The following is a 121896-nucleotide window of genomic DNA, read 5'->3' as shown; positions in this document are numbered from 1 at the left end:
AGCACAAGCCTCTAGTACTTGAAATACATTTTTTTGAAATTATGGGCCGTTGTATCCAAAATCTATAAATTACAAAATCTTTGAAAATATCTATTAATATATATACATGAATCTGAAGTCTCCAGGTCTAATATTATTCATATAAAGCTGAAAACCGATATCAATTTATCGATTGTTCTCGATAAAAAAGGTGTCAGGTCAGTTATCGAAAAAATATGATAAACTTGTACTGCGTATGGTATACATAAGTATACCTGCGAAATTTCAGCTCTCTAGATCTTATATCTTCTGAGATCGACCCAGTGACCTTGAGGGGGGGACCTTCAGGGTTCAGTGACCTTAGGGAATCATTGACTTTGCAGCTCAGTGACCTTGAGGCTCAGTGACCTTGAGCGTTCGGTGACCTTTACAGACATTGAGGGGCAGTGACGTTAAATGGGAATGAGGATTAGAGAGGGATATGATGAGAGTGGGGTAGGATATACATATAGGGAGGGGAAGGCAAAGGGGCAGAGGGGAACGTTGTTTTAGGGTAAAGGTGAGGGAGTGGCGAGGAAAAGCAGTGGATAGGGAGGGGAGAGAGCGGTCAAGAGTGAGAAGGAGATAGACTAGTTGAATAATATCTTTATTACTCAAAAATGGACAGTCCTTTATATCTGTGATATCTTTTTGAATTTGTTCCCATTTCAAATTTCAATTTTCTAGTACGTCAACTAGATTGATTTGGAAAGACACCAGGAAATTTATTTATCGATTTGCCACGCCCCTAGTGGGAGTGTTGTGTACTCCCGAAACTAGTTTCGTCTCACGCAAGTCGGATAACTCAAAATATACCCAAAATCATGTAATCATAATATTAGATAATACTTTGTGACCGCTAGGTGTCGCTGTAAGCCATCGCAGATCTATTAGAGCTGTACGATTGGTCTCTATCAGTGACTCTACCATTTGCTCCCAATTGAAGGGCCCCTTTGAGTGAAACGATTTGGTTTGGTTTGAAATATTTTCATTTTAGTGTTTATTTGATGTTTATTATTTGTTATGTTCTTCGTGCCCGTAGATCTCATTTCTTGACATTTCATGACGCTGTTGTTGGTTTGCTATAGTTAATGCTATGGTAATTGTGTAATGCTTGCATAAAGTCGAAATAGTTTGCAATTAATTTTAATTCGGAATCTTTTGCAGTCCGCACACGCTTACAGATCTAGAATTTTCATTTATTTCTCATTACATTAATTAATTTAGATTTGATTAGATTCTAGAAAAAAAAATCAACATTGCTTTAAAATATTTTCAGTTTCTTTTTTTTTTCTTTTCTATATAATATATGTTTTGTTCTATTTCTTTACTTGCTTTACTTTGTTTTAGTTTAATTGTTGTGCCTTTTATTGTTGTCTTACTGTACGTAGGTCTTCTTCTTCTTATTTTTTCATTAAAGATTTGGTTTTTCATGTTCGCTTAGCCTCTTTGCAGTTGCCTTTTAGGTTGCATTGCACAATCATCATCATCATGATCATGATCACCATCGTCATGATAGTGCTAAGGGCGCTTATAGACTATACTCTTAAATATTTCTATATTTTCTTTTCTTTTCTTTTCTCTTTTTTTTTTTTTTTTAAATTTAAAAACAAGTGTAACAATTGATTAATTGGATTAATATGAAACAAAGTCAAACAGAAACTGTGAACTCAACAACACTCGTATATATTAGTAATATCTGTGATCGTTGGCCCGAGGCGACATCTATTGCAATGTCCAACCACGTCCAGCTCCATCAATTGAATCATACTGAAACTTCTTGATCAACCCATTCTTCTATAACTAATAAGCGTTTTCTTTGGAAGAACTTAACTATTTCTATAATAATTCCTTCTTTTATCTCAACTGTATATATATATATATTCTTTTTTTTTCTGTTAATTTGTCGGTTCCTTAGAGCTATTGACTAACACTCATAACGCACCTTTAAGAATCTCGAATATTATGTATATTAGAATTACATTTAGCCACAATTATTAAAATAAAAAAAAAAATACACACTTTTATATGTTTTCGAATATTTTGGTTTGTTCTCATTTCATTTTCACTTTTTAGGAAAGTATAAAAATTTGTTGAGCTTCTCCTAGAGGGTTCCATAATAATGAGCTGGAAACGTTTAGCCTATAGAGAACGTGTACGTCTCTCTCTAGATAATTCTTAGTATATATTTATATATAGTATTTTCTTTTTCTTTTTTTTTTTAGGTTTATCATTCTTTGAATATGCTTTGAGTTTTGTTTTGCTTTTTTTTTTTTGTTTTGTTTTTGTTTTTTTTTTTTTTTTTTTATTAAATTTTACATTATTTGTCACATAGAAACAATGAAGAGGACGGTTTTTGAAAACAGGGACCAAAATCTAGTATGCTTGTGTGTGTGTGTGTGTGTTTGTGAGTGTGTATGTATTGTGATGCCGTTTTAAATTCGTTTCCATTTGTTTATTTCTTTGGTTGTGAGCAAGGGGCGTGCTCCAAGCAGCTCGAAATTCCGGCTCTTCGCTTGCCAAATCACTTCCCATTTCCATTTAGTATTTTGTTGTGGACTTTTTTTTTTTTTTTTTTTTAAATTTGTATGTGTGTGTGTGTGTGTGTAATCAGCTCTCCGCTTGCGGCTCTCCTCCAACAGCATCAGCATTAAGCAAATTCAAGACGGCATCCGTTGATGAATTGGGCGAGTGTTTCGGTCCAGGTTTCAAATGAAGTTTTCACATTACATTTACTTAGCAATTAGTATATATATATATATATATATGTGTGTGTGTGTGTGTATATATATCTTTTCTTTTTTTATAGAATTGTTATGCGTCTGCTTTCGCTTAGCTCTAATAATTTGTACGCCTACGCTTTAGATACCCTGATGCAACTTATTCGTATATTCATATTCATTTTGTTTTTGTTTTGGTTTTTCCTTTTGAGTACCCATTTCCAAGTACGTATTTAGCTAGAGGTTATTATAAGTACTGGGATAGGGGGGTTAACTTGATTTAGCTGCTGCTTAGCCTAGTTTTAAATGCGCTTACATTCTGCTAATGACGTCTTGAATAACTGTTATTTATTTGCCTATGTTATTTATAGTTTGTTTACAACCAAGGAATGTGTGGCTCAAGCAGTCCGATCAAACTCAGCGACAATTTTGTTGATATACACACATATATATATATATGTACATATATATAGAGATATAAATACGTACATATATACTATACATATATATTTGTGTGGGGCTCATTTGTTTCAGTGTGCGTCTGTCTGTCTGTGTGTGTGCGTGCGTGCGTGTGTGTGTGTGTGTGTGTGCGTGCATTAGTCATCGTTCAAAACTATCGACAAAATATCGTAGCCATCTATCGATTGCAGAGCTCATTGATTAGATCTAACATGGAGGAAAGAGAGTTACTCTCGATTTATTCTCGACTTATTCTTATATTCTGCATTTACTGTTGCTACATCAAGTGGTCTGATTAGTTCTTGTTTACAGTTAGAAATTGTAATCAATGAGCCTATCGATAGCTGCTTGCATCTATCTCTCACTCTCTCTGTCTGTCTCTGTCACTCGATGATTTCGTGTTGGGCGCTGAGTTTGAGCCCCTGCTTTGGACTAACATTAATATTACACGTATATCTAATAGGTAGACCTATCCTCTAGCCTCATCTTGATTAGTTTTAAGTTTCTCTTAACTATGATTAGCGCATTGATTAGCATTGAAGTCGAGTATCAAAAACGAGCGGGGGGTGGGATCGGGTAGAGGGATCTTTCGCGCTTAGGATATGCTCAGCGATCGTTGGATTTGCTTGAGGGGGAACAAAGTACAGTTGTACAGTTGAGTACAAATTCACAGAAACTGAATGCGTGATATGTAAAGTAAATATACTATATGTATATACGGAAATCCATCCACATATAGTAAATACGTAAACTCAGTTTTTGTTTTCTTTCGTGACAGCGACACAACTCTTACGATCTAAAAGAATCTCACATCAAGTAACGGTACAATTGCCATATTTTACGGTATCGATAACTAAGTATATATATGTATTTATCGATAAATAGGTCTATTTACTGGAATATTAACTAAAACTTTATGTTAGACATTAGCTAAATGTTAAAAATTTGGTGCCTAGCCTACAGCTCAGAGTCCTTAGCCTATGCAATCGAATATAATACATACAACAGATTTGATCAAACTTTAGATGCTATATACAGGGTCATATACTATGCTATTTAGATATATATTGGTATATATGTATATATTTATATATATAATGTTGAGACTATGAACAATCTTAGGAGTCTAATTGAGTTTCGAGCTTTGAGTTCAATTTCATTTGGGTTTGCATTTGGCACAGTTCGAGTTTTGAGTTATCGATCGACGTTGATCGATATTCTAGTGATTACATATTGATCAGGAAAGCTTTAGCTAAACATTGTTGATGTTTACCGGTTGTCCGTGTCGGTGTTATTGCTGCTGATTGTAATCACCCCATATGCATGATCTTCTTGAATGCCTTGCGGAATTCCGGATTGAAGATCGTATAAATAACGGGATTGACAAAGCTATTGATGTAGCCCAGCCAAGTGGTTAGCATAAAGGCCGTCAAACCGGGCCTGCAGTCTTCGTTGAATTTGGCGCACATCGCATCCATGATGTTGCACGTGAAGAATGGCAGCCAGCAGAAGAGGAAGACGCCTAACGAGGGAGACAGAGAGCAGAAGAGAACAAAGAGAAACGAAATAAGAAATATAGAAATCGAGACAGTGCGGCGAATGTGTTCAGCAATCAGTGTAAATTATAATCAGAATGAGTTAAGCAACTATAATTTAACCATGTTTGCCTCTTGGCTTTGATCGGACTTACCCAAAACGATGGCCAGGGTTTTGGTGGCCTTGCGCTCCTTCTTGGCCGACGATTTTTCACGTTTCTTTTTGGAGGCCTTGTGCACCTTGTATATCGTGAATCTACGGCACGCAAGGGTCACGATAATAATGCCAGAGTAAATTGCATTTCAGGTTGCATGCGGAACATGGAGATACGACCAGAAAGAGACAGAAAGAGAGGGAGAGAGAGAGAGGTGGGTGGTTAGCAAGTGTCGAGCTATTAGCCCAAGTGCAGCTAATAGCTGCAATTTGGCAATTGCGGCGGCGGCAACTCACCTTGACGCCTGCGAGTTTTTCTTATCCTTGCGCGAGGACGTTTTCGATGTGGTCGATAGCGTGGAGTCGTTGCGTGCCAAAGTCATGGCCTCCTGCACACCGTAGCGCACAAAGGACAATGGCTTCATGGCGACGCTGCTGCTGTAAGGCACAAGAACAGCAAACAACAACAAAACATTTGGTCAGCACTTGGCACTTGACTTATATAATATATATACAATATAAATATAAACAACTATTAAATAAGTTTACAGCTAGAGCAGACTAATAGGAACTAGAGAGGATACCATTATATTGTATATGTATATATACCATCATATAATAGCTATCGATAGCTAACTACGAAGACATCAATATGTTGACTAATAAGTGGTATAGCATTATAGCTATCGGTAACTAACTATAAAGAAATCGATAAATTTGTCAATAAGTGGTATAGCATATAACTATCGATAAGTACTAACTAATAGGGGTGAAAGCATAATGTTTGACTATCGAAAATTATATATTAAGCGATCTATATATCGCCAAATAGAGGGGAGAGCATTATAATTGACTATTGAGAACTATATCTATGAATCTCATCGACATATCGGCCAATAGGAATTAGAGGGAATAGCATTATAATTAACTATCCCAAATTTACCACAAGGCTATCGATATATGGACCAATAGAAATCAAGGGAAATATTATTGTAATTAGTGAACTATCGACAGCTAACTATAAGGCTATCGATATTTAGTTTAATCGATACGCAACTAAAATGACATAAAGGGATGAAGAATAGGTTCATGGGAATAATTGGGATAATTCTAAACTAATTCCCTACCCATATGTCTAGATGTGGCTAGGATTGAATTGGATTGCTGTTTAAAGGCTGTGTATACTTTGAGAGCATTTCATTTTCCTGTAGCAAAAATGGGGAGTTTTTTCCCTTAAACAAAAAATTAACTATTAAGGGAATTCACTTAAACAAGCGATGTAGAGATTGAGTTAATCGGGCATTTAATGTGCTCTGAAAAATACTGTTATAGCTTTTTAGTTCTCTGACTGGGATGCTTATGTCGAGAGCAAACTAAATAAATAAATTCGACAATTCCAATCAAATATTTAGATAGTTGCTTTAAAGTAAATGACTTGATATAATACAAGCATATTTAAATATTTCATACACTTTAATCTTAACGCCACATTAAAACACTAATCTGTTAAGGATCTATCGCAAAAATGACAAAAATGACAGACAATGATGCCATCGATAGTCTTAAGAGCTCTAATGCTCAGCTTAAAATTGGATTCTCTTTTATGGAAAATCTACTACAGATTGAGGAGAATACTAGTGAAAAAGAGAAAGTACTTAGCTCTACAATGATGCATATACACATATCTATTTGTTAATTCTCTCTGTCTTTAAGTCTAATTACGATTTAAGGACAACGCAGGGAAAGAGAATTTGAAATGCTTCGCTGCGAATGCTCAGCTGAAGTTGTGCTAATTTATGAACATACCTGAGCGGCGGCTCGCCGCGCTTGGGCGAGTCCTCGGCGGTGTTGCGCCGGCTGCTGACACTGGAGCGGTGGAGGGTGGCGCCGCTGGGCACCGGACTGTCCGGCGGCGTAGTGCTGCTGATGGCGGCGCCCACGCTCACTCCTGCAAGGACATCGTCAACGTTTGATGCTGCATAACCAGAATCATGATTACCATTCGGATCGGCAACGACCAGCTGCGGCTGTGTGGTGATCTGTGCCACAACGCTGCTGTCACGCGGATGCAGTGAGCAGTGAGCAGAGAGCAGAGAGCAGCGGGTGGTGATGATGCCAATCAGGCGAACGTCCGGCAATGACAATCAATCAAAGTGAGGCAGCGCAGCCAGTCGACGACAGCAGCAGCAGCAGCAGCAGGAGCAGGAGCAGCAGCAGGAGCAGCATCATCCGGAGACAGAGGAAGCCAAGGTGTGGCGAGTGCGGGGGGGGGGGGGGGGGGGGGGGGGCGAGAGCAAGAGAAAACGAGGAGCAATGTCAATTAAAAACAAGGCAAAAATTGAGTTTTAATTAAGTGACGCATTAATTGAATTATTGAGATTTATTTTTCTCTGCGCGCGCGCGGGTCGAAACGGGTCGTAAACGGCGACGCCAATGGTGACATCGACGGTGTCGACTAATTGAACGACTGGAGCGGTCAGAGCGCGCGACACGAACAGACGGACGGACGGACGGACGGACGGACGGATGGCGATGTCTTTTTCCCCAATTATGCTCGGTCGCGGCAGCCCTTTGGTGAAAACGTTTCAATATGCTCGACTCGGCCCCTGCCGATTGACCGCTTCACCAACCAGGCCCTGCTCGCTCCCATCGCAGCCAACTGTCCATCGATATTGGTTTCATTTCATGTCCTTATTGGATTAAAGAGGCCATCAGCTCGCTAATTGACTGTGCTTAACGTTCGCGCTCTGCTGTGGCCACCATCGGCATCGGCATCGGCATCGGCATCGGCTGCTGATTCGATTCCTTGCGATGCAGCCGATAGGCAACCACAGACGAAAGCAGCCGCATCAAAAGGACGACACTCGCACAGATTTTGCATATCAATAATGAATGCCGCCGGATGTTTTATCGGCTATCTTAAATAATTTAGGAATTGATTTGCTTGGCCTGCTTGGCCAGAGCAAACCCTTTCATTTATTTATGATTATTCTAATATTTTGTTGCTGCTCTTCTGCTGACCCTTTTGCCACGGCATTTTCATAAATATTTCAAGCCAATTTGCACTGCCAAGTCGATCGAGCCATGAAGTATTAAGTTAATATTATTTCGCAACTTTTCACTTTGCCCCTTGCGGCCAGGTGCTGCAGCATTTTCAATTATTATTCGGCAGCCAGTCCAGCTATGCCCCAGGCATATGCATTTCCCGTCAATTGACTTGTTGCTATTGGCCATAAGGGCAGAGCCTCGTTTCAGTTATGTGACATGAGTTATTCATGGGCAAAAAGTGGCTAGTTAAGAGAGCTGGACTAACTAGGGGGAGGCTAGGAGTATTAGTGAGCAGACGCCACTGCTGAGGCTATATCAAAGCAGGGGAAATGCGGGAAAGTGTTGTTCTTAGTGTGGAGTGAAGGGAAAATCGCCACTGGAAACAGTTTAAACTCATAGCTCAATGAGAACCTAGCCTCTCTGTTTCTTTCACTCTCGCCCTCTGTCTCTCTCTCTCTCTCTCTCTCTGTTACTCTCCCTCTCTCTGTCTTCCCTAAGCCGGCTCTAACTTTTTAAATTAAGTGGAAATCGATTGAAATCAAACCAAACTCATATGCAAATATAAGGTTTATCTCATTGAAATTTATTTTACATGCAGTTCGAGTCTATTCGAAGCTGAAGAAACCCTTAATTGCTAGGACTAGGCCCTTTGAGCCAGTGAGGACAGCACCTGTCAAAAATGGAACTATGATTAAGCTGCTGCCGAAGAAGCTGAGCCCTTAGAAGAATGCGGCTGCATCTAGCACAGGTAACAAATATACGTGAATGCCTGATGAATGAAATAAACCACTCCTAATACGTATCAGTAAACTGAGCTACAGCTGTAGCAGAGGGCTGGCAAGGGGCTTGCTGGGCCTAGCAGGGGCTTGCAGGCGCTAGCAGGGGCTAGCAGGGGCTAGCAGGAGCTGGCAGGGGCTGGCAGGGGCTGGCAGGGGCTAGCAGGGTCTGGCAAGGGGCTGGCAGGGGCTTGCAGGGGCTGGCAGGGGCTGGCAGGGGCTAGCAGGAGCTAGCAGGAGCTGGCAGGGATCGCAGGCAAACCCAAGGAACTTGAAGTTTTTTTTACATGTAATAAAATAGTCTACATTTTATATGTCAATAGTCTCTCGCTCTGTCTGTCTCATTCTTTCTGTCATTATTTCATACTTTTACTCTTTGTTCCTGTCTCCCTCTCTCTCACACACTTTCTGTTTCTTTGCCTACACCGAAGTTCGATTGTTAATTGAAAATCATAGTAGCCTTGACTTAAAATTCGCGTTGTTTTCCTATTTAAGCTCGGAGCATTTGCTGGAGAGCTCATTTTAAAATAATCTTCTAAGCATTACATATTCCTTAAGAAATATATTTTTTAAATTTAACAAACTTTTGGAGCACGATTTCAGTAACGAGTATTCGCCGTTCGCGACTTATTCGAAAAATAATTTGTTTAAAATTGGATTCGCCAGCCATCGTGAAATGATATCTTTGAATACGGTCTAAATCGGTTCAGCAACGAAAAATCAAAATATTATATTTTTTACTTATATCATTATTATTGCAATCGGAATTGGAATTGGTGGTGCACGAAAAATTCAACAATGGCCTCAAGGGGACCTCCACAGAATGGTCCGAGCCCGTTCGCCTATCATTCCCATTCTCATAAATCTTTTGCTATAGACTCAAAGCCGAAATCGCACTCTCTACTAGGGCGCACCGCCCGTGACTTGGACGAGGAGCTCGTGAGGCTCCGTAACGAGAACTTTAATCTGAAATTGCGTCTCTACTTCAAGGACAATGGCGGCGACCACGCCAAGAACAAGGAGCTCGAGGATGCCAAGACCGTGATCCATGCATTGCGCATGGAGGTCCTCGAAAAGACACAGCTGCTCCAGGAAGCTGCTGACGCTATGACCGAGCACGAAGATCGCGAAAAGGAGTTCGTTCGCGGCAGTCAAGCCAAAATCGCCCAGCTCGAGAGCTGCATTGCCCAACTGAAGGTAAGTGCCGCCAGTCTCTATGCCCAAGCTCAATTAGTTAACAGTGAATTGTTCCCCAGAAGGAGGCACCATTGGAGACCCTTTTCACTCGCGAAAGCCACAATATCAAAGAGACACCGTCTCCTTCGGAGCTGGTGAAGCGCAAAATGGATGACTTGCACGATTCCCAACTGGAAATCGAGCAATTGACGCAGCAACTGACTGAGCGTGACCGAGAGGTGAGTACCCCTTTGCCGCTATCTCTCTCTCTCTCTCTGTCTCATTAACTCCTCTGCCACAGATGTATCGCCAAATGGACGAATTGCAGCAGTCCAAGAAGGAAATTGAGCAAATAAAGCAGGAGTTGGCCGAGCGCGACCGTGAGGTGAGTACCCCTATCTCTCTCTCTTTCTCACAGAGACTGCAACCCATTCGCAACAGGTGCAACGCCAAATGGACGAGTTACACAAGACCAAACTTGAGATCGATCTATTGAAACAGCACTTGGCAGATCGCGAAAAGGAGGTGAGCACTCTCTCTCTCTCTCTCTCTGTCTCTCTCTCTCTCTCTCTCTCGCAAACAGTGACACTAACGCCTTTTCAACAGTTGCATCGCCAGATGGACGAGGCCCTCAAGGCCAAGCATGAGCTCGAACTCAAGAATAAGGAGGTCGCTACATTGAAGAAGCAGTTGTCCGAGCGCGACATAAAGCAGCTCATAAGTGCTGAGAAGATGCAGGATTTGATTACTGAAAACTCCGAGCTGAAGACCAGTCTCCGTGAGCAGCGCAAGATCGCCAACAAGGCGAAGGTGAGTGTGCAGAGATCTGTCTGTCTATCTGGTCCTTCACTGATGGCGACATTGCAGCAACTGGTCACAACACGCGAGCAGGAGCTGGTGAACTGCTTGACCGAGAAACAGGGTCTCCTGGTGAAACTTAACGAACTTCAGCCGGAGCTGATTGCCCAAAACGAAGTGGTGAAGGAAGCAACTGTGACAATTAAGAATCTCCTGGTAGGGCAGTCGTCCTTATCGATGCCAAATTTCCTAACTATCCTTCCACAGATGAACACGGACTTGAACGAGCAGGCCTCACGTAAATTGGTGATGGGCTATAGGGCAGCTCTGAACCAGTCTAGAGCCGAGATTCGCAACATTACTGCAAGCATGGAGAAGTTTAACTCGAATTATATTCCCAGGGGATGCCCTGCCGATAGCAGCAGCAGCAGCTCCAGCAGCTCGAGCAGCTCCAGCAGCTGCCAGATGACCCCATTGGATCTATCGATGCACGATCTATCGAGTGACGCTACCCAGACTCCTCAGACTCCACAGACCGAAGACGCTCAGCCAGTGCAGCCCATTGAGGTGAGCATCGAACACCGTATATACTAGTAGTAGATAACCAATTAGCTATCTCGTTCCCTGCCGCGCCCTGCCGTAGAAATGCGAGCCTGAGCCGACCTCTAGCCAGGGCGGGTCAGGTGAGCATGCTCGTAGTTCAGCCAAGTCCCGGCGACCCGGACTTCGTCAATTTGTTAAGTGCTGGGGACGCCCATGCCCGAAGTGATTTCCCGAGTTAACCAAAAAGTTCATTTTAGTTCATTTTCCCGTTCTTGATTATTGTGAAATAAAAAATTGATCGCTGCGTCAGACATTTGTCTTGACTCAATAGCTTCTTGGCCAAATATAAATTGTGATTGAGACTTTGCCTTCGCTTGCTTGCCTGAGGGGGGGATGGGGTGGGGCAGGAGTATTGCTTCGCTTGCCACTGCTTCTTTCTACAACTAATTAGGATTGCCACAGCGCTGCTCCTATGGCATGTGGCATGCGGCATGTAACTCGCCCCGCAATGTGGCAAGCAAATTTTTACCGAGTGCAGCCAATTGGGAGCTCTGATGAAATTGCAGCGAATGGCAATGGCTGCAGACAGCCGTGCCAAAGCAAAGCCAATAAAAGGCCGCATCCTCTGAGCGCGACAATGGCAAATCCTCCACAGTATACCCCCCCCCCCCCCCCCCCCCCACACCCATCGCCACACCCCCTTCCAACAACTTGCTACAAGTGCAGTTACAAAGAGCCGCACGGCTAGCAGCAAGTCGATTGGATTGTCTGAGTGCTCATTCAGGGCTTTCATTTTATTGCAGCGCGTGTGAATTTAAATGAACAAGCGCGCGCTGGCTGAATTGAGTTCTCCCAGTCAACAGGCGTAGCGAGAGAGAGAGAGGGAGAGAGCGAGAGAGAGAGGGCGGAAGAAGTTGCAATTACGATTACTTTGACAATTTTGTTCGGGCGCCACTAAGTGGTAGCTGGATGCATTTGGGAGTGCGCCACGCGGAGCAGCTTCAATTTGTTGTGTCAGCAGCTGTCCGATGGCTGAGCCACTCACCTCCTACTTATTTACTACGTGCCACAAACCAAAAAAAAAAAAAAATTCACATTGACCAGGTGGCAAGTTGGCAACCACGCAGCTTCCATTAAATTAGCGCAACTAAAGCGAAATTCTCGAATGTGCCGAAGTGCCAGCAAAGTCGGTGAATTAGCTCGAAGGGGAGCGAGAGTGGGGGCGTGGGAGCGTGAGAGCGCCCTAATGGAAACTTGGTCCGCCGCAAGCGAAGTGCTCAACTGATTTACCACATAGGCCGATAGGATTTGTTGAGTGAGCAGCAGTTAGGAATTACCCGAAACAGCTGAAATTGAATCTGAGTTCAGGCTGGGGATATCCAGAATTATTCGAAGGAGATAAAAGTTTAAGTACTGTGGGACAATATTTTCAGAACACTTTGGGTGTGAATACCCACCTCAATGCCACTCATTAGGCTCTTATCAACAAATCTGATATCATCTCATCTCACTCATCTCTCCTCCGCTATCTCTCTCTCTCTCTCTCTCTCTCTCCCTCTCTTCGTATGTCTTGTTCATTCTCTCATTTTTTTACTTCATTCTCTTTTCTGTATTTTTCGCTCTCTCTCTCTCTCTCTCAATCTCTCTCTTTCTCTCTCTTCATATGTCTTGTTCAAGTTCCTTCTCTTTTCCTTAATCTGTCTCATTATTTCATGATTTCTTTAACTCATTCTCTCCATCACTTTCTGTATCTCTGCCTAGCTATCATTCTATCTCTCATTGAAAATCTTTCTCTCACACACACGTTCTCTCCTTTGCTCACTATTTCTCTGTATTGATCTAGTTTCGCTCTTCCTCTCTCTCTCTCATTCTTTCTCCTTTCTTTATCTTACTCCCTATCTCGCTTTACCTCTCTTTCTTTCGCCCTTTTCTACATTTCTCTCTGTCTCTCTCTCTCCCTTTTCTACATTTCTCTCTGTCTCTCTCTCTCTCTCTCCATCTCTCCTTCTGAACCTTGTTTTTTACCTTTATTCTCTTTCTCTTTCCCGCTGTATTTGGTTGTCTCTTTCTATATTTCACCATTTCTCTACTGCTCTCTCTCTCTCTCTCTATTTCGCGGTCTCTCTCTCTCTCTCTCTCTCTCTCTATGTATATACATACATATAGACTTAACTTTGTAATAGTTATACAGATTTCCCACTTTTCAAGCCCAAGCTTACGCTCTTTATCGAACTTTGATTAAATCCGCATAGGACAGGTAAAACGGTGTAGGGTGCATCGTGTAGCGACGTTCCGTCCCCTGCATCGGCCCGTTAGCTCTGGAATGGCCATCAACATGAAAGCCGAACGCCCTTTTCACGGTTTCACAAACTCCATTTCCCGCTGTCGTTGGCACTTCTGTCGATGGGGCTGTGGCGTTGGCTCTGGCTGCAGTTGTTTCTCCCCAGACACGCCCACCCGCCCACACACATTTCTGCCCAGTTACCTTTCGCACTTTCAATTTTATGGCCGGGGCAGTGACATGAAAAGTGCTCGAAGCACATTTTCAATGGGCCGCGCCAAATGTGGGAGTGGCACCGCCCCCCACCCGAGTGGGGCCGTCACTTGGTTACTTACTTGCCGGTCTCCTCGACGACTGTGGCCAGCATAAATTCAGTGGACTTATCGTTGACGATGACGTGGCAGTCATCGATATCGGGCGAAATGGCATTCTCGTCCTCCTCCTCGTTGGAGCCGCTGGCCGTGTTCGTGGCCGGCTCATCGGGCAAAATGCGGCTGGCATGCCGGCTGCTGTCCAACGCCGTCTCGGCCAGTCGCCGGGTCTGGGCAATATTCTCGATGACGCTGCCGCCCGTCAGCTCCGAGAGATGCGGCTTGCGGGCAGCCCTTTGCTTTCGAGCACGGCTGCGCAGCGCCTGGGGAATGGGAAATGGGCAGGGGAATGGCACGAGAAATATATGGTAATTGATTAGTAAAACGTTTCACGTGCTGCGCTTGCATAATACACGACGAGCCACAGCTACAGCTCGAACCCTTTCAGCCGGCTCGATGAGGCCGCAGCTAATGAGTGTGTGTAAACAACAAATCCGACTTAGTTATTCAATGGGAAATTGTGCATTAATCAGCAGACTGCATTAATAGCCAATCTCTATTCAAATCCAAATCCAAATCCAAATCCGTTTTTGATTAGCTCGCAGCAACTCACCTTGAATATGTTCCAGTAGAGGAAGACCATGATGATGCACGGTATGTAGAAGCTGCTCAACGACGAGTAGAGTATGAAGTCAGCGTTGTAGAAGGCGCACACATCCGGCTCCCGGTTGGGCGTGTTGTTCAGGCCCAGCACTATCGGCGACCCGATGGCAGCCGATATCGCCCACACCAATAGTATCGTAAGGCAAACGCGGCGACTATTTTTGTGCTTTGCATATTTTATTGGCTGCGTCACAGCGATGTATCTGCGGAATGTTAGAGCGGAATGCCAGCGTCAAGGACTCTGTATGTGTGTGTGTGTGTGTGTGTACTGCAGCTAGTGTTTGTGCGGCAGTGGCATGCATCTTACCTGTCTATTGAGATGGCGACTAAATTAAATATCGATGAAGTTGAGCATATCACATCCATGGCTATATAGAAATCACAAACAACATTAGGCAAAGCCCATGCACCATTCACCTGTAAAGAGATGGGAGACAGAGAGAGAGAGAGAGAGAGAGAGAGACAGAGAGGAGAGGGAGGGAAATTAGTCATATGTATGTAATTAGTCAAATCTGTTGCATCCTTATTAATTATTTTGATTTATAACGACCAAACTGACGAGCAATCTTCTGTGACATTTGTATGTCTTCTACCCTCTTTCCACTTTTGTCTTTTGCCCCAATTAATTTGCAGAGCAGTAAAGATTTGTCTACTGTGTATAGAGTGAGAGAGCTAGAGTGCATAGCTGAGCAAGACGCGTGCCAATCATAGCTTGCAAATTAGTGTTGACCGTTTCGCGATGCCTGCATACACATACATACACACGCATACATATGTAAGTGCCTTTCACTCAAACTCCGAGAAAAGACTCAGAGAGCAGCGAGTCGAGTTCGTCCGCGATCGGCTTGCAATCGGTTTTGTTGCTGTTTCGTTTTACTCGTGTTGTTCGCTGACCGTTTCGTTGAGTTAAATGAAGCATTGGCATGTGTGTGAGCGGTGTGCCCGCTTAACATGAGTATGTGCATGAGTGTGAAGAGTTTTTACATAGAAAGAGCTCGTCATACGCATAATTCTACTCAACTTTACATTACTCAAGGCGCTTAATAAAAAAATAAAACGAAGAGCGATTGAGTGTGATTCTTTCGGTTAATGTCGCGAACAGAGCTTAAGCAATCAAACGGTTAGCTGTTATTTTTCAAACTATGATAACATTACATTACTCAATAGTGTTATGTTACGACACATTCACACATATAGATATGTTTATGTATTTTTTGAGAATCAAATTGCATTCATTGAGAGGAATTTTAAATCAATTTGGCTGCTATCTCGCTTGCCTCCAGAGATAGGTCATTTTTTACTATTATTTTTACATCATTTGAGTGAGTAACAATTTCGCTTTGAAAGACATAAATTTCTATTGGCTGTCGTCTTCCTTTGTTGTGCCGCCTTTTTGGACAGAGAGCGGCAAAGATGAATGGATTCCATTTTGCCGATAGAAATTGCTATCGCAGCCAGCACAAATACATTTAACGATGTCAATTTGATCCTAAGTGTCATATGGAAAAGCAATTTAATTTCCAATTGCCGGGCGAGTGTCTGGGAGTTGCCTGCAATAATCTCATTGCTTCGCACAGCGCAGAGCCACGCTATCGAGTGAGTGTGAGTGTGAGGGAGAAAGAGAGAGAGAGAGAGAGAGAGAGAGAGAGAGAGGGTATGAGGTGGGCAAACATAAATCGTGGACGGCTGTCGACCATTGTCATCTATCAATAACAATATTCTTTCGTGCCTCAGCTACAAATTAGTTTTTCGAGTCTATCGCACGGCGCGCATCTATGAGTTGAGCTTTAGTTTACTTGTGCAGCAGCGGCGACCCACGCCCAGCCACGCCCACTCGAGTCCATAAAAACCTCAACAATAACGCAAGGAATTTCGAAAGCCAAACAATTTGTAGCACACAAAGCACATAAAAAAAAGGCAAGAGGCAACTTTGCCAAAGGATGATCAGGCCTGCCTTTGTGCGTGTGTGAGCGTGTGTGTGTGGAACTGACAGCCGCACACACGCACAACTATGTCCTGGCATCCATATTTGCAGCAATCCAGACAATGCTGGTATAAATAAATAGAAAGCCGATCGGTTTATATTTAAAGTAGGCAAACAAACTCCACAAAAAGTGCAAAATATTTCAGATTACACACACACGCACACACGCATCGGCACACACACATACACACACACACGGCGCCAAAAGTTTAGCTGTGAAAGTGAAAGCCAGAGGAAAGCATCGAGGAAAAATGTTAGGAAAAATTCTGCTGCGACGGGGATAGACTTGGGTCTAAGCGAGCATAACAAAAGTTGAGCAGCGCTAAGAAAGTGGCAAAAACTTTTTGATATAAAGACATACGCACGACTGCGCCCTCACTCACACACACGGACAGACACACACATACAGACACACGCATAGACCAGCTCACGTACACACTTATAGATATACATAATGTAACACGTAAGCTGCTCAAGAATTTTTACAGCGTTTATTTGCTTCCTGTTCTCTATTGTCGCCGCCATTATGGAACCCGCCCCCCTCTCGCAGCGCGCCCACCCCGCCCCAGCGGCCATTGTATGCCAGATTGCGTATACGCGGCAACTGAAATCCAACTATAATTTATAATGTATTGGCATTTTGGCGAGAGAGCATTGAGAAACTACTTTGCCATGCGAGCGACAGACGCCTTTATTTGTGTGTTTGTGGCGCCAACTGAACTGGCCCCAATCGATTATTTGATCATCTAAGTGAATCAAATGCCGCGCTCTGACACGCCCACTCCCACCACGCCCTCTGGCTCCTGCTCGTCGTCGCAGCTGTCATGCAAAGGATAGACGAGCGCGACCATAAATACATTGCTGTTGATCCCATTTAAAGTTTTGTCGACTTATGACAGAAGAGAGAGAGGGAGAGCGAGAGGGGTAGAGAAAAGTTTTCAATGGCTTTCAATTTATGCAGATTGTATGCATAGGTAAAGGCATTTAAAGGTATGCTGACCTTTCAACTGACCTAACGTCGCACACATACTCCCACTCACTCGCTCTCGCTTTCTCCCTCTGGCAGCTTTAAGAGCAGCAGTTTATAAAATATATAAATTTATCCATTTGCGGCCACAGATACACAGCAAAAGGGACAAAGCCCTCGGAACAGGCGCTGCCAACGGCGACAATAAGAATGGAATGGCATATGAGGCGGATGGCTGTAGAATAGACAACAAACATGTATACACACATACACACACACACACACACGCACACAGAGAGAGAGTGAGAGCGAGAGAGATGAAGAAACAACAAAGCACACGTCGCATTTTGATAATTGAGCTTCTGGTTTTTATGGCTTGCACGCAGTTAGAGTTTCGGTATGTGTGTGTGTTGTCTATGTGTGTATGTTGTCTATGTGTGTGTATTCCCTTGCGTTAAGCAGCTGATACCCTCAAGAGTTTCTTGCCAACACTTGATATGAGCAACTTCCTTTGCAAATCACTAAAACCCACAAAAACTTCTGCAAATATGGCCACCCTAAAGCAGAAAGAAACTTTAAGCACGCTCACATCTGTAAGAGAGAAGTTCCAGCCCTAAGCAGAGAAATTAAGTATAGTTTTTAATATAAACTTATATAAAAATTCAATCATCGAAGATGATGCTAAAACAGAGCGAGTCCAATTGGAGCACATTCATGATTCTAATTAGAACTAATTCCTATAGCTGCTTTAAAGCTTAATTAAGATAAATTATGATATGTACACAAACTCTACTATATTCAAATCCTTTACATCGCACCCAATTGGAATTGGCGACAGTTCCAACTGGAATTCAAATAAAGCTGCTTAAAGTAATAATTCAAATCATTGAAACTTGGCAGGCTCAACAAACATCTACAATTACAGGGGTTTCCAATTGGAATATATGTTATAGTATATATTATTATTTATTATCAATTTTAGATATTATTATTATTATCAATTTTAGATATTATTATTATTATATATTAGTATTTCTTGAGATATTAACAATTTGCTTTTGCTTTTGCCACTAGAGTCTGCCAGTTGGAATACATAGCTCCAACTGGAATCTATATATGATGTAAATATTGCCTTAGATCAACTCTAACACTTCATCTGCTTCAGGCAGACCTTTCCAATTAGCCAGAAATATCTGATATGATATCTGATAAGAGTTTTTATCAACACGTAATAGTCCACTTGTTCTTTTTCCGTTGCATATCGTATCATCCAATTTGATTCCAACTAGATGTAAATGCTGCAGCTAATGCCACCTGTGCTCCACCTGGTTCCACTCATTTCAGCTGCTGCTCTGACTCCACATAATGACTCTGAACTTTTCATCGTGTGTTATGTTTGTCTTTCATTATTTTTCCACTGGCAGCAGCAGCAGGAAAAGTTGCTTTTAATTAAATTCATCTGATGAAAATGTTTTTCCTGCTATTGGCGACTCGAGCGGGGAGTCAAGGCCAACGCACTTCAAGTTCTGCTTCAACTTTTGCACATTCAACTTTAGTTTCGTTCCATATAAGTCTCAATTGTGATTGTTACTACTTTCAGCACACCCCCTCCCCCTCTCTCTCACACTTTCTTTCTCTCTCTCTCTCTCTCTCTCTCTCTCTCTCTCTCTCACTTTCTCTCTTTCACTGCACTGGCATATTTATGGCTCATCTGCATTGTGAGGACGCGGCTACAGTTTGTCACTGGCTAAAATCCGATTTGGCATTAATTAGCCCCAATTACACGATTACATATAAACTGCCTCTCTCTCACTCTGTCTCACTCGCTCTCCCTCCCTCCCTCTCTCTAGTTTTAGTGTGTGCGTATTTGTTTATTCGTTTATTTGTTTGTTTGTTTGTGTTTGGAATTTGTTTATCAACATTTAACACCGCCAACTGAAGCTGCGCCATGTTGTGGCTCTGTCAGCGGCTGTTTACTTTAACTGTGTGCGTGTTTGTCTACATGTGTGTGTGTGTGTGTGGGTGTGTGTGTGTGTCTGTGAGCCCACGCCAATTGCGCAGTGGTTATATAATTTGTGTCATTTTAATGTTATTACCATTGAAAATGTTTTCGAATTCGACAAAATCATTAAGTGGCACATTGATTTGATTTATTTAATGTCGAATGTAAATTAGATTCTGTTTCATTCAATTTTCAATTATAGTTTCAAAATTTGGTGCTCAGATAGCCCATTACTTATGTAACAGGTGATTCATTTACCTTCCTTTTATTTTCCCAATTTCCATCTCTCTCTCTCTCTTTCCACCCACAATCGGTAGGCTGTTCACACAGAGAGATTTATTACTACAGGCATAGGCATATCGATATACAGCTAATATCGATATGCAATTAATATCGATATAAAACTCTTTCTTTCTCTTACTCCCTCTTGTTCTGTCTTTCAGTTTCGGTATTCTGTCTTGGTCTCATTATCTCTCTGTCGCACGATCTCACTTTTTATGTCCCGCTCTCTTCACATCCATCTCTCTGCATTTCTCTCCTTCCCTTCTCTCTCTCTCTATCTCTATCTCTCTCAGTCTCAGTTTCCGTCTCAGTCTCAGTCTGCCCCGCTCACTCCCTCTCTCTCTCTCTCCCTCTCTCTCTGTCTCACGATCTCACTTTTTATGTCCCTCTCTCTCTTCACATCCATATCTTTGCATTTATCTTCCTCTCTCGCTCTCGCTCTCTATCTCCCTCTCTCTCTCTCTCTGCCTCGCTCTCTATCTCCCTCTCTCTCTCTCTCTCTCTCTCTCTTTTCATACACTTTGCCATCTGCTGCTGTTTGTCTTGCATTCAGGCCTTGCTTGTTTCAACATGAATGTGTTTTGAAGGCTTTCGGTGTGATTCTCCCACGCCCTCGGGCCATGGCACACGCTGCACGTGTCATTCCTTTTATTACTTCTTCTTCATGTTTTCGTTCTCGTTGTTGTTGTTGTTATTGTTGTTGTTGCAGCTGCTGGCTGTTGTATGTCTTGTGGTTTTAGGGTCTTAAAACTTTGATAGCCTCGAGTGTCGACTCTAATTGCTAGTGCCTCACTTGCTGCGACCCTACGAAGAAGGTGAGACTCTGTCATGAGCTGGGCAAAAGTTTTTCAAATGTCAATTTGCATTACATCCACATGCCACAGTGGGGAGGCATATGCACTTTGCCATGCTGTTTGTCCAAGGTTCCTCTACACATTCAGGAGATATGTCAGAGAGGTGAAGACGGATGCGTGTCTAATTGAGATATGTCATGGAATTTGCCTAGCTAATGCATTTTAAGATCAACTTTAATCCGACAACTCTTGTCTATTACAGATGGTATGTGGATATTCAGCTGTTGGCGTAGTGTCTCTATATATATCTATCTGTTTTGAATTCCCTTTGTTGAATTCGCATCCCTGACTGCATCCAGCCCTTTCCTTCTCTTCCCTTGTTTAATAACTCTCTTCCTCTTATCTAATTTCTCTATATCTCTCCATCTATCTGATCGTACTTCTCTAGTACATTCATCTCTAAATTTGAATTCTTCTTTGGCAACTTTTCTACTGTAATGTCTCCATCTCTATCTGACTCTATTTCCAGGTCTTCTCACTCTCTTTATATCTGATTCGAACTTCAACTCCTCTCGAGTATCTCCATCTTTCTCTGATTCCAGCTCCAGCTCTTTTCTAGTGCAGCTATCCTTATATGATTCTAAGTTGAAGTCTTGAGCTTCTTCTTTTCTCTACTTCTTTCTGGTTATAGTTCTAAAAACTGTCTTCTCTTCTCTTTTTCTCTCTCTTTCTGTCTCTCTCCCTCGCTCTCTGTCCTCACATTCGCTTCTCTGTCATTCGCATCTCAGTTCGAGCCCAGCACCAGCTCCTTTCTGTCTATCTCCCTATAAAACCAGCCTCTCCCTCCCCCACTCTCTCTCTCGCCCTCTCACTTCGTCCGTTGCTTAACTCAACCCCTTCCCCACTCATCGGCTACGCCACTGTCCTCTGCCCAGCTGGACGCACGAATAGTTTCGTTCGACTTTACTGCTCGCAACGCCCTGAGCCGCTCTCCAGTTGCTGCTGGGCTGAATTCATTGAGTGGCGGATTAATTGAATGCCGTAAAGCTTATTTATAGCTGAGCTGTGGAATTTGTTTTTGTTTAATTGAATTTGCATTTAATGTAATCTTTGCCAAAGCATTTTGCGGTGCCTGCGGAGCGTGTTGAAGCTACGCAAAATGTCTAAAGATGGAATTTTGAAGGCCACTGTCGAAACTTTCTGCCGTTACGGGGTTAGTTCATTAGACGGATTTCGGGATTGGGCTGACGGCTGAAACCGAACTGGAAGCCGAAGCAGAAACGTTTAAAAATAGCTCAGCCATAAGTCTAATTAACTGCCAAAAATATGTATGTCCGGGCGTGTGGACTACGTGCCACAGTTAGAGCCGGAGCTGGAGCAGGAGCCGGTGCCGTTGCCGTTGCCGTTGCCGGAGCGAGAACTCAACGGGGCACGCCCACATGGCGTGTAACCACGTCGTTTGGCCAAAGCAGCCAGAGCAGCTGGCAGCTGGCAGCTTGGCTGACGGAGGGAGCGCAACAGCCTCTGGCGGTTAGGAGCGTGGCGCTCCATGGCCACGTGCCACAAGCAGCCTGACCACACAAAGAAACACAGAAGAGACCCAGAGCGAGCGAGAGAGAGAGAGACGGAATGAATGGCTGACATGTGAGTGGAAATTGAAGAATTGCGGCGAGTGTAAATAAAATCAAATTATACAAAGGCAGCCGCAGTCGAAACTCAAATTTTTGGCAAAAACTTTGAGCATTAAAACCCAAATAAAACTACAAAACAAAACAAAGCAAAGCAAAGCGAGGCAAGGCAAAGCAAAGATGCCCCAGCACATCTTGATGAAGATGTTTCAAATGTTGCTGTTGTTGTTGCTGTTGTTGCTGCTGCTGTTGCTGCATTTTGTACCCAAATCAAAAAACTTTGCCAGATTGGATGCGGCTTTGGCTGGGTCTGCCGCTGTGTTCTGGGCCAAGAGCAGCTCAACTATTTCTTTGTGCCGCATAATGAGCATAATTTGCTACGCATGTCCAAGGCCCTTACACTAAACCCTTTCGCTTTCTCTCTCTCTCTCTCTCAGCCTGTCTCTCTCTCTCGCAGCGCTTGCGGTGGCCCACTGGAGTATCAAAAATCTGTTTGAAGTTGAAAGCGTTTTTGCTCAAATTTGGACAAGAGTCCAGCTAGAACTCTTGGGCAAAAACTGTGGCTACGGCTCGAGCTCTGGCGCTCACTGTGGCTCTCCGAGCTCCGAGCTCCGGGCTCCGGGCTCTGTCTCTGGTGTTGATGTTGTGGCCCCATCTGAGCGGGGCCTGTGTGCTGATGTGCCCGAAAGGGTTTGTCAGTTCGTTATGTGCGCTTGCTGGTTGCGTTTTTCTTGGAAAATGTTTACCTACTTTTGGTTTTATAATTAATTTTAAAAAGCTTTTAATGGCTGGCACGCGTTGCCCAAGATGAGCTGGCCCAGCCCCAACCGTCAAGCCCTTGACAACGGCAGCTCTCTCGCCCTCTATCACATCTCCCCCCCCCTCCCCCCTCCCCCCTTCCCTCTCACACTCTCTGTGGTGCTGCTGCTTAGGCCAAGTCTGTCAGCCTCGCTGCCCACCCCAGCCATCCGCAGCAGCTGCTCTTGATCCTTGAAGCAGCTAATTGGCCCGCCACTCTGCACACTTCACTCGAATCGGCCTCGCCTCTGGCATAGTCGATATGAAGATATTACTGCGCTGGCTTAGCGCCACCTGGACATTTATTAATGTTCCCAAGCCAATGCCAGTGCCTACGAATAGTGCGGCTATTCAAAATTCCTTTGGTTTTTGTTAGTAATTGAAATGAAAGAGCTGGGCCAAGTCAGCTTAGCGAGGCTTCACTGCTTCTTTGGCGTTTCCCTTTAAATTTTGATGTTTTCTTTTCTACTTAATATTTATGTTCAGCTCTGTGCTCCTCTCTCACTCCCTCTGTCTCTGTCTCTCTCTCTCTCTCTCTCTTTCATTCTGCTCTTACTCTTATATGCTGCTTCCTCTACACGAATGGAGTAAACCCCACGAGACACGATTCACGATTCGATGGACCTTTATTTATGCGATAGATCGATCAATTTTATTCGATCTACGTAAATTTTCTCTGCTATTTACATAGAGCGAATCTCATCATATATATATATATATATATATATATATATATAATATATAGATATATATATATATAGATATATATATATATATATATATATATATATATATATATATATATATATATATATATATATAAATTTATTTATGAACTAACAGCTTTATTATAATCTACTTCCTATTATACAAATTTATTTATAATATATAAAATTTATTTATAATTTATTTATTGTACTAACTTCATATATTGTTTTGCGCTGTATATTATGATTATTATTATTAATTTTATTATTATTTTTATTATTATTATTATTATTATTATTATTATTATTATTATTATTAATTTTATTATTATTATTAATTTTATTATTATTATTATTATTATTTATTTATTTATTTTTTATTACTTTTATATTTTTCTCTTTTCATTTCTTACAGAACAATGGACATTGAATTTTTCCGCTCGTTGATACAAATCACAAAGATTGTGTCTAGTTACTTAAAAAAAAAAAATTAAAAAAACTAAAAAAAAAATTATTTAATATATTTGTAAAAAATTCATATTTTATTGTTTTATTCTCTCTTTGCTTTCTTAAATAGTCGACAAGTTTAACGATAGTATCGATTGGGATGAACTACCGATGGGTTTGGCTTTTCAGCTGTTTCCACAGTTGATATACACATACATACATATGTATGCATATATAGGTGATTAATATTACGGTTAAGTGCATTCAATAGGGCTTACTCTCACGCCTGCCCAAGGTCGGTGGAGTGGAGCCACTATCGATAGATTTGCAGCTCCCACTTGGACAAGGATTAGCAGCAGACGTATCTATATAAACCTAAATATATAAAATGTATAGATAGCTGATTGGATATATGGATAAGTGCAGTTGGTGTAGGGTTCACTTCAATGCTATTATCCAGCACCCGTCCAAGGTGGGGCCATAAACTGCTGCCAAAGTGAAACACTTGTGCGACTATCGTTTGGTGGTGGTGCGACTGTGGTTGCGGCTGCTACTCCTGCTGCCACTTGCTCAGCAGCTGCTGTCGCAGTGCGAGCTGTCAGGCGTTCGTGTTGATGTTTGTCGCAGCGAAACGACATGATAAACGAGTCAGCGTAAACGAGTTTAGTTGGCAAGTGATAAACCAAGACAGAGACAGAGACAGAGACAGAGAGAAAGAGCTCAAATTGGCAACAGTCAGGATGCTGAGGACGACTCTGATGCTGCTGCTGCTGCTGCTGTTGCTGTTGCTTCGGCAAGGAGCTCAAAGTATGCCATAACATTTGGCTTTTTATGAATTTTCATAATTTGGCGCATTCGCTGTAATCGTGACGTCGAACAGAAACAGAGAGACAAAGACAGAGAGAGAGCGAGAGAGAGAGAGAGAGCAGGAGTGAGCTGTTTAGTATGAAAATGTCACAACAGCTGCATAAGAATTCGGGCAGGGATTTTGTTTGGCATTGGGGAGCTGTAGCTGCCTTTCGTTTTCGGTTTTTATGCGTCAGGCATATTACATATTTATATATATACAGTGGCTCACAGCTTATTTGACCCAACGTAAAATAAAAATTTCATCTGCTCATTACATTTTACCCAATACAAATTTTTGAAAAATTCAAACGTGGAATTGTTATTTCAATATTAAATTAATGGAAAGCACGACTTTTTTTATTGATAATTAAAAAAACACAGTAAGAAAATAACAAAAACTAAAAAAAGTCATAAAATCAATGTCACAGCTTATTTGACCCAGACTGTTTGAAGGACAGTTACAATCGCGTAAAATGAAAATTAACGGTACTTTTTCAGGTTTTGTTTTGATTATTGAGTTCGCAATGTGGATTTGAAGTATTTTTACCATTCAAAGTGAGATTTTGTTATGAAAACACGTGTTTGCAAAAATGGGAAAGCGCACACCAATACAGCAGCGGGAATTGGTGCTACACCACTTTAAAAATGGAATTTCGCGGCGTAAAATTGCAGAGATTGTTAATTTACCCGAATCTACCGTAAAAAACATAATAACCCGATTTGTTTTTGAAAACAGAGTGGTTAATAAGGGTAGAACGGCTCCAAACAAAATTTTCAATGGCACAGATGAGTGATACATTGTTCGCCAAATGAAGGGAAACCCTAAGTTATCCGCTCCAAAACTGGCTAGTCAGATGAAGCAACAGCTGGGGAAGTCCGCTAGTGCAGAAACGATCCGTCGTATACTCCGAAACCATGATTTACATGGTAGAGTTGCTCGCAAGAAGCCTTACATTAGTAAGAAAAATAAAGAAAGTCGGCTCCGATTCGCAAAAGAGTACATAAACAAGGACACCAGTTACTGGGACAAAGTCATTTTCGCTGACGAGTCCAAGTTTAACATATTTGGTTCGGATGGGAGGCCCTACGTCTGGCGACAAGCGAATACCGAGCTACAAGAGAAGCACCTGAAACCCACAGTAAAGCATGGTGGAGGGTCTGTGATGGTTTGGGCCTGTATGTCTGCCTCTGGAGTGGGAAAACTAGCTTTTATTGAAAGCACCATGGATAAGAATATGTATTTAAACGTTTTGAAGCAAAATCTTATCCAAAGTGCTGAATATCTGGCCGTGAAAGAGGATTTCACATTTTATCAAGACAACGACCCTAAGCACACATCAGGTGTCGTTCAGTCTTGGCTGGTATGGAACTGCCCTCATAACCTCAAACCGCCAGCACAGTCCCCGGATCTTAATGTAATTGAAAATTTGTGGGCCATTTTAGACACCAATATCAGGTCCCGGAATATTTCCAACAAAAATGAGTTAAAAACGGCATTAGTCGAGGAATGGGGGAAAATCCGACCCGAAACAACAAAAAAATTGGTGGCTTCAATGCCTGCAAGACTTAAAGCTGTATTAGACCAACAAGGGGGTCATACAAAATATTAAATTTAAAAAAAACTAGGCATAATTTTGAAATTACTATTTAAAATAAGTAATGGGTCAAATAAGCTGTGACATTGAATTTATGACTTTTTTTAGTTTTTGTTATTTTCTTACTGTGTTTTTTTAATTATCAATAAAAAAAGTCGTGCTTTCCATTAATTTAATATTGAAATAACAATTCCACGTTTGAATTTTTCAAAAATTTGTATTGGGTAAAATGTAATGAGCAGATGAAATTTTTATTTTACGTTGGGTCAAATAAGCTGTGAGCCACTGTATATATATGTATGTGTGAATATGGGCAAGCGGGACGGATATGGGATATGGGCTGGGCGCGACTTTTGCCTATTTTATGAGCGTCATAAAAGCTTACTTAGTGTGGCCAACCGTGCAATGGCCGTGGCCAAAAAGTTGGCCACGTCGACAAGAATCCACCACAAACTAAAAGCCAAGCCGTCGCATAAGAGCCATCAAATAATTTGTTTATGTTTCCAACTGCTGCAAGCCGTTCCAGGACGCTTGCCGGCCCAATCAACCAGGCTGTTCCGCAACGAAACGAGCTGCATAATTAGCTCGGCTCGGCAGCTGTCGCAGCAGAGCGGCGAGCGGAACTTAATACGATGTCAACAGCTACACACATTCCAGTCAAGGCCAAACAGAAGAGAGGAAATGAAAGAAAGCATTGCCTACTTTTATGGGCAGCGCGTTGATATCGTGTTAAAAATGTGTTGCCTACTTTTGTGCGCTGGCCAAAACTACATTCAAATTGCATTGGCCATTGACACTGGCCGTTAGCAGCACTCGGGTAATCAAGTTAGCGCAATAGAGGGACAAATTGCCATCCCCCACTGCCCCACTGCCCCACAGCCCCACAGCCTGTCTGCCCCGGCCACCTCTCGCTCCAGTCAAAGCCCAGCGTCTATTATACAAGTTTCGCATACATTTTGCTCTGCCAAAGGAAAAGTTAATTGAACCTGCTGCCCTAATAGAGTAACATACACTAGCCGGCTGTCGTCAGAGTGGAGAGCGTCTGCAAAAAGGGCTTGAAGGCGAACAAGCCAAAGACAAAGCACACTCAGACTGAAGGGAGCCAAAGCTGTTGCTGCTCCTGCTGCTCCTGCTGCTCCTGCTACTCCTGCTGCTGCTGCTGCTCCTGCTGCTGTTGTTGCTGTGATATCATATCAGGCGCGCAGGGCAATTAATTGACTTATTTATTAAGTTTTTTGTATGTGTCTGTGTGGCTGTGCTTGGCTCAAGTGTGCGTGTGTGTGTGTGTGTGTGTTGGCAAAAGTACCATCCATGGCTGTAACAACTTTAGTGTGCTGTGCGCCATTTTTAATAGCCTCGGACGGCCCCAAAGGCGATGTCGAGGGCAATGCCAGCTGTGTGGGTGTCCCACACACCCCCGCTCTCCCTCTCTCTCTCTCTTTGTGTGTATGACTCCTGCAGCTGCTTGTTACCGTGCGTATTGAGATTTTAGCACAAATTAGTTGTCATTAGCGTCAAGGGAAATTTTATTTTATGATGACATTTCCTACGCTCAGGCGCCATATTTTACCTCCAAAGAGCTTTTACTTGACTCACGGCTGTCTGAGTGTGCGTGTGTGTGGGTGTGTACTTATATATTCGTTTCTTTCGAATATAATGAGAGCTTTGCATAAGCCGGATTGTCTTCACATGCTGTCAAGTTCTGTCATCGAATTAGCAACTATGGATGAGGCTAAATGCCTGGTGAATCAATCAATGGGGCGGGCGCTTGGACCTCTGCGGAGCAATACACTAAATGATCGGCCATAAAAATGGCCAGCAATTAACTGGAATAGTTCTCGGCTCAAATGGCTGCCAGCCGCAGAACCAAAACAAAGCCAGCGCAAACCCTAAGGCTTTATTTTATTTATAATTTGTTTTTGTTTTGTTGTTGTTTTTCTTTTTTTTTTTTTTTCATTTAGCTTTTAAGCTGTTGTGTGGGCAAGCTGGGCGCAAATTTAAAGCATTGTTAATTATTTAAGTTGTAGCTGGGCGCCGGGCCGTTCTAGTGGCATTAAATTAGCTAAATAACCCTGGATGGGTTGCCAACCCGTGAACAGGAAGATACGCGCTGCTACACACGCACGCAAGTGCCGGCTGGGATGCTGATAATGCGCTGGCAGGAAGTGCGTGTGTGTGTGCGTATATGTGTGTGTGTGTGTGTGTGTGTGTGTGTGTGGTGCAGGAGGAGGCAAGCGAAGCTGGGTTCACGGTCGCCAACTGGCGATAATTTTGATAGCAGCCATTTAGCTGAGACCTTTTGCACCCACAGCCAGCCTGTGCACTCACTGGATTTTCATTTTTTTTGCCTGATCTTCTTCTTCATCTTTTGTTTGTGTGGCTGCTGCTGTTGCTGTGTGAAGGAAACCACAAACTGTTGCAGGAAGGGGCAAGCGGCACAGGAAGAGCCTGAGCGCCCGCTAAGCGTGTGAGTGTTGAAAACTTTTGTCGGTGGCCAATTTCATGCTGTTGGATTATTTATTTGAATTGATGTGCGGCCTGCCTACAGTTCTCGCCACTGCCCCCGCCACAGCCCCCGCCACAGCTCCAGCTTGTGCTGGCTGCCTGCCATGGATTTATATAGATTTTCTGGTCGCTCAACTCAAGTGGCTGCCATGTGAACTTTCTGGCAGCGGCGCCTCCTGCCACATGGCCCGTTCAAATGCTTTTGGCCAAAATGCAGCAGCTGGCTGGAAGTCAATGGCATGCACACTCGCTGCATAAATAAACACGACTTGACCTCTTGACCCGGCGCAATGCATCCTAATCTTGGCTGCAACTGCCGTCACGTCAGCCCATGAGCTGAATCGAAATGATTAATTTCCCAAATCTTTTAAGCTCAACACTCAAATTTAACTCTCTGTAAAGTATTAGAGCCGAGCTCTAAGCAGCTTTGCTCGGCCGAGAGGCTTGGCTCAGCTCACTCGATGCTCGAGCTGTGCACATATCGGCTTAATCCTTAAGCCTGCTGCTTGTTTTCAGATTACATTCGGAACTCATGCGAAATAGCTTTACTTCTGCTCCTCTATATGATTATTTCAATCAAAGAACTCTGCCTGCCCAAGTTTAAGGAGTATGAACTGGAGCTAGAGTTTGAAGAGACTGAAGAAATCCAGCTAGATCTATTAGAATCAACGATAGTAGTTCTCAATGCTTGCTGGATAGATCAGCAAATACCAAATTGTATTTCAATTTTAGCATTGTGCAATCAATCGATAAAAGCATCGATAAATTCGATAGTTAAAACCAAAGAATGGAGCTATTATCGAGTGGAGTCTTTGTAGAGTGGAGTCATTATAGAGTGGAGTCATTATCGAGTGGATTCTTTATAGAGTGGAGTCATTATTATCGCACTAGTCGTTATTATCGAATGGATTCATTATCAAGTGGAGTAATTATCGAATGGAGTCGTTATCGAATGGAGTCATCATCGAATGGAGTCATTATCGATTGGAGTCATCATCGAATGGAGTCATTATCGAGTGGATTCTTTATAGAGTGGAGTCATTATTATCGCACTATTCGTTATTATCGAATGGATTCATTATCAAGTGGAGTCATTATCTAATGGAGTCATCATCGAATGGAGTCATTATCGAATGGAGTCATTATCTAATGGAGTCATTATCGAATGGAGTCATTATCTAATGGAGTCATCATCGAATGGATTAATTATCGAATGGAGTTATTATCGAGTGCACTCATTATCGAGTGCAGTCATTATCAAGTGGAGTCATTATCGATGATTTTGCGACTCTAACTGCCGTCTCATAACTATCAATAGCTCTACCAGAAATCTATAAAGTGCTAGCTGTACACGAAGAGTTTTCTGAATCAGTAAAAGCTCTAGAAGTTCTCTTTGCATAGCTGATCGATGATTGTTTAGACTTGATGGCTTCAGCTCTCATTTCAGCTATAGAAGCACCTGCTCTCTCTACTTTGACTAATCGTACTCGACTGACATCTCTGCTAATTGTTGGCCTAGCAACCACAGAGCAGTCCTAATTATGAAATGAGAACAAACTGTTGTCAGCTTCAGAGCAAACTCCGAGCATTTTCGTGAAGAGTCCTTGACGAGCAATTGACTTGAGCTGGCATTAAATAATGCCACGGCAGAGCATGGGCTGGCCGAGCTGCTCAGCTCCGACTTCCGGTTCGCATAACTGACACCTTGGGCACACGTTTTAATGGCTCTTATTTTTAGCCTAAACAAAAAACCAAAAAAGCAAAGCAAAAAAAAAGTTAGCTCTGTGTCCTGTGACGTCTTTGTCGACCCTTCACTGGCTGCCGCTGGCTGCTGGCTGTTGGCCACTTAGCTCCTGACCCCGTGGAACCAGCTTAGCTCTGCTGCCTGCTTATATTAAACAAATCCAATCCAATAATTTCGGCTCATGCATAATAAAAAAGGCGACGGACGAGCGATGGCTTGAAGAGGGTCACCAGGACAAGAGAGATATAATAACAGCGACAGCCAAAGAGGGCGGTAGGGAGTTAGATAGCAAGCTTATTTATTTGTATGCGTGTGTGTGTGTGTCGCTGAAATTGGAATTGAAATGGGCATGGGGAGTGCGACACTTGGCTGTCAGTGCCAGGCGACTACGCGACTATTTTTGCCAAAATATTTTCCCATTTTTGGTATATACATACATACATACATACATATATATTTTTTCTGCGTCTGCCTTTGCTCTTCTTCTTCTATTTTTCTGCACCAAATGCTGACTAAGTGCCGCTGCTGCCTCAGTGCACCCTTTTTACTTTCATTGGAGCGCAAATAAATAAATTTAATGCGCCAACTGGCTGCAAAAAAAAAAAAAAAAAAAAAAAAACGCACACACACAAAACAAATACAAAAAAAAAAAATGCTTTTGGCCCGTTTTGGACACTTGTGGCGGTTGCAGAGCGCAGCCAAACTGGCCGAGCAACGAAGCGAGGATTAGAGACATCCTAACTGAGACTATGTATATGTGCGCCTGTGTGTGTGTGTGTGTGTCGACCTGTTTTTGTGTACATTAATCAGTTTATTTATTTTTGGCGTCCAAAACTTTATTCTTGGCGCTTTACAGTGGGCTGCGCGGGGCCAAAGCCAAAGCCAACTATATGCCTCAATATATAAGCGTATTTACATATACATGTACAAATATACTACATATATGACACACATGTATATTTATAAGTCATTTGCCATAATTGCAAACAGCAAATCGAGCAATATTGCTGCTGAATTATGCATCAAGATAAGCGTTTTTGGGGCTTTGTGTGCTTAACTGGTTTTTGTTTTTGTTTTTGTTTTCTTTGCCCCCCCTCAGATTCTTTTTAGGCTCTGTGGGCCCTGCAACCGCAGCGACCAAAGCTGCCACAGCAGCAGCAACAACAACAACAACGACATCGCATACAAAAGCAATTAGAAGAGTCTAACATGTGTAAAGCCCCAACACACACACACACACAGAGAGAGAGAGAGTGAAGGAGAGAGAGAGAGAGAGAGCGGTGCACACACACACACTCGTGACATGATTATGGCTATGAACATGAAGCAAACTTGAGGCAGACTTTGACTTTGCCAGCTACACAGCGCCACGCCCCCTGTCAGATGGCACGCCCACACATTGCACGCTTTTACACTGTCAATGGGCACTTGAATGTTGACAAAAGCTTTCAACTGGCATATACAACCACTTAAAAGACGAAAGCATTGCCCCAACACATAGAGAGAGAGAGAGAAAGAGAGAGAGAGAGAGTGAGAGAGAGAGAGAGTGAGGGCATTTGTGTGTGTGCTTTTCATCTTCTTCTTCTTGCTGCCGCGAGTTGAAATGAGCTAAGCCGCCGCTACACACACACACACACATACACACACACACACACTCGCACACAGGCAAGCCAAGCTGAAAGCAAGTCCCCGGGCCAGTCGGCCGAGTTAACTGTCTGCTCGTCCGTTTGGCTATCTGTTCGTCTGTGTCATAAGCAATGCGCTCGACAATAATTCTCTTTGTTGGCCTGAGTTGCCAGCGGTTGTCTCTTGTTGCATTCCGGAGCCCTGCTCAGCCAGGCGATGGCCCTGGCCGTCGTCTGATGCTGCCACCAAATCTTCAGTGCCCCCCTCAAACACATACAGAGAGAGAGAGAGAGAGAGAGAGAGAGAGAGAGAGAGAGAGAGAGGTAGAGACACAGGCGCAGAGTCACTCATTTTTATGAGTTAAGTGCTATCCACACAGCACCCTAACCTTCTCCCCCCCCCCCCCCCCCCCACACTCAAAGCTGGCCCCCTTACACAGTCGCCCAGTGCCCGTGTTACTTGCCCACTTATTGTGCTGTTGTTGACGCAAATCCTCTTAACTAAATCAATTTTCATTTGTGTTTACGTGTGTGTGTGTGTGTGAGTGTCCCTCTCTCTCTCTCTCTCTCGATCTCTTTCGCTCCTTGTGCGTGTGGACATACGAATACAAATGCCCATGGACTTGGGCTAGCTAAATAATTGTGCTTGTATTTCGGATTTCTTCATATCGTTAGTGTGAGCCCTGAAAAGTATGCTATATATTTTGTTCCTCTCCTTGGCTCTGCCCTGCTCGCCTCACGCTCGCTGCGCTGCGAGTGTTTGACAGAGAATTCTGATTTAGTTATGACTCGAGTAAAACGTTTCACGCGCACATGCATTACACAGAGTGGGCAAGGGAGGGAGGGAGCTAGGGACACAGAGAGAGAGAAAGAGGGAGAGAGAGAGAGAGGGAGAGACCCTTAAAAGCAGATATACTTGGAGTGAAAGCAAATGATAAATAAAATAAATGGAATGGAGGTAGCAGCACACTGCGGTTCAGTTGCGAATGTTGTTTCAGTGTGATCGTTAATCGATATACTGCTCAAAGACCAACAATCGATCTATCGTTTAAATGAATAATTGATACCAAGGATATTTTTTGATAGCTCTAATATATGCAAACAAGTGGGCAAGCGTAGACATGAAAAATGCTCCATATTATTGTTTACAACTTTTTGGAAGTCTGTAAATATCTGTGGTATAATAGTTGAAATTGAGATATAAAGGCTTGGATAGCTTAATTGTTGATTCAAGAAAAGTTACCTTTTCTAAATGAATGCATGTACATTTCGACCTATTTTTCATAAGTCATAAATTACGAAAAGAAAGTTAAGTTTTTGTTTTAAAAACTAAGTAATAAATAAAAGCCATAACCTTTCTGTAGGAGACTTTTTTCGATTTTTACTTATTTTAGCAGCTAATATTTCCATTCTTCTTCTTCTTCTTCTCTTCTATCCTTCACTCTCATCGCACCCACATCATCTATCGACAGCCTCATAGCCATCGATATGGCCAAGTATCGATATATTTATATCTATTCATAATTAGACATAGTGCTATTCCCTGTAAGCTCGTCTTGGTCTACTGCAACGTATGGTAATAAGCGGTCTGGCATCTCTGTCAAAATATATAAGGCTGCCAAATGGGTCAATCGAAAATGGACAACCCTGTAAATTCCAATCCTGTAAATTTTTCGGAGCCATTTATGTACAAATTGTATATCGATACGATCTAATCTAATCTCCTTTCACAATTCTCGTATCTCTTAAGTCGTTTTCTCGCGGTTCAATGGTGGCGCCATTCGATATTTTCGATGTTTTGAGAGAAAAATCTCGAGACTATCGATAGTATCGTTTTTAAAATGTCACTACATTTTTTTTTAGACTAAGCTCGCTTTTTCTAGAGTGAGTCAGTGAGATAAATAAAGCTCCAATGCCTCGATAGTGCAATCGATAGTTTTGCAGCTCTATTGCTTGCGCCTGATAAGGGCATAAAAGTATCGATGGTGGATAAGGGCATAAAAGTATCGATGGTGGCGTAGAAAGTTGCTAACTCAATGGTCAACAGTGCCCCAGTTCCATTGATCCAGGCTGTCGATAGTGACAGAAAACTATCGGCAGTGACGCGTAGAGGTAAAAGTTCGATAGGCCATAGTGCCATCGATAGGGCCATAAAAAGAAGACAGTTAGACAGGAAGACAGTTACAAAATCCATGCCTCGATGGTGCCATCGATAGTTGTCTCGCTCTATGATACACTACAATTTTATGCGATAGCTGCAAGCCAAAGTTTTCTAAATACTCTTGCCCACATTTGTCGCATGTCTGTCTGCCTGTCTTATTTATTCTATTCTATTATAATTATAGGCATATATGATTATTTGAGTGAAATTCAATTTTCTTTGTTTCGCAATTCAGCAAATAGTTTACTGTTATTAAGGCATCTCGCATAATATTTGAATAATTGAATTTCATTATGAAAATCGATAAGCCGCTGCATTTGCATTGTGCATGCATGAATGCGCGAAGGAGTTGAGTGCATATTTGCTCGATTGTGTCACGCCCGCGGCTATTTGACACACTTGTCAATGTGTGTGTGCGTTAGTGTGTGTGTGTGTGTGTGTGTGTGTGTGTGGTAGTGTAATGTGTGTTTGGCAGCAGCAGCAACTGCAGCTGGCTGTAACACTTTGGCAGCAATGCCTGGCAGCAATGTCCATCGAATGTTGAGCGAATGTTCGCTGAATGTTCTCTGAATGTTCGCTGAATGTTCTCTGAATGTTCTCTGGATGCTCTGTGCCACTTGTTGTAGTTGTTGCACGTTGTTAAACGCTATAATTGATACAGTGTGCTGCACCTGACACGCCAACATGACTCGCTATGCAGGTGTGCAGGTTTGTGTGTGTGTGTGAGTCTGTGTGTGTGTGTGTGTGGGAGTCTGTGTGTGTGTGTGTGTGTACAGCTTAATTAGCACCTGACACTTGCATACGGACGAGTGCAGCGCTGTCGACTGCGCAGTCACAGAGAACCGAACCGAAGCGAAGCCAAAGCGCATTTAATGACAAGTTAATTTTCCTCTATGCGTGCGTGCAGGTGTACCCATGATTCTCTCTCTCTCTCTCTCTCTCTCTCTCTCACTCACTCTCTCTGTGTGTGTGTGGCCCTCTTGGTATTAGAAAATCAACACACAGCAGGCAGCCGATTGACAGCCAGCTGTGGGTGAGTGTCAATTTAATGATCAAATTGAAATTAAATGAGCTGTCATTGTCGTTGACTGAAAGACTATGCGAGCTCAGGTGTGCGTGTGACTGTGTGTGTGTGGCTGGGTGGGTGTGTGTAACTGCGAGCTGAGTCCGCTTGGCTTGGCCTTAAATATTAGTGGCTTGTCAATGGCAGGCGGCATATGGGGCAGAGCTCGAACGTTTATGGTTAAATGAATGTGATTAACAGCTCCTGTCGCTCTCCCTTCCTCCCTCTCTCTCTCTCTCTCTCTCTCTCTGTCACTCTCTCTCTCTCAGTCTCTCTTTCTATACATGGCATATATGTCCGTCAATGTCTTGTTCTGTGTTTGGTTAATTGTTATTATTGCTGTCATTACTGTCATTTTGTTGATGTATCCACTGATATCTGCCTCGCTAAGCGCTTATGCGATTTGTAATATATCCTATCCATGTATGCGTATATCTCTTCCTTTATCGACTGTAATTACGTGCCACAAATATCTCTATTTCGCTTCCGATAGACTTGCTATTTATTGCCATCTATCTTTCTCTTACAAATCCCTCGCAGATTATAATTCCAGTTATCAATTATCGCTCTATTTGTTTCGGTCTCTGTTTAACGGTTTCATCTCGCTCTCTATCTCTCTCTTTCTCTCTCCCTTTCTTTCTCTCTCTTTGTAACTGTTTACTACCTCTCTCTCTTTCATTCTTTTTTCTCTCTCTGTTTTACTATTTATTAACTCTCTCTCTCTCTGTTTCTTTTTGTCTCTGTTTAACTACTTACTCCTCTCTCTTTCCCTTTCTCTCTCTTCAGTATGTTTACTATATTTCTCTTCTATCTTGTCTATTTTGCATTTTTCCGCTTCTTTCCCCTCTCTCTCTCTCTCTCTCTCTCTCGCGCTCTACCTTCCTATCTATCCATCTCTATCTCTATAGCTATCTTTCTCTCTCTCATTCTTTCTCGTTATCTTTCCCCTTCTTTCCTTTCACCCTTCCCCACCTATCCTAGCTCTTCTCCCTCCCTTGCACATTACCTCCCCTTCTCACTCTAGTCAACTTTCTATGCATCTCTTTCCCTCTTCTACTCGTTTTCATCAACTTCAAAGTTATATTATCAGATCCTTGAGCTTGATAAACAAAATATTAACTAATATATTTTTAAAGCTGAAAAGTTAATATTTCGCTTCAGCTGAATTATGCAAGAGTTTTCCGGACTTTCTGCACTATTTTCTTTTGGGCTTCGACGCTTTTTTGGCGTGCCATGCTTAAAGTTTGCACATTAATTATAGCCAACGTGCTGGCAGTTACTAGCTGCCACGCCCCGCCTGTACGGCCACGCCCACTGGACGAGTACATCTGTCAACTGGGCGCTGGGCGCTTGGGAGCTTGGGAGCTGAAAGCTAAGATTTTTGTTAATTTTATTCGAGTTTGCCGTATTTTAATTACGCCGGACGACAGTTACGTTTAATTTGTTTTTTTTTTTTTTTTTTTGTCGCTTTAAATGTTTCGCTGTTGCGAATTGCGAATTGCAAATTGCAATATTTATTTGATTTTATTTGCCATATAATTTATCGTTTTATTTACGGCCAGCCACACGGCAGGCAGGCATTAAATAAACACACACTTAATTGTGGCCAACAGGACAAACGCTGAGCTGGCCCTGTCACAAAAACGGCCAGCAATTAAATATGCAGATTTCAATATGCATAACTAAGTGCACATGTGTACATGTGTCACGTTCGCATGCGTCTGCGTCTGCCTCGGCGTCTGCATGCGTGCACGTACCTATCGCATGGCATATCGCCTCACTGACTGCCAACCCACCTGCCAGCCCACCTGTCTGCCCCCCATCCCTGCTCGCCCAAGTCTGCCCACTGACAGCTGCCAGAAAACTTGGCAATTGCTGCAGACAAGCAGCAGAGCGAGTGTCCATAGTTATTAAAATTAATTGCATAAAGTGGGAAAGCTCTAAAAATACGATTTGATAAATGCCTCTTAAATGCACCTGCTCCGCCCAGTCTCTGTCTGAAAGAAGACTAAAGGGGCGGGTCAATATGGCAATATGGCAATTTATTTAATTATACACACACAACATGCATACACACATGCTGCATTGCAATCGATAGTCGATAATTTCGCCTATCGCTGATCAACTTAACAGCCTCTCCACTTTATGCAAATAACTCATGAATAAATAATGAATAGGTGAACTAAAATAAAACCGAAATTTCATATCGAAAATATGTGTATAAAAATGATTTATAAAATAAAATACTTTAAAAAAAATACCTGAAAAAAATATATGTGCAAACAATTTTTTTAAAAGACATTTTACTGTATAAATTTTCATTTCGACAAGAACATTCAGGAGGAAGGGTGTGGATATGCGGGGTGGGTGAATTATAGCAAAAATTGAAGTTCTATAAAATACACATGAAAAAAATAAAATTCTTTTTTAAATATTTCAATTTTAGAGACTCTTTTGTTAAAAACGTAGAAGAAATAATATTATTACTGATTTTTCACTTTTAATCGATAACAGCTATCGATTTTTGGAATTTTATATATAATATAATATAATATATATATTTTATTTAATTTTTTATTTTTTGCAGCTGTTCAATTAGATTTAAATATTAACATCTAACTGAATAAAATTAAATAATTTAATTAATTTAAAATCAATATGAATCATTGCTTGGTCTTTAACCGTATTTATCAAATATTTTGTTAATATATTAAATTTATTAATAATATATTAATCGTTATTTACGCTTCAAACTATATTAATCATATTTGTTTTTCCCTACTTCTTGCGGCTACCACTTCACTACTTTCATAAACACAGGTGTTTTTTTTTTATTCATTCTTTATTCTAAGCTGATGTAAAAATTTATAAAAAAAAAAATATGTATGTATACATATTTCATGATGTAAATTTCTTGAAGCTAATCGAACGCTTAATAATGGGGAAAAGAGTTTTGGAATAGGAAAATTGTTTTTCGTGAAGTGGAGTATCTATTAATCTGTCAGGCGAAGGCAGTTGATGGAGAAGAAGAAGAAGAAGAAGAAGACTGTGTGCTGTCTGGCAGCAGGTAGCTAAAGCATGGCAGGACGAAGCAGACGAAGCAGGCGAATGGATGAAGACGAAGACAGGCGAACAGCGATAGGCTGGGAAGGCAGTCAGTCAGTCAATCGAACAATCAATCATTCGGAATGACAGCTACATCGACTTAAGTCAAAGGAAATGCGTGCAGGCAGGCAGGCCAAGGATAGCTCCTTCCACCTGTCACCCTCTCTCACTCTCTCTCTCTCTCTCACTCTTCTCCTTTTGTTGTGCTTTGCCTGCTGTGCGCACACATGCATACATTGATTTATAAGCCTGGGCCGCCAAAAATTGAATGTTATTGCTTGAATGGCCGCAATTTACTAAAAAGCCTCACCACGCCCCTCGCCCCACCCCAGCCACCGCACTACGCTAGGCACCCTCGCCGTGCTGACCGTTATTTATGTGCACGTTTATTTATTAGATGGCCCCCCAGACACTTGATAAAATTAAACGCAAATGGACGGCAATTTTGCATTCGGCATTTTGATTTTGACAGGACTCGGGAGTCGGGAGTCCGGCCGGGACACTTACCAGAAAGTAGACGGCGAACGGCATTACGACTACGGCGACCAGCAGATCGGCAATGGCCAATGACACTATAAAATAATTCGTAACCGTCTGCAGCGATCGCTCCCGACAGACGGAGAGGATGACGAGAATGTTGCCGAAGAGCGTGAGGATCGGAAACAGGATCAGGATGAGCGCCCAATAATTGTGGTCCACTGCAAGAGAATAGAGAAACAATTATTAGAATACGCTAGCAAGCAGCCACAGACTGGGCGTGCCAATGACATGCAAATGTATGCGGGCCACGGCTCCATTTGCATGCCGCAAATGTATTCGGCACAGTCGAGTGAGATGTGAGTGCATGATGCCTGATGTGTCCTGTATAATGGGTAAAGAGTAGAGCGTAAAGAGTGCAGGGTGAGAGGGGAGAGGGTGCTAGAAGGCAACAGGAATTTACAAATATTTATTTTGTTATTGTGCCAACAGCAAATCGAAATTTATCGATTTTTATTTGCGATGCTAAAGTCTGAAGGCATAGCAGAACGGGCATCATCTAAGTTCTCGTTGAAGCAGAGCTATACGAGCCTTAGGCAGTTTAAAATGTTGAAAATGCTCTGAGAACAGAAACTGAAAAGTTAAGTTAGCATAGAGAAGAGAGCATTAATATCGATAATAATCGATAGTGATTGATATTTAGCTTATGATTTAACAGCTATGCTCTTAGGAGCTGGTATCAGCTCCTTCAACAGGCAGCTTATCCACGTATACTAAATACTTTACTATGCAACTCCATTGAATTGAAAGGAATTGAGGGTATTCCTTTAAAAGATGTTAGATTATCGTATTAAGATCCAAATTATCAAATATCTGCATATAAAATAAAGACTTGGTAGATGAATGATTCAATGAATGCCTATATAATATACATAATATATATACTATAGATATATAGGTCAAGTGCCTACAGAGTAGAGCTACAAATGGAGCAGGCTCAATGATTGCTAAGCAGGTAGCTTCGGGTATCGATTGCTAAATGAGATGATAAATCTAATCGCACCATGTTGATCTTTGTCTCAAGTGTTGCACAAGTACTCACCGATTCGCAGTTCATGGCACGATTCGGATGTCAGATTCAGCGTTGCATTCGTGCAATTGGTGCGATAGTTCTCAAAGTACAGGCTGGTCAGGTTCTGGTCGAGGAGACCCGTACTGGCCGTACTGGTCGTGCCGACGACCGTTGTGCCCGAAACCGTGCTGCCATTGTAGTTGGGAAAGTAATCGTTAAAGTTCTCCAGCAGCAGCATGAAGGAGCTGCCACCGGTGCTGGCGCCAGCACCACCGTCGCTACCGACACCGACACCGACACCGTCACCAACACCGCCATTGCGATCTCCGGCAACGCCACCCGCAGCACCGGCTGCCTGGGCGCCAGCGCCACTCAGCCAGACGGCGTTCGCATCGTAGCCGGAGGCGACTGTCGTCCGATTTGTTAGCGTAGTCGCTGTGCGCTGCAGGAGCTCGCTGGTGGCATCCACTTCCGCGTCCAGGCTGCCGCCACTGAAGCCGCTCAGCACGCCGTAGTCCGCCTCGCCGTCGGCGACATTCTCGAGCGCGCTCTCCTCGGCGCTGTCAATGAGCGCGATATCCTGCGCATCCTGCGCCGACTCCCCATTCAGCTGCTGCTCCACAAAATTACGCAGCGCATAGAGTCCGCCCCCCTCATCCTCGGCATTGCCATCGAGATGGCTGCCTCTACTGCTGCCGCTACCGGCGCTGCTGCTGCTGCTGCTGTTGGCATTGCTGAGGCTGGACAGCGTGCTGTTCTGTACATCGCCCATGTCCAGGGTCAGCCAGCTGAGGGACTCGTTGAAGCTGCTGACACTGCTGCTGGTGGGGCTCGACGATGTCAGCTCGTTGCTCAGGCTGAGATTGTTGCCGCCGGCGGCGGCGCCCAGCAGCCACTCGCTGATGTCATCAATCAGCGCATAGCCGGCCTCCTCGGCCGCCTGCGTCTCGTCCAGGGCGCTGGCCACCTCGTCGTACAGGGACAGATAGCTGCTGGGCGTCGAGGAGCTGCCGATGCCGCTGCCGATGCCCACGTCCGGACTCTCGCTGTCGCTCCCACTCCCGCTCAATATCCCCAGCCCATCCTCCTCGTCGCGAGGCTCCGCCTCTGCCACGCCTTCCACATTCAGTTCAGTCGTGCGATTGTGCAGATGGCCCAGCAACTTGCCCGCCAGCGATGTTGTTGTTGTTGTTGTCTTTGTTGTTGCCGTAGCTGTAGCTGTTGCTATTGCTGTCGCTGTCGCTCTGGCAATTGTTGCTCGCACGGTTGTTGCTGCTGCAGCGGCTGTCGCAGTGGCTGCTGCAACTGCTGCCGCTGTCGCTGCCGGCACGACCACCGCGACGCCGGCTGCTGAGGCAAAGGCAGCCATCATGTCGCTGCTGGCCACGCCCCGACCGCTCGCTCTGTCGCCCTAGCGGGGCTCACCTAGAAGCGTAGAGCTCGCCGCACGCTGCACGCCAACGCAAAGCTTCCGCTGCATGTTTGCCACATTCTGCAATTGGGAAATGGGAAATGTGAGCGAAGCAATTAGCATAAGACAATAAAGTATTGTAGACTAATATAATATTGGTATGAGATATATTAGCATTAATACTATATATCATATATTAAAATACTAAACTATTTATTTGAGCAAGTTTGGAAAGTCTTCAATTATGCGACTGCATTACTTTTGCTCAGCACAGCTCTCAAATAACTGTTGACCGTTTCGCTATGTTTGCAAATAAGTACATACATACATACATATGTAAGTGCCTTTTACTCACACTCTGAGAAATGACTCAGAGAGCAACCGATTGCATCGGTACTTTTACGAGCTCATTTTGCGATCGGCTCGTAACCGTTTTATTGTTGTTCCGTTTCACTCCTGTTGCTCGCCAACCGCTTGATTGAGTGAAATGAAGCCTAGTCCCTTGTCAATGCATTGGTATGTGTGCGGTTGTTGTCTTCGCTAAATATGCGTTAGCATTGACTTTTTGAGTTATATGCGAGCAAATGCGAACGTTAAGCCTACATATCTCTCCCCAAGCGATGCTAGTTGATGTTCAACTCAAGGCGCTCAACAGAAAACACAGACGAAAAGAACTGAACTCTTTGGCTCCACGATTGAGTGATGAGAGCGTGTGACTTTTAACAGTGCCCTGCTCAGAGTGAAAGCGAGTGAGTATGATTTTTTCACTCGATTTCACGAACAGCATGTCAACGATTGTCTACTGTTATATGCGAGCTATGATGCTGTAAATAGATATGCATGTATGTATGTCATGCATGTCCAACTACCTCCGGTTGAGCTCGCACCTTGCTCATGTCATCTGCTCTTTCTGTTATGTAAACTTGAGTTTAATTATAGCAATTACATATACATACAACCATAACACACTTAACACATGCATGCATACATACTTGTATGTATTCATATATCCACTTGCTTAAATACCTCGCATGGCCATACACGGGCTTCGTTTATTTAATAAACAACTAAAATTAATTGTAAAATGTGTAATTGATTTACAAAAAACAAATACAAAAAGAAGAGAAGACGAATAAGAAGACAATGCGAAAGAGAGAGAGAGAGAGAGGAGAAAGGTTGTTGTTATTGCGCTTGATTGATCGATTGCTGTGGGCGATTTATTTTAAATATTAATAATATTGGCAGGAAACAACGTGGACACAGCTGGAGGCGCCTCATGCTGCGCGGCACGCATGTTTAATTGCAATTGCATTTAAATCGCAGCACACTGCGAGCGAGTGAACGAGAGAGAGAGACAGGATAGGTGGAGTGAGTGGGAGAGAGAGTTCGCTTTATTTAATGCTGCCTTTTGCGCCAATGCAATTATCTATCCATCTCTGTAGTTGGCCGGCCCCCGCACGTTTAATTACCCTTTAATCAATTTATTGCAAATTATTCTACAAAAAGCGCCAACGAAAATTGTATAATTTAATTAAGTTAGCAAAAGGTTTTTATGTGTCGCGGCCCAACCATTCGAGCCAACTGAACTAACTGTCTTGGCTGCTTTCAACTCGGCTGAGACTTGAATGGAAGCAGGCGAAGGAGAAGAGGAGGAAGACGAAGGGTGCCTTCGCTACGTCCATTTGGCCTACCACTCCCACTCACCCAGCTCTCTCCCTTCTTACCCTCCCCCCACTTTCCGCCTCTCCCGTCTCTGTTTGCACCTCCACACACTTTACAATTTGCGCTTTTGTATTTGCCAATTGGCGCTGATTAAAGCCTGCTTAGGCGTTGGCCCATAATTAAGAGCTGGCTCATTGTGCTCTAATCAGGCCGAGAGCATCGAGTGAGCACCTAATGGCAACGTGTTTCCCATTTCGTCCAGCCAGCTGCTGCTCCGCTTTCGGCTCCAGCCCGGGCAGCAGCCACGCCCACAGCCCTCCCGCAACCCAAGTGCATCGAATCCCAGCACTCGAAAGCAAATGAGGCGCAGTCGATTGTCCGCTGATTTAGCTGATAGTTCGGAGTGATATAAATTAGCACTGGCTACTGAGGGCCTTTCGGCACTGGAAGAATGGAAGTAGCAGCTGGCATTGGAAATATAACGGAAATTTGTCGCGAATCGCCCAAGATTTCAATTGATGCTGTGCATTGGAGTTCGCTTGCTCAGCATGAAAGACATATGCATATGTGTGCGTGAATACTAGAGTATAGTAAATATTTTATGCACATAATAAAATAAGAGAATAATCTAATTTTAATAGATTTTATTGATAGAGTGATGGAGAAACAGAAATAAAAATGTTTATAAATATAAAGAGATTTATTTACATTTTTCTGTGCAAAAACAAAAATAAACAACAAAAGTGTTCGGAAAATTTTATCAACTAAGAATTTAATTTAACTTTCATTTAAAACTTGAAACTGAACTCAAATAAGAAAATAAATTAAAAAATTAAATAAATAAATAAAAGCCGGCATTTCCTATTTGAAAGGAGTTCAGGGTATAAAATATATAATATTCAAGAAATGGTTTATTTGGGGTATCTGCTTTCTCTTTATCATCCTCTGTCCTCTGTTTTTCTTCGTCTTTACTTCCCCTTCATGCTCTAGCATCTCTCTCTCTCTCTCTCTCTCTATCTCTCTATCTCTCTCTATATCTCTCTCTATCTCTCTATATCTCTCTCTATCTCTCTCTCTCTATCTCTCTCTCTCTCTCTCTCTCTCTCTCTCTCTCTCTCTCTACTCCATTTATCTTTCCTCAACTAAGTTACTTTCCTGTCCCTCATTTTCTTTCTCTCTCCCTCTCTCTCTAATGATGTATCCTTCTTTCCTCACATCTCTCATTATCCGTTCCCTCATTCTCTATCTATCTCTATCTCTTTCCCTTTCCGTTTTGCTCTGTCGCTCTCCGCTTTATCTCTCTCTCTATACATAGACCTCCTCATTTTGTCTCTATTTTTATTTCTAACTCTCGTTTTCTTCTCCCATCTCCTCTCTTTCTCTCTCCTCTCTCTACATTTCTTCCTGTTCCGCTCAACTTATATGCCCTTCTGTTCGCTCTTCACAGAGCATATTTATATAGTTAAAAACATACTAAGAACATAGAAAAAAAAAAAATCTATTTGCTTTGTTGACATTCATTTCCATCAAAAAAAAATTTTCATTTTGTTTTTTTTTTGTTTTTTTTTTTTTTTTGAAGTAGAATATTTTCATTTCCAATTATTGAACGACGCACAGAATGTTTGCACAGCTTGGAACGGAATCTTATACCGAGTTAGACATGCACATGTGAATATATATGTATATGTGTGTGTATGTATGTACATTTATCTATGCATGTACATCTAGTTAATTCCAGAGCACCCGCGTGTCAAAATGTCTAGTCAAATGGGCACATAATACGATCGTAAACGCGTCAGGATGTGCGTGCCGCCTCCTGCTCGGGTGTGGAGTGCTTTTATTTGTGTCTTGTTGCGACTCACATGCAGATGCCGCAAGATAGTGCAGATGCCGTGTTGTGGCTGCCACAGAGACGTGCCACTCAAAATCCGTGCCAGCTGCCAGCTGCCAGCTGCCAGCTGCCATGGCCACGGCCACGGCCAGGAGCAGAGCTGGAGCAGGGGCCGGCGTCAGGGCCTGGTTCAAATAAAGAAATGAGCAAATTGTTGGCTCTAATGAAATTTTGGCGCAATACGCAAAAGCGAGCGAGCGAAGAAGAAGAGCGAGAGCAAATCACAAGTGGCCCAAGGAAAGGCCAAAGCGAGAGCCAACAGACCCAATACAGAGCTGCACTTGACGCTGTGTGCGTGCGTGTGTGTGTGTGTGTGTGAGTGTTTTGGTTGCCTTTTTCATTAATTACTACAGCAAATGGCAATAAGAAGCAGAAGAAGACGAATAAGTAGTAGCAGTCAAAGGAGCGAACGAAGAAGCAGGAGCAGCAGACGAAGATGAAGAGAAGGCAACAATGGCGAGAGCTCCGAACCGAGCTGAAGTCGTGTAATTAATTTCACTTTCGCTTGAGCGATGATTTTGAATATGCGACGAGCGCACGCAATCCATGCGAAAATCGAAAAATACTGTGGATAACCCGTGGCGCGGCTAACCCGTGAAACTGGGCGTGGCCCGGAAGGACCCCACCACCACAAACCACCGACAAAAAGCGACCTTAGCCATGGCCAAACAACAAAGAGCAAGAGTGTCATTTCCTGTCGCTGGCACCCCATTCAAATAAACCATCCCCATCCCCATCCGCATTCGCATTCGCATCCGCATCCGCATCCGCAGCTCGACATGCGACCACATAATTTCGACTGGTTTGTTGCTGTCCCGCCATGGTTCTTGTCTCTCCGCCATACTAATCAGCATTGTAGGCATACTAATGACATTATTATTATGGCTGCTGCTGCTGCTCGGCACTCGCCCAGCCAATTGCCAAATCATATGGGCATAGACCACTCGCCTAATACTGCAGCACTAGCCCGGGCCGGCCTGGGCTGGGCTGCCAATTGAGTTCTAGCTGCTGCCTAAACAACTGCCAGGAGGTTGGTATAAACGATTATAGATATTAAGATGTATAAACCAAGATATAGCCACTTAGTTCTAGTTAATTAGATATATTTGCAGCTGAAGCTGTAGGGTTTTCTATTATCCTTAACTTATGGCATTTTTGATACTTTTAATCCTAGAGGAAACTTTCTTAGTTCAGTAGCTCATGTAGCTAAGTTTCATGAGATTTTAATATTAGATAGTTTAGATATTTACAAAGGAATCTCTCATTCCTTTCCCATCCACAGACTAAAGAATTTCCTATGCTTTTTAGTTTAAGCAACTCAATCGAATTATTTGATATCATTCGAATGCGACTTTTCATGAAATTATGTATATTAGTAAATTAAATTAAATTATGCCAATAGACACTATAAATATTGTAGCAAATGTATTAAAAATTATTACCAAAATTTTTTAATTTTTTTTTTATTTATTTATTTTTTTTTTAGCGAAATTATAAAATATATTTATTTACAAACAGAGCTTTAACTAATTTACTAAAAGCAACATTAATTCTTATATAGGATACTTATATATGTATGTATATATTATTAAATAACTATCATTTAGATTTTCACTATTAAAATAATTTCCTGTAATATTTTAGACTATACCATAATATCCATAATATATTTTAGTTCATCTAAGCTTGGCTCTAGTTCAGTAAATATATGATTTTCAAGTGAATTCCTAATCCATGTGAATTCCTTTTCCTCCTTAACTAGACGCTTCCCATTCAGTTCCAGCAGGGACTAAGCGGAATTCCTTACTGATTGATTCCTTAGTGCAAGGCGAAATAGTCATTCAAGGAACTCAATCAAAGGATTCCATAGAAGTTCCATGAGACTCAACATCAAATCTGAGTGTTTTCCTTTGCCCTTCAGTTCAAGCTGAGATTAAAGAGAATTTCTCAATCGTTGTTATACCAAGTCAATGGTAAGGAAATCATTCAAGCAAATCTGTCATGGAACTCCATCAGGGGTCTTCATATCACTCATATGTGACTTTACATCAGCTCTTTCCCTCTATCAACCCTTCACTATGGCTCTCTCTCTCTCTCCCTCTCTCTCTGTCTCGCAGCAAGAGCTGTCAGGCTAAACTAATTGCTTGGGACTTTGCTTCCAACAAGTTTTCGACACTCGTGAGTCGCTAGAGTATGACATTGCAGCAATCGCAATGTCGCGGCTCATTTACAACATGCTCGAGGTAGAGGCCGGGCCGGTAGATGAGATGCCAGGGAACTGGAGTAGCTATAGCCTGACGCTGGATAGCTCACACACACACACTCACACTCTTGCTCTTATGCCAGCCACAATAACCACGACACTCAATAAATCAGCAAGTGTAATTATTTTCGACGCCATTGGCGGCACTCGGAGCACGCGACTTAGCACACACACACACACACACCAGCACACATGTATAAAGTAAGCCGTAACAATTGAGGCAAAGTTTGTCAGCAAAGAGCAGCAAATGTTTGCAGCTGCCTCACGTATGGCCCACGGCTCAAGGTTGCCACAGGGAGAGGCTGACCCGCTGGCCCCCCGCCCCTTGTCAGAAATTCCTCTGCCACTGCCACTGCCATTGCCCGGGGGCCCCATGGCATTTGTTAGCAATTAATTTGTTATATTTTTTTTGCCAGCTTTTTGCTGCACTGCGTTGCTTCACATTTCGATGTATTTATTTATGATGACGTCGACATGCGGAATTTCGTGGCACGATTACAGTATTTGCCTCAAATTGAGTTGACGCCAACGCTCACACACACACACACACACACACATTGGCCCGCTCCTGCTGATAGGGTTGCTGCGATAAGCAAATTGGTTTCCGATTTAGTTAGCGCGTGCAGGCGACTGGGACACATTTAGCCCTGAAGGCGCAACCGAGCTGTCCCGAGTTTGGCTTGGCCACTCTGCATGTGTGTGCGTGTGTGTGTGTGTGTGAGCAGCAGCTGTCGCTAAATAAATTTTATGATGCGGATGCTGCTGCTGTGGCCCGGATCCCGGCCCACAACATATGCTCGTTAGCCGTGCGACGGCCGCCAAAACGCAATCAGCACTGGGCCAAGGCATTTGACAGTGGCAAAACTTTGAAGCGCCCGTCTCAAAAACACCTGACAACTGTCAATAAACAGAAGCCGCACGGGACGGAGCGGCGGCCAGGTGGGCAGCCACGTATCGCTATCGAGTCAAGTCGAGTCGAGTCGAGTTGAGACGCACGTCCAACTGTCCACCATTGACAAGGGGCCAACATATTATTGTTACTAGTGTTGCTATTGTTGTTGTTCGTGTTGTTGTTGCTGTTGTTGCTGTGAGTCAGCATGACATTTGATTATTTTTGTTTCTATTAGCCGCAAGTCCCAGGCGTCTTGCGTGCGAGCAATTGAAATTGATGTATTAAGTTTCGGCCAACATGGCGTATGAGCAATGCGACCAATGACAGCGCGCACTGCGATCAGCTCGCTCTCTCTCTCTCTCTCTCTCACTCTCTGTGTTTCATTGTTATCTGCGCTTCGCTCACTTCACTTAAATTCAATTTACGACGAGCCGGAGCAACGGCTCGTTGGTCTAGGGGTATGATTCTCGCTTCGGGTGCGAGAGGTCCCGGGTTCAACTCCCGGACGAGCCCAAAGAGAGAGAGAGAGAGAGAAAAAGAGGTAGGGGCGGCGCGCGCCTTCCTCTATTTTACTCTTTTATTTTTTATTTATTTTTTTCTTTTTGTTGTTGTTGTTGCTGTTGCTCGCTTTTGCCATTTGGTCCTGGCGGGTGGCGAGCAAACGGATGCGCGACTAGCGCAAAATATATTTTTGTATATGGCGCAAAAACCGCTTATCGCTTCAAGTCTACTCAAGCGTCAACGGAGCGATTCATTCGAGAATTTCTTATGCTTCAATGAACCAGAAGTGTCGTCGTCGTTGTCGTCCACATTGATGTTATATATATATATACATACACATATATATACACTATATGTATATATTAATATATGCCCCATATACATTGTGGCTTATATTAATATATACATGCAGACGGTAAGCCTTGTCTGTCTATATATATGTACATGTACATATATACATATATATTTATGCATTTGCGTGTGCTTCACGCCATTTGGCCCCATCCGCCGTTGCCTTTATGCCTGACCCCTTTAGCATTTTGCAATCTTTATCTGTTTGAGCTATTGTCGCGCTTTCTGTTGTTCGTCTTTTCGCTGAACAAAGCCAAATCGCACGCTCAATTTTCCACGCCGTCTGCAGCAGTTTAAAGCGCTAAAAGCAAGTCAAGCTTAAACACATTGCAGCCAGGCGAGTCTCGCTGATCGCTAAAGTGTCGCCATTTCACTCGAACCCATGCGGCTGGCCTGCTCTGATCTATGCCAACAACCGCAGCAGCGATCAGCGAGCAAGATAAGCAAATGGCAAATGTGTTGAATTTTGTTGCAATAAATTAGAGAGATAAGCAGCGTATATATGGATAAAGACTATATAAATATATGTTGATATAAGTCGAGTATATATGGTAGATGTATGTATGTTGTTCTCTATATATAGTGTATATATAATAATAAATAGTATATATGAAGATAGACAGAGATATATTTATATAGAGAAATACTATATAATAGGTATATAATGTATTGATGTATTTTTATAGAGAAATAGTATATAAATATATATGTATAAATATGCATACAAAAAAAAAAAAAAAAAAAAAAAAAAAAAAAAAAAAAATTGTTTAAATATCTAAATATAAAAATAAAGTATAAAATATAATAAAAGTTTTTCTATGTCTCTCAGCTTTTGCAGTGATTTTCGTTCTAGTTAGTTGCGAATTAAAGTTGGCTTAAGTCTTTGATTTGTCCTCAAAATCAGAATCTTAGTTAAATGAGTGTTAATGATAATCAATAGTTGCAGGAACCAAGATTGAAAAGATAATCAGCAGGTGAATGCTGGCTATAAGCTGAGGGAACTGGAAGTGTTGGCTAGTTTTACTCCAAGCCAAGTGAAGTGAAGCGAGCAACAACAACAACAAACAAAGAAACAAACAAATAAAGCAAATAAGTAAACAAATAAATAAATAAATAAGCAAATGGAAATATATATCATTTCTTATTGGCTGGACAGCACTTTAAAAGCAAAGAGCTATTGCGGCAGGAGCACAATGGGTTGCATGGCGCTGGCCCTTTAAGCTCATAATTTATTCAAGCAAAACATTTTGCATCACAAAAGGGTGCAGCCAGCCACCGCTGACCACGCAAATGAGCAACAAGAGCGAGAGAGAGAGAGAGGGAGTGAGAGTGGCCAGAGAAGGGCGCAGAGCAGCGAGTGGAAAGACGCTGCGGAATTATGCAGCAGCAGCGCTGCCTCGGCACAAAGAAAGTGGCAGAAAATGAGCAGCGAACGGCGAAATTGGCAAACAAAGGCCAACACGATTGACGTGGCAGCTCGGAGCGGACCCAAGAGCGGCGCGGCGAGGAGCGGAGCGTAGCGAAGCGGAGAGGGGTCCATGGTTTTAACGGGCTGGCGAAAAGGTCACAATTGCCGGACAATGGACATGCGGCGGGTTAGCCTTTGCAGGGATTGGCTTCAACAGCAACAGCAGTAGCAGGAGTAGCAGCAGCAGCAGAAGCAGGAGCGGGAGCAGGAGCAGGAGCAGGACTAGCAGCCGCAGCAAAGAACTAAACCGAGCGTAGCCCTGCGAAAGGCTAAGCCCTGCTCCAAGAGAATATTTTGTTTTGTTTTCAGTTTCAGTTTTGTTTTCTGCTCCTTTTTTTGTAGTCGGTGAAACAAGCTGCTCGGATCGAGCCATCTAATCAATGCTGCCGCCATTTTGCAGTGTGCCAAGGTGGCACGCCCAGTGCGCCTCCACCTCCGCCTGTGCCTGTGCCTGTGCCTGTGCCTTGGTAGACAATGGAAAATATCTTTCATTAACTAATTAGCTTACTTTTTCATCTAGCTGCCGCAGTCCGCCCCGCTCAGCGCTCGCCCCGTGCTCAGCCCTCTGTCGCCTGGACGGCTGTTGCGCTTTTGTTTAGCAGCGTCCCACGCCACAGCCTCCAGCCACAACACCAGCACACACACACACACACACACACACAGAGAGAGAGAGAGGGTGAGGGAGAGGACAGCAGCTGAAAGGATAACGTGTAAAATACATCTACTAATACAGTTTTTGCTTTGCCGCTGCCTTTACTTTTGCTCTTCCTTGTCTTTGTTATTTTACGCTTTACAATTCTTTTGGGCATGGCAGCCAAATTTGTTCAGCAAACGTTGGCTCAGCCGAGTCCTGCGCCGTCTGCTGTCGCCCCGTTCCCCTGTCCCCTCACCGTTCGCTGTCCTCTGTCGCTGCCCTTGGTTCGTTCGCTTTGATTAAAGTGAAAATAAATGAGGGTCCTAGACAGCTGGTGTTGCATGGCGTGTACCCTTAAGCCCAACCCCACCCAACCCCGCCTAGCCCAGCCCAGCCCAGCCCACTTTCAGCCTTTTCGCCTTTTGCAGCCGCTGCCTGCCTTGCTCCTGCTGCTGCCTCCTGCTTCTCCAGCGAGTGGGCAACTTCATTAGATGCCACTAAAAATACATGCGCCCAGGGCAAGCTCACAGAAACCTACTCCCCCCTCCCCATCGCTCACCCATCGCGCCAATGTCCTGTGTGCACCTATGCCTGCCTACCTTAGTGTTCAGCCTACAAACTGTACCGCTATGACGCCGACGCTGCGTCGCTCCTCCACAGTTCCGTGTGCGGCATCGGCATCGCTGCCCGAGTAATCAGACGCAAATTAGTCGAAAGGTGCGGGATCGCCCCCATCCCACAGCCTCCATCCACCAGCCCCTCCCCCTATCCAGCCCACCTGAGATAACGTTGGCAGCGCGCGAAACCCCCAGAACGGGATGCCAGGTAAGAGTCTTATCGTACAATAGATAGCATGGAGCAATTTTCTGGGCTCACTCGGCCCATTCAATTAAGCCATTCACAAATCCATCTCCAATATAATTTCAATGGCAAACCGAGACACTTTATTAAAGCTAATTCTGACTTGGAGTAATATTGAGTTCAAATATTAAATGAAATGGAAAATAACTCTTGGCCACCTGACCTACTACATCTATCTCTATCTCTATCTATCTCTATCTCTATCTCTCATGTGATAGCCAATTGACATATTTCTCGGAAGCAATCAAAGCTCTCTTTTTTACTCTGTCTCTCTCTCCCTCTTTCTGGCTTTTCTCTCTGGTCTTCTCTCTCTGGCCCTCTCTTTGTGGCGCTCTCACTCTATATATATAGCTGCGTCCTCTCTCTCTCTCTCTCTCTGTCTCTTTCAACCTCTCTCTCTCTCTCTCTCTTTCAATCCCTCTCTTTCCCACACACTCTCTTCTCACCCTCTCTCTTTCTCACACTCTCTCTCTCGCTTTTTCCCTCTCTCTATCACCTTCTATCCGTCTCTCTTAGTCACCCTTTCCTTCTTTCGCACCGTCCTCTTGCCGTCTCTCTGTTATTCGCTCTCTCTCGCTCTCTCTCTCTCTCTCTTTCTCTCGCTCTCTCTCTCTCTCTCTCTCTCTCTCTCTCTCTCTCTCTCTCTCTGAATCAGAATATCTCGCCAGTCGATCTGAATTGCTTAAATATTTCAATTGAGAGAATTTTCAATAAAATACCAAATATTTGTATGTTATTATTGTTGTTGTTGTAGTGTATTTGTTGGCTCATTTATCGGTAAAAGTTGTTGGCGCTATTAAAAGGGCTGCTGGCGCTCGAGCGTTTTGGGCCGAAATGAAACCACTTATCCAACTAATCAAACTTATGCAATTATTGCAGCTTATTCAATTTAACGCGCATTTGTCTGGGGCTCCGCGCACACACAAAGCGATGCCAGAACAACAAAAACTCCAATTAAATGCGCATAATACGCAAAACCCATTACGCAATTTAGCCAAAGGGCGTATTTACCACTGTGGGGCGCGGCAAGGCGGTGGGGCGCGGGGGGTTGGTGGTTCAACGGCTCGATGGTGGAGGCCAAACAAAGTTGGGTAACCCAACAATCACAGCAAGTGGTTTAAACATACTACAGCTACCATTACGTATTTGTATATATAGTTTGGCCAAGGCACGCACACGCACACATGTAACATAATGAAAATCACATAAATCTGTTTAATTGCATTAGTTCATTTGGCTGATCAAGATTGTTCCATGACATGAATATTTATTGTATTTTCTCACCCTTTGTCATAATTTTATATTTTTATAACTACGGCATATCACTGAATTACCGTGTCTTCCTTTTTACGAGGAATTCTCCAGAATTACAATATCCAGTCGATTCTCTTTGCTTACTGCCAATCAGAAGCCAGTGAGAACGAAGAGAGGCGACTGCAGCCTGTTGCAATAGCCATCTCACTCTCACTTGGCAGCTGAGGGGTATGCGTTCAGCAACAGCTATCTTTGTGTCTCTCTCTTGCTCTCTGCAGGAGTGACAACTAGAGCAGACAAAACAGCAATGAAAAGCATTTAGCTAAGACGCAAACTCACTCGGATAACATTTCACCAATACAACTATACAGTATGAGCAAGCGATGAGCGCTCAGCCTGGCACTAATACTGCTACAGCTGTGGGGGGCAATTGTGAATTGGGTGATATTGGGCAGAGACACTGCTGTTAATTTAACATTAGCAATACATACATACTACTACATACATACATATACTATGAAAGAGAGAGAAATATATAAATAAGTATATTAAATAAATAAAGGTAAATAAAAACACAAAATTAAAAAAAAAAATATAAAATAAAACAATATTTATTAAATAAAATAACAAAATTTTAAAAATAAATTAATTATGTATATAAAAAATAAATAAATAAATAACTAAAAATAAATAATTATATATATATATATGCACAGATATAAGAACCACATATAGATAAAATTTTAAGGAAAAAAAATGTTTTTCCATTTTATAGAAATTATAGAAAACAATTAAAAAAGAAAAATAATACGCACATGTAGTACAAAGTATTCATATATGTATATATAAGTATTCTTCATGAAGTAGGTGTAGAAAAAAGGTCAAGATAAAAATACAACATTTCTAGTACATAAATTAATTGTGAATTTATTATATATTTATATGTATGTATATACTCCTTGTGAGGAATAGATATCAATAAATACTAAATAATAATAATCAAAATAAATAAAGAAATCGTAATCAGACAAATAATCATTTTAGTTATATAAATATTCGTCAGATAAGTTTATTAACTACGTTTATCAGAATTTTTATACTAAAGCGATTTCTCTTCAGTCGAAAGCTGACTGCAACTTAGCTCAATATCCACCCATATTCAATGTATTTTCCTGGAAATGTAATTCACAACAGTTGCAAACGATGTCAAACTGTAATTACAAGCAAAATTCAATTGTTTTTTTTTTTTTTCTTCTTTTTCCTTTTAATAATAAATATGACACGAAATTGCCCCCACAAATAGCATTTATTATTATAATCGAAAGGGAATTTGAAAATAAATTTCAAACTCAAACTGAATCAGCAAAAATGTTCGGGATATTAAAAACGCAATAAGCAAATGGCCAAAAATGAGAAATCCCAACAATAATATTGGGGCAGCAGAGCAAATATTAAAACAATTCGGTGAATGAAAGTTCACAAATATTGTATATATATATATATTGTGTGTATGTGTATATGTGTGTAGCTGTATATGTGTATGTATGTAAATTGAAATTCAATAAAAAATCCACATGCAGCTGGCCAACGCAGGTTAAGCATATCCAAAAAGGGCAATCGTTGGGCGGGAATCGTGTGGAGTGCGGGGTGGGGAGGGTTTTAACAATGCCCCGAAATGAAATGAACTGTAATCAATCGCGCGGTCGAGAAGTCGGGCAATGGTCAACAGGCAGCAGGAGTGATGCCGCCTAGCGGTACAATTGTAATTTCCGAAACAATTTATGGAGCGCCCTTCGTCCAGGCACACACACACACACCCACACACACACTCGCACACTCGCACAGAGGCAGTTTTCTTCCATCCATAACAACAACATCCATAACGGAGAAATGCCAATTATTAACATTTTGGGCTCGGGCTGAAAAACAAAAACAAAAATGAAAAAAAAAACAACAACAAAAAAACAACAAGTCCGCATAGCCGGGCATAGCCGACTGCAGAATATTCATCCACGGCCCAAACACTCCCAGCTCCATTTTCCCAGATGCCACGCCCCCAATTAGCATTGGTAGTGGATCGATCTTCATAGCATCGAAATAGTAGCTCAGATACCAAATTTGGGCTTACTAGCTCTAAAACTGTAGAAGTTACGTATTAAATCTATTCGCCACGCCCACAATGGGCGTATATCTGGCTTATACGATATATCTGCTTAAGCTTTATAACCCGTATAACACCGTAGCTGTAGCACTACCTCTCCGAGATACCTGCGGATGTATTTTCCGATTTGGCACGCCCCTAGTGGGCGTATTGATAATATCTGGACACCTTAACTGACGAGGGTATACAAGACTAAATATGCCAAGCTTCTAGCAACTGACATGAGACAAAACCAATATACCCATTTCAGTTTCCCGAATGAGTATACAGAAAAAAGAAACACCCCAACCGCAAGGTAAAAACAAAACAAATTATTAACACCGGCCGTGGCGGTCGGCGGTGGGGAACTGCTGAAAAATATTTTCAATATTTTGACCATGACCAGAGCGCTCCTCTCCCTCTCTCGCGCTCACTCTCTCCCTCTCTCTCTCTCTCTCTCTCTCTCTTACGCTCTTTGGGTTTTGTTTTAAATTTTAATGCTTTTTACGAAACTTTGGCGTACAAAAACATTTGCTGTTTCTCTCTCTCTCTCTCTCACGCTCTTACTCTCTGTCTCTCTCTCTCTCTCTTTGTGGTTTCTCTCTCTCTTTTTTTTGCCTTTTTATGCCATTTTTGCTTTTTAACGATTCAACTTTCTGCCGGCTTTACAGTAGCTGATATTTCATTCACATTTGGCCGGGCCAGTAGAATCTCTGAAATTTCGCACAGTTGCCGATAAGGGCGTGGCGGGGCGGTGTCCGCGTGGGCGTGGCAAAAAGTATCTGCTTTGGTTCCAGTTCTATGCGCCCGGAACTGCTAATTAATTTTATTTCGTTGTTGTTGTTGTTGTTGTTGTTGTTGTTTTCCCTTTGAAGCACGCTCCAGGTGCAAGCTCTCAGTTACCTGGCCTGGCTATCGCCATTAAATTGACAGCCTACCCCGAGGAGGGCCGCTGGCTGTGGCTGTGGGGGGGTGGGGGTGGGTGCTGGGAGGGGGCGGTGCCTGACCTGCGGCTAGTTATACACACAAAACTCCGACAGTTAGGGCCCAGCATTGGCAAAGACATGGAGCGCACTTTATCAATTTGATGTTGACAATAATTGCATTAAGTAAAGTTGGCAGCTGGAGAGCGCAGCCACCCCGTGCAGCACAATTTTAATGGGTATGCACATACACACATACGAACACACGCACATACATGGATGGATGGGTATGAATATCATATTAAAAACTTGCCTGGCTATGTAGTTATTGATGCAGGCTAGCCAATGGCTAGCCACAGTGCACGACTAGCAGATACCCTGTAGGTGTAGTGCCAGCATATGCGATGCCTGGGCAACCCAAACCTCCCATCTAAATGGATGCGTCTAATTAACATTCTCGTTGACTTCATCGAGTGGGCGCACGCTCGCTGAGTGCTCGACTGTGATGCGATGCGATGTGCGTACAGGGTATAATTATAAATTGAGGCATGCACGAATGAGCCTGAAATTCTCATTAAACGGAGAGAACTGAACGCCGGCGCCAAGTGTTGCCTGGTTACGGGGCTTAAGACACGGACGGAACGAAATGATTGACTTGCCTCAGCGATAGTGGGCGAGTGGCTCAAGTGGGCGTCTGGGTGTGGGCATGTGGGCGTGTGGGTGTGTCGAGCAGTGGCGGAGACAAGCACATGACACCACATGAAAATGCGACAACAGACGAGGAAATAAGAAATTGAATGCCTCGACATCCTCGAACGCGTCAAGTCTGAAACATGAAAATGAAACGCCAGACAGCGGGCGGCTCGTGGGGCCGGTGGGGCTGATGGCAGGTAGCGGGTGGGGCAGCTACAATACCCAAGTGGAAAACATTGCCATGTCACACACACACACAGATAGCTGCAGCTGTGACATGAGGTCCTGGCTGTGTGTCCTGCGAGCAGAACGATTGCACGTTCCAGCACTGCTGCTGCTGCTCCTGCTCGTGCTCCTGCTCGTGCTCCTGCCCATGCTCCTGCTGCTGCTGCTGCTCTCGCTGTACCTTTTGCGGGCGTAATGGGCGTGGTAAACGAGTTGCTGCTGCGTTATTGAATTAAACGGAAAGACACTACACACACACACACACACAGCCGCACACGCACACACGTGAGACGTGTGTCGTGCATATGTATGCATATTTAATGAGTGGGCGGGGCGCTGCGGCAATTTATTGTTGCTCATATTGGACAACGTTAAATACATATATATATACAATATATACGTGTATATGTGTGTGTGTGTGTGTCAGAAGGAATCATCGCAGACCCCATAAAGTATATATATTCTTGATCAGCACGACGAGCTGAGTCGATATAGCCCTGTCCGTCTGTCCGTCCGTCCGTCCGTCCGTCCGTCCGTCCGTCCGTCCGTCCGTCCGTCCGTATGAGCAAAAGAATCTCAGAAGATATAAGAGCTAGAGAGCTGAAATTTGGCATGCATACTCGTGTATACCATAGGCAGTACAAGTTTGCTTTATTTTTTCGATAACTCGTCCGATAACTTTTTTATCGAGAATAATCGAAAAATCGACTTGGTTTTTTCAGCATAATTTTAACACTTTTAGACCTGGAGACTTCATATTTGGGTTGTATATAAAGTTAGTGGATACAAAGATTTTGTAATTTGCAGATTTTGGATACCACGCCCCCTTCTCCCCCAATTTGTAAAAGTACTAGTACTAGTACTTTTCAAGTACTAGAGACTTGTGCTTTGGAATGTACACATATTTTAACCATATGATTACGCTCTGAAAGTTTCATTAAGATCGTATGTCTACAAAAGAAATTATTCAACAAATAAATTCTCATATTATTGCCCACATTGCAGCGCAGCCCAAGCGCAGTCGCTGCTAACTGCGCAGTCAGCAGAGCACGTGCTTATAAGTGCATGTGTATGTATGTGTGCATAAAAGAAGTCCAGACTGATTAGAATATCAGCTTGGAGGGTTCAGGGTATCTCCTAGTCGAGCAGTCTCGACTGGAGCCTTCTTACTTGTTTTCTATTAAACTGTTTTTTATTATTCTGAAAATGTCATTAAAGGTATATTGTACATATTTACATATGTAATAATTACATATGTATATAATATAGATATCTATATGAACGGCTCTTATACTCAACCTCCTAAATACATTCGAGTCTCGATAATTCGTACCCCGCTAAATCGAAAATTGCGATAAATCGACAAAGATGCGATCCCTTTGAAAGAAAATCGATCTCAAAAATTCTCCAAAATTTGAATTTCTGTGTAAATAAAAAAAAAAAAAAAAATAAAAAAAAACAAGTAAGAAAGCTCTAGTCGAGACTGCTCGACTAGGAGATACCCTGAACCCTCTAAGCTGATATTCTAATCATTCTGCACTTCTTTTATGCACACATACATACACATGCATCCACACGCACGCATAAGCCTGCGCTCTGCTAACTGCGCAGTAAGCAGCGACTGCGCTTGGGCTGCGCTGCAGTGTGGGCAATATTATGGGAATTTATTAGTTAAATAATATCTGTTGTAGTGAGACTATCTCAATGAAACTTTCAGAACATGATCATATAGCTAAAATGTATGTACATTCCAAAGCACAAGTCTCTAGTACTTGAAATACGTTTTTTACAAATTTGGGGCGAAGGGGGCGTGGTATCCAAAATCTGTAAATTACAAAATCTGCATGTCCATTAACTTTATATACAACGCAAATTTGAAGTCTCAAGGTCTAAAAGTATTCAAATTAGGCCGAAAAAACAATGTCGATTTTTCGATTATTCTCGATAAAAAAGTTATCGGATGAGTTATCGAAAAAATATGATAAACTTGTACTGCCTATGATATACACGAGTATGCATGCCAAATTTCAGCTCTCTAGCTCTTATATCTTCTGAGATCCTTTTGCTCATACGGACGGACGGACGGACGGACGGACGGACGGACGGACGGACGGACGGACGGACGGACAGACGGACAGGGCTATATCGACTCAGCTCGTCGTCCTGATCAAGAATATATATACTTTATGGGGTCTGCGATGATTCCTTCTGCCTGTTACATACTTTTCACAAAACCATTATACCCTGATTTCCCATTTTCAATGGGTTCAGGGTATAAAAACTGATCCCCTGCCATTTCGAATTATCCTTCCCAACCTAAGCATTTACATCGTATCTATGTACATACATATGTCTACAGTCTGTACTTGGATCAACTGTTACGAGTTATTCTAAATAATATTATACTATATACAAATACAATTATAAATATATATATCTATCTATCTATGTATATAGGTATGTACAGTAACTGTTCTATATTCAATTTTCTAAATATATGTTTTCCCCATATTCTGCCTTTTTCTCTTCCATCTTCCTTCATTGTTACATCTTCTTGGTTTGTTTGTTGTTTTTGTTGCTTTTAATGCTCCGCCGTAGAGCTTCCGTCTTAGCACTTGGAAATTATGCGGCTCAGCGGTCCATTTAACACTGAGGGGAGCCCAGCGGACGGCCGGCGGAGCCCAGTGGAGCCCTGATTAGTAGTGGATTGTTGTAATTAATAGAGGGCGGCGGTTGCCAGGGGCGGCTGCCCCGCAATCTGCGGTAAATGTCATAAATGTCGTATTCGAGTACGCCAAAAAATGCAAATCAAAGTGAACCTTTTTTTTTTTTTTTGGTTCTTTTCTTTTTGCCTCTCGAACATTTGTCCCTTCCCAGAACTCCCCATTGCTCCACTCCTTTTTTTTTTTTTTTTGTTTTTTTTTTGGTTTCATTTTGTTTTTGGCGCTGTTGTTGAGTCCACAAATATGCGCATAATTAATTTGGCGCTTCTGGTTGGGTCTTAGCGAGTTCGAAGCGAAGTAGATTAAATGGAATTTTGTCAAAGTGTATTACTTATTTTAATTAACCCCGAGAGACGGACGCCCGGCCGGTCCCCAGCTGTGACAGCTATCCCCAGTGTCGCATACTCACCAATTCCAGGGTATTTCGGCTCTGTTCGATGCGATCAATTGGCAGTGCGAGCAAATTCCAAAGTATTTCGTCTGCAAGTAGTACAAGAGAAATAATCGCATAAGTCAACACCGGATCAACACCGTTCGGCAGCGACAGCTAACCGTTTATGCCAATTGCTCATGGCCAGGCCCAGTTTAACGACTGAGCCACGGCTCAGCCGCACAGAGCCTCGAACAGGCTTTTACTGCCCAACAACGCGCGACTGCAGCCGTTAAGCCCGAATTATATGCAAAACAGAGCGAGCGAGCGTCATAAAAGAAAAGATGTAAACACGACTGAATGCCAAAGCGAATTCTATTGAACTCTGAATACTCTTTGGAAAAAACTGAAGGTAAAGAGGAGCTCTGTAAAGGAGCTGAGTGGAGTGTCTTCTCATTTCGATTTGTTTGATTCTATCTGATGTCATTAGTGCAGTCTATGCCTATATAGACAGACATTTTGATTTCTATCTATCATTATAAATTAACAAACGATTCGCATTGACTTGTGCATACTCTGTAAGGCAACAGACTTTAACTGGACTCCCATGCAATTCACTTTTCCAGACGCCTAGGCTCTGCAGCGCAAAGCACAGTCAACCGCCGAACTGGTATATGGAGGAGACTGAAACGGCATCACACTCAAGACCTGCTTATACATCTGTCATTTTATAGTATATACATAATATATAAGTATCTTAGATTGTGGCTTTTAGTATGTAAATTAGTTAACATTTCTGTTTAGATTAAGTTGCCAAAAACAGGTATGCTAACCTGTAAATAAATTTAAATTAAAAACAAGTAAGAAAGCTCCAGTCGAGACTGCTCGACTAGGAGATACCCTGAACCCTCCAAGCTGATATTCTAATCATTCTGCACTTCTTTTATGCACACATACATACACATGCATCCACACGCACGCATAAGCCTGCGCTCTGCTAACTCCGCAATAAGCAGCGACTGCGCTTGGGCTGCGCTGCAGTGTGGGCAATATTATGAGAATTTATTTGTTAAATAATTTCTTTTGTAGACATACGATCTTAATGAAACTTTTAGAGCGTAATCATATGGGGAATATGTGTGTATATTCCAAAGCCCAAGTCTCTAGTATTTGAAATACGCTTTTTACAAAAGTGAGGGTGAGGGGGTGAATTTAAGGGTGGGGGGTAAATTTTAACAAAAACCGAAATTGGATAAATTGCATATAAGCATACATTAAAAATTTGGAGACTCTAGCAATAAGGGTGTAGAAGATAAAATTTTATAACTGGTTTTCGATAAGGTTTTTTATCGATAAAAAAAGATCGGGATGAGTTAGCGATTTTTAATGATAAACTTGATATGCGCGCTGTAATTACGGACATTTTAAAAAAAATTTGAAGTCTCTAGCTCTTGTATCTTCTGAAATCGACGCGTTCATACATACGGACGGACGGACGGACGGACGGACGGACGGACGGACGGACGGACGGACAGACAGACGGACAGGGCCAAATCGACTCAGCTCGTCGCCCTGATCAAGAATATATACACTTTGTGGGGTCTGCCACGCCTCCTTCTGCCTGTTACATACTTTTAACAAAACCATTATACCCTGATTTCCCATTGAAAATGGGTTCAGGGTATAAAAAATAAGAACAGACTTTAAAATTATCTCATTTACTTGATTCTATCAGCTAACACAGTCTATGCAGATTCACACAGCTCTCCTGATATATGTAGATACTATTTACATATCTTAATAAACTAGCAAATGGGTTCTCTTGGTTGATGCCATACTTTGCCTTGTATATATAAAGTGTATATATCTCATATGACTGCATATACTTTGATATCGATACTTTTTGTCATATTCATGATGTCATTTTGTCAGTCATGATTTTTATATAAAAATTGATCTGTAATAATTATTTTTGATTTTTATCATATAAATTATTTATAATAATTAAAAATAATTTTTTTTCAAATTACTCCAAAAATAATGCTTATTTTTTAATTTTTTGCTATAAAAGTTATAATTGTTACGGTCCCTGCATATCATCACAAATAAATAAACGGGTTGTATGAACTCGTGCATACCTAGTAAAGAGACATCATATAATACTATCAACTACCCTCAAAACTGTCTATATCCCATATGACTATATATAGTTTGATATGGATATTATTGAGATATAGCGAACGGCTTGTATAAACTTGTGCATATTCTGTAAGTTATCAACCTTAAATATGCTCCAATTTACTTGATTCTTTCTACTCCTTTCACATATATGTCCCATCTATGTATCACCCATGTATCACTTTGCTGGCAAAGTCAATGGACCCCATTTATACCCTATGCTGCGCACATTTCGTGGGCTTACTGCCGTAACACACAGAGAGATAGGCAACAGCAATATCAATGTATGCGTGAGCCATTGCAACACGTACAACATATAAATATAGATACATGTCCGTGGAGGACTCCCGCCCACCCATCCCTTCCGCCCACTCCCACCGATATTCGCACCACTCAAAATTTAAGTCTATCTTCTGGCATTGAGCATTTTATGTGGCTTTTCGTAATTTGGTAAAATAATATCAAACACAGATTTTCACTTTTACCTAATTATTGATTCACGTTATGGCTGCATATGGTCTATACAATTATAAAATTCCATTCGCATAATGAGTATCAAACTGGGCATATTGGCTTTCAGGAATTTTATACTTGTGCTTGCTATATAAGTGAATGCCAAAGTGTTAATAGATACCAAGATGAAGTCGGAGTACTACAGAGTTACTTTCAGTTAAAAAGTAGAGGGTATTGCTGATGCGCATATGCACGATTGCAGTAATCAAAGCTAAGGATTCTAGCTTGATGATCAATTAAATATTTACAATCTTCAGCTCGCAATTATTATCAGATATCAACAGACTCGGTAAGGGGTATCTCTGTCTCCATCATGTGTTGCCCATTCGGCTTTCTCTTTCAACTCGCTGGGCACTTTGTACGCTGTAATCGCAAATCGTAATTGGTAGCAGCTGAATTCAGCAGCTGCTCGGGGACTTGCAGCCGCGCTACGGACGCGCCAGCTCCAATCCAATCAGCGCTTTAGAGTCCCTTTGTTTCGGGAAACGAAACGAATTGAAATATTATACCCAATGCTGGGAGCGCAGTCAAATTTCAACTTCACATAGTTGAACGCCTTTTTCGAGTTGGTAATCCGCAGCGACAAGCATAAAACAAAATGCACTCAACTGGCTAAGTGGCTCGGCACGTCGCTGACCAGCTGCCGAATACCCTGTAATCGCAAATATTGTTGCTCTTATCTTTATCAAGGTCATCTTCACCGGCAAGCCTTACGATCCATATAACGTTCATATACTCTATATAGAATCCATATAAATGACACATAGATTCACATATATTCAACAAACTCCGTATAGACTCCGAGTTGAGTTCACATAGAGTAAACATGAAGCTTATATAGACTCCACATAAATTCCACCACATAGAGTCCACAGAGATTCATCTATTAAAAATGCAGTGTACACGGAGCTCATATTGAATCCAACTAGGCTCTATATATATACCATATATACTCTACATTTAGTTTACATGAACATAACATTGAGTCGATAAAGATTATACATAGTTTCCACATAGATTCTACATAGAATCCACATCGATTATATATAGAGTCCACATAGAATCCACATGGATTATACATCGAGTCCACATAGAATTCACGCAGATTATACATCGAGTCCACATAGCATCCACAGAGATTATACATAGATTCCACATGGAGTCTATATATATTCCACATAGATTTAGCAAAGCGTTCACATAGCTTTCAAGTAGAATTCACATGTATTCAACATTGACTCTACATGGAATCCACATGTATTCCACATACGCTCCACTTATAGTATATATTCACATACATAAATCTCTATATAGAACAACAATTGAGTTCATCTGGAGAGTCCACATAACAATCCATATAACATCCAAATAAAACTCCTCACGCCCACCTCTAGCATTTTGGGTACAGAGTATTGAAAAGCTAAACACGGTTTTCATGAAAAGCGTTGTCCGCCATTTCCCAATATTTGTATTTTATTTTTGTTGAATTCAGTTATTTTGTTTCCTTTTTGTTTATTTCTATTTATTTTTTATTTTTATTTTTACTTTTTTTTTGGCAACATTTTGTGCCACATTCACAGTTCTTGTTGTTGTAGCTGTAGTTGGTGTTGTTGTTGTTGCTGCCGTTGTTTTTTCACACAGCCCGAAGTGCGAATTTCGCGTAAATAAATTTAATATCTGACACAATCTGCTCGAAGCGGTCAAAACAAAAAGTAAATGCGCCAGATTCGAAGAGCTCGACTAACTGATATCCTGTAGGGCCCATGTATTGTATAAATATAAATAAACCCCAAAGCAATATATATAAATTTTAATTCAAATTCAAGTTGATTCCCAGACAAAATCTGAATTCATTTTGATCGATTCGATCTCATTTTCCATCTATTCATTTTTTCTCTATTCATTCATTGAGTACCACCCTCTCGGCCTGCTTTTACAGGGTATACGTGACAAGTGGTTCGCTGTCGGCAGCGTTTGCTGTGGACACGGAAAACCCTCAAACTAGATTCTGTGTCGAATAAACGAATTTGTAACTCGACGCTGATGGCGACACGGCTCACTTTGCCTTTATGTAAATAAATTATTTTCATTTATTTCTTATGCATTTTACATTACATTTTGCACTCTATCAAAAAGAGCGAAACACCGACTCGGCAGCACGAGCAAACACTGGCTCCCATTTCATGTTTCCCATAAAGCCATATAGGAAATGCGAACTAAATCGAATTATCAATTTGCATTAGAATATCTCCATGCGTCGCTGCCGAGCTATCAGCCTGAGATAACGGTATGACAGAGCTGTGAGTATGACTCTGGTAAATTTAATATGTATGTAAGTATATTACATAAGCAGATCAATTGGGAGCAGTTTTTTGAGGGGTTCCTTTGGAAACTATCGCTTTAATTGGAGCTCAATGGTCGATGAGAGGAAGGGAGGAAGTGAAAAGGAAGGGAGAGATAAAAAGAAAGAGAAAGAGAGAGATAGGGAGAGCAAATAGGTGGACAGAGAGGGATAGAGTGACAGAGAGAGATAGAACAATAAAAAGTGTGCAAAAGCGGAGATGGAAAGAGAAAACGAATGAATGAGGAAGAAAGAAATAGATTATGTGATGGCCAGAGAGAGAGAGAGAGAGAGAGAGAGAGAGAAAGAGAGAGAGAGAGAGAGAGAGAGAGAGAGAGAGAAAGGCTTGAATATGTGAAAGAGCGAATATACAAGAGTGAAGTCAGGCAGAGAATGGGTACGAATATGTAAAGGGATAGACAGGGGAAAACAGAGTGAGAGAAGCAAACAGGGAGAGAGAGAGAGAGAGAGAGAAAGAAAATGAGATAGAGGAATTTAGAGAGACAGAAAGAAAGAAAATGAGAAAGAGAGAGGGAGAGGGAATATAAAAGAGAGAGATAGAATAAGAAATGCAGAATCATTGAGAGAGAGAGAGATAAAGACAGAGAAAGAGAGCGTGCTCGAAAAAGAAAATATGAGATATACAAAAAGGAAACTAAACAATGAGAGAGAGGAAGACTGAAGCGGATGGAGAGAGTAAGACAGAGAGAGTGCGTGAAAGTCGAGAAAAACCATAGGCAGACAGAGACATGGAAAGCAAAAGAGAGGCCGTGAAAGAGAGAGAGAAATATAGGAAAGGAGCCTATAATAAGGAAATACCACACATTAAAGCACAATTTTGTTGAGAGACTGACTTTAGTTTGCAGTACTCTCTCCTCCCCTCTATCTGCTCCCACTCTGTCTGCCTTTACTTTTACTTTCTGCATACACCTTTACCCAACACCATTTTATAGACGCTGCCGTGTCGTGGCGTGGAGTGAGAGAGAGAGAGAGAGAGAGTGTGTGGGTTGGGGCAGTCAACAGCTGAGATTGGCCGTTCGGCCGTCTGGCGCTGTCCGCTGGACATTTTAGTATGGCATCTGCTATTATATAAGCTTTTTATTACCTATATCTTCTGGCCGCTCCGTGCGGAGCCGTGCCGTGCCGTTCCGTTCTGCCTAGGAGTCCGGTCAAGTTTTGGTCTGGTTGGCTTGGGTTGGCTTCGCTCTGTTTTGGTCGTTGGGCTGCTGTTGCTTGTGCTTTGTACTCTGCCATTTGACTTCATTTCATTCGGCTGTAGCCTGCTTTTATGGCACTTTGGTGCTGCTTGGCTTCAAATATGCAAATATGCGCCATGCCACGCCCATCAATGTTGCGGCAGGGCCGACAAAGCGACCAAAGCCAAATAAATTTATATGAAAAATGTCATGTCTCTCTACCTCCCACTCTCCAAGCAACCAGCCTCTATGTGTCTCCCCCCCCCCCCTCTCGCTCTCTTTCTCTCGCTGTCTGTCTCTGTCTCTGTTTTGGCAGCATTTCGCGCGCTCGACACAGACTCTGAAAATATTTATGCATTTGGCCGTGAGGCAACTCAGCTGATGTTGTACCGCTTCAGCCTGTTCCTGCACCCCTGCCCCTCCTCCTCTCTCGCGCTCGCTGCGAACTTAGTGTCAGCCTTAGTGCCCATTCCCGTTGCCGTTGCTGGGCTCCAGTTCGAAACTTGCGCGTAGATAAAAGTCATAAAGTTTGTTCAGCGCCCTCCCAGCCCCGCCGCGACTCCAGCCACCTGCACCGCCCCTGCCGCCTCTCTATCTATCTCTCTGCTGCTATCGGGCAGCAGCTGAGACGCGGCTGTTGCTTTCTGCTCGCATTTAAATAAATAAAGAGGAGAGGAGAGAGAGAGGGAGAGAGAAAGAGAGAGAGAGAGAAGAAAAAAAAAACACTTTTAGTGAGCATCATTAAAGCGTGACGCCCCCCGTTTTGGGCCCCCTTAAGAGACTGAAGCGCTTTGTGCCCTTAAAAATAAATGGGTATAAATTTGCCTGAGTGCATTTAATGAGCAACAAAATGTTTGCAGCGCCCCTCCCTTCGCCCCTGCCGGCACTTTTAATAGCCGCGAGTCAACGAAACCCAGACCCAGACCCAGACCCAGACTCAATGCCAATATTCGTCGTTTCGCTGTGAGAAATCAATGCGGCGCGAGGAAGTGGAGGCGCAGCGACTACGACTACGACTAGGACTAGGACTAGGACTAGGACTACGAGTAGAGCGCGCGATAGTTTCATTCAGAGATACAGCCCCATTAATCTGCAATATAAAACACATTTGAGCTTAGCTCCAATCCAAAGTCAGCCTTAGCTGTGACTTTCGATGGGATTTCACTTGTTGAGCTCAAATGCCGGCCGTTGCTTCCAGTGAATGTATCGACTGGCACATACCCTACAGCTGCAGCTCTTCAGGCTGAGGCTGATGTGATGATGTGAGCCAAATGATAATTGCGTTAGGCCTGAGCACTCGCAGTGCTACCTATTTAAAAGCTCATAAATCTGGGCTGGAAATTGATTTTGAGTTTATTCCAAAGTGCAGCATCTGTGCAAATAATAAAAAGTTCAAAGTAAATTTTGACTCAGCTCAGCAGTTGCCCAAATATGAGTTTACTTGGGAATCTTGAGTCTGCTGCATTACTTACTTATGTATATTGTGAACCATTATAGACAGACCCATCTGGAAGTCGGGGTATAATGGTTTTGTTGAAAAGTATGTAACAGGCAGAAGGAGGCGTGGCAGACCCCACAAAGTACATATATTCTTGATCAGGACGACGAGCTGAGTCGATATAGCCCTGTCCGTCCGTCCGTCCGTCCGCATGAGCAAGCCGATCTCAGAAGATATAAGAGCTAGAGAGCTGAAATTTGGCATGCATGCTCGTGTATACCATAGGCAGTACAAGCTTATCATATTTTTTCGATATCTCATCCGATAATTTTTTATCGAGAAAAATCGAAAAAATGACATTGTTTTTTCAGCCTAATTTGAACACTTTTAGAGCTTTTTTGTTTACTTGTTTCTTGTTAAATTAAAGAAAATCACAATAATAAACATTTAATTTGATTCAAGTAGATTTGTTGACTTCACTTTTTGAATATATCTCTCGATTGGCTGCCTAGAGCCGGTACGGCGTATTGTGCACGGCTTACTCTCAAAAGATAAAGGGTTGCCAGTTGTGTCTGTTGAATATGAACAGCCCTGTATGAATATGTGCAGGGACGGTGTTGATACGATTGCATGCCAAGTTGGCGTTTCTCCATTCCATTTCATTTGCATTACTTAATGAGGCTTAGAGTGCAGCGAGTCGCTCTCTTTGTATGCCTAGCACCTGGCAAGTTTTTATTTCGAGCACCGCCTCTCTGCTACTACCTCGTTTGGTGTCATTACCTCTCTCGCTCTCTCTCTCTCTCTCTCCCTCTCTCTCTCTCTTTCTTTCTCTCTCTCGCTGACTTAGCCCGTACCCTGCATAAATTTTACAACACTGGAATACTACCCTGTGCAATTTGACATTGCTTCGTTCCTTTGAACCCCTGCGTTCATTTCAGTCGAGGTCTTTAAACTAATTTAATGTGAATTGAATAAAAGTAAATGCATATATATAATATCTGTAAGTTCATATATCATAGCTATTTAATTGACAGTACTTGATTCATAATAAATCTACGTCCTACACTACATTTGATTCATAATAGATATCCTTACATACAGCTGCCCTAATCAAGGGCCTCGCTTCAGTTGTTCCAGCTGCTCTTTTGCATCTGGCCAAGCCAATATACCCCACTGTTTGTGCGTACAGCGTATCATCCGCATCCGATCTCCGAACTCCAAAGCAGGCAACGCGATAAAGTCGCAAATTTATTTGTCATGTGGCAGCTAGAAAAGTTTTGTATTTGCTCTGCTTAACTTGCATTGAAAAGTTTTTGGCACTTGGAATGCGATATTGAGAGATTGCCAGAGAGGGAGAGAGGGGCACTGGCGACTTGATGTGGCCGCAACTAAGCTCCAGCCGGTATTTAAAATTGTGGCCTTGAGCGATTTGCCGAATCCGAATCGGCAAAAGTCAGACGGCCGAAAGTTTTGGCGCAGCGACAGACAAAGGCGGCGAGCGAAACCTTAATTAAATATCAATTTCCGGTAGAGTATCCGCCGTGCACACACACACACACACACATACACACACATACACATGTGTGTATGTCTGTGTCTTTGATCTAAATGTTGGTCCAACGCACAAAAGTGGAAAAGCCATAGGAAAGCTCATTTACTTGACCAGGCACGCAATTTTTAAGCCAAGCCCAGCAGGAGATAGTGGCAGAGAAAGAGAAAGAGAGAGAGAGAGAGGGCAGAGGGCAGAGGACATGTTGGTTGCTGGGCGCTGTGATAATGTATGCAGCTATTTAGTATACACATATCACTAACTGACAAGATATATGCTGGGAAAGTTTGCGTGTTTGCTTTGCCCTTTGTCGTTTGCTGCCTGCAAGCAAATGGCAAAAGTTTGATGCCGTACCCTAGCCCCCTCTCCTCACATCCAGCACCGCCCGCACCCAGTCGCTTGGCCTTCGGGATGCTGGCTAAAACTGAAGCTGCTGCTTGACGCTGTCTTTGCAATGGAAATGCTAATGGATGGACCTAGCAAAAGAGTAGGCCAGAGAGGGGGAGGGAGGAAGAGAGACAGAGAGCGAGAGAGAGATAGAGAGAGAGCGAGATATCAAGGCATGGTTCATAATTGAATGTTTGTTAATGCAGCGCCGGCTTTTGAGTTGCCTACTTTTTGGAGTGCAAATTCACAACGGCTGCGTTTGATGGGACTCACAGAAAGAGACCGATAGAGACAGAGCGAGAGAGAGGGAGAGAGAGGGAGGGAGTGAAAGAGAGGGCGACCGGCTGCGAGTGTTTCGCAAAAAGGGACAAACTGCTTGGCAACTAATTTAAATACATGTCATGAATTTAACATAAATAAATAAAATGCAAAAAAAAAAGAAGCAGAAAATGTAAAAAATTGCCCATTTTTATGGCTCTTATGAGTCGTGTTGTTGTTTGCTTTTTTTGAGGGGGGATGGGGAGGAAAATGCAAAGCGCAGAATGCCCTGAGCACAGGCGGGCAGGAGGAGGCGAATAGTGTAAAAGTTGCTCAACATTGCGAGCCAGCCACTCGCCTGTGGGCGTGGCTTGTGTACGTGCCCGCTGCGCTCAAACTTTGGAAATGAAGTGAACCTAAACTTTGCGACCCAAAGTCAAGGCGAGGCGACAGCAGTCGGACATGGGCATGGGCATGTAGCAGGAGCAGGAGCAGTAGCAGGAGCAGTAGCATGAGCAGGAGCAGGAGTCTGAGTGTGGGTCGACATATCAGCAGAAGATAATATCGTCCGACCGGATTTTTAATCAAAAGCAAAACGATCCGACTGACCCCTCGTGAGCCACAGATTTTTGTTTTTGTTTTGCACCGCCGCATCCCTCTCCCTGCCCCTCTCTCACGCCCTCTGTCTCTCTGTGTATGTTTGTCAGAGTCAGTTTTTAACAATTATTGTAAGAGTCTGCATGCTGGCAACAAAAGCATGTGACATGACCCACGCCCCCGCCCCCGTCCCCACCAAAAAAAAAAGATGAAAAACGTTTTCGTCCAAGTTGTCTTCCGATGGGTCCGAGCTGCAGCGCTGAGAACTTTCGAGGGCGTGCTCCTTGGCTGGGAAGGAGATGAAGGCTGCAGATAGGACCAAGCACTGAGGAGCTGAGCGGAGAGTGAAAAGGGTAGATGGGTGACTCGAATCAAGATGTCTTCCAGGTCAGCCTTATGAGGAGTTTCGCAGCAGGATGATAAATGTCTGCGTTTTCGCAGCTGTTGCAGGGTATTTAAGAGTTGGGCCACTCGATTCACTCGGCGCTTCAAATAAATAAACTTTTGTTTTGCTGTGTGCGACTATTTTGTGGCGACAAGGGTTCCTCGACTGTGGAGCCGGCAGTGCCTGTGGACGGAACTGTTGGGGGTTCGCAGAGTCCAACCGTCAACAGGAATTTGTTTTTTGTTTTTTTTTTTTGTCCATCTTTTTCCTTCTTTCATTTTTTGATTTTCAACGTTTGGGCCAAATAAATAATTTTGTCTTTGCTCGGGGTTTATTGGGTTTGTAATAAATTTAAAGCTCTATCTCGCTTTTACCATCTGCCCCTGCTTAACTATGTCTGTCTCGCACTCTCTCCCACCCCCCACCTCTCTCTCTCTCCCACTCGGTCACTCTTTCATTACAGTTTATGGCAGTTCGGCTAAGCCGGAAGGGATCAAACGTTTTGCATATTCCGATTTCAGTGAAGCCGTCAACCAAAAAAGGATAACAACTCTCGCCTGCTGTTTCGCTTGTAGTTCGGCCGGGAATTCACCCGGCCAGCCAGCCAGCTACATAATTTATGAACATAAATTGTGGGCGTGACGTGGTCAGAGGGCGTAATGTGATAACTAATGACTTTTCTGACTGCAGATGCATGCAAATTGCTCGGAATTTACGCCGAGCTGCTAATTTGAAATCCGATTCGCAATTAACCGTCCATGTCCAGAGGTGTGTGTGTGTGTGTGTGTGTGTGGGTGTGAGGAGAATCCGTTTAATTAGGCCGATATGACACTCTCCATGTCGACCAATGGCCATAGCCATATCGCTGTAAGCAACGAAAGAGTTTAGTACAGAGCTTCTCTCACTGCTGTTAACCGTTTCGCAATATTTGCAAATATTTGTATATATACATGCATGTGTAAGTGCCTTTAACTCACACTCTGAAAAAAGACTCAGACAGCAACCGATTGCATCGGCTCTCTCACAGCTCGTTCGTGATCGGTTAGCAATCGTTGCTAACCGTTTCGCTCTTGTTGTTGCCCGACCGTTTGGTTGAGTGAAATGAAGCATTGGTATGTGTGTGATTGTTGTCTTCGCTAAGCATATCAGTTGCGTATGTGAATTGAGTGGATTGTAAGTGTAAAGTTATTTGCTAATTACTGTGTCTCATTGTGCGTCATTCGTAGCTCTCCCTAAGTGATGCTCGTTCAATGAGCGTCACACGACTGGCTCAACAGAAAACAAGAAGGAAAAGAAACGATGCTTTTGACTCAAGACAGTGCGAGTGAGTGAGTGGGAGTAAGCATGATATATTTCGTTTGAACAGAACAGAGCGAGAGAGTAAGCAATGAAGAGGTCCACTGTGATTTGTTACTGTTACAAGCTATTCGCGCGTTACAATCTATTATCTATGTATGTCTAGATTCTTGACTCTGTTATAGCTATGTAACTCTCTTTAGAGCTGCCTTTGCATAATGCCCATCGTCCAGTGAGCAGCCAAGCAGCTAATCAAGACTAATCGCCGAGAGCCGCCTGGTGGCTATTTTTAGTGTCGTGTTCCCATTCAGCTGGCTCCAATCAAACGCATCATTAGGTTTCAGTTTCAATTACATTGCAGGCCAATGGCCAAAAGGGTTTCCTCTGCCACTCCTCTCGCCCTCTCTCCATCACTCTCTCTCTCCCTCCCTCTCTCTGATTCTCCCTTGAGTCTACATAATTTATATTGTAAATAGAATGAATTTTTAAGCGCGTTTCGTCTGCGGCTAAGTAAATCTGTAAGTGCAGCTATTTGCATAGGATAACTCGAGGAGGTCACTCAGCCAATGAGTCACTCCGTCACTCAGTCACTCAGTCACTTCGTCATTCACTTGTTAGTACATTTGAAGTGGAGCTATTAGCTGGAGTGCGACTCGGACAATCTTTTCTGTGGAGTTGCTGCTGCATTCAGCTGATTCGATCGGTCCTGAGCCTCGCCCCCTGGCAAATTGCTGCTGAAATGTGTTTATTCCAGCTAGATGATTTTGAAAAAGCGATAAAGACTCTGCGTCCGTCGGCCGCAACACGATAAAACGCGCGACGAGGCGGCTGCAGCTAAATTCTATAAAATTTACTGCCTGGCCCTGGCCCTGCCCTGGTTCTAGTCCTGGCCCTCGTCCTGGTCCCATTGACAGCCAGCCGGGCGGAAGCAGCTTCAGCGCCTGGCTGGGCGTCAATTGACAAATTGTCGCCCGCGCTCTGGCCACAGCGAGTCGTTCGAGTCGTTCGAGTCGTTCACGTCGCCTCCTGAAAGTCATCAGAACTTAAAGCTAATTTCATTTCGTTTCACTTGTGCCAAAATAAGCTCAAACCAATTTGGTTATTATTATTCATACTTCTTCTCGCTCGCTACCTCTCTACCTCACACACTCTCTCTCTCCCTCTCTCTCACTCTCTTTAATTCTCGCTATCCCCTGTCTGGCTGAGACTCTTTTGGTCCTTTCTTTTACAGCTTTGCATTGTTTATGCGGCTCTTCGGCTGTCGTCTCCTTGGCACGCATGTGCGCGCCCAAAAGTATGCAGCGCTTTCTTCGCCCATCTCTGGCGTCTTCTCGAAATAAATTACGTATACGTAATGCTTAAAAATGAACGTAAAATGTATGTATAAATGTTTGCAGTGTGTCTTAAGCACACAATGGCCGTGCAGAGCTTTTGTTTATTTTGCTGTATTGTTGCTTTTAGGGCTCACGCATACACAGACACACACACACACACACACACCCACCCACAGCCAGAGTCTGATTTTCATTGTACGTTTACTCTCTGCCCATTTGCAGTATATTTTTAGTAACACTGCTGGAAATGCTTAAGGGACGCCGCAGGCGGCTCTCTGCCCCGCCATAATCAGGCACAGCAAACCTGCCAGCCCCAAGCCCCCGTAAAAACCCAACCGTACCCGTACCCGTACCCGCACCCGTAGTCGTTGCCGTAACCATGGCGCAGCCCTAATGGAAGGACTTCTTTCAAAATTGTCAGTTTCGATGTTTCGCACAATAAATAAATATATCTTGCCTAGCTGAAAATAAACACGAATGAGGCGACCAGCGCAACGTCGGTCAATCGATATTTAAATATATAACAGAAAAAAAAAAAAAAAACCAAGGTTTTCTAAAACATTTGCTCTCGCCAGGCTTTAAAAAGAGTTAAGCTTCTAACTGTACCTTTGGTATATATATTTAAGAAATGAATAATGCAGACCAATTATTAACGTTATATACGATGACACATCGATACTAGAGCTATTATAACCATCGATAAGCCATAGGTTATTGCTAGCTATAAATCGATGCAGATCGTTGGTTGATTGATATATCGCCTCACTTGGCCGATAGTTAAGTGAAAATCTGAATAATTTCGTTCTATATCATATATTTGGCATACGAAATTACTGTTTAGACTTGGAAGACTGCCTACTCTGTAACTGCTATAGTCTATTATACAGCCGAGAAGCTCCGACCTGGGCAACACAGATGACAGAGCTCAGCTAGATGCTATAAAAGGGTTTCGGCTTAAGGGTTAATTTGGATTAACTCTAGCATTTTTGCATAATTTAACAAGGACAAAATCTATGTTTATTATGCCCTGAGCCCTTTGAAAATGGGAAATCAGGGTATAATGGGTTTGTTCAAATGTATGTAACAGGCAGAAGTAGGTTTGGCAGATTCCACAAAGTATATATACGCTTGATCAGGGCGACGAGCTGAGTCGATTTGGCCCTATCCGTCTGTCTGTCCGTCCGTCTATCCATCTGTTGAAAAAAAACGTAAAAATTTTAATCCTTTTATGTAATGCGGAAGTTATCGATAGTAGAAGCCTACGAGTTGATTCGCTATCGATGGCTTTGCAGCTATAATCGATCGCCCATGGAGCGTATGAGCAATGTGATGTTATATATACCTATATATACATATCTATATATACAGTAGAAACCATTTATAACGACTCCGCTTATAGTGTCCGTACGGTTATTGCGACGAAAATTCCGGAGAAAGCTATATGACCAAATTTATATGGCTATAGCTTGTTGCGGATATAACGACAATTCCTTGAGAGTAGAGGATTCTACTGTATATTGTATATTGAAACTGGCTAACGGCACAGTTTATTACATCTTTGCTTAGCCATTCTAGGACCTTACAAACTCTCTCTGTGTCTCTCTATCTCTCTTCTCTCTCCTCCTTCTCTGCTAATTAGAAATACGTTTTTCCTGTATGCATGTTGGCTGTGAAAATGAAGTCATAATTCAGCACTATTGCCTTATAAAACTGTTTAATCGATCCATGTTGCACTCGATAGTATCGCTTGTTGCGGGAGACCAACGATTGTCACTATCTATCGACAGTTCACAGAGCGTATACGTAATATTAACTAACATATGTGTTAAGCAATGCAGCCAAGTCTGCTTTAAGACATTCCACACATTACAAGCCCTGTCTCTCTCTCTCTCTCTTTCTCCCTCTCACTCTCTCTCTCTCTCTCTCTCTCTCTCTCTGTCTGTTGTCTTTCTCTTCCTTCCTCTTTAGTTCTGTGCTAATTATAAATGTTTATTCTCTGCTGCATTAGCCGCACGCGCCTCATGTTCGCCGTGGAAATGAACTCATGGGCTGCACCCCACGGCCCTGTCTGAGGCGCCTCACTCAGCCCAGCCCAGCTCAGCTCAGCTCAGTCGGTTCACAATGCGCGCTGAATGTCATGCGAAATGGGACAATAAAAATGTCAGTTTTGCGTGTTGCTGCTGCTGCTGCTGCCACAGAAGCCGCAGCAGTTGGCTGGGGTAATCTGACATAAATCAGGGCCCTTGCCACGCCCCGCTAATTAATTAATTGGCAGCTCTCGCACAATCGCAATTGCAATCGCCATCAGAATCGCAATCGCAATCGCAATCAACGCTGACGGATCGCTGTTCCTTCGCTCGTTCAGTTGGGTTGGCGGTTGCCGGAGGGGAGGGGAGGGGAGGGGAGGGGCCGGGCAACATTTGCGTGTCAGTTCACGACAAGAAACATTTGCCTAACAGAGGAAAAAAATGCGAATTGTCAGCAGCAAACGCAGCAAACAATTAGCGCTTGTGCCCAACAGCAGCAGCAACAGCTCATCCTCTCTCTCTCTCTCTCTCTCTCTCTCTCTCTCTCTCTCTCTCTCTCTCTCTCACTCTACTGCTACTTATCTTGGCCAATCGACGGCACGCACTTGCCCCCGAAATAGCAGCACTCGAGATTTATGCATGCCGCTCACGGCACTCGATTCGTAATTCATAGGTCACACAACTTAAAACTCCCACGCAAAGGCCCCAAATGGCAGCCCATCCCCCAGCAGGAGCCATGTCGTGCCTCGATGCGACAAATTAGCGCAAATGTTGCCAAAATGTTGCCGCACGCGAAACATGTTTGGCCATTTGAGCAACAGCAGCAGCAGCAACAGCAACAGCAACAGGACAGGTGGCTCTATAAAAAACACCTTGTCTTGATTAGCTCAGCCCATCCCCTCTCTCTCCCACTCGCCCTGTCATAAATACACTGCCAATCAAATGCCAAAGGCAAATAAAATAATATCATCATCAATACTGTAGATGGGGCAGGATATAAAAAAAAAAAAACACGGCTCAAATTGTTAAAGCCCAACAGCAGCTGCTCAATGCCTATATACAGGGTGACCATATTCGGGACACCCATCTGGCAACCCTACATCTGTAGACAGAGTCGGGCACAATACGCCGTGCAGGCTCAAGGCCGGAGATAAGAGATATCGCATGCAAATATAATGTCTACTTGAAAAAAATTTAATAAAAAAAAATAAATAAATAAAAATAATAATAATAATAATAATATTAATAATAATAATAGTAATATTAATAATAATAATAATAATAATAATAATAATAATAATAATAATAATAATAATAATTATAATAATTATAAATAAATAATTATTTTTGTCAACAATGTTCCATATATTCCTTATAAAAAAAAAAAAAAAAAAAAAAAAAAAAAAAAAAATACTGTCGTATAAGAGCAACCTGTTAGGGCTGCCAGATGGTTCCATGGAATATGAACAACCCTGTATAAAATAGATTCTATAAAAATGTATATGCTTTGTATTATCTCTGTCCTAAGTGCTTTTTGGCTCATACAATTATCTAATTCATTTTTTTATGACTATATACTAAATTATTTACTTAGTCAGTGTGTCAGCAATCTGTTGGTATTGAAGCCTTTTGCAGGCCGTAAATTTGCTTGTACTTAGAGTGTATAACAGTAATATTCGGTTTTTATATGCTTCAGCTGGAATTGCAAATAACACATATAATATTTATTTCAACTTCTATATCATATTGATGATGAGGCATTCTTAAAGCAAGCACAAAATTCGCTTTATTTAAATATATTTTGTTTTCGTTTATGTTTCATTTACAATCTGTCTAAACCTCTATAATAAATATCCGATATAAATTATCAATCGAATAATCGATTGGCTTAAGCTTCACAGAACCCCGATTTATTTATGTATTATAGATTAGAGATAAGATTAGAAAATTAAAACTGACTGACAAATAAGGCACTTTGAACTGGGGCTTTCCGACTTATTGATAGAACATTGTGAATGAATACACTTGACTGTGAATTGTGTTCAGTTTTGTATTGATGCTTATTCTTGTGAGTTCGAATTTGTATACCCAGACATATCGCCTATATGAGCTTGTAAGAGTCAACATTGATCTATCGTTTATTCTAATTCTCATGCATCGTCTCTTAGAAATTCGAATCTCTAGGGATCACGATTAGCGTTCATTTGCCTATACATATGTATATATAGTCCATATATATGGCGCTCATCTATTTCGATGGCACTACCAGCTAGTCGTGGAGCTCTTAGGAGTGATTTATAAAATCCTTGTATGCCTGAACAACTCTAGTATTTCGATATTTTAATGTCCAACTGTGCCCCAGGGCTGGAGTGAGTAAGTCCTTGCTGGCTTAGGACATAGCCTTGTCCAGTCATAATTTCTTATCAAGGCTTAGCTGTCTGCAGATTCAGTTTATTGAGCTGCTCTTTATTTTCTAGTAATTTGCAATTTCTATAATTTAATTTGCCAAAGTTTTCAGTTCAATTTGAATTTTTTTAAATTTTATCTAGATAAATATTGCATTTTCAGCCGTTTAAACATTTTGCCATGGGCTGCTGTAAAATGCCAAAATAGCCAAAAGAAGGCAGACAGAAAGAGAGGGAGAAAGAGAGATAGAGAAACATGCCACAATAAATGCCAAAGAGATTCAAATCGCGCAAAATATTTGCCAATTTTTGTGGATTTCCTTTTGACTTTGATGCATTTATAAATACAACTATATATATCTATATATATATAGAGAGAGAGAGAGCGAGAGTGAGACAGATATATGTATAAATATTTGCATATTTTGCTTTTGTTCGCACTTCGGACTTTGGCACAAAACAACAAACAAAAAAAATAAAACAAAACAAAAAACAATTGCAAAGGCCGCAAAATGTGTTTAAATAAAATTTTGTTTGAATTCGGCGAAAATTCAAACGTTTGCTTTATTTTATGTTTGCTGTGCGTTGTGTGTGTGTGTGTGTGTGTGTGGGTGTTGTTTGGCATTGTTTGGCTGCTTTATGAAATTTTTTAAGCACATTAAATTTGGTTTTTTATTTTTTTTTTATTTATTTTTTGTGTATTATATCTCAACATGGCTCCTCAGTGTGTGCGTATGCGTGTGTGTCTGTGTGTGCGTAAAGGCAGCTTCTTGGCAGGTTAATGTGGTTAGCCGACACGTCGACGTCTTTTTTGTTGCCTGCTTGTTAGGTTGAGCATCGCTGGCATCTGGGATTTGATTGTTAGTCCGCGTACAAATACACACACACACACACACGCACACGCACACATCGACACTCACTCACATATGTGAACAAGTGTTTGGCATGTTTCTGGGTCGCTTTCTTTTCAGTTATTTGTTCTTTGTTGTTGCCTTCTGTGCCGCTGACTGTTGGCAAACATACCCTGTACAAGCAGCGTTCGGTAGAGCATATGGGTTGTTGCTACCAAGTTATATATAGCAATGCTAATGAGCTGAGACTGGAAAACACTCTGTATAGTCAACAGAGAGCTGACCTGAGCAAACATACCCTGTACAAGCAGCGCTCGGTAGGGCATATAGGTTGTTACTACTAACTGGCAATCATAATGAGCTGAGAGCTGGAATGGATATGATAATGCAGTCGGATTTAGACTACTCAGGCTCTCTGCTTGTACAGGGTATCTCCATGCTCATCATGTCTAGTCTAAGCCGCCTGTCAATGCTTTCCGAATTGATGTGTGCTGGAATAATACTTGTATCATGGCCACATTAACATACACATGGCCAAGCAGGGGCAGAGCATTGCCTGCTGCTCCTGCAGCTGCTGCTGCCATAGCCTTTGGCCCATTCTATGCACTGCGAGAGTGTTTCAAGTGAAAGCTTTCTGGAATTTCACTACAATTTCCACACACTCTTCCCATCACTCTCCCTCTCTCCCTCTCACTCGCTCTAAATGCGAATCTCTTTTATTTAAACAATTGTCTTTGATTTAGCTACTCAGCGCAGCACATCGACCCCATGCAGTGCACTCTCACAGGGTATATTCACAATATTTGTCCAACATAACATGTTGGCGGCAATGGCCTGGCCAATTGGGCGAGGCGGTGGCCAGTGGGCAGTGGGCAGTGGGAGTGGCTGCTGTCCCATACGAGTGCCTCTGACTTTTATGCCCAGCCTGGCCAACGCTCAGCTCTGGCATCTTTGTTGTGGTCGAGATCGAGAGCCCCTCTGCACTTGGCAGCCAGCAGCAGGCAGGAGCAGCAGGCAGGAGCAGTAGGCAGGAGCCAGCAGCAGGCAGCAGGAGAAGCCAAAAACGAAAAGCTTTGGGCCCTGGGCCCTGGCTGGTTGACTTGTCAGCGCCGCCTCAGCACACAGTGACATTGATTTTCATTTTCATTTTCATTTTGATTTTCCTTTTGCTTTTCGTTTTCATTTTGATTTTCGTTTTCGTTTCGTTGCCCCCCACAACTAAACTCAACAATTTTTGGCTCTGCTCTTCATCTTGTTCCGTTTCGGCTTTTCCTTTTACTCATTTTTACACAATTTTTGCTTGGCTTCTGATTCGCTTGTTTGGGCATGGGTTAGGTTAGGTTTTTTTTTTTGGTTACCCCCGTCACTCCCCCCTCCCACCACCCTTTCGTACGTCGTCGTTCAATTTTCAAAGCGAGCTACCAACAGCTGCTACTTAATTGGAATTTTTGTGCTACTGCGAAAAATGTGGCATGCATTGTCATTTATGTTTGCTTTGCCATTTTGGCTTCTCAGAGCCAGAACCAGAACCAGAGCCAGGGCCAATGCCAATGCCAATGCGATGGCTCGAGCCGGGCACATCGAGTGCCACCCACAGGGGCAGCTGTTGTGGCTGGCGCAAACCTGCATGCTGGCAACTTTTTATGGAAATCCACTCAGCATTCAAGATTGAGATGTCACAACTGTGGCTGGACTTTTGCCCTCTGCCTCCCTGTCATCCTGTCTCTCTCTCTCTCTCTCTCTCTCTCACCCAATTCATTCGTCAGTCCGCAAATAGTACAACAAATCTGTTGCATCAGCTCGAAATTAATACTTTCGATCTGCCCTCGCATTCGCCTAGCTCCGACTTGGATTCCTCTTCTGTTGTTCAAGCAAACAACTTTAGGTCAGTCGAATATATCAATAAATAGTGTAACAGTTACATGTAAATGGAACTGTTACGCACATATCTCAATCTTATATATAAGGAATCACTTAAACACTCAACATTGTTACATATTTAAACAGTTATTTAGTTAAATTTAATCAATTTAATAATTAATAGAAGTTACAAAAAGTTTGGGTTTAATAACTATCTTCTGCATTTTGTATTAGATCTGGTAATCCTCCATATGTCATTTAGTGTTTCGACGAGGCTTAAATCGCGTCAATTTGCTTTTCATGGCAACCGGCACATGAGATGAAACCAATTAAAAGTTTTCATTTCACGAATGTGTACAAAAATGATATCTACCTCAGTTTCTGAGCCAATTTGGAGTTGAAGGTCTTAGAGCTTTTCCACAGAACTCTATGAAATACAAGCCAGATGATGAGTGTGTAAAAAAGAGAGAGACGGATAGAGAGAGAGAGAGATAGAGAGGTCTGGTCAACAAATAAGCGGCTTAAATATGTCACTGATTGCCAATTGGAAACTGTTATTGACGGATTTAACGATTCGACATTGGAGTACTCCAATGGTTCACAATTGATGAGAGCTTTAATCAGTATTGTAAATTTTACATACATAGATATGTATGTATGTCTACAAAGCACTTAAAATCAAATGATGTAAAGAAAAAACTTCCAGAAGGAGCTACTATTTAAGCATGAGCAGTTGACGGCCGCCTCCTGAGAGAATTTAAGAAATTTACGAGAAATTTGCCATTCGCAGGGTCAGGGAAATGAGTCAAAACACTCCTTCTCTGTGCTCAAACCACATGCTGTTGTAAACAATGGCAATTGATAAAGTTTGTAAGAGTTCGAAACAAAAGACTTTGCTCCTCGATGAGATAATCAAATGTCCCCATAGCTCAGAAATACATACAGCGTGAGAGTGTGAGCGAGATGGCTATTGAAGCCAATCACAGAGGCTCGTTACGCATTGCCAATGGACGAGGAGAAGCAACTTGAAATTGTCATTACAAAAAAAAAATGCACATTGGCAATTCAGTTTGAGCGTAGCTCGCAAATAACTGTTCAGCATTTCTCAATGTCCGCAAATATGTACATGCATACATACATATGTAAGTGAGTTTACTCTCACACTGAGAAAAGACTCGGAGAGCAACCGATTGCATCGTTTCTTTTACGAGCTCCTTCGTGATCGGCTAACAATTGTTGTTGTTCCGTTTCGCTCTTATTGTTCCCTGACCGTTTGGTTGAAGCAAAAAGTCTTTTGTGCATGCATTGGTATTTGTGCGGGTGTTGTCTTCGCTAAACATGTGTGTGTGTGCATGTGAATGTGAGTGGGAGTGGGAAGAGCATTGGCATTGACTTTTTGAGTTGTTTGCGCACGAGTGCGAACATCAATCGTATCGCTCTCTAAACGCTGCTCGTCAAAGCAGCGTTACACGAATTGCTCAACTCAAAGCGCTCAACAGAAAATGTAAGCATAAAGAAACGAAACGAAGTCTTTTGCTTAAAGCGAGAGCGAATGACTCGGTTGACTTTGCGAACGGAACGTAAAGCACTTGTGAAACGGTCAACTGTTAAATGTACAGAAAACGTAAAATATTTACATTTCACGAATAGTGCAATGTTAATAGCAGTTCAAGGAATTATAGTGAATTGAAGGCAGAGCCATGCCTCTGCTGTTTGGATTATGAATAAAGAGGAAACTTTAGATGCTGTAGAGGATATACGCTATATGCTATATGTTAAATGGTAAATGGTAACTACCATATACCATATGCTCAATGGCTATATGCCCAATGCATAACTAAAAACATTTTATTTGCTAGCGCTTCGTATACTTTTTAGTGTTCAGTGTTGAGTGTTGAGAGTTGGGTCCTAAACGCTTTGCTCTGTCTGGCTCTATTGGCACTTATCAGCTGGTTGTCTTTGGTTAAAATGCAAATGAAATGCAAAATGTTGCTTTCAAAATACTTCCGATGGCCCAACATAAACACACATACACACAGAGAGAAAGAGAGAGAGGGGGAGAGATAGAGATAGAGACAGAGATATATACATCTGCAATAATAATTATGCAAATGCAAAGCCCGTAATGTTGGCAAGATTTTTTCGGCATTCTCTTTCTCTCTCTCGCTCTCACGCTGGGTCCGCAACGCCATTAGGAGCAATCGTCTAGCAGCCATCTACAGGCACATCTGGCAGGTTCTCTCCCTGCTCGACTGCTCTACTGCTCGACTGGCATCAGCACTTGTCTCCACTTGGCTGATTTTGTGTAAACAAAATGACGTACGCCTTGAGGTTTTTCAGTTAATACAGGATACCTGCGCCTCCAAATTCGGCTGCAAGTTTCTGCTGCCTGCCAGCGGAAAAGAAATGAAGCCAAAGCGAAAACACGAAGAAGAAGCAGCAGCAGCAGCAGCCGCCAAACAGAAGGAAACCAGCCAAGTCAGGCCAGACCAAAATATATATATATTTATATAAGTATATGATGGGAAAAAAAAAACAGAAACTGAGCAGCACAAATCTCTTGGCTCGCGGGCAAATGCGCATAACTCGTTTGAGCAGAGAGCAGCGGCAGGATAACGTGTAGAACAGGAATGGGATTGGGCATGGGCATGAAGCTGAAGCTGAAGCTGAAGATGAGGATGTCATTTCTGGCCAGGAAACGGCTGCCTCCTGTTGTCTGCCGCCAGCTGCCTCGTTAGCGGCTAAAAATTTTCCCATTTTGCGCAAAAGTATTTTCTACGTCGTTCTGTGTTTTTTTTCTGCTACTGTTATTGCTGTAGTTCTACTTCTTCTTCTTCATTTTGGCCTTCTTGGCGACGGCTTAGTTTTATGTCTTCTAACTAACCGAACTGCTGAAAATGAGCTTACATAAGTAAATTGTGTGCAGGCGGCAGCGATTTAAAACTCAGCTCGGTCTCAGATCTATTATCTGCCGTGTGTCCGTGTGTCCGTGTGTCCGTGTATCCGCAGCCGTATCCGTCCATTGCCCACACACACACACACGCATACACACTGAGAACAGTTGAGTCGCCCCTCGCTCGCTCGCTCGCTCTTGTCACTTTTGGCTGTTTGTCGCCCACACAAAGCCAAACAGCATTCAAATGGGGAAACCTTTTAAGCACCTAAAAACGAAAACTGGGTTACCACTAAAATGCACATGAGTGCACCAAAACGCCGGAGCGCCAGGATGGCGAACAGCTGGAACGTAACGATAGCAAGGATTCTCGACCAGAGAAGGACACGCACACACATCGAGTGAGAATGACAGAGTGGGAGAGGGGTAGAGGGGCAGAGAGGAAGGGAGAGGCAGAGCGTGTAGCCAAATACAAGTGAAGTGCATAAAGCTGTTTGTCTTTTGTCTCTCAGTGTGTGTGCGTGTGTGTGTGTGCGTGTGTGCTCGAGTGTGTATGTGTGTGTGTGCCACGCGGTTTTTAGATGTATTTTAAAAGATTTAGCGCACTTCCCCTGGGCGCCAAAACGCTGGACACAAGCAGCAATAGCAAACACAGCAAAGAGTGAGAGAGAGGGAGATAGAGTGGCGGGGCAGAGGCAGACAAGCTCAACCGAGCGACAAACCAAGCTAAAAACGAAAGACACTCACCAGTGGGAGCGAGGGAGAGGGTGTGAGAGAGAGATTGAGTGAGAGAGAGAGAGAGAGAGATAGAGGCTGAATAGTGACAACCGCAGATAAACTGCAGGCTGGATTCGACGTCCAGTTGCGTCTCTGTGGTGCGGGCAGGCGGGCGTCAAGCAAATGTGAAACAATTCCGCTAATTGCAAAATGTGCAGCGGTGCGAGCGAGACGGCTATAGAAAGTCGAGCGAGTCGCGATTTGAGTCAAGTGCGAATCGCATGAACAACGCCGACGCGCAACACTGTAAACAAAGCAGAAGTGAGCGAGAGAGAGAGAGAGAGAGGGAGAGAGAGAGCAGCAAATAAAGCTAACAAAGTGTAAGAAAATAATAGCAAAAAAAAAAAAAGAGAAAAAAAAAAGGTAAGGGCAGCTATGTGGCATGCAACACTTTTCACACCCACTCGGAGTCCGGCTCCGGCTCTGGTTCCGGCGTACTCCTGGCGACGTCGCTTGCAGCTCCCTCGTTGATTTCAAAGCAAACCTAAGCTGAGCTAACCTAACTTTTACTTAATTTGACTTTGCGCTGCTGATTTAATTTCGACGCCGTTGACGCTGCCAACAACAACAACAACAAAGCTTGTGAGTTTTTCACGTTTCCGCGTGCTTTAGCGCAGATTTTCTTGCAATTTAATTAATTTAATTTGGTTTTGGCTTTGCCAAATGGAAATCGCTGCCACAAGGGGCACGGCAAGCGCGTTGCAAGTAGCTGCTGCACTCAGCGCAGCGGCCTCGGCTGCCGCTTGCAGCTCCGCTCGATGGCGCACAGCGCACAGTTCACTCGCTCTCGCCTCTCCGCCTCTCCGCCTCTCCGCCTCTCCACTTCTACACTTCTCGCTTCTCGAGTGTTGCATTTCTCGCACGCTTTTAATTAAACGCCACAGCATCTACCACACTTTTCTTCCACGCCTCATTATCTTCCGCCAGACTCTGTCTCTCTCTCTCCCTCCCTCTCCCTCTCTCTCCCTCCCTCTCCCTCTCTCTCGCTCTCTCTTTATATAATCAACTATGTGCGACCTTCTCCTATGTGTATTTGCTACTGAAGCGTGGCCATCTGAATTAAGTTACTTATCTATATATATACAGGGTTGTCCATATTCGATGCATCCAGCTGGCAACCCTACAAGGCGGCCCGTATTCTCATCTTTGAATCAAAGATAAATGCAATTTGTTTGATGTTGATTTGTTGACTTCATATTTTGAATATGATATCTTTCAAGTGATTGACTTGAGCCGTATTTTGTCCGTCTCTGTTAATAGATATAGGGCTGCCAGATGGGTCCGTCGATGAATGGCGTAGTTAGGCAGGCTTGTAATACTCATTCATAATCGAAATACAGTTGATTCATTATTAATAAAGTAATCACTAATTAGATTGATCTATTCTGGGTGAGCCGAGCTCTCTTATAATATATATAATATAATATAGTATAATATAATATAATATAATATAATATATTATAATATAATATAATATAATATATAGTAATATATTATATAAGATTCGTTTTCCTTTTTCAATGTTTATTTGCATATATACATACATACATCTTTATATACATCTTTCATTATACAGTCATCTCTCCCCCTCAGTAAGGTCTTAAATTTCGCAAGTGGTGCGATTGTATTTGCTTTTGGTTTCCATTAAATATATCGATAGGCACGAATTCATAATTAATTGCGAGTGCTTTATTCACAGTCGTAAATCTCGATAATAATGCAAATAGTGCACGCTGCATATGGGCGTGGCCGGGTGGGATTGGGGGCGTGTGCGTGTGCGAGGGCTGAGTAATGGAGCAGCCATTGTCATTGAGGCGCGGGACTGCAGGATATTTGCCGTTAACTAATTTTGAGCAAAAGGAGGACAAAGAGAAGCAGCGGAGATAAAAGAAAAGTAACAACAGGCGATGCCGCTGCTGCTGCTGCTGCTGCTATAGATGATGATGATGATGATGATGATGATATGGAGCTGGTGATAATGACGATAGTTGCGCTGGGCTGCAAGTTTGGGGCATTCGAGTGCGCTGACGGCCGCACTGACTAACAAGGATAATTGCAAAAGGAAGTAACAATAAACCCAATGCTATCGAATCGTATCCAGTTATAGTCACAGCCAACAGCTCTGTGTCCGTGCGTCCGTCCGTCCGTCCGTCCGTGCATGGGCTGAAAACAAAGGGCAGTTCAGTAGCCGACACCCCCGCCGACCCGGATCCAGAGTCGGGGCCGGACCTGGGACCGTGCCCGGACACAGATACGAGCCAAACCGATCCGGGTGCCCCGTCTGGGGGCCAAAAAGCAAGCAAAATGTTTGCGAGAGCGCGCAATCAGCGTAAAGTGCGCGACGCTTTGTAAGTGAAACGATAAAAAAAAAGAAAAGAAAGAAAGAAGAAGAAGCTAAAGAAAAAAGAAGAAGAAAAAAAAATGAAATGATGTGGGACGACTGGCAGCAGGAGCAGCGAGACTGCGGACGGAACTGGGCATTGACTGAGCAAAGCAAAAGCAGAGACCGAACGCGCAGCAAACAGTCGAGAAAATAATAAAATGTCGTTTATTGACGGAACGAAGCGAATGAGGGCGATTGTTTTCAGGTTTTCCTTTCAACAGTGCCCAAGGTCCCCGCTGCCCCGCTGCCCCGCAGCCCCGCAGCCATGAAGCCCCACAGCTCTCAGTTTCAGCCAGGCCCAGCTGCAGCAGGAGCAGCGACTCCCACGACTCCCAGGACTCGCATCTGCTAAGAAAATAGAACATTTGCCACAGTCTTCAAGCCATCGACTGCACAGTCAATGCAATCAAGCAGTCGCCCTGGCACTGGGTACCAGGAGATAGCACATTCTCAATTAGTAAATTAAATGTTTCAACTAGCGAAAGTTGTGCTCAAAGCGAAGCTCATTTAGCTATTTGATTTATATTTCATTCACTTCATTCACTTCATTCGAGCAATTATTGTAGACATCATTTCTGGAGAACTGTCAAAGTTGTCAGCATACGAAAAATTTATATAAATTTATGGAGCTGATTGGTGGGGCTTAAAAAGCGCTGAATATTGTTTGTTTGATAGAGTTACTCAATGCAGAGCCGAGCTCCAAGTAAGCTTGGAGTAAACTTTAAAGCCTGCATTCAAATTCAGCTTTCAGCGTAAGCTTTAAGTTTTAAGCCAGAGCTTTAAGTGCGCTTTGAGGGAGCAACAAGTTTGCATAACTCGCACTGCTGCATTACTCATCAAATCAAAGATTATTTGTCAGCTTTAATCAAGCTAGTGATTCTGTAGATTTCATAGAAGATAAAAGCTAAATGAAGTCGAAAAAACAATCGTTTAGCTTTTATGTAGTTTTAACTAGGCTTTAAGTCAACTTCATTATGATATTACTAGAATAAATAAAAACGGGATGATATGAATTCACCTGAAGAAACAGTAGTATGCAAAGGAAAGCAAGTTAAGAATTACGAGCTAGCTTTATGTGAGCTTTAATCCTAAATTTAGCTTTAAGCAAGTCTCAGTTGAAAGATATTTCGCTAAATGTAAAATAAGATATCTCTAAATTATGGTTCATATGCAAAATGTTAAGTAAACTTTTAGCGAGCTATGTTAGCTTATAGGACGTTTCAAGAGTAGACTTTAGTGCGCTTTCAGAGCGTTAAACTCACTTTAAGTAGGCTTTAAGTAAAGCTTGGCTGGAAAAAAGTTTCAAGTGGGAGGTAAGCTGCAAGCTACATTGTAGCAAGCTTTAAGTGAGCTTGAAGTAAAGCTACAAGCTCTAAGGGTTGTGCCAGCCTTGGCTTTAAGTGAGCTTTAATCTCAATACTAGCTTCAATTGAGCTTTAAGTGTCTTTCAAGGCAGCTCAAAGTGAGCTTAAAGAAAACTTTGCTCTGAGCTCTAAATGAGCTTGAAGTGTGCCTCAAGCTAATGCAAGTCTCATTTACAGTTGTCATCTCACCCGGCGCCTGCAAATAATAATACACATACATATACATACAATCACTATGACATACTATAATTATTTCTATTACACAAGAATGGGATTTGGAAAAGTATAAAAGGATAAAAATTTACAAAACTCATTGAAACCTATGCGTTATTTAGAAATGGAGTTGGGCTCTTCCTGCAATCAAACCGGAATTTGGGAACTCCGCTGATGTAGAATTGCCTGACTGATTGATTGATGGGGTTGATTGATTGATTGGTGATTGGTGGGCTAGAATTTATATGGCTTGTCCAAACAGCTTGGACAGCTACAGCTCGAATTTAAGTTGCCTGAATGGGTCTCAGTGAAATAGCCGCTCCGTGGCGCCCTCCAGATTCCAGTTCTCCTTGGAGAGCATGGTCCGTGCCTCGTGCTCATCTATGCCCATTTCCTTGAGGTATTGCACCTTCGTGTTGCACTCGGTAGAGGCGTGCGGCCCGCCCGCATAGACGTTCGTCCAGTGCTTGGCCGTTAGCTGGAACATATCGTGCTTGGCCTTGTACTGGTAGGCGATGCACGCGTCCTGCGGATCGTCCGGCTGGGCGGCGGACAGCAGGGCCTGCAGCGAGAGCAGCACCGTCCGCAGGGTCATCGCCGCTGCCCAATTGTCCTTCAGTATGTCCCGGCAGATGGTGCCGGTGGCGATCGAAATGTTCGGATGCCAGATGCGCGTGGTGAAGCGCACCTTGGGCGGACTGAACGGATACGTCTCCGGCACCTTGATCTCCAGGGCAAACTTGCCGCCCTCGTAGGGCGTGTCCTTCGGTCCCATTATCTCGCCGCGCAGGTCCGTCCAATTGTCATTGAGCAGTTCGATCTTGATCATGCCCTGTACGATCTCGTCGCCTCGCATAACCTCGCCAAGCTCTCGCTTGATCCGTAACACCGACATGTTGGCCATTTTCCTATATGCCTCAATGATTAGACGGTCTGATTCGGGTTTCCTGCTTGTTGCTGATGTTGTTGTTGTTGTTGTTGTTGTGGCTGCTCCTGCTCCTGCTGCTCTTGACTTGGCTTGGCTTGGCTATGCTTTCAGCGGCTCTTAATACGTTCCTGTTTGTTGCGAACTGGATTAACGCTGGCGGAGCATTAGCTTATTGTGGATTTTCAAAGAAAATTTATTGAAATTGTAAGAAATTAAGAATTGTAATTACTCAACACACAAAAAACTGATGAACTGATGAGCAGCCCAAATGCTTGCTGGGTTTAAGAAAAAAATAATAATAATGTTAATAGCGTATGATAGGGTATGCTCGACTAGGATAGAACATACTAGCATATACCTGACTGGGATATAGCAGATCAGGATATAATCGACTAGAATATACCCGATGTATACGATACGATATACCAAACTAGGATATACCCGGAAAGGATATACCAAACTAGGATATACCCGGAAAGAATACACCAGACTAGGATATACCCGACTAGCATATACCTAAATAGGATATACCCGATATATACGACATACTAGACTAAGATATACCCGGAAAGGATACACCCGACTAGGATATACCCGACTGGGAAATACCCGACGAGGATATCCCGACTAGCATATAGCCGATTAAGATATAAGCGACTAGAATATACCCGATATATACGATACGATATACCAGACTAGGATATACCCGGAAAGGATACACTAGACTAGAAAATACCCGACATGGATATACCCTGACTTGGATATACCCGACTAGCATATACCCGAATAGGATATACCCGATATATACGATATACCAGACCAGAAAGTATACACCAGACCAGGATATACCCGACTAGGATATACCCAACATGGATATGCCCGACATGGATATACCCGATTAGCATATACCCGACTAGCATATGCCCGATTAGGATATAATCGACTAGAATCAAACCCGACTAGGAAATATCCGACATGGATATGCCCGACATTGATATACCCGACTAGCATATGCCCGATTAGGATGTAATCGACTAGAACATACCCGACTAGGAAATACCCGACATGGATATACCCTGACTTGGATATACCCGACTAGCATATAGCCGATTAAGATATACCCGACTGGGATATACGAGACTAGGATATACCCTAACTTGGATAAACCTGACTAGGGTACACCCGACGAGAATATACCCGATCAGCATATATATATATAATAAAACTAGCAGAAGATAGTAGTACATCCGACTAGGATATACCCGACTAGAATATACCCGACAAGCACCGACCTGAGCCCTGAGCAGCTCATGTAGGATCATTTGTCCTTCAATTTCTACCCAGCAATGCTCCAGCTTGTCTTTAGCTATATTGAAACACTTCCAGCTGTAGCTTGGCAAATCAATCAGAGCTCGAAGCATTCTCAGCTCAATGCTATAGTTAAACGAAATTATAGTTCAGAGCAAATGCAATTAAGCTGCTGGCTAAGTTTAACTACCTGTCTGACTGACTGAGTGGAAGTGGAAGTGGAAATGGAAGTGGAGGCGGAGTGGTTGAGGAAGTGGAAATAGAAACGGGAACATGGCAAAGCGATGGTTCGATGCTGCGGAGAACAATGTCGACTGGCATGGGGAGCATTGGAGTTAAGTCGCACTGGAGTATTTTGTGCTGTGGGTGTGCGACAATATCGCTGGCAGGCAGACGCGCTCACCAACATACAATCTGACACTGTCAGACACGCACACACACACACACGCACACGCAGACTGTCACACACACACACACAGACACGGCATACGTAAGGCTGGGGCGTGAGAGGAACCCAATCACTTGTTACACGCTCGAGCTTCTGTCTATCCATTGTGTAGTATGTTTTGTTGGCTCTGGCATTGTTTTCACTCTATTTCAGTGGGCCGTGCGCTGTGCGCTGTGCGCTGCGCGACTGCCATATATCTCTCATATATCTTGACAACTGGCGCGCGGTGCGTATGCGTATTTTTAATTACCAGCCACGGCATTGTTCATACGCCGCGTGTGACAAATCAACAGGATGTGCTGGCGAGGCAGCATGTCTTACTGCTGTCAGGGCCATTTGTTGCGTGCCAGCCATTCCAGCATAAACAAGGCCCACACTCACACCACGCCGACTCCGCCCACTCCTGGCCCGCTTAGCTGCGCCATTCCAGTTGCTGTTGTTGTTGCTGTTGTTGTTGTTGCTGCTGGCCCCGTTTTCATGCACATTTATCGTGATTAGCTATTAATTGATAATAATTAACTTAAGCACATGCCGCAGATGTTTGCCCCAGTCTCAGCCTCAGCCTCAGTCAGCAGAACAACTAAAAGCCATATTAACAGCGTTTGCCATAAGAGATTTGCCGTCTGCTCGCCCAGCCCAGCTCCGGCCATCGATATGACTATTTATTACCGCCGCCAACTCCCTCGGTCATCTTTCGGCTATCTTTTTCTATATCTCCCTCTCTCTCTCTCTCTCTCTCTAGCCTCTGGTACATTAACATTTTGCCAGCAAATCGCTAACATTTTTCGCCTTTTTCGTTTCACTATTTCCACGATTTGTTGCACGTTTGCATTCAGCGCCAAGAAGCTGACAATGTTGGCTGAAAGTTTTAACACAATTACGAGGCAGCTGCGACTAACTGCATAATGAATTGCTTAGTTGCAGGCACTAATTCAGTTTCAAGTTCCGTTATATTCGGAATTTTAAATATGTGTATGTATGTTAGTTATGTATATGGCAGCAACTGGAAATGTAGATATAAATAAGTAAATTTAAATAAATCATAAATGATCTAAATTTCTTCAAAATTAATAAATAAATTATAAAGGTAAAAATTCAGAAACATATAAAAAATAATTATTTAATTTGAAAGTGCATAGAATAACATTATAAAATAAGTGAAACAGAAAAATAAATAAATAATTTTTTAATTAAATTTATAACAAATATAAATAATAAATAATTTAGCAATATAAAAAGAATAAAATAAATAAATAATTTATCAATTAAATATTTAAAAAATATTACTAAATTAATGATTTATCAATGAAATATATATCGAAATTAATAAAGATATAATTTAATAAATAAATCTACAAAATAAAATTCATTGAATTATTTAATTGATAAATATATAAGCTTTATTTATTAGCAAATAAATAACGCTTATATATTATTATATATTTATATATTAATTTAATTGTTATTATTTAAGAGTTATTATTTTTAAGATTTATTCTGTAATTTATTAATATATACATTTCATTTACTTATGAATTAAATAATCTTTTTGTTTTTATTATTATTTTTAAAGATAAATCATAAGTATTATGTATTTATTAATCAAGGCATTAAAATAATTAAAATTAAAAGGCAAATATTAATAAATAAATTATTATAAATAAAATGCATCGCATATGTTGAATGGTAATCAATGATTTTTATTAAATTTTATTTACTTGAATTTATTATTGTCTTATATTTTATTACTAATTATTTCCTTTATATTATCATGCTTCTTATTTGATTTATTATATGATAATTAGATACATTTCCAAAATATATAGATTAGAAAAAAATGGTGACTTTTCATATATATTTTAATGCCTGCTTGAGCACCTCAGTAGCTCTATTGTAGAGCTTTCACATCTACAAATATACTTATATACAAGTACATATATAAATGCATTCATTTCACTGTCTTGCATTACCTAAATTATTGAACGTTTCAGTTGAGCATGACCGACTGCAGAATACTCATTCACAGCCCAAACGCTGATAAATCAATTTTCCATTTCACCCACTTGGTATATACATAAATTATTTTATTTCTATCTCGTATACTTTAGAGGATGAAAATTCGATTTCCCCCAATAGGCGTAGATATATCCACCATATCTTTTTGGTCTTGCATTGTCAACGCGAACATTTCAAATTTCAATTATTTAGCACTTCAACTATCATGCATTTTCTGCCTTGCCACGCCCCTAGTGGGCGTATTAGGAAATTATTAACACTTTATTAATCAAGGGTGTACACGACTATATGTTCCAGCTTTCAAGTCTCTAGTTTCAGTAGTAAGACGGTTAAAGCCAATATACCCATTTCACTTTCGTGAATGAGTCAAAAAAAGCTTAAAATCAAAACTTGACCTCGATGCTATTTGACTGAGTCCTCAACAAATTCATTTTCAGAAAAACACTTTAAAAATTGATTTACTTTTTAGCAGATTCAGATTTGAGAATATTCATTCGTCACATCAATTCATATACTCTCTACAAATTTCATGTATATCCATATAATAACTTCAAGATTAGATAGTTAGATTACTTGAGCAGTAATACTTACATTGCGCGCCTTGGAATTGCACTCACAAGTTTGAGGCGATCTCTCAGATCCGAAATACTTTCGCACACATTTCAATTCAAATTCAAATTCAAATTCAATTCAAATTTCTTGCTTTGGCTCTGGCGCCCTTAGCCACATTTACTTTTTAGACTTTTCAGATTTCAACATACACTTTACTTCACACTTATTGTTATACATTTTACAACAAGAAAAAAAAAAAAAAAAAAAAATTGTCTCAAAGAATAATTTAAAAAAAAAAAAAACACACACACACACAAACAAACGAGCGAACCAACAAGAACGGGATGATTTAATTGCCGACGGTTTGATTTGAAACTGAAAACTCGGTTAAATATTTGTTGTTTATAAACTTGGCACGCAGCGTGTTGATTGAGCTGATTGGGATTTGATTGATGGCGATTTGAATTTCTGCGACGATTCTCCAGACACTGAATATGGTTTTCGAATTTGAGATGAGTTCATGAAACTTGGATGTATTTTGTATGCTGTTGTTTATATTAGTTTTTAGATTTTTGGGATTTATTTTGGATTTCTTTTTTATTTGTTTATTTTTTATACTTTTATTTTTATTTTATTTTATTTTTTTTTTTAATTTTCGGTTTTATTGTTCTGTTGACAGTTTTGATGTTTATTGCGGCTGTTGTGAGTTTGAGTTTGTGATATTTGCTTGAACTGATGGCTGGTTGGCTGCTGCTGCGTGCTCCGTGCGGCACGTGCGAACACGTTGAGATTTCATAACCAACTGTCGAGTCTAGTTGGCCAAGCAGCCGACAGGAGCCGCGCCAGTAACCGACACAGCCGACAGCCAGGCGAGCCGAACCAGCTGAGCTGCCGAGCGCCTCCTGCTGCCGATTGGTGCGAAAACCTTTCGAATTTCAAATCGCACACGAAGCCAGATTCTCTTCTCTTTCAGCTAGGATGCCGCCAAACAATGCCAGCTCGAGCAGCTAGTTGTAGGCCCAAACATTGGACATCCTTAAGCCTGACAAAGTCCTGGGCGCTGTTGCTGCGTCTTGGACAGGTCAGCATTGTCAACATTGGGCCATTGGCTGATAAGCGACTCGCTTGCGCTCTCTTAAGCTGCGCACTCCTGCTCGCCCCGCTCGCCCTCGCCACCATCACGTTTTGCAACTATCTCTTTCTCTCCCTCTCTCTTACTGTCGCTTCCTCTGTCGCTCTTTCTCGTGGTGCGTGGCCTCTCTTTCGGCTCGGCTCGCAGCATAATTTTATAACATCGCCAACTCCTGTCGCACTTTAAGTGCGCCGCGTATTAAAGCGAATCGCGCTGCTCGCTGCTCGCTGCTCGCTGCTGGCACTCGAGGCGAGAATGCCTCAAGTGTTGCACAGGCATAAAACTTTGCCCATTAGTCGCATTAATGTGCCGCACGGCAAATTCGTCAGCTGGTCAGCGGTGCATTGATTGTGCCGTGCCCCACCCACCGCACCCGACCGCACCACACGTTGAGTGGCTTATCGCAATTTCCATTGTCAACTTTTCACCACCAACACCCAAGCAACAAAGCCTCAGCTTCCATTTACTCCCTACTAAAAGTATATACATATATTGAATGAATATAACTAGGGACTCTAGGAGATGAGGAGAAGGAGAGAGGCTGCGATACTCTGCGACGCGAGTACGCGAGGCGAGACGCGAGACGCGAGACGCGAGACGCGAGAACGCGAGACGCGCGACGCGACACTCGAGACGCGACCCGGTGAGACGAGACGAGACGGAGACGCGAGACGCGAGACGCGAGACGCGAGACGCGAGACGCGAGACGCGAGACGCGAGACGCGAGAGCGAGACGCGAGACGCGAGACGCGAGAGACGCGATAAGATAGACTCTAGACGAGAGACGATACGCGAGACGATAGACTCTAGATACGCGATACGCGAGACGCTACGAGACGAGACACGCGAGACGATACGCTAGAACTCTAGACGCTATACGAGACGAGACGCGAGACTCTAGAGAGACGAGAGACGCTAGACGAGACGAGATACGCGATACGCGAGACTCTAGACGCGAGACGCTAGACGCGATACTAGACTATACTACGCGATACTCTATACTCTAGACTCTATACTCTATACTCTATACTCTATACTCTATACTCTATACTCTATACTCTATACTCTATACTCTATACTCTATACTCTATACTCTATACTCTATACTCTATACTCTATATTCGATACTCTATACTCTATACTCTATACTTTATACTCTATATAGTGTATATCACTCCAAGCATCTACTTTAAGCATATTTTGTTACTTATTTCTTGCAGAACACTTTTAATAGGTTAATTTCCCCGAAAAGCCACTTCCTTCTTTAAAAAAGCCATTTCATTTTTATTAAAAAAACATTTTGCGGGCGACACAACACAAAACACGATACGGCTGCAAGTTGTGAGACTTCTCTTGAGAAATGACGAGAGAAGTGGGTCGTTAAGCAACTTTTTAATAGTTGACATTAAACATAATCATCTAGATCCACATATAGATAGAGTCGAAGTCCAATTAAAAATTCAAATTTCAAATTTGAAATCAAATCGGAACTCGAGTCTGGCGAATCGTAAACCGCAGCAGCAATGGCAATTTATTTAGGACTCAGCTCGGCTCAGCTCAGCTGAGCTCTAAATATTTGATGAGTCGCTCCACTCCCGTCCAGTCACTCGAATCGTACCTGCGAGGCTAATAGCCGAGGCAATGAAGTAAGCGCCGAGCATTTAAGACGCGCTCTGCTCGGCAGCAGCAGCAGCAGCAGCAGCAGGAGCCCGGGACAATGGGAAGTGTGACCCTTCCGCACGTATAACTTTAAGTGATTGTTTTAGGATTTGCATGCCAACTGTGACACAGAGTGGGAGGGGGAGGGGAGGGGGTGAGAGCGAGGGAGGAGAAGCTAAGACGGGCCGCAGGTGGCAGGCGCAACTCCCAGATATTAGCCTGGCGGAATGCAAAAATTTATACGCCGTACTTGAGGCCGTAAGTGCTGTCAACAAGCGCTGCATGCCGCCATCCATCCATCCCGCGTGGCTCTAAGCACGCCGGGCAGCGTCGCCGTTGACCGTCCGGCGGAGTGGAGTGGCGCGGAGCGGCGCGGCGCAGAGACGCGAGTGACACATGTTACAAGCCAAGTGCTCCGGCGGGGACCGCCCGCCCGTACGCCTCATGTGGGCCACTCATGTGGCGAGGAGCTGGGAGCCACAATGACATATTGTATCCACAGGCGGACGTGCCCTGTGTGCCAACTAAGAAAGTTTTCTTACCAGCGTGTATAAGCCAGAGAGTGCGAGTGGGAGAGGGATAGGGAGAGGGAGAGCAGCTCCCGGTTGTTGTTGGTGTCGCTTGGTTTGCTGTTGACGGGCTCCAGCGTCGCACGTTGCTGGGGCGTGGACTTTGGTTTTGCGGATTTTATGCGGCTCACACACATAAATTATATGAAAGACATATTAGTTGCTTGATTTTGATAGTGGGCAAACTTTGGCTAAGCAGCAAAGCGGGACTCACAGACTACGGCCCGGACGTAGGACTATTTGAAAGTAGCCGTAGCAGAAAGTAGCCAGGTAAGCCCATTGCAATTGCTGTGTAGTTCATGAAAGGGTGAGGAAGAGGAAGAGGAGGAGAGATAGAGAAAGAGAGAGAGAAAGAGAGAGAGTGAGAGAGAGAGAGTGAGGGAGAGAAAGAGAGAGAGAGAGATACTACTACACCAATAAGTTGTAATGCAATCGGACTTGGCTTCGCCCGCAAATTACACAAATCACATCCTTCAGCTCTGGCCGCTGCACGCCGTACACTGTGCAGCTCCGGCGTGCAGCTCCGGCGAATCAATAAATTAAGCCCGCTATGCCATGGGACAGCTAACTAAAAACATCATATTTCTGGTCTTCCGTGCGGGGCTTTGCACTCGCAAACTTTTCAATAGGTCGCACGGACCGATGGACGGGCGGACAAACGGACGGACGGACAGCGACCTTGAAAGCGTAAAAACTTAGCACCGAAGTGAGTTGCACGGCGGGCTTTCGCTAGGGGCTGGCTTTGTCGCATCTGCTGCTCTGCGCCTGGCATTGTCATTGTGCATCCTGCACTCCGCACCCCGCACCCCGCATCCTGCGTCCTGCATCCTGAAATTCGCACAAGTTTGGCACATTTGTCACTTTGGACATGGCGGCAAAAAAATGTTACCCAAGCAACAACAACAAAACACTGAGTGCAATGAAATGTTGCAGACACACGCACACGCCCACCCACCCACTCACGCCCACACCAACACACACACACCAACACACTCACGCACTCACTGTTAAAATCACAGTCTCCGCACGTGCCGCTCAACCCTTTGCCGCTCAATGTTAATAACTGCCACGGTCCAGCGGGCAAAGCCTTCGCTTCGAGTGGTGTCACGCAGCTGGTTGGGTGGTTGCGGGTGGTTTGGGTGGTTGCGGGTGTTGATGCTACAGTCCCTGCCATTAGTTAACCGCATTTTATAGCTTTAGTCTTGCTCGCTCGCATATGTGCAGCGTTATCTGCCATGGCAAACGCAACTCCTGCGGCACTTACAAGCCCACGGCACGCTCTCTCTGTCTCTCTCTCTCTCGGTCTCTATCTCTCTCTCTCTCTCTGTCTGCTTGTTCGTGGGCATGTCAAAAGGTGCGTCGTCGTCCCAACACGCCAGCATACAGGCATACAGGAAAGGGTTAACACACGTGTGAGTGTATATGGCAGTTGTTGTTGTTGTTGTTGCTGCTGTCACAGTTGTTGTTGTTGTTGTTGCTGCTGTCACTGTTGTTGCTGTAGTGCGTGCGGCAAGCGGCGGGCAAACTTTTTCCGGCAACTACAATAATTTAGTATAGTTCAAAAAAGTTTCACCTGTCTACATCCGCATATCCGCAACTGCTGCCATGTGTTTGTATGTGTGTGTGTGTGTGTGTGCGTCTAAAGTTTATTGGTAAAATTTTATTGCAGATTTTTGCGCTATGCCCACCAGACGAACCATTTTTGTGTGGGCCAAACCACATGCTCAATGCCCAATCTTTGCCGGCTGCCTCATACTTGGGCTCCTCCTGCCGGCACCACCGGCACCACCAGCACCACCAGCACCATCACCAGCAGCAGCAGCGCCTTGTGAAAATATTTGGGAAAAACTTTTGCAATTTATCTGTTTCATAGCCAGCGACGAAAAACGCAACGCCAAAGCTTGTCCAAGTATCTTTAGCAGCACTGTGGGCCGTTGCCTGCTCCACCTGTCGCTGCCAGGCCAAGGCGCAGCACTCCTTGCAGGCAAAATGTGTGCTTGTGCGTGTGTGTGTGTGTGTGTGTGTGTGTGTGTGGAGCTCCAGCAGCTAATACAGAAAACCAATTGGAAAACGAATCGATTTGAAGCCATTTGGCCGTGGATCGCAGTTGCGGCTCAACTCCAGCCCCAGCCCCAGCCCCGCCCACTGATCTCTCAAGGAAATCAGCCCTAATCGAGCTGTCGAGCTTCGCTGTCATACGCTGAAATTTAACGTTTTTCGCAGCTTAACTGACTTTTTGTTAGCCGAGTAAAATATATAGAGCTTCGCTGTCAGCCAGCTGCAATTTATGAGAAATTCGATTTTGTATTTATTTGTTTATTTTATTTTTATTTATTTAGTTTTTTAATATTATTTACTAATTTTAAATATTTTTTTATTTATCTATTTATTTTGGTATGTATTTATTTATTTATTGAATTATTTATTAATTGACATAATTATTTATTTACTTTATTTTTTATATATTTATTTATATTTATATAATCTTTATATTTATTTATTTATTTCATAATTTTTTTATACATTTTATTTTTTATTTTTCTTATGTTTATTTATTTATACATTTATATTTGTTTAAAAATTGTTTATTTAAATATTGACAAAACATAATAATATATTAAGATAATAACAATTATAATAACATATTAGACTATAAACTATGAACGAATCCAAGGATTTTGCTGCCTGGCAGAAGTTTAAGTTGATCTCTGTTAAGTCTGGGCTCTGTCTATAAGGATAATAAGTGACAAGTAATTTATATGAGATGAGTACTTAGTGTTCTGTTGGATTGAAGAATCTTGATTGAAATTGTTGTGTTTCAATTTAATAAAAATATAAAATTAACGACAAATTTGGAATTTTGAGAATAACAAAAATATATATCTCTACATTAAGCACTGGCAATTAGTTGAAGAATATCAGCAACCCAAGGTGGGTAGGCCAGGACAACCCAATTCACAGCCAAATATGGTCTCTAATATTATGGAATTATGAAAGCCAGAAAATGTGAATTGATGAATTTGAAAATATATATTAAAGGATCCAAAATAAAATAATAAAATAATAAAATATTTTTTAACAAGAGAAAGGTAAATATTAGATAGGAAACTAAGAAATAAGAGTGCTCTAGTCGAGACTGCTTGACTGGGAGATGCCCTGTACCCAATCAATCCAATCTCTAGAATTATTGGTTAGAAGAAGCGACTCGCCTGGCATATCCCAAGCTGACCAGAGGGGCTCCCATCATCCGCTGGCCATATGCCAGGGCTTGGCCAATATCCGGGAGATCTAAGCGAGAGGCGGATCTCCTCCCATCAGCTGAGGCGTGGCATGGGGCGTGAGCGCGTGTGACGTGTGGCGCTGGGGCTTCATAATTTTATGCGTCTGCTTTATTCTGTGGCGGCTTCACGGGGCTCGCAACTGGTTTCGGGCGGCTTTTGGTTAAATGGCGGCCATGGCTGAGAATTGCTTGGGCGCTTATCCGCGCGCTGCCACGCCCAGTTGGCAACCGCAGCGCAAATGCGGCCAAGCAGGTCATAAAACCAGATGTTGCCAAGCACAGGCAGCTGCTCAATGTCAATGTGTGTGTGTGTGTGTGTGTGTGGGTACACATACTTCGACTCATTAGCGCGTAAGGAATCTTAACGCTTCAAAATGAATTAATTTTCATACATTTTGCCGCTGTCACAGAGTGTGGGAGAGGGAGGGAGTAAGAGAGAGAAAGAGAGAGTGCCAGCGTGTGAGGGGACAGGAAACGGCAAGCAAAGAGCAGCTCAGCAGCTCAGCAGCTCTCGTCTGGCTGGCTGACTGGCGGCATGCACCTGCCTGCTCTGTCCTGTCTGCCATCGTCGCGTTTATCGCTGCCACGCCCCGTTCGCCCCTCAAGCAATGCTGGCGCTGCGTCGCCCTCTTCAAGCAGCCTATAATTTTGATTATTTTATTTTATAGCCGACGGCGCTGCGGCTGCCTTTGCTCTGGCTCAAAACTAAAGTCTGTCAGCTCGAAGAGGGCCCCACGGCTTCAGTGTGTGTGTGTGAGGGTGTGTGTGTGTGTGTGTGTGTGTCTTTCTGTATTTAAATCCGATTTGAATAATTATAAATTTCAATTGTAAGAAACCAACAGCAGCAGCAGCAGCAGCAGCAGAAGCCGTCGCCGTCATGACAGCCAGCAAAATGACGCCATATGGAAATGGCGGTACTCTTGACACACACACACACACACGCATGTACACAGCGCCTTTGACTGTGGTACGCACATTTACCGTACAATGGCAACGACAGCTACAGCAGCCGGTGTCGCCGTCGCCGTCGCCGTCGCAGTTGCTGATTTTACAGTCGCTGGTCACAGGCAACGGCAACGGCAACGGCTTCTGTTTCTGTCGAGTTAAAGATAAGATTATTACCCGACACACACACACACACACACACACACACACACACACACACACACACACACACACACATACAGATACAGTTCACCTCTACACAGCGTGAAGCCTCTCTGGTTGGGAATGATTTTCGTCGGCGTCGCCTTTTCCTTTTGCTTTATTTAGCTCTGTTTGAGCTTTCACTCACTCTGCGGTCGGGCTTATTCGCTGGCATTGGTACGTGATACGAGCTGCTTCAGCACTTCAGCGCACTCACATTGGGGCACTTACGTTCTATTCATAATATTGAAATAATGCCCGCACACTTGTACACACTTTATTTAGCGCGCGGCGAAGCCAACTCTCAATTATCTAGCGCCCTAAGCTCGCTGCTCTAATTTACAGCTAAGATCGACTCACTAGGGTCTTTCGTTTGGAAAGTGTCAATGGGACGGCTATTGACATTGATTGACGTGGATTGACAACAACTAACGGACTAACTGACTGACTGACTGAGTGGCTGACGGATTGTTTAAGTTAAGTGACATTGATTGATTGCCACTCACTTATTGATATTGATTGACTGATGCACGGTGACTGCATTCAATCATCTGTCCTGGACAGCTTGATTGACGAACATTGCGTGACTAAACATACTCGTGACATTGATTGATTGCCACTCCCTGATTGATATTGATTGACTGATGCACGGTGACTGCATTCAATCATCTGTCCTGGACAGCTTGATTGACGAACATTGCGTGACTAAACATACTCGTGACATTGATTGATTGCCACTCACTTATTGATATTGATTGACTGATGCACGGTGACTGCATTCAATCATCTGTCCTGGACAGCTTGATTGACGAACATTGCGTGACTAAACATACTCGTGACATTGATTGATTGCCACTCCCTGATTGATATTGATTGACTGATGCACGGTGACTGCATTCAATCATCTGTCCTGGACAGCTTGATTGACGAACATTGCGTGACTAAACATACTCGTGACATTGATTGATTGCCACTCACTGATTGATATTGATTGACTGATGCACGGTGACTGCATTCAATCATCTGTCCTGGACAGCTTGATTGACGAACATTGCGTGACTAAACATACTCGTGTTAAAACATTTACATTGTCATTGACTTATTAACACTCTGATTGATGAATGTTAGTTAACATAAACTGGCAGATTGATTGATGGATGGTCATTGACTGGATGACAAACTAACTTAATGACAGACTGACAGACTATATGGAATGAAATTGACTGCCTGATTCACATTAAACAACTGGCAGACTGACTGATTGACATTGACTGATTGACTAACTGATTGATTGATTGAGCAACTTTAATTGCCTGCTTAATAGGTGAACATAGATTCTCAATGCCTGATTGACTATGATTGACATTGACTGATGGACTAATTGATTGATTGAGCAACTTTAATTGACTGTTTAATAGGTGAACATAGATTCACCATGACTGATTGACTCTGATTGATATTGTCTAGCTGTCAGCTGACTGATTGATTGAGTGACTGATTGGGAATGACCGATTGACTGAAGAATATTTCATAACTAATAGGCTGATTGACTCTGATGGGCATTGAATGACAACGTTATGAAAGGGGATTGACTTTGCTTAATATTGTCTGATTGACTGATATTGAGTAATCAACACTGCTGATTGACTCAGTGAATAACAAGTGATTGACTAGCTGATTGAGCAATTCAGGATTGACTAATAAACTGAGAGACTGACTGCTTGACTTACAGATTATGCGAGTGGTAATCAGCTTGACCAATTGGCTTATATAAATATTGATGTATAATATTAAAGACATATATACATATGTAAATAATTACAGAAATTAAATGAAATTCAATAAACAAAAGAACAGCCCTATGGAATTAAGCAAATATTTGCTATAATTGCCGTGGCTAAATCTCTTATTTACTCCCATTTTGCTGTCAATCAATTCAATCAATTTGCAATTAACATGGAAATTGCGAAATTCGCCAGTTGAGGCCGCTGAGAACGTATGGGCCATTTAAATGGGAATAATTGGCAAACTGTTTGCACAGCTACGCGAGCGATGCTGATAATAATAATAATAATAATGAGAAGGCAAATAATAATAATAAAACGCACACACACAGAGAGAGATAGAGAGAGAGACAACAACAAATTAAAAACCTAATAATTGCCTAATTATAATTCCAACTAATGAGTTTTCAAGTGAATATCTTCATCTCAATGGGCTAAGCCGAACCGAACAGCCTGCTACGTATATGTGCGCCATTTCCCCCATTTCCCATTTCCCCCACTCGCCACTCACCACTTGCCACATTTGCCACTCGCCACTTGCCACTCGACTTTCTTATTGAGCAGCGGAAACATCGTGTTTTGTGTCTTTCCATGCTACATTTTTGTGGTGTTTCCATTAGGCGACCCACACCCAGAATTCTAACTGCATTGTGTATTTAGCATGCTTATCGCTTAATTGTGCGACAGCAACAACAACAACAACAACAGCAACAGCAGCTACCACCAACTGACAACCGACAACCGACAACTGGCAACTGGCAAAATATACAAAACAAATACAAAATTTATCAAAATTTGCGCAGACAAACTTTGCGAGTGTTTTGATGCCCATTCACGAGAGCGAAACGAGCATATTGGTTTGCTGCAATGTTCGTCCGTCTGTCGGTCTGAAGACTGGAAATGTGGTACATAAGACTCATATACATCCTCGTCAGCTAAAGTACCAAGGTATTCTCGATACGCCCACTAAGGGCGTGGCAGGGTAGAGAAATTGAATTGAAATTTTTGATAAATATTGACAAGCTAAACTTAATCAAATATGGCGGTTATATCTACGCCCATTGGGGGCGTGGCAGCTCTCAAAATGTATGTCGCTGCGTGTGAGTGTTGTGCAGTCGGTAATGCCCGATGTCAGCGCTCTTCAAGCTGCTGCCGTAGCTGACGAATCGCAAATGGAAGTTGGGAGCGTTGCTGGGTGGGATTATCCAATGCTCTGACAGGAGTCGAAAGTTCTGCCAAAATAAACTAAAATGGGCAAACCGATGGGGCATAGGTATTAGCATATGGAATATCCTCTACCCCAAGCAAAACTAAAATATGCTCCGATATTTTATTAGTAGTGCTGGCTGGGCTGGGTGGGGCATTCGAAACTAAGCTGTGGGCTTTTGAGAGGGGCTTAAATTGAGAGCGCATCTTCAAGCGGAACTGGAACTGCCTGAGGATGAGGCAAGCCTCTTGATGCTGTGTGGGCAAAGTTTATATTTGTTGTTGCTGTTGTTGTTGCTGTTGTTGTTGGCAACATCATGAGGTACGAGCCAACAGGTATCAGTCAGCCGCCGTGGGGCAGGCGCTCTAAAATCAATGGAGTCTTAAATGAGGAATGCAAATTAAACTGCTTAGGGCCATGAAGCGTGAATAACTATTATGCTGTACATACAAACATACATACATATATACATACATACATACAGACAGCTATATGTATATACATACATAATCACTATATTGGCAATCAACGTGCGACCTCAGGCAATTAGGCAGGGCAGCTCGATGCGAAGTGATTAAAAACAATGAGCGACAGACTCTGCGGCACGATGAATGCGAAATGGTGGGCGCGTAATGCGCTCTGCTCCCCCGAGCCGGATGACAGGAAGTGCGCATAATGAATTAGCGCAACGGAAGCGCACTAGAAAGCCAAAGCCAAAGCCAAAGCCAACGCCAAAGCTGAAGCTGAAGCTGAAGCTGAAACTGAAGCTGATGGCAATGCCTGAGCTCCAGCCTCTGCCGCTTGAGCCATTAGATGAGTCGCGGCGCACTTGGTCAGCGACCATTGGGTCCGAATCGATGGCCATGAATGGAATGGAGACAGCTTACAAATTATGCAAACGAACGGCACTCGCTCGCTCTCTCTCTCTCTTTCTCTCTCTCTCGCTCTCCTGAGGCAACTCCCCCCTTTCATGTAGCCAGAGCTACAGCTAAAGCTAAATCAGCATTAGCCCATGCAAGCAGTTCAATGGAAAACAATTCGATGCTGAGAGTCGCTCATGAGTGTTGTCATAGAGCTCTACTACTACTCTAAACTTGATATTCTTGCGCTTGTTGAAACTTCTTAGGATTACATTAAAGTCTTCAACTTGAAGTCTGGAAATCAGCTTTCAACTGAGCCAGCTGTCAATTCTGTTGCCAGTTTGAGAGTTTCCTGTGTAATATAAGTATCTCTATATATACATACATACATCTACGGTCATAAAAATAGCAGTAGTACGCCATAAACAGAGATTGAGCGCAATGATTTGGGGGCGGCAAAACGATCTTTGCTGTTCCATAAGAAATGAAAAGAATGAAAATTTTGACTACCCAAAATTTCTTTATTACTGAAGACAGACTTTTTTCCCCAGGGGCTCAATGTTCTAGTTAAGCCACTAACGGTATTATTTATTTTAAACTTTAAATAAAACGTTGGCTCAAATTATTGAAAGTTTTCAATATTAATACAGCTGTATATACTATTTAGTACTTATATATAGCTAGTATACATATAGTCAATAATATATTTTGTGTTATATGATCTACTATATACGGTAGAGTCCGACTTTACCCGGAAGACGCAATAACTGTATAATTTTACTCTTTGTCTTTGTCTAGGGAGCAGATTTTTCGTCGGAATAACCGTACGGACGCTATAAGCGGAGTCATAACCGGATGTTACTGTATATATCTCTAATGTATAGCATATTTATAATATCTAGCTAACTAAGCGTATGTATGTGTGCTATAATTGAACGTTATGCAATTTATGTACAAGTATATTGCTATCTGTAATGCCTAAGTGTGTGTGTGTGCGTGTGTGTGTGCGTGCTTGCGGCTTGTTGGATTTGCTCATGCAAGAAATCAACATATCAAAATTAATTTCCCATGCATAAATAAGTAATATGAATGTCAATTTAATGCATACGGGAGCTCGAGAGGGTCGCCATCAGACTACGCACACAAACATAAATTCACACACACACACATATGCACATATGTTGCGTAAATCAGTGTATGTGTGTGTGTGTGTGTGTATGCCTTTGCTTTAGTAGGTGTAATTTTAATACCAACTGCCCTTTTGCCATTAATAATTTTCTTCTTCATATTTTTTTTTTTTTTTTTTAGGCCCAACGCACACGCACACTGGAAAATGGCTCTCGTTTGTGCATTTTTGCGCACACAAACACACGCACACATATTTATACATGTATATGCATATGTGTACCCATAACAACAACAACAACAACAACGAAAAGCCAATATCCCCAGCAAATTTCAGTGAATTATGGCAAATTACATTCTTATCGATTGGTCCATTTTTGCTCTCTTTCGCATGTTTGTTTTTCCCCCCTCTCTCTGTCACTCTCTCTCTCTCTCTCTCACTCGCACCTCAGCATTAGGCTGCTGCCTTTTGCTAGCCGTTTCACCTTCAAATTACCGCATATAATAAACACGCCCCACAACATATGAAAGGTGGTGCGTAGCATGCGTAAATATTGCCAACGGCATCGGCACTGGCATCGGCATTGGCATTGGCATTAGCATTGCCATTGCCATCCTCATTGCCCTGGGCAGGTCATTAAACAGATACTTGCTGCGCACTGAAGGAAGTGCTGCACATCCAGAGCAACGGCGCTTACTCGCATAATGCCCCACGCTGGGGATAATTCGTTTACCGCACAGATTGACAGATCACTCAGGCACAGGCACTTCACATCACCGACCTGAGATTTCATTTGCTGACGAGCTATCAGAGAGCCATCAAAAGCCAGAGACATACTCCACCACCCTCTCAACCCTCCCCCTCCCCCTCCCCCCTCCCCCTCCACCACCTCGTGCTCTTCTTCGATTGATAGACAACTGTTGGCTGCAGTCGCTGCGCATGGAGAGGCAACATCTGTATGTATTTATTTCATCTTCCATCTCTTGTTTTCTGCTTCTTCTCTTTTATTATACCCTAATGGGTAGCCCCATTTGAATGGGGAATTCGGGGTATATTGATTTTGTGCAAATGCGTGTAATAGGCAGCAGAAGGCGTGGCAGACCACATAAATTCTTTATATTCTTGATATAGAGGATGAGGCTGAGGCGATATTGTCAACTCTCTCTGTCTTTCGTCTGGATGTTCGTTCGTCCGTTTTTCTATCCTTCCGTCTATCAGTCCGTTCAACAATTTCATAGACCTTAAATACTAAAGACTTGAAATTCGCAATGTATACAAAAAGAAAATGAATTTAACAAGTAATTTTCCTTAGCTTCGCCCAAACTTCAGCCCGAGCGCAGTTCGAGCATTGAAAGCAGAGCGCGTGCTCTTGCATGAATGCATTTCTGTATGTGTGTGTGTGTGTTTTTGTGTGTAAGTGTTGCTTGCTTTGTTTGTATAAAGAAGCACAGTTCTTCTCAGGGCTCACGATTCATTGTCAAACAGTCTCAGCTAGACTACGCTTCCTTATATTGTAATATTATTTATACCATTCCGAAAATATAGAAGACTTGACTTGTTTGTTCATGTAGATCCCTGCTTGTAACTTGAGCTTAAGATGGTTTGAACAATATTGAGTGGCAAACGGTGTGGGTCGATCCTATATATAGCTTACTTACGGAGGACAACAGAGAACAGCGGACTTCATATGCGTCAATTGAAGCACATCGCTCTGAGCTGTTCTCTTTCCCTGCGTACCTCTTTCTCTCTCTCTGATTCTCACTCTCTATCTCTCTCTCTCTCTCTCTCTCTCTCTATCTCTCTCTCTCTATCTCTATGTGCGTGTTTCTCTCTCATTATCATTCTCACATTCTCTCCTCTCTCTCTTATTCTCATTCTCACTCTCTCTATCTATCTGTGTTTCTCTCTCATTCTCATTCTCAGTCTCTCTCTCTCTCTCTCTCTCTAATTCTAATTCTCACTCTCATTCTCATTCTCTCACTCTCTCTCTCTGTGTTTCTCTCTCATTCTCAGTCTCAGTCTCAGTCTCAGTCTCTCTCTCTCTCTCTCTCTCTCTCTCTCTCTCTCTGTCTCTCTCTGTCTCTCTCTCTTATTTTCACTCTCTCTCTATCTCTGTCCCTCTCTCTCTCTCTTATTCGCACTCTGTCACACAACACAAACTATATCTCTCTCTCTCTCTGTCGATAATCGGAATGCTGCAGAGTGCAGCAGCTAGATCTCTGCTCTGCTCACTCTCTCGACACTCGACGGCCGCAACTCTTTTTCTCGCCATCAAACAAGAGCTTGATATAATTTGATTTTGTTTAATTCACTTGTTTCACTTGCAATCTGTTCGATTTAGTTTCAGTTAGACTTAATATAGTTTACTTTTACTGCTCCTTCTCAGCTCTCAGTATTTTCCATACATGTACAATGCCACCTAAGTCTCGCTTCCACTCCCAGCTGCCCTTCATTGAGCTCGTATCAGTAGCATTTGCATGACTATAGATAAAACTGCTTAAATCTTCTTCAATCTTGCACGCACAAACGTAAAATGCAATCGCTCTGCAAACAGCAATTTTTTCAAAGAGTTGAAAACGATAGCAACAACAACAACAACAATAATAATAGTAGTAAGATTGTAATAATACCAATAATGGGTTTGTCTCTGCATAAGTCTTGTTCCCTGCTTCTTCTTACAGTTGTTGAAGAGGTTTTTTAGTTATCGCAGCGCGTGAGAGGCCGAGAATTATATCTGCCTCGATTTGCTGTTAGCACCCACCCAGCACCACTCAGCACCACCCAGCACCACCCAGCACCGCCCCAAACTCGGAGCTGTCAACTGCTGCCAGTGACTGTGCCGCTTAAGCCGCAGCGTCTGTCTCTGTATCTGTCGCTATCTTTCTCCCTCTCCCCCTCCCCCTCCCCCTCCCACTCTGTCACCTGTCTCCTGTCTCCATGCTCTGCTCAGGCACCGATTCCTGGCGCTGGTAATAAGATAACCTTATTGCATATGTTTATATTACAGCCTTGCGTGTGTGTCGATGACTCGCTGTCTGTGTGTGTGTGTGTGAGCGTGACACACACACACTCACACAGACATACAGATGAAACGCCTCACAGCTGTTGGTGCTTAAAGACAACACGGCCTTCCAGCAGCGACAGAAGCGGAAACAACAGAGCCAAAAAAAGGAGAAAAAAAAAAGAAACCAAATATACTCAAAAGCAGCCAGCCCACCTGCCAGCCACGCCCACCATGCGGCTGGGAGGCTGTGGAGGCTGTCGCTGTCGTATTTGTGCTCAGTGCTGCCTAATAATGCGATTGCCTTGTTATGGTTAAGCCATATAATGTAATATGTTTGCATGTGTGTGTGTGTGTGTGTGTGTGCGAGTGGGATTCACAAATTCATTTTTATGATCATGTGAAATTTATTAATATTTATTGTTGTATTTGTTTGCCTTTGCCATAGCATCGACGTGGCTGCTCCTGCTGCTGCTCCTGCTGCTGCTGCTGCTGCTGCTGCTGCTGCTGCTGCTGCTGCTGCTGCTGCTGCTGCTGCTGCTGCTGCTGCTGCTGCTGCTGCTGCTCCTGGCGCTTCGCTTATTGTTTTTATATGTACTCCACAGCAACAACAATGAATGGCAACACATTTGCAATAGACACTCGTATATATATCTATATATATCTGCAACCTTGTGTATCTGTAGCTGTCAATTGCAAAGCATTCCCAGTTCTCTTAGCCCTGGCACGGCCCAACCCGACTCGCAACTTTGCACGTGCATAAAATGCGCGTAAATACAAATTATCAGAGCCAAAGCCAAAGCTAAAGCCAATGCCAATGCCAATGCCAAAAGCCCAAATGCTCGATATCCACTCGAAGAACAAATTGCCAAAAATATTCTTTATCCCCCCCGAGCTGGCTAAGCGCTAAAGCTGCTTAGATAATTGACCAAATGGCCATTGCGGCTGTCATATGAACGCTCGACTCAGCTCGACTCGACTCATCATGAAATATGCAATACTAACTAACGGGATATTATATTAAAACAAAAACTATTTTAGTTGTAATATTCTAGGCTCAACTCAATCAAAGAAAACTGCTAATTGAGTAAAAAATCTAGTAAAATACTAAAGCGTAACCAGGGCCGGATTAGGCAACTATCACCTTCCGTCCGTTTCCTTCATTTTCCGATTTAAGGAGACTCTCAAATCGAGGGCCCAACACAAAGGACAATTGATATGGCTACTAAAGACAATTAGAAGAAGTACTATCGCTGCAGCCGGATCCTACCTACTGCAGAATACTCATTCACGGTTTAAGCGTTGCCAGATCCCTTTTCCTATTTGCCACACCTCCAATTGCGAAACGGACGGACAGAGGGACATACGGACGCACAGCAATGCAAACATTGCACAGAACCAATATACTCACTTAACTCTCGTGAAGTAGTATAATAATTGGACATGCAAATGGTCCAAAGCCAAACTAGCTGAATGATAGCAGGAGTAAAAAATAAATTGTCTATTTACAGTTAATTTGTGGCTAACTAATTCTATTGCCTTTTTGTTGACTTTTTCTAGTTTTAAGCTAAAAAAATTAAAATTTAAAATTATTCCATGGCCTGCAAATATTTTGTTTTTTATTATTTAGTCGTTATTTTATTTATTTTCAAACATTTTTATTTATTATATGTTATATATATTTTTTAATTTGTTTTTTTTTTCTTTTATTTTATTTATTTATTTTATTTATATTTATTTATTTATTTTATTTATTTTTTTGTTGATAATTGAATTATGTTATTTCAATTATCATATTATTTTTTATAAATTATTTTTTTATGTTTTGATCGGCTCAACGTAATCCCCCCATTTACCTATTGGGCGCACCTAGAGAATCGCCTTGGAATAGTCTCAGTGCACAGTTAATAAATCCAATTGGATGTGCCAATGCGGCTCTTCTTCGATACATTTGAGGGCGTCGCTTGTCAAGCTGGCTTAAGACTCGGCAGAATTTACTCGCGGCTTCAACTTTGCACGCTGAAAGCCGAAATTCACGTTGCGTCGCATTAACAACTGAGCCGGAATTTTTCGTTAAAATGATTTAATTATTTCCACACTTTCCCACAAGCGTGCGAGACGCGTTTCATGGCTCAGATGGCAAATTTTTGGTAAAAATATTTCCACAGCAGCTGAGCACGTTATCGATAACTCAAAGAGCTGCTCATGTATGTGTGTATAGGTATATAAGTGTGTGTGTGTGTGTTTATAGTTCTGGTTTAAGGCATTTTAGCTTACCCTACACTCTCTATTTCTCTCTCTGTCTCTGTCTCTATCTCTCTCTCTCTCTTTCTCTGCCTCTATCTCTATCTCAGCCAGGCCTTAATCCCCCTTTTATTGTCTACAATGGAATTTATGAATTTCATGCAAAATTCTGTTAAAATTGTTGTAGTTGCGATAATCAGTCTTAGCTGCAATTCAGCTCGCACTAACTAGCACTAGTGCGAGCATTTAAGTGCTAATCTGTGTATTATTTAAGCTGCTCAGACTAAAGTGCACTGTGCATTGCATTGCCTTCAATTATTGTTGCTTAACGACGCTGCAATCAACACCAACACCAACACCAACACCAGCACACACGCACACGCACACATACACATGCACACTCTGCTCCCTCTTCCTCTCGCTCCCACTCTGCCTCTCTCGCTCTCTTTGAGCAACACTTTGCATAAGGAACCTTTTCCGCTTCGCTTTCGCTTGGGCGGCATGAAATCAAATCTCATGCAAATTATTCGCCTTTTTACGCACACACACAATGAAAGTGTTGGCGGCAGAGCCAGGGGCTGGGGCATGGGGTATAAGGGGCGTGGCAGCAGTGCTCACAAAATATTGGACTGCAGCTGAGCGAATGGCCAGCAGAAATAATTATGAAATATGATCAAAAAAATTAGAAAAAATGATTTAAAAATAATTATAAAAATAAGAAAATTAATTATGAATTATATTTTAATTAATTATAAATATTTCATTCACTTACCACAACAAATTTACAAAAATTATTCATTTTATTTTAAAATGGAGTAAATGGATATTTTGTTCAATTAAATTGTGGACAACGCATATACCCCATTAGCCGTCAGTGATTTACAGGGCATGAAGACAACAGCTGCTAAAAGGAAACGCGGCGTTGATGAAGCGTCTTTGCCGTGGCATCATGAAGCTGCCTGGAACAAGGCAACCAGAACCGGGCTAAAACACACACACACACACACACGCACACAGAAGCGCGAGACAGAGTAGAGAGAAATATGCCTCAAAAGCGAGTCATGGGCAACGTCTGACTCCTGTTACCCTGTTGTCGCTTCCTTTGGCTTTGCCTCTGCCTCTGCCTCAGCCGCTGCCTCTTACATTGTCTCTCTCTCTCTCTCTCTCTCTCTCTCTTTGTCTCTCTCTCTCTCGGAACGTTTTACATTTCATATCTGATTTTTGTGCGTGGAAATTTAATTTGTATTTCATCATACGAGTACTTGTCTGCCATGCCAGGTGCCGTGTGCCGTTATTCAGCTCCCATTCACCCACCGCATGCAAAATAATAAAAATAAAATATATACATATAAAAAAAAAAAGTACACATGCCAACAAAAATCTGAAAGAGAAAAATACAACAACAACAACAACAACAATAACATGAAATAAATAAAGAACAAAAGTTAAAAGCAAAATTCCTTGGCAAACGAGCAATTGAACGGCTTGTGGGCGAAATGGGCGTGGCACACGCTTACTGCCAGTAGCACAATAAGCAAATCGAGGGTAAATCGATTGTTAGCGTTTCCCAGAACTCCGAACATTCTGCCAGCCCCCGAACATCTAAAGGAAACAAAGAATGTTGTAAAATATTACACAAAATGTGCCGAGAGCCGACTCGATGGGCCCTTAAAGCCGCGAACATCTTTTGAGGCCTCCACTTGAAATTCATATTTGGGTTAGTTGACCGTACAGAAAAACAAATGCTGTCCAAGCTAACAATGACTGTATATCGATACCTCAGCGGTGAAATACCCTGTAACTGAAGAAAGAGCGCTTTTATATACCCTGAAAAGGTGTGCAGCACTTATATTTGTGTATACCCTGTAGCTATATAGAGAGAGTGCTCTATAACTATATACAGCACTGCTATATAAGATATGTGAAGCACTTTTGTATACCCTGTAATTATTCAAATTCATATTTATAGTCTATATCTATATATAAGGCGCTGATATATACCCTATAACTGCATATATACTCTGTACTATATACAGCAATGCTATATATAATCTGTCATACATGGCATACATAAGATACACATTGTACCTATATATGTGAAGCACATTTATATACCCTGTAATTATTCATACTCATATTATAGTCTATCTATATAAAAGGCGCTATAATATTATTACATTATTGTACTATTATACTATTATACTACTATACTATTATACTATTATACTATTATACTATTATACTATTATACTACTATACTATTATACTATTATACTATTATACTATTATACTATTGTACTATTATACTATTATACTATTATACTATTATACTATTATACTATTATACTATTATACTATTATACTATTATACTATCATACTATTATACTATTATACTATTATACTATTATACTATTATACTATTATACAATTATACTATTATACTATTATACTATACTATTATACTATTACTGTTATACTGCTATACTATTGAATACAGCAAATTTTTGATATGATCTCTACCTCCAGGCTGCCTGATCTTTGACTTCGCTTTCAACTGCTATTCCATTCTGGCAAATTGACTTGCAATACAGCGCATCCCGAGTTTGGGCAGACAAAAGTTATGCAAATCATATAGAATTCAGACAGGTGAATGCTAGCATTCAGACAGGTGAATGCCAAGCCCCAAGGCGACATCCTGGCACCCATCGCGCCGTGACGCAATGTCGAGTGCCTGCGTCAGGAACTGTCTGAAGAAAGTTGCACTTATGATCGTTAAATTTGCGAGTTTGTCCCCGCATGCTTAAAGCTGAGACAGCCAGAAAGCCGTGACAGAGGCAGAGATACAGCGAGAGGCAGAGAGAGAGAGAGAGAGAAAGAGGGAAGATGGGTAGAGTGAGAGAGCAAAAAGTAGGTGGCTGGCATCATTCATAATGAAAGCGCGAAATGTAGTTTATCAAGCTATTAGTCCGTCGAGGCATGCCAAGAATGGGATAGACAGCCAGACAGACCGAGTCAAAGTGCAAGATGCACTTAAGCGCATGCATACACACACACGCACACACGCGCACACACACACATCATATGATGTGACAAATGCAAACAGCAGCAACAACAAAATGCTGCTGTGTGTAAAGTCATCAACTTGGCTGATGATAGCAAGGACTACTACGACTCGACATTGGCGAGGATATTGCAGCTGGAAGACGTTGCCAGGAGCTACAGCCACAGAGCCACACACACACCACCCCCCCTTCCCCTCTCTCCCTCCCATTCCCGCCTGCCTTTGCGCGTTGGCAAAGCAAGCCAGCTGCTGTTGGCTGCTTGACGGCAGCCAGCGAAAATAATATAAATAACTTTAAGCACATTTGATTTTTCACAATTTTGCTGCAATTTGTTTTGGACGCTGCTTTATAGTTGCAAATAAGAGACGATGAAGCAAATGGAAATAAATTAAACCAGCTGCGCGCTGCGATGCAACAAAGCGAAACTGAAACGGAAACTGAAACTGAAACCGAGAACTGATAACACCAAACTGAAAGCGGCAAACTCTTTGCTGGCTCACGCGGCGTATGCGTTATTTGTAATTATCTACTAGTCTCGCTATGCACTGCGGCATTTATTTTTCAAATTTTAATTAAAGATTCCATGCGTTTCCCTATAAATTATGCGCTCAATGTGCACAGAGCTAAGCTCATTTTGATACTGCAGCTCGTTATATGATTTACACACATGACATACACACACATGCATACATACACATAGACGTGTTTGCCTTCAATACTCACACATTCAACATTTATCGACTGAATGCAATTTTTAAGCGCATTAAATCGGAAATTTCAATTCAGTTTGGCAAGGTTTGGCCTCAGCTTTAATGAATTATATATATTGCTCAGTTGTTCTTAATAAGATTGGGATAAAACCATCTATCTATGTATATATATATGCATTGTATATAGTCTATAGTCCGTTAAGTTCACATCATTGGATCATATGCGAATATCTTGTACTTCTACCAATTATACAAGTTAGAGCTGGTAAAGTACCGCTAGCAATCGACCATCGATAGTATCGATAGTTTACCACCTCTGAAACATAATTTTGTTGATGTTGATGATAATAATCATTCAATTTGATTCAAGTAGGATTGTTGTATATGATATCTCTCAAATATATCATGCTAATATAATAGAGCATTGTTCACGCATGAACATATGAATATACGAAGATCGTATACATGCCTTCGACGCACTCTACGACTAGCAGGTAGTGCGCTGGGAAAATATAAGAGTCACATGTACAGACCAACCCTTGCAACCCCAGAGTCAGATATGTAAGAGATGAACGCTGAGCCTTACAACCTCAGCGATAGGATAAGAATAGCTAATAGACCCACGCGGAGCCTTACAAAATCTGCGATAAGAGAAGAATATGTAATAGACCAATGCTGAGCCTTACACACTCAGCAATAGACGCACTAGATTTAAGGGTTGAAATTATGCATGAGTCTGGGTATATAAACCCAGGCTCAGAAATCTAAAGATTAATACGCAACGAAACACCATCAAATTCAAGTGTATTCGTTCAAGCATCTTCACGAGCTCAGTTAATACAACTTTATTCACAATAATCGGGGCTTAATATTATACATACATATGTATATTAGATGTATTCAAACTTCGTTTTTCAGATCCACTCCAACTGCGCCGCATTAAGTTGCTCTCTAGGCCTGAGCAGCTCCAGTTGTGAATTGTGCTGCTTAAGCCTTTAGACTTTTCTCTGAATGTTTTCGCTTTCAGCAGCTTGAGCCTGGCTCCAGCATTTACGACGGCTGACAAATCAGCATATCCAACTCTATCCGTTGCCCCTTCCGGTTCTGGCTCTACGATTGGCACTCGTCAATTTCAGCTCTAATAATTTATGCCTATGTCAAAGGAGAAAGGCGAAGGAAGACAGGAAAAAATGGGAAGAGTATGCATTGATATTTTGATGCAAAGTAGTTGATTTAACAACTGGCAGCTGGCAGAGGTGGCAAAGAGAGAGAGAGAGTGAGAGAGAGAGAGAGAGAGAGAGAGAGAGTGAGAGAGAGGGGGACGGTGGAGTGGTGGAGAGGCAGCGGATAGTGTAAGGTTTTTCATTCGATACGCAGTCGAAAGTGTAATAAAAGAGGAAAGTTGCCATGAAAATGCCATAGAAAATATGACGCTCATTTACATGCAGAGAAACAGAGAAGAAAACACGATGATAGAGGGGCGAAGAGAGAGAAGTCGGAGAAGAAGGCAGCAGCAGCTGAACGGAAGTCAGACAGCTTGCATTTAGCATATTTGCTAGAGACTGGCAAAGCCTGCATCCTTTATCCTTGGCACTTCATTGCGGTCGAGCCCGGCAACGGCCAGCGCAGGCGCGACTGTGTGCGTGTGAGTGTGCGTGTGTGTGTGTGTGTGTGTGTGGAAGGCAAAAGGATATTTGGCCGGGCCCTGACTCAGTGACTCCCTGCCGGGGTCTTGAGGGGAACTGGGGACTTCCGCTTGCTTGAGACAACGGAGGGAACTCGGCCGCTGTGGCATATGTAAATGTGCGCAGGCTGCAGCCGGCTAGAGGGCGGCTGGGCGGGGGCGTGCTGCGAGCGTCAGCTGCAACAAGATAAACGCTGCTACCTTGACAGGAGTCCTCTCGTAACCCGTAGCCGTAACTATAACAACCATGTTCATAATCTGCATAAAAGTATGCAATGCTCCTGCATGTCGCAGCCATTGTGTTTGACTCTGTCTGTGTGTGTGTGTGTGTGTGTGTGTGTGTGTGTGCGTGTGTGTGTATGCTGTTTACATGTAAGCTACTTAAGTCCAAATCCTTTTTGTTATGTCATGCCGCATCAGTTCGGTGCGGGTTTGGGCTTTAGTTTGGATTTTCGGCTGCCTCCGCTTTCAGTTGTCCTAACAACTAGCCTATGGGTACTTTACATCCCCCCCCTCTCCCCTCTCCCCTCTCCCTTCTGCCTTCCCCTTACTCCCACTGCCGCCTACCGCGTACCACCACCCGCCTCCTGCCCTGCATAAGCTGCCCCGGGTGCGGTCCATGTGTGCGTGCGTGCCTGAACAATAGATATCATAGCGAACAAAGCTAAACAAAATCATTTATCGATTATGGAGGGTACGGAACCAAATACAACAGCAGCAGCACGAAAAAAAAAAAAAAACGAAACGAAAAAAAAAATGGGTTAAAATCAACTGATTGGCGCTCGTTTGGCCAGCGAAAAGTGGACAGAGAATGGACAGAGAGGATCTATTTTCGGATGCGGCCGGCCATTTGTGTACGTGTGTGCATGAGTGTGTGTGTGTGTGTGCCAAAGGCGCTCCATGGGCTCAACTGTTGGAGTTTGCCTATCTGGGTTAAATAAGGATTCGCTCTTTTTGTGCTGCCCCCCTCACATGTCAATTTGCCAGCTACACTTTGTGCCACGCCCCCTTCGGCCCACTCCCTGTTGCTTCTGTGTATTGAGTGCAGCTAAAAATGTTTATGAGTAGAGTTTGACGTTGGCTGGGCCCAGTTCCCAAGACCCAAGTTCTGCATCGATTCCAAACGCAGGGAGAGAGAGAGAGAGAAAGAGAGAGAGAGTGAGAGAGCTCTCTAACGAGCTTATCAAATTACAGTTGGGCTAGCTCACATTTCCAATTATGACTTATCAATAGCAAATTTGTCGGCATATAAGATATGTATATGTATTTATATATACGTATATATGTTTTACACACAAATTATGATAAGCTATTGGAAATTTGAAAAGGGTTTTATCTGCAGTGGGACGAGAGATGCGCTCAGTTAACATAGTTGAATTTCTGTTAAAAATACACTTCACCTTGGTCTTCAATCGTCTTGGTCTTCAGTCTCTTGGGTGTGAATAATTGCACGTTTAGTTTAAATTTGGAATGAAACACCTGAAATGCATTCGGAAAATTAAATATTTCTGATTCTGTTTTATTACGTTTTCTATTTACATTTGCTTGGCTTGTAATATAATTATAAATATTCAAGAGTAAGTTCCAATGCGATTATTAATATTATATGATAGGTATATACTTATATATATACATAATATTATGGAATTCATGAAACATTTATTGTGTGTATATATTGGTATTTTCATATGGTAAACAGATTATTGAGAGTTTCCTTGAATTTACCCTAAACAGCTTTAGAGAACTAAATCTACATCTATGTTTGATTCCTTAAAATTCGGGCCTCTCTTTACAATCAACTAGACATTCAGAAGGTATTTTGCAGAAAAGTAGAAGAGGAAGAGTATTAAAGTAGTCGTCGAAGAGCGAAATCATATGTAACTCATATATATTTTAGACAAATTTAAGCTGTTCCAGGCCAATGACCCTAAGCATAAAGCTCACAAAATCAAGCCCTATTGTTCTTTTACCCAAAACTTTTGGAAACAGCTCAACAGCCCCCATATCTGACCTCTATAAAAAAAATGTTGGTGCCAGGTAGACTGCCGAGGTCACAAACCATCGATATCTTCAATATCTTACCTAAAGACATGGCTACAGGAGGAGTGCGCCAAAATCGGCTCCAAGGACACAACAAAAATTATAACCACTTTACAAAAACATCCAAGAAACACTCTAAAATATAATGGATATAAATGTGAACCGTTTTTAATAGAACTCGAATTTGGTCAGTTATGAAAGAAAAAAACCGAATATTCAATAATAATATAATTTTTCAATAATTAAATAATAATATAATTTTGTGATTTTTTCGGCTTATGTACAATTTTTGTTAGTTATATTATATATACCATATTGATATATAGCTCATCGGAAAGGAAATTCATCAATCTATAAATTATCACTTTCAATTTTTTAATTTCAACTAATTTTACTTATTTTATGGGCGGTTGAAGTTGAAAAATAAAAATACCGAATATTAATGTTAGCCACTGTAAATATCCTAAACTCCATATATAAGTATTCCTATATTGTATAATCTTTTCTATATCCTATTATCCATATATAGATAAAGTTATACATGTCCATGTTGTATAATCTTAAATATATCCTATAATGCATATCAATGTATATTCGTACTGTATAATTTTATGAGTATGAATACTTCATGTCAATATTGTAGCTAGAATACAAATATTTATATTCCAAATATCCATTTGTTGAGTCTGTTCACAACTATTTCCACAAATTCATTAATTGCAAATGAACTGCAAAATCTTTGGCATAATTAAAAAATTGCAATAAATTTTCTCCAATTATTTCACTTAAAATTATCATCTCAGCAAGTACTCAAATTTCACATATGAATAATCCGGCTTTAAATCACCAAAGAGCAAAGTTCAAACGGCTCAGCACCCACAGACTCTTCAGGCTCTTTAGCTCAGTTTGACAAAAAGAAAAGTAAGAGAAACATGAGAAAAAATGAAAAAGCCAAACAGAATTCGTGCCGCTTTAATATGCAAACAAAAGATTGAAGGCGAACGCATCCAGAAAGCATAAATAACCAAAATGTGGAAGACGTTGCGAAGCGTTAACTGAAGCCGCGACAATTGCTGGCAGAAAGTTAATTTCATTTAATGGCAGGCAGCAAGGACATGCAGAGAGAGAGAGGGGGAGAGGAAGAGAGAGGCGCCAGGAAGCGAACCATTTGTCATTGCTATGGGTTATTTATTAAAAGCGAGCGAAGCCGAGCATTAGTTCAATCCAATTGAAACATTAAGCCCGTCCTTTGATCCATAATTACCTGGAATACACGCACACACACACAGAGAGAGACAGAGAGAGAAAGAGAGAGAGAGAGAGTGTGTGTGTGCTACTTGAGCATTTCTTTGGGCCCGGCTTTATACTTTTGGCCTCGCTTTCGAGACATTTTGCCGTTAGCTGGCGAATGCGAATTAAATATTTGTTTAGAATATATCAACTCATATTTCTTACACGTCATTGTGCATGCGAGATTATCATTGTCATAAATCATACAACAATCTTTCCATAAATATTTACAAAAGGCAAAGCGCTCGCTCGCGCAGCTTTACGCCGAGGCGCATCGAATGCCAGATAAGCAGAGTGAAAGAGTGGGACTATGTGTGTGTGCTAGAGAGGGAGAGAGAGAGAGAGAGAGAGAGAGAGAGAGAGAGAGGGATAGAGACTGTGGGCCATGATATATGGCAGCGTGTAGCCCTGATGGAATGCTGTTTGCCCAGCATATGCTGACGCGTTGCTTTCAAATGCAAAATGCTTCAAAAATTTATCCTTTTCAGCTATGCAAGGAAATGCATGAGTCCGTATCTGTAGCATTGTCCGCATCCGCATCCGCATCCGTTTCTTATGTGTCCAAGCTCAGGTGTGTGCTGTGGACGCTCTCTGTCTGTCTCTCACACTCACTCTCTCCTTCTCTCCCCCTCTCTCCACTCTCTCTCTCTCTCACTCAATTGTAACTGAAACTGCAATCGCAACAACTAGCTGAAAAGCTAACTTACTCATGCGTGTGCTTGTGTATGCATGTGTGCATGTGTGTGTGTGTGTGTGACAAGTTTTACCTCTTGCACCTGCCTGCTGGAAATTGTTTTCCCTAAGTCGCTCATCATGCGTGTCCTGCCGTGCAGCAAGCGACTTGCAAGATGCTCAAAGACTCACACACACACACACACGCACACAGTGCTCTATGTGGAGTGGGCGTGGCTGTTGCTGGCAGCTATTTCGTTGCGTTGCTGTCATTCGTAGCTTATAGTTGATGAGGCGTGTTATGTGCATTTTATTTGCCAGCCACCCACCCAGCCACGGCAACGAGCCCAGCCAGACTGAGTCTAAAGCAACTCATTCATTTA

At 42.5% G+C, this 121896-nt stretch overlaps 2 protein-coding genes, 1 non-coding gene and 1 pseudogene across 11 annotated transcripts; 2 read left to right on the top strand and 2 right to left on the bottom strand.

Annotated features, from left to right (window-relative positions):
• Positions 1-2271: 2271 nt before the first annotated feature.
• On the bottom strand, positions 2272-94868 carry Dop2R (dopamine D2-like receptor). Of its 6 annotated transcripts, none has more exons than XM_089475407.1 (12): positions 94086-94868; positions 60589-60659; positions 40318-41779; positions 39246-39436; positions 14790-14899; positions 14433-14685; positions 13844-14142; positions 6886-6941; positions 6693-6834; positions 5184-5324; positions 4888-4988; positions 2272-4719 (listed from the first exon to the last, which is right to left on the bottom strand). In XM_089475407.1, the coding sequence occupies exons 3-12, from the start codon at positions 41657-41659 to the stop codon at positions 4508-4510; spliced, it is 2847 nt and encodes a 948-aa protein (XP_089331533.1). In that variant the 5' UTR covers positions 41660-41779; positions 60589-60659; positions 94086-94868; the 3' UTR covers positions 2272-4507. The 6 variants fall into 6 exon arrangements, with proteins under 6 accessions (XP_089331533.1, XP_089331534.1, XP_089331528.1 ...); XM_089475408.1 differs by having other exon boundaries at positions 6886-6938; XM_089475402.1 differs by having other exon boundaries at positions 6693-6941.
• On the top strand, positions 9195-24178 carry LOC108618382 (uncharacterized). Of its 4 annotated transcripts, XM_018014374.2 has the most exons (9): positions 9198-9536; positions 9588-9907; positions 9967-10125; positions 10188-10271; positions 10328-10411; positions 10493-10696; positions 10754-10900; positions 10952-11251; positions 11328-11577. In XM_018014374.2, the coding sequence occupies exons 1-9, from the start codon at positions 9509-9511 to the stop codon at positions 11451-11453; spliced, it is 1452 nt and encodes a 483-aa protein (XP_017869863.1). In that variant the 5' UTR covers positions 9198-9508; the 3' UTR covers positions 11454-11577. The 4 variants fall into 4 exon arrangements, with proteins under 4 accessions (XP_017869861.1, XP_017869860.1, XP_017869863.1 ...); XM_018014372.2 differs by having other exon boundaries at positions 9195-9907; positions 9970-10125; XM_018014371.2 differs by having other exon boundaries at positions 9197-9907.
• TRNAP-CGG (transfer RNA proline (anticodon CGG)) lies at positions 48848-48919 on the top strand. The gene has a single exon. It is a non-coding gene; the product is annotated as a tRNA-Pro (tRNA).
• On the bottom strand, positions 88803-90135 carry LOC108620663 (ubiquitin-conjugating enzyme E2-22 kDa pseudogene; annotated as a pseudogene).
• Positions 94869-121896: the final 27028 nt, after the last annotated feature.

This window comes from Drosophila arizonae, chromosome X (assembly GCF_054131065.1).
Source record: "Drosophila arizonae isolate 15081-1271.41 chromosome X, UAZ_ARI_1.0, whole genome shotgun sequence".
In the NCBI taxonomy this organism is placed as follows: domain Eukaryota; kingdom Metazoa; phylum Arthropoda; class Insecta; order Diptera; family Drosophilidae; genus Drosophila; species Drosophila arizonae.
Note: the sequence above shows the minus strand (reverse complement) of the source record. Positions and strands in the feature narration are given on the sequence as shown.

Coding starts and splice junctions, on each gene's coding strand:
- Dop2R (XM_089475402.1), bottom strand. CDS start 41,659: ATGATGGCTGCCTTTGCCTCAGCAGCCGGCGTCGCGGTGGTCGTGCCG. Junction 14,900..39,245: donor CGTTCGCCGTCTACTTTCTG/GTAAGTGTCCCG, acceptor ATCTCTTTACAG/GTGAATGGTGCATGGGCTTT. Junction 14,686..14,789: donor GTCGCCATCTCAATAGACAG/GTAAGATGCATG, acceptor AACATTCCGCAG/ATACATCGCTGTGACGCAGC.
- LOC108618382 (XM_018014371.2), top strand. CDS start 9,509: ATGGCCTCAAGGGGACCTCCACAGAATGGTCCGAGCCCGTTCGCCTAT. Junction 9,908..9,966: donor GCTGCATTGCCCAACTGAAG/GTAAGTGCCGCC, acceptor ATTGTTCCCCAG/AAGGAGGCACCATTGGAGAC. Junction 11,252..11,327: donor AGCCAGTGCAGCCCATTGAG/GTGAGCATCGAA, acceptor GCCCTGCCGTAG/AAATGCGAGCCTGAGCCGAC.